Raw genomic sequence first — 107,494 nt, forward strand, 5'->3', positions numbered from 1 at the left:
GAAAGGGCTCAGGGAAAGGCAGGAGGGAACAGACCTTGACTGCTGATTAGAGGGTCCCTGAGCCAGAACCTGGAGTAAAGGGCGGGCCTGGGTTCCCCTGCCAGCCACTGTGGGAGTGGCACCAGGGGGTAGTGAATGGGAAGACTGCCTGAGAATGCTGGTGTGGAGAGAGACGTTGAAAGACTTTGATACCCCGAAAGGGGAAAACATATTTAGTGACCTGGCCAGAGGGCCGAGTCAAGAAGAGGCAGCTCCTGGAGCGAGAGAGAGGTTACGGTCCAAGAGAGAAGGTGGAGAGATGGCATGCAACTGTGGGAAGGGGCATTGACCCGCAAGGCTAATTCCCAGAACGGTCAGGAGGAGGCACCATCCTAGTGGTGAGTAGAGCACCCCATCACAAGGTAGCAAAATGAAAACTAAAGGAAACCAAAAATACAGTAATCACAAATCATTTAATCCACAAATATTATGATAATACATCATATACTTTATGGGTGACTTGAACATTGCCAATATTATTACATACCAAGCCACCAGTATAAAAGTAAACAATGAATATACAGGATATACAAGTATCAGAAATACTTGAAAACATTTTTTCCTCCACCTTAAGGCTACTAAAATTTATAAATAAAATGACAGACATTTGGCTGTTTTCTAAAATACCAGACTCTGAATACTGATATATGCAAGACATAAAAAGAAACCACATACAGAGTATCGTTTTTCTTTCAACTGTCCTCCTTCTTGAATGGCAGCTTTATTCTGGCTTTGTTTTTTTTTTTAAATCTTACATGCACTTAGCTTGCTCCAAAACAAAATAAAAATACCCTCTGAAATCTGATATGCTCTGTGCACTAGGATTTGTGTTGGATGTATTATATACTCTCAAAAAAACCCACCCCCCAGCAGTCTGATAAGTAGTGCTTTGGGGCAGATTTTGGCCAATATTGTATGTAAATGTAGATTATTAAATATGGTTCTGGAGAATGCCTACATTTTTACCACTTAAGGCAAATCTTGCAAGTCCTTCTGCCCAGATTTTATCTCTGTATTATGCCACAGAAGGGCAGTCCACATAAGTTGCTATTGAACAGAAGCTTCATGGATTAAAGGGAAATGGGTGGAAAATCGCTCCAACACAAGCGGCCTACCCATTTTAAATGGCTTTTTTTCCTGTGCATTTGAAATACACTCTTCTAAGATGAGATAAAAGAACACTTCTGATTGTTCATGTGCAACTGTACCCCTTTAGTATCAGAATCAGGTAGCTGGGTATCCAGCTATCTAAGGACAATTGCACTATATAAAGGAAACATGGGATTGTTGTTGCAATGCATATGACATATTTGTTTTGTGGGGGAGAAAAGACAGAAGTATAAGAAAATGTTCTGAAGTCTGTGTTGCTATAGTATTTTGAATAATGTTTACATGTGAAAACAACTCTCTGTAATACTGATGAGATCAGTGATCTGCTCTGTAAGCATTGCTTAGGTAATGAAATAGCTTTCAAATACATAATTTTTCATGAGTTTTAAAAATATGCATCTAATTACTGTAATACACCCTTTGGCACAGTATTTGACAACTGTGTTGTCTTCAACGTTATCTGTCACTCGCATGTCATCTAAAAGGAGGTACTGTCTCAAACCGAAGTATCTTTAGAGCTGTGGGAGTGGATGAACACAATGGTGGGGGGAGAGTTTTAAATGTACTATAAATCTGCTGTGTTTGTAAGCCAAGGGTGTTGCTATAAAATTCACAGAATTTCAAAACAGGGAAAGGTTAGTGCATACAGACACAATAACATTTGATACTGCTGTAGATTTTCTTTTTAGTGGGTTCCCTCCTAAGTACCATGTTTTAAGGGCCAGATCTTGACCTGCAGCATGCACTTGTCCAGGGAAGTATGGTAATATAAGATGCCTCTTACTCTGCACAAATTATTCATATCAAAAGGCCATGGCATGGGACAGAGAGCAGCCTCTATGGCTCTAACCTGACACCAACGTATCTATGCTGCAATCAAGGCAGCACAGATGGGGAAATGAACTCTGCCAGCTTTAGCTGGTGGGACTTGACTCCTCCATGATCTAGCCCTGTGTAACTTAATGGATATTTTGGCTAACTGTACATACCTGCTGTTGGCGGATATATTGTTGCACTTAGTGATAGAGGTCTATGTCCGCTAGTTATAAGGAGCTAAAATGCTTGACCTATAGAAAATGCTGATTTGCCAAACCAAAGTTTTCACAGAACAGGGTCAAGTTCAATGAATTTCCCACCTTGAAAAAATGTTGAGAAAAATATTTGAAGTGAAAAATTCTGATTTAGCTGGCTCAAAACTACTTTTTGTTTTGAAATTTAAGTTAATGAGCCTCAAAAAGGCGCTTATTTAAATTAAAAAAAAAAAAGTCAAAATTACTGAAATGAAACATTTGGATTGACTCAAAACAAAAATCTGCTCTCCCCCTTCCCCCCCGGAATGTTTTTGAAATTTGACTTTTTGCCCTGATTTGAGTTGGGAAAATATCTTGAACTCTCAAATATACGCAGTACAAGAAAACTCTTTCTCAACCACCTATGTTGAGTAGACCAACTTGTTTTCTTAGACTGACCACTTGACATATTTCAGTGAATGTCTTGCTTCTAGGAGGCCTTGAGGTACGAAAATGTCCTATCATAGAGCCTACTCTTTCTGTCGTGCTCTGCTCTATTGCAGATAGTGCCTGTAGATTAATGGGTGCAATGTAAAGGTTGAAATTAATTAATAATTTCACTTTTGGAGATTTTAGCACAACAAAGTTGGCTTTCAGATGAATTGGTAATGCATTTTGCCTCTGCCTCTAAAAGAGAAAAGTTGCCTCAGTTCAATAACGAGCAACATAATTCTCTGCCAACATTTCGTTTGGTACCAGGATTTCCTCAGTCTTAGGGCCTGGCTACACTTGCAGACGTAGGGCGCTGTGAGTTAAACCAGCCCTCGGAGAGCGCAGTAGGGAAAGCGCTGCAGTGTGTCCACACTGTCAGATTCAAGCACACTGGCGTAGCCACAAAGAGAGTGCGTTTTTGGGGGGCTGAGAGCATGTCAGCATGCTGTCTTGTAAGTTCAGACAGCAGGAGACCCCTCTCCCCCTGCCGCCGCCCGCCCCCCCCCCTCCCAGCAAGCAACATTCCACACTAATGGTTGCTTTGTCCCGGAGCAGATAAGCAGCTGGCTATCAGAAACAGGGCTTTGAAAGGGCATATCCGCATTCCTGCAGCTGATTCCAAAACAATGACAAGAGTGGCCACTTGACCTAAGGGGATTATGGGACGTTTCCAGAGGCCGATCAGAGTGCAGTAATGCAACACCTCGTTCACACTGATGCTTGGGCATTTCAGCCGAGGCGCAGCAAGTGTTATGCTTCTCGTGGAGGTGGATTACCAGGAGCGCTCCAGCTGCAGAGTCCAGGTGCCCTAATGCCTTGCCAGTGTGGACGGGTCGTGAGTTAGGGCGCCTGGGGCTGCTTTAATGCGCTCTAACTTGCAAGTGTATCCAAGCCCTTAGTTTCCTAATAGCAATGCTAAACTCTTATATAATGTGGGGTTTTTTATCCAATAATTTCAGAGCAATTTATAAAGGGGAAATTTTACGGGTTGCGACACAGAGAAGCTAAGTGACATGTCTGTAATCTTTGACATCAGTGGCAGAGCTTGAGTTGGTAGTTTTAAGCACTAGACCGTGCTGTTTTCTTTTGTGATGCTCTGGACTAGGGATTATAAAATCTGGATTTTCGCCAGGACAGTTGTGTTGTTGCAACCACTGTAACTTTTCTGCAAGTTCTTTAGTTCATCCTTGTTCTGTAATAGGTGTTGGTGTGTTTGTTCGGGTGGCTTTTTTTAATGTGTATCAGCATAAGATGCAATAAGTCCTTGGTGTTGCTCATAACTTTCCCATGTTAACAAGCCCTAGTTATAGAGCTGTGGATGTTCTAGATGGCACTGTGAAAATACCAGCTTGGGCCCCCCTGTTTGCCACACTTCACTATTTGACTGTAAACACAATTAATTACGATGGACATACACTAAGCCAAGGCTGAAAAGTTGTTCCATACATTGAATATTGTCTTTTGAGAGCTTTTGCTATTTGCAGGTGGAAATGGTGTTTCAGTGAAGAAGGAAGGGACAGATGATGGCTTCATTGATCCAGTAATATCACTATTCCTGTCAGGTGTTCAGCTCTTTATATCATGGTGTTCTTCAGCAGGAAATCTATGCTCTGGAAGTGAAAACAGTAATTGCAGAGGAAGTAGCATGGCCCTCTAATCTAAGCCTATTTGATGTCACGGTGTGGGACCCATGTTATTATTGAAGCCAATGTTGTACTTCATTATTTAGTTTCTTCATTATGTTTGACTTTAGAGTCACTGAGCTATTTTTCAGAATCAAAATAAAAGTTTCTCACTTACAGTCTCAGATGCAAAGCAAAAATCTCCAGTGGGAACATGCTTCTTAAAGAAGCTTCTCTACTCGTCTCACTTCTCCCCCTTTTATAAAGTTCTGCTCTCCAGTATGGTCTTAATCACCTGCAAAATTGGAGGTGTGCTCTCATATCGGTTCCTGACACTACTGAAAGGAGAGAACTTGTGCCCATCAGAACCGCATTTTCCATCTAAGCCTTGGAGATCTTTTTTAGGAATAATAAAAACATATACAAGAACAGTTTGGGGGTCAATTCCATGCAACACCCTTTCTGTCTTTTCCCTTTTATCTTTGACGCTGCCACATGTCTTGAGTTTAGGTTCATTTTCACATAACAAGACCCCAACACAGATACTGAGGTTAGGATGTGCTGTGATCTTGTTCTGAATAATAAGCATCAGCAGCCCCATTGACTCCCCTCCTTTGAAACGGCTGAAATCCCTGTGAACTGCGAATTACAATTTGTAGCTTTCTGGTTTTGTTTTGTTCATAATAAGCCAAGTGAGCACATGCTGGTTTCTGATTAAGTCCGTGTAATAGGAGGATGGTAGGAAGGAAGCTCACAAGCTTTGCCACAACTCACCAAGTATGGCCAGTTTGCTGCAGCTCTAGGAATGAGTTTTTTTGTTTTGTAAAAGGCAAAGTTTCAAAGGACTTTCTCATCAAGTAGTTTGTTGATTCCATCACAGATCTTTTTGAGGTATGGTCGGCAATCCCCATCAAGGCTATACAGGGCAGTGAGGAATTCCACATCTGCAAAGTGATTGAAGACATGGTTGATACGCCCGTGGGACCTTGGTGTCAGATGTCGCTCTACCAGTTCATGCACCAGGTCTTTACATTCATTCAGGAGTTCTGAGAGAACATTTCTATCAAAGGTGTATTCTACCTCGTAAAAACTGACAATTGTCATGGCTGTCTGATTCAGCTTCTTTCTGAATTTGTCTACGATTTCCAGCTCTTCTTGGTTGAATTGATTGTTTCGGTAGAGGATCCCAATTTTTATTGCCACTTTAATCAAGTCCTTCATAATTTTGTGAGCTTCCTTCTTGTTCCTTGTATGTTCTCTAGTGACTTTATATAACTCATCAAATATTTCGCTGCTTGTGTCGTCGATGAGCATGTTAGCCATAGTTTTGGTAGCCATTTTACTCAGGAGCTTTTTCTGTGCTTGCAGCGCAAGGTTCTTTGAACTGAAACAATCGAGACCTATTGCAGAGGAGAAAAAAAAAAAGAAGCAAAAGTTAATTGCACTTTGGAAATACTTTGCATATAGTGGCAAATTAACAGCATGTAATACAGCCTGTTGTTTGTTAGCCACACTTATAAGATGCCTGTGGTTGACACGTTCAGTGAATACTTCAGGGATAGGTGCATTAGAAATGGAAGCATAGGTCATGTCTTCAATATTGTTTTTCCATCAGTCCTCAAAGCCTCAGCAGCTCAAGTGTCAATATCCCAGTTTTTGATTCCTAAAATCGGGGGCAGGGGAGAGAAGGGGGCGGTTGTAGATGGTAGGAATTGAATATTCAAGATATACATTTACTTTATTACTTTGTCCTTTGCAAACACTAAAACTCCATGCATATTCTTGGTTTTAAAATAGACAAAGCTTTAAAATTAAAGCTTCCTCACCTGAAAGCTTTTGTTGAGACAACGTGCACAGAAATGTAAATTACCTGTCAAAGACACTCTAAGGTTAAATGTGGTTGAGAAATACGAGGTCCATGAAGAATTATAAATCTGGTCACTGGGTGTCACTATTGCTCTATGCTTGAAATGATTAGGCAGCATCTTTAGAAGAGCTGACTGCACATATCCATAAACATAAATTTATGTCTTTAATCTATAATAATGGTGCCTTTTTGGCTTTCGTTGCCAATGTGCCTAATTTGAGAAACTGACTTTTACAGAGTAATTTGTATTTGAGCTTTTGTAGGAATTTCTCCTGCAAAACAAAAATATCTGAGCAGTTTTTTACATAACCATCATCATCAAACCTGGGTATCTTGGATTTTACAGTAGCTTGTAGAGGCCTCAAGGAGATTGGGGTCCCATTCTGCTAGGCACTGCGCCAACACATAGAAACTGTCCCCGTCCCCAAGAGTGTAAAATCTAAATGAATAAGATAGACCAAAAGTGAGGGGAGTGAAGCTACAGTGAACTGTTAGCCTGAAGCAGGAATAGGGGAGATAACACAGAAAACTGGACAGCTAATGTTTCTCTCTCTAGCAGCACCCCTGGAGCCCATAGGATTCTGAGACGCCAGTAGAATAGTACCTGTGGAACAGCTCCATGGCCACGGAAGAGGGATTCCTTCCGCACCAGCTGGATCCTCACTTATCTGAATTTTGGATGTCCCCAAGGACAGGATTTGACTCTAAATTAACAGACAAACTTTTCACAAGCGGAGTGCTACTGCCACTGGTGCAAAAACAAAGCTCCAATGTGACTCTCGGTCACTTTGTGGAGTGGAAAGGATAAATTAGCTCCCCCTAGTGACGATGAGATATCAAGCAGAACATGGTAATACGTTTTTTTAAAAGGGAAACAATGGTGAAATGAGGCTTCTTTTTCATCTCTCTCACAAGTCAGTAACTCAGCAGTCTAGGTATTATTGCAACATTCACCATGGTGTGCCGTACATTGGAAAGTGCTGTTTTGAGAGGTTGGGACTAAGTACTATGTTTTTGGTAGCACCTACCATGTGCTAAATACTGAACAAACTCAAAAGAAGGCTTAGTCCTCGCCCTGGAGAATCTACAGAGAAACAACTCTCATTTGCTGAGACTAGTCTTGAATCTATATACATTTGCAGCAATACCTACAAAGTGAATACCCAGACCTCTTCCCCTTCTGCCCCACCTTGGGGTCATTCACTTTCCTGCTCTAGCAAATGTAAGGGCAGATAGTGCCCCATAAACCCCAATGCACAAGCTGTAGTGTTTCCAACATATGGTTGGTAGGGAACTTTATTGGAGCACTATCTGCCTTGAGTCAATAACAGTATCTAGCAGTTGTAACTGGATAGATTCTCAGAGGCTGCTGCCCTTTAGGGAGACTAGGCTGACCTCTGAAGACCTATTCCAGTACTGGAGAAAGGCCCAAAGGAGAGGAATAACCATAGAATTTCTCCAATAATGCGGCTGAGGGCTGCTCTACATTACATTATCTGTCAATGGTTCCCAGGGTAACCCAAGCCATAGAAGCTGGTAAAGGAGCTGCTACAAGTGGTGCCAATAAAGGAGGGCTGGCTGGCGGGGGTTGCACTTGCTCAAAGTCCCATAGTTCTGTGGAGCTGGGGGACTATGGCCTGACCACTTCTGAGCAGTGGCCCCAGACTAAATCAGTGTGATGGCTGCTGCTGGAACGGTCTGGAGCATTGCTCTGGCAGTGTGGTCACATCATCACTGACACGTGACCTGGCCACCCCTCCGTATGGCTGGAAAGACAGCTCAGCCAAATTTCAGTGAGTGGGATTGTGACCTGGTGCACGGCCTTGCAGCGCTGCTCAAATTTCGCCTGGCCACCCACGTGTCCATATAGAAGGTCAGCTGGGTCAAATAGTGTTGTGATCTGGTGCACAGGGAGTGCAGGGGAGTTCTTTCAGAACTCGATTCCTGGCAGCACCCGCTCATGTGCTGTGTGGGTAAGAGAGGGGGGGAGACTCCCTAGCTGAAAGAGACCTGGGGTTCCTGTGGGAGGAGACAAGTGGGAATTGGAGTTTGCTCCTCCCCACCTCTAAGAAATATCTGAATTGGCACAGCTGGCTGCTACATCAGCACTACAATGCTAGAGGATCCCTTTTGCATTGGAATGATCCTCCTGAGACTGGCTATCCCAGTTTTGGGGTGCTCACATGGATTGAGTGATGTAAAGCTGCTGAATGCCGCTGAAGATTGGCACTTTCATGTCTCAGATATTTTGAGTCTTATTATTTTGGATTCTTACTAAAATAGAGTGAGAACATGCTTCTGAAATTACAGTGAATTAGAACAAGTTATTTTCCAGAAGAACTGTTTCACTACCCCATATATCTGATACCAAAACATATGAAATACTTTTCTGACTATTCCGAAACTGGCCGTTCAGTTACTTTTGCTCTTTTTTACTAATTTAAAAAATAGAAGATGTTGAAGCTTTGAATGTTCAAGCATTATATTTCTTTGCTGGTTGCCTACTACAGCTGTGTAATTAACCAGGGCTTGGTGTGTATGTGTGCAGGGTGTGTGTTTCAAAATGCAAATTGAGTGACTAATTTTGAATTAAATGTGACATGAATTAGTGCAAACAGCTCTTAATCTGACTACTGAATTAAGGGTGGTATTTTAAAAAGGATTATTCCACACAGCTATTGCTAAAATTCCTAGTCTTAAACAGCCTCTTTTTATCAATCAGGGAAACATTTTAGAAAGGAATAATAGGAAACAGTGGTTAGCACTGGTAAAACGTACATTTCAGTTATTCAGATTACTTCATCCATGATGAAGTATTCTGATAGCCTTTCTCCTCTGTATCTAAACATACAAGCCCATTATCTTAGATCTGGCCTTCACTGGGACTCGATCCAATTCCTCTTAAAGGTAATGGGAGTTGGACTGGGTGGGCCCTCATTTGCAAAGAATCAGTTTTGCAATGTTGGTGCACCCTGTTTTGTGCACACAAGCCTCTGTGTGTGTGTGTGTGTGTGTGTGTGTGTGTGTAAATTACAGTTTTAGGGAGTCTGCTTCATGATGAGTATATATATACACAAGCTGCACATACCGTCTGTAGCTGCAGTCAGTTGCACACATTAAAACAAGCGTTCAATATTAGAGGCTAGAGGAAGGCTGGCTGAAAAATTAGTTTATGATTTTGCATATTAATGACAAAATGGAAGTAGTAAAATTCAGATTTTTATATTTCAGTGTAAATATTGTATTTTAATCATTTTTCTTTGAAGTCTCTCTCTTATCAGGGCAGTTTTTTTCTTATACTGACTTGATAACTTTGGGAGTTTATAAAATAAGACACAAGCTAGTAGGCTTTAAACATAACATTTTATGTCACCACTATGGCAATTTGATAAGATTTAATCTCGGAGTACAGTATTGGGTCATGAAAGTACAGTACCGGCTTGCAGCAATTCCAGGGAGATTCTGTTTTGTCTGAACAATGTACATTTTATTGAATGTGAGCTCTTTTCACAGGGGGTCACAGTTTCCTCGGAGATGGGCCTCTGCTTTGGTGGGCTACTTTGATCCTTGCTTTTGTCTCCTTTGGGCAAGAGCCAATTGTAACACATTCTGTCTAGGGCCATCCACAGCTATCACAAGGCTGTGACGTTTCCTGCAGGCTTGACAATGCTGGCTAAGAAGGACACAGCACCTGTCTGCTCTGTGAACTCCATTGGCTCTGTGTTTACCTCCCAACAACTTTCAAAGGCCTGCTCCTAGTCTATGAAGCTGTGAACAGAATGTGACTTGGTTACTTCAGAAATGGCCTCGTCCTCCATGACCTTCCAAAGCCATGTGCCTGGATGCTAGAGACATAGTTGCCATATAAAAATTAGGGCTGTCAAGCGATTAAAAAAAGTAATCTCAATTTAAAAAATGAATCCCATTGTTAAACAATAATAGAATACAATTTATTTAAATATTTTTGATGTTTTCTACATTTTCAAATATATTGATTTCAATTACAACACAATAAGTGTACGATGCTCACTTTATACTTTTGATTACAAGAATTTGCACTGTAAAAAACAAAATATCACATTTTTCAATTCACCTAATACAAGTACTGTAGTGCAATCTCTTTATTATGAAAGTTGAACTTACAAATGTAGAATTATGCACAAAAATACTGCATTAAAAATAAATGTAAAATTTTTGAGCCTGGAAGTCCACTCAGTCCTACTTCTTATTCAGCCAATCGCTAAGACAAATGTGTTTGTTTACATTAGCAGGAGATAATGCTGCCCACTTCTTGTTTACAGCGTCAACTGAAAGTGAGAACAGACGTTCGCATTGCACTGTTGTAGCCGGCGTCGCAAGATATTTACGTCCTAGATGCGCTAAAGGTTCATATGTCCCTTCATGCTTCATCCACCATTCCAGAGGACATGAGTCCATGCTGATGATGGATTCTGCTCAATAATAATCCAATGCATGTTCATTGTCATCATTTGAGTCAGATCCCATGTGCAGATGGTTGATTTTCTTTTCTGGTGGTTCGAGTTCTGTAGTTTCTGCGTTGGAGTGTTGCTCTTTTAAGACTTCTGAAAGCGTGTTCCATACCTGGTCCCTCTCAGATTTTGGACGGCAATTCAGATTCTTAAACCTTGGGTTGGTTAGAAACCTCACACTGGTTCCTTCTTTGCGTTTTGTGAAGTCTACAGTGAAAGTGTTCTTAAAATGAACATGTGTTGGGTCATCATCCAACATGAAATATATGGCTGAAGGCAGGTAAAACAGAGCAAGGGACATACAACTCTCCCCCAAGGAGTTCAGTCACAAATTTTAACACATTTTTTTTAACAAGTGTCGTCAGCATGGCAGCATGTCCTCTGGAATGGTGGCCGAAGCATGAAGGAGCATACGAATGTTTATCATATCTGGCACATAAATACCTTGCAATGCCAGCTACAAAAGTGCCATACAAATGCCTGTTCTCACTTTCTTGTGACACTGTAGATAAGAAGAGGGCAGCATTATCTCCTGTAAATGTAAACAAACTTGTTTGTCTTAGCGATTGGCTGAACAAGAAGTAGGACTGAGTGGACTTGTAGGCTCTGAAGTTTTACACTGTTTTGTTTTTGAGTGCAGTTATGTGTTTAAAAAAAACCCCCTACATTTGTAAGTTGCACTTTCACGACAAAGATTCACACAAGTACTGTAGTGCAGGTGAATCGAAAAATACTATTTCTTTTATCATTTTTACAGTGCAAATATTTGTAGTCAAAATAATATACACTTTGATTTCAATTACAACACTGAATACAATGTATATGAAAATGTAGAAAAACATCCAAAATATTAAAATTTTTAATTGGTATTCTACTGTGTAACAGTGCAATTAAAACTGTGATTAATCACGATTAATTTTTTTGAGTTAATCGCATGAGTTAACTGAGATTAATCGACAGCCCTAATTAAAATATAGATAAGGTACACTCCATAGGGCCAGCGCTGCTAGAGCGAACCAGGTTTAGTCTAATTGAGTGCAAGGGCCACAATATTTGCAGTGGTAGGATCCCAGCTGTAGAACTCCTTGTCTGAAGAAATCAAGCCTGAGCCTTTTTGTTCAGATCAGTGTGTAAAGTCTAATGTGGGTTTTTTTAGTCTTTTTAAAATATCAGGAATGATGCTATAAGTAACATAGGCAAGGAGCAAACCCCAGACCACTAGATGTAAAAACCTGAGCTGCTACAGGTAGAGCTAAAGGACCAAGTAGGAGGCAGTAGCAGACTCATAAACCCTGTTGAATAGCCACTATAGGGGGATAAAGAGCTAACTTCAGATTTTTTTTAAATATTTGAACATATAAATATTTGAGAGAGGGCTATTTGTTTTGGGTTCCTGCTTCCAAATATTAATCAGAGCTCAGGTACCAAGCCAATGATTGCCTTTCAAAGATCACACAGACAGCTAGCCACACTGATTAGATTTCAGACGTTAATGAGGTCTGGGGAACAAAGTTTTACTCTAGAAGTCCTATCTTGCTGCCTTAAGCTGTGCTTTCTTCAAAAATATAACTCCTTTGCTTGCCACATAGATTGTTTCTATCTCCTACTCTCCCTTGAGTAACAGAACAGAGTACAAACAATTCTGTAAATGCTGTTAACCTTTTAGGACCCTTAATAACTGAACTTACAGAAAACCGCTTGTAGCTGGGTAATGATTAGATTGCATTAGGAATTTTGACATTTCAGCATCTATTGAAATGAGACTACTTCTGACTTCAGATCTGCACTGCAGATCCCTAAAACTTCAGATGACTTGTATCGGAAATATTTTGTCAACAACCTCCATACTAAGCTGTTGGTCTCTAGTAATCTGCCATCCTCCAGAAAGTGTGGCTTTCCAGATTTGCATTTCTGCAGCTGTGATAAATTAATCAAAAATACAAAGACCTGGTTTAAGCAAAAAGGGCAAAATTTAAGGCAGAACTTGTTTTATACTGATAGCAGAAGCCAGTTTATTAAGTATAAATAACTGACTTTCACTGGAACAGTAAATGTTCTTTGGCATCCTCATATGCACAGCCAGTAGAAAGCTGTCTAGCTTATATTTCTTAGAAATCAGCTATCCAAAGGCAAAATGTCCCCCCTCTGGGACATAGAGTGGAACTGGCCCTGAAAGATTTTTGATCTACCAACCAATTAATAAATTGTATTTACCTATCTGCATTTTTCCATCTGTGACAGATACAGCCAGCTAAATTTTCTGCTGGTGTAAATGGGCAAAACTCAACTGAAGTCAGAGTTGTGTGCATTTACATTAGCAGAGCAGCTTGCCCAGTATATGGGTAACTTCCTTCACTTCTTGTCTCAACACCCATTGAGGAAGGCAAATAATGGCATATGTAAAAATATAACAATGAGACATTCAGTTGTTTGGCTATATGTATTTTGTGATCGTAACAGCTAGGAGAGGATAACTCGTTGCCAATTGCTGGCCATACAGATGTTGGACAAGGCATTTACCAACATCCATTTTGGCCATTTATCATTCTTTGTAGACACAAACGGCACTGTATATCTACAGAAGATATTGACAGGAAGTCTGCTCTGCATTCGTCATCCAGAATGAGGTCCTTGGTAGAATACAGATGATGAGTAAAAAACTAGTCACATTTAGAAGTAGGAAATAGTCTGAAAAGGGAGGAGTGTGGCTACATCACCCAGGAACTGAAGCTGAAGTGGCTTCCTTAAGAGCTGCAACCAAAGTTTAGAGCTGAAAAATCCTCAGGTTAGGGTAGCACCAGTAAAGCTTCCTGCTCTTTCTCGGAGTGAGTGCCCACCTATTGGCACTTGGTGATGAAAAGGGCATGTAAGCGCACGCATATCTACCATGGCGACCCAAATCCAAAAGCACATACTAGAAATGCTGAAAAAGTTTGGTAAATGTAGAGACAAGACTGGGTATAAAGAGTCTTTATATTTGTTTTAAGAGATTTTGAAACTAAAATAAAGACCATCTGTAATATTCTCAAAATATTTTGATTCCAGATGGCTGAATAGAGTACAAAATGTTTAGGACTAAGTGCTCAGCTATATTATTTGCATGTAAATATGCATTTACTCATTATATACACATTGCATGGATTACCAGAAACCATGCACACTCCCAGAAACACAATTCACAAAGCAGATTCTGCATGACTATTAATGGAAACAGACTCAGACCCAGTCCACATGAAATATAAAGCCATGTTACCAGCAATTGTGTTCAAGCGCAGTTTGTTGCTGGTACAACAACTGACAGGTCTGGATGGGTTTTTTTTCTTCCCTGAGAAACTGCTAAAGAATGATAACGAGGGGTAGGGATAAGGCTAATACGATGCACAGACAAAAATCCCTCTCTGTGCTCGACAGGGAATCTGTGCTAGCCGGTCCCCTGTTTACTGTAGCGTGGACCTGGCCAGGAGTCACTCATGTCTGGGTTTGCTATAACTGCGTTGGCATCCTCCTGTTATGTGAGGATGGATAGAAAAGAATTTTCTTGCTTTGCCTTACAATTGATCCAATATGCCTGGTCAGAGCCTTTTTGCATGTCTGACCCTGAGAACTGTGAAATAGGCAATTTAGGTAACTTAATCAAAAATCATAGGGGCCTACACTGCTTTCTTCCCTCCAGCTCCGTGGTTCTCAACCGGGGGCCTGGGGCCACCTGGGGGACCAGAGCAGGTTTCAGGGGGGCTGCCAAGCAGGACCAGTGTCGGACTCACTGGGACCCATGGCGGAAAGCTGAAGCCCTGTGGTGTGGGGCCCCAGGCAGTTGCGCTGCTTGCTACCCCCTTATGCCGGCCCTGGCTTTTATATGCAGGAAAAGAAGTTGAGGTGGAGCTTTTATAGCCTGCTGGGGCAGGGCCTCTGAAAGAAAAAGGTTGAGAGCCCCTGATCTAGCTGATTACAGTGGGAGTTGTGGCTGTTAGCACCCATCTAGGCGGTCAATCTCACCATGTTAGGAGACCCTTTTACAACAAAGATGTCTCCCAGGGTGGACACCACACATTGTGTTTCCAAACAATTCTAGACCTGTAAAAGCCCAAGGCTGAAGCAGGGGTTCCGACCCTGGTTAAAATGTTGTGTGATCTCATGCACACACTGCAAGACCAATCCATGTTTTAAATGTCATGAGACTATCTGGTTGTACCCAGGTCCCCCAACCTGGTGCTAGTTGCAAAGGGGAAGCTTGCACTGCCGTGGTCTATGTTTGTGCCTACAGTGTAATAGGCACCAAACTACCTTTAAAAATCTGTCCTTAGTAATTACCTCTACACTCTCATGTGCCCTTTTTACCTTTAGCTTGAGGTCAACTGAGAGCTGAAGACCTGTGCTTAACTCCCATTGATTTTAATGGGAGTTATTTGCAAATATCCTTGAGGAGCTGGACCATAGTGTCTCATTAAAAACCATTTACTACCTAAATTGTTTGTTTAAAAAGATATTCATGAATATGTAAAGGCTTCAATTTAAAATAAAACATATTTTAATATATAAGGAACAGACTGGAGTTAACAATAGTGCAGCTAGTGAAAAAGTGGGCATTCCATCAAATTTCCAGCAGTAACTTATGCCTGCTAGAAGTGGATTTGATTATAATAAATGTTAGGTACATTTGTTAATTTGAATGTAATGGAAAAGAAATAGGTTACACTTTATATTAAGGGCACATTAAACCTTTAACTAAAATTATCAACATGTCCAAATATACAAAGTAAATATCTTTAAATCAAACTCTAAAGCTCTCAAGCATAATTTTTCTTACGTTGCCTATCTGTAAATGTCTATTATTGGTGGAAATATTTTTATTGGTTTCTGTGTGTATGAAGAACTTGACATTTACTGACATTTACCAATAAAAATCTAATCCTTCCAAGCCTATTTATAACTGTTGCTCATCCCTATCTGTAACATCTATTCATCATGTTTTAACCATTTGTAAACTGTTGTACTAAATGTACTCATATTAAGTGTGAGCAAGAAATTGTACTGAACTGCTCGGTAGAATCATGACTGTACAATAAGAAATAGCTAGCATGGATTTAGAAAGGAGAGGCTGTGTAAATAATTTCCATGGCTTTATTTCTAGGAGTTATAGACAAGGTAGTTAGTGGTAGTACACTGGAGCCTGATAATGGAAATAAATTAATAGTGAAGTTGTGCGTGACCTTTATCTTAGTTAAGATTAAGGTTGTAGAAATGAGCAGTAGGACGCAGGATCTGGTAGAAAAAGGAGCAGTTAAAGTATTCACAATGTGATTGTAGGACAACACTACAACCAGCCTGTTTGCTCTTAGTGTGCATGTTACTGTGGTGTAACTGCAGGATCTGCGCAGCAGAAATATCCCGTGTGTCTGACAACTTCAAACCAACAAATCCTATGGACCAGATGGAATTTATCAGTAATTTTTAAAGAAGGCCAGTTAAACATGTGCAAGTCTATAGGGCCCCATGCTCAAACTTCTAAAGCTTTTAAATGGCTATTATGAATATGTTCCCATGTGTAAAAAGACAGTTTGATTTCATAACAACCTGGGAGAGAAGACTAAAAAAACACAACCATGGTACATAACTAACCAGAGGAGAGCTTAGCAGTGTCCAAATACGGGGACACTAACGCCATTAATCTTATGTACCCACTGATTTGGGCTCTTGGAGAATAGCAGCACTACCATAAGTGGGGAAGTAGCAAAATTAAAAATTGGCTGCTTTCCCTTCAGTCCTTTCTAATACCCACAATCACTATAAAAAAGCACTTCCTGGCCAGTAGTGAATGGGGTTAGCTAGCACAATAGATTAGTGGAATAATTTATGTCTCAAGATAGGAGTTGAAATTCAGACTTGATCTGCAAGTGGAAATGAACTGGGTTGTGTCTTCCTATATTTTGTGTATGTTACAAAACCAGCTCACCATCTGGCATCATCTCTTCAAGAGAGGCCCAGGCATGGACTAACTAAGGGTGCTGGGAGAAGAGGGTCAGGAATGAGGTAGTCTGATAAAGCCATGCAAGAGAATTTGCACAGCATCTTGCTTTAGACAGCTCTTCTCCCTCATGAGCCCATAATCAATACTTGAATAAATACGGGAAACAGAGAGTGGGAGACTAGATCTGTCCATTCTGAGTGTGTATGCGGCATAGCTGTGTTGGTCCGAGGATATTAAATAGACAAGGTTGGGGAGGTAATATCTTTTATGAGTCCAGCTTCTGTTGGTGAGGGAGAAAAATTTTCAGGCTGACAGACCCGAAGAAGAACTCTGTTGCTTGGAAAGCTTGGCTCTTCCACCAACAGAAGTTGGTCCAATAAAAGATGATATCTCACCCCACCTTGTCGTGCGGCGTGTGTACATTTCAGCAGTTAAAATATTCAAGGGATCTAGATGCTATTTCATTTGAATGGGAATTGGATGTCCAAATCCTTTAGATGGCTTTGAAAATATCAGCCCTATAGTTAACTTTAAAATGATTGGTCCAAAATTCATCTCTAATAGAGCTCCCTTGGTGTGAATGGAGTTCTACCAAAGATGAAACTGACCCACAGTTGAGCTTTATAAGAATCTATTTAATTGTATCCACTTAAAAACTGACACAATTTGGCAATTATGTACCACTATTATTTGACATTGCAGGCAAGAGTCTTATGTGCAGGATTTGAACTAGGAAATAACTCTGACAAAGGAAGGTTTAACTGAGAGGTTTGTCATCATACACTATTAGCCCAGCTTCATTGCACCAGAAATGGAAGTATTGAACATCAAATGCTTCATAAGTGATACAGCTGTGGTGTTTTGGACATAACGTAAATGTGGCCCGAGCAAGCAAAAGCAATGAAGTTATTTGTGAAAGTTGCAAAACCTTGTAAGGTAAGAACCTCCACACATTTAAAAACTAAAACCAGTGGTTTTATGGTACACAACTAACCGGAGGAGAGCTTAGCAGCATCCAAATATGGGGACACTAACACCATTAATTGTATGTACTCACTGATTTGGGCATTTGGAAAATAGCAGCACTACCATAACCGGGGAAATAGCAAAATTAAAAATTGGCTGCTTTCCCTTCAATCCTTTCTAATACCAACAATCACTATAAAAAAGCACCATTTAATCACAAAGTAGGAAATAGTCTCTGTGAAACCTGACTTTCAAGTGAACCCTATTTTGACTTTGTACCCTTTTGTGTTATGACATAAGGAAAGGTGTGGTGGTCCCTGTATCAGCCAAAGAAGCAAAACATCTATTGGTTAAAGTTTGGTGGTTGGTAACTAAAAACATGGAAGAGTTTGTTTATACACCAAGATAAACACACACCAAAAACAAGCCATGCTTGTTACCTTAATTGGAAAAGTCCAGTAGCTGTAAGAAGGAGTGGGCATGGCTGGCTAGTGTGGCAATAAATTCCAATCTATTGTTTACTATAAGTTTTTAAAAAAATGCTTCTAGATATACTGAACCCTGCACTTTATAAAAATATTTAAATACTTTCAGTGTTACTGGAAGATTATTTTGATACCAAGTGCAAACAAATGTCAAAAAGAAAAATGCCCCTAATGAGCATTTTAACAGGAGTAAATACACAAAGAACATGAACTCGCACATCAAAGGCAAGAATTAGAACAGGGAGGAGTTTGCAATAAGTCAAGCAGTAATAGACTAAACAACACATGCTTGCCAAAGCCTAGTTTCCCTGAACTCTCCAGCTTAGTTTTCCCCCAATATGCCACAACACCAAGCCAGAAAGGGATCACTTCATGGTATATTGTAGTTATGCTGTAGCCACAAATCAAAACAACAGTCTACCTCCCTGGAGTAGTCAGGACAGATTAGGGTTGCTCCAGTAGAGGTTCATTGCAGGGAGCAGGAGATGTGAAAGGAAGCCATAATTCATGTGCTTTGCATTCTTTAAACAGGGAAGGAAGCCATCAGCATGGCAATGGCCAGGTTTGGCCCCATGTGATGGGGTGTCCACCCCACACAAGACTTGAAGGAGTTAAGATGGTCAGGTGGGCCAGTTAACTCCCCAGGTTGCACCCGAAGAAGGAGCCAGAGAGCAGATATTGATTAAATGGGACGGGACAGGACAGGACAGGAACAGGAGGGGCCTGGATAACACCCGGGAGCTGAGACCAGAAAGGGGCGGCAGGGAAGTAGGCTGCAGTCTCTCACAAGGAGAAGTGAGATGTGTTTAGGGCTAGAGCTAGTTACTCCCTGGGAGGACGGCATTTAGGCTAGCAAACCCAGGGAAGGGAGACAGCTGGAAAGGTAGGAAAGGCTCAAGAGAAAAGCAGTAAGGGATAGAATAGGGCAGACCTCTGCTGCTTATGAGGGCCCTGAGCTGGAATCCAGAGTAGAGGGCAGGCCTGGGTTCCCCCACCAGCCGCTGGGGAAGTGGTGCATACCGTACAGTGGACTGTCTGGGGCAGTTTGCCTCAGAAAAGTTTGATATTCTGGAAGGGGAGGACCACAGTGACCTGGCTGAAGAGCCAACTCACGAAGAGGAAACTGTAGCTCCTGAAGTGAAAGAGGCTGCAGGGCGAGACAGGAGGGATGAAGAAACCATGAGAGGAGGGTACAGCACCTGGAAAGAGCTAACCTCCTGAGGAGGTGCCACTAACACAGTGAGCACCCCATGACATATCCCCTTCCCTTCTGTGCACACGGACAGGGCTGTATACATGCGATTTAGCTCCCCATATTGCACGTATAGCAATACAATGTGCTTCTATCACCCAGATGATCTCTAGGTATTGCTGGTAGAGCAGCTGGAGTGGAAATTACTACACCATGTTGTCTGAGATATGATAGCATTTCTCTGTACTTTGAGATAGGGAATGACTGTGATATCTCAGCAACATGTGGTAAATACTGACTTTTTAGGGTGACCACTGTGGTGAAATGTGTTAACTACTACAGCACCTTGTCTGATGTACGTGTGTGACTCACGGACACCACTGTGTAGAACTTTTAAAGAGATAAGGTGGGTGAAGTGATAAAAGAAAATATCCTGGGACCAATACAGCTACAACACTGCATAGAGCTTTTAAAACCTTAGTAGACACCATGAATCGAGTAGGCCTCTCAATAACTGACAATGATTTTTCAGGCTATCCTCTACTATATTTACCATAGTAAATTCTGGGCGTTAAGCCGTGAATGCTTCAATTGAATTTTTTGAAAATATTTTGTTTTTTGTTTTTTTTTCTCCTCCCATCATGACATTTCTTAGAGACCTGCTTTCTTTCAAGAAATACATTTATCTTGTGATGTAATGTGCACTTAGAAAGAAGTTATTGTGCTGTGTAACAGACACCTAATTATAAGGATAATTATCCTCTTTAAAGAAAAATTATACTTGTTGCTGTAATGTCCTGTTGTGAAAATTATATGACTGGACAATAACAAACTCCTGATAGTCATGACAGAAGTATTTATTCCTCAATAAAGACATGTCCTGAGTTCTGTGGACATCTCAGGGATGTAATGAACACTAGGCCAACTGTCACGATGAAGGAAACCTCTCATGGACCGTTCTAAAAGAAGAGTAGTTAATGATCTCCCCTACCATCTTCCCCCAAAGGTGGTAATTATCAAGAGTAGAAATGATCTTCCTGCCAAAGTGTAATTTGCCACTGAGAATATTAAGCAATGATAAATCCTTTAAAATCTTGTGACTAATACTGCTTTTCAAATAAAACACATTATTCATTGTAGTACCTCTTCTTTCTAAATGATAATTTGCATAAACATTAAATAAGTTACCTTGCTACTTAGTGCTAATCCTAATAGATGTTTACGACCAGACTTTCTGAAGAGCTAGATAGGCTGAGTGCTGAGCTCTCTAGAAAATCTGGCCCTTATAGTTAAGGCAGTGACCACATAGTTAACCTTCCTGGAACCAACAGACTGGAGTAACATGCGTGAAAGCTGCTTTGACCTATGGTACCAAACTTTTTTCTCCTAGCCTCCGTTAATGGATATTGTTGCTCCTTGCTCAAGGAATGTAACAGAAGATGTTTGTCTTTCAACGAATCACATGTTAAAGGCACCCTCCCAAGGTTTATAGGCGTAAAGCCCATCCCCTTGGGATAATATTCTGTACTTCACACTGTACTTTACAATGTCCCATGATGATGGATTTTTAAATTCTCCCAATGTAAGAGTTAAGTGTATGTATCTTTGCTCCTAAAGCCGGCTAAACCCAACGTAGGCATTGTGTGGACATGTGCATGTTGCATTGTCACTCTGCTGCCCTTGCTGGTTTTGTTGTAATGAGCTGACAGGGGACTGAAGTTTGTAAGACTCTCCTGCCCTGAGAGGTTCACAGGGCATGAACTTGTCCCACTCTGTTTTGTTCTATCATAATTGTAGATCTCGCAGAGGACTGGAGACAACAGCAAGACTTTAGGTTATTTTATCTGATGCAAACTGTTGTAATTCACAGTAACAGAATTTCCAGTCCAAGTGTAAACTGAGCAGCATAAAGTGTGTGTGTGGGGAGTCACAGCTCTATGGGCTTAGATAGCAAGGAGTTCACCAAGCACCAGGCCTCATGGAGTATCTAAGGGAGCTCTAAAGCACTGGGAAAGTGAGCAGGAGTTACTGCAGCTAGTGTAGCTTTTCAGGGGATGCCAGCTAGAGGTCTCCCCAAACCACACACCTCTCACCAAATGAGCAGCAGCTCTCCCCAAGCCACAGAGTGTCCCCTGATTCCCTTATGACTGACTGCCGGACAGGAATTATATAATCTTTTGTAATTTTGCCTTAGTTAGCCCAGATTAATTTTCCTGTATGTCCCCATGTAGACAAGCTCTTACGTTCTATAAGAACTGTTTTGTTTCACTTACAACGTATGGTAAATGGATCTAACATGGTTCAGGGATATTGGTCCAGGCTCTAACCTTGGGACTGGACATACATAGTGGTGAGATTTTCATTGTCATTTAAAGCAGACAGTTGTATTTCTCTGGATTCTGATTAGCTGATGTTCCTCTAATTTATAACACAGATTGTAAATCAGATCTGAAGATCTCTGTGTAAGAACCTAGCAGCCTTAAAGATCTCTTCCCTCTTTGATCCAATGAGACTATTGATATCAGCATTGACCATTGCTAGCTTTGTGTGCTAGCACATCACTCGCTTAAATGTAAAAATGTTTTATTCTAACAGAAACTTTGAGATCCCTTTAGATGCTTACTGCAGACAATTTCATCATAGCCTTGTCTAAACACGAGAGTTGTATGGCCTTGACTGTGCTGGTATAGCATGGATGCAGCTATAAATGGGCTTATGCAGTATACGTTATTTCTCTGTGGGAAGGGAAACAAGCTATATCAGCACACTAATACCAGTATAACTGTGTCATTGTTAGGGGGCGTATCGGTTAAAATAAAATCACACTCCTAACTGAAATGGTCATACCAGTACAAAATCTCTGTAGACTACGTCTAAGTGTCTGCATGCCTCTGTTGTGCTCAGCGTGAAATCTAAACTCAATTTGTCAGTGCTGTGTAATGCAGTGGCAATTCAAACTTCAATCAATCCCTTGTTTTCAGACTAGGAGTACTAGAAACAGAAAAGGCAGCAGGCAAGAGTGTGGAAAGAGAAGTAGTAAATACAGGGATATTGCTTTTGGGCCTGCCCACAAGACATTTTGTAAGTATCAGCAAAGGAGCAAAACACTTTACTTTAAAAGGTATTAAAATGGAGTACGTACATCCATCCATCCATACATACTGTTTAGACGGATGCTCTACTGGCTTTCTGAATTTAAAAAAAATAGTCAATTAGAGTGTGCAATTTTACATAAATCTTGTTCTGACAAAGATGAGTTAAAAGGGAGATAGTCAACCCAGTCAATTCCAGTCTCTTATTCCCCAAAATGGGAAAGCTCCCAGTTTGAATAATCATCTCTGATTCTGGATGAAGGCAGCTTGGATTCATCATACTGTCCATACTCAGAACAGTTAGCTCATATGATTGAGGATTCATTAGAAGAAGGAGAACCTTTTTCACCCTAGCAGATTCATGGCATACAATCCCAATTCTTCTCTAAGCCACCATAGTCAATCAGATTTGGAGCCTAGTGACTGCTATAGGAAATCTTAAGGTGTAGTTCTGCCATCCTTGCTTGGACAAAGCTCCCACTGAGTTGGTTGGGAGTTCTACGTTACTGAGGGTGGGAGGATCTTCTTATTCATCATTCTCTCTTCTAACAAGGCACGGGAAAATTGTCAGCTGAGTCCAGCCCTCTGTCTCCCTGTTAGGTTTCCCCTACGGAGGGTGGGTGCCAATGTTAATTCCCAGCTCAGAGATGGGGCTTTAACCATTGCCCTGCTAGATACCTCATGGGAGCTGTGCATCCGTTCACAGATGGTTTTTTGAAAATCAAGGACCAGATCAATCTGCTCTCAATTCTGGCAATCTGTTTGTTTGAGTCTCTCAACTTGCAGCTCCATCCATGTACAATATTTATCAACGGAAATAAAACTATTATCATGATGTGCATTGCGGGCAGTGGAAAGTGGATTGTTGTCTGAAAAGCTGAAACTAAATGTATTTGTGTTATCGTAGCATCTAAGCCCCCATGCAGGGACCAGGACACTACTATGCCAGATGCTGTACAAACACTGAACTAAAAGATGGCCTGGTCTCAAACAGTTTACAATCTAAGTAGATTCTGTTATGGAAAAGGAATTAGTATACCTGTCATGAGTTAATGTTCCTCCACATACCAGAAATAAGCTTGAGTACTTCCTGAGAATTTGCACACAACACTTGGAAAATAATGGCCTAATGTTTAGGCAACAGATATAAAGATCAGTGCATGTGTTTTATTGCTATATAAGGTAGAAACTGTTAGGGTCGTGTTTAAATAAACTCTGCCAGCTAATAAACAAGCGGAATGTTCTTAAACCTCACTAAATGATTTCACGTTTGCTAATGATCATCATTCAGTGAAGGAAACTTCCCGACACTACTTAGGCAATAACAGAAAATCTGCGGTCTGCCTACAGTGACATAGCACAACTTAAAATATTTAACAAAAAAGGTTAATGGACCATATTCATGTCTGGAGAAGGAGGTCTCTGTTTAGCCTTCTTTCTGGTTTTATTTATCACTAATTTGAGTTGCTAATTTTCTGCCATTGAGTCCTACACTGAATTGCATTTGAAGCTTCACTTGATGAAGAACTTAAACCAAGCTGACCTGATCTTAATGGAGTTATACTTGTTGCCAAATTCAAGTGCTGGCCAGCTTTATTTTTCCCCCAAGTCTATTCAGATAGTTTCTTTTGAAGTGATCTGTTTCCCTTCCTCTGGGCTGAACACTGCAGAATGCCGAGGGCCTCCTTGGCGCTGGCTGTTCCAGGCTTTCATTCCTATTGGGGTGAACTCAGGGTTCCTAGAACATCCTCAGCATCTTGCAGCATAGAGTCCTTCGTGGTTGCTTGTCTGTCTCTTTCAAAATTTATTTTAGAAATAACATCTTCCCATCAGCCAGCTGCCTGCCTGTACTCCTTTTGAGCTCAAAGCCTGAAGACAATTTACTATTAACTACTTTTCAGTGGCCTTTCCCCACGCTTTCAATACTATAGTGCTTGCTTGAAAACAAATGTCCGAGCTTTCCAAGCTGCTCGATCCTTTCTAGCATACTTAATAGCTATGATGCTTCCTATGTGAGAGATACGAATGCTAAAGCCATTTCTTACAGCACATGGACTCCCCAGACAAGTCTTAGAGCAGCTTCATACTACACCTAATAAACTGCTGTGGGACTGGGGCAGCTGCGCTGCTGTAGCGCTTTAGTGAGGATGCTGCTTCGCCGATGGGAGAGTGTCTCCAGTCGGAGTAGCTGATTCACCTCCACAAGAGGCAGTAGCTATGGGAGGAGCTCTCCTGTCGGCATAGCACTGTCTGCGCCTGGGGTTAGATCGCTATTGCTGCATCGCTCGGGTGTGGATTTTTCAACTCGGGTACACCGATGTAAGTTTATAGTGTGTAGACCTGGCCGTTGGGCAGCCCACTGAAGCTGGCACAGTATTACCTCCGTTGGCACTTATTTGACTATAATATACAAGCAATAACTTGTGAAGAGGCCTGTGACAGAGTGCTACAGGCTAACAAGTGACCCAGCCCTCTAATTTACGTCGCTCCGAGGTGCGAAAAAGACTTGCCCTGAGTGATGCCAGTAACACCGACCTAAGCGATGTCCTCACTGGTGCTATGCCAATGGAAGGGTGCCCTCTCGACGGCATGGAGCGTCTTCACCAGACACGCTACTGCGGCGCAGCCGCACCCATGTAGCGCTTCTAGTGTAGACCTGCCCTGAGATGCCAATTAGTTCCCCAGAGAAAGCTGATGGAGGTAGATAATCTGGCTGGCTGGGTGGGTGGGATAAAATGTCAACGACCCCAGGTCTGATAGAGAGGCACAGTAAAGAATCGCTGGCGAGAGAGACTGGGAGGGGAACAGGGCTAGCTGAGACGGGTCACACGGAGGCCTCAGAGAAGGGAACCCTCTGTTCCCCTGAGGCCCTGAGGAGTGGGCCAAAAACACTGTAGATAATGTAAATAGATTGTTGCATGGGGATTGTTGTGGTAGTGGTGGAGGAACTTAAAATTAAAGGGTGCTGTGAATGCACAACCAGGGGAGTCTGCACAGTGTCTGTGAAGAAGTCAGGAGTGAAGGGCTGCACCACACAAGGACATGAGATCAGAGAATGGCAAAAACCTCTCTCCCTTTTCTCTGTCAAGAGGATGCCTGGAAATCAGAGCAGCACTTTAGGACTTGTCGTTTTCATTCTAAAAAACTCAGAGCTTAACTAATGGCCACTGAGGTCGAAAGGATAATTAATGAGCTAGCTTTCCCAAGGCTTCATTCCAACATCCATGCCTGGAGCAGATTATGCTAAAGCCACTCTGCTGTGGCTTTCCCGCCACCCCCGCTCCCATCTCAGGGCTCAGTAAATTATACACAGACTCTAAATCAATTTTAAATTAATCTCTCAAGATCATCTGCTAGCTTCTTCTGTAACTGGCAGCATTAATGCTAGAAACACAAAACTGTAAATAGTGATTCAGAGAGCGGAATGCAGGAATTTATACTGGGCAATGCTGAACTTTCCCCCTTTCTTAATCCAGGCAGCTACAATAATTATGAATTTTGTTATACGTTAGTCAAAGATGAACTGAGAAATCTGATTACCTATGTAATGGATTTGGGCTAGGAAATACTGTTGCTCAGTGCTATATTGTGAGGACAGAATAAACCCTGGGAAGACAATATGCTACACTTTACCATTCAATATCTAGTCACCACTTCTATCAAATAAAAAATATATGCCTCTGAATGTGTCCTGGGAAACACTGGATACACTTGTAACTATACTGTCTAATGCGGTTTAATCATGTGTCTATTACTTGTTTTGATTTTACGTATGAATGATCTTATTTGTATTCCTTGCTTTTTTTATCTGTGCAAAAATAAAATAAACAATGAAAATATACATTGAGAGAGAGTTCCCATCTTTGCCCTCTAAACCTCATTGTTCTAAAAAAGTCATTTTACAAGCATTTATAACAAGCTCTTATTGCAATGTCCTGGGCATTTGCTCAGAGAAACTAAAGAATTAAATGATGAAGGAAAAAGGTTTTGTCTCTTATTTTATTTACGAGGTTCATTGTATCTCCAAGCACTAGCCTTTCCTGCCAGAGAAACTGCACCTAAAGTAGTAAAGCAGTTTAATGTTAAGTAGGGTCAAAGGAATTTAGGACATGATCCTACTCCAGTAGAAGGTAATGGGAGCCTTTTTTGACTTCAGTTCTTCACAGAGGGATGAATTTTTCAGTGTTAGTAAAGAAAGCAGAATCTGGCCCTATACAATTGTGATTTTATGCATGACAATAACACATGACAGAATATGCTCCCCTTGCCTCCCACTCCTCCTTTTGGTTTGATCCCAAGAGTTTCTCAAATGAGACTGAATTAACCTCTACCAGATGCTCTTCCATAATTCTTCTAGATGGATTGTTATTTAAAGGGGACTGTAATCTGAGTGTAATCTACTATACATTTTAAGAGATACATGTTACACTGTCATTCTTTTCTCAGACTATATGGTCATTGAGTATGATGTTTGGCATTAATTTTCCAGTTTCTCACAAGCTACTATCCTTAAGCACACACAGTCCAGGGGACACTGACTGAAGTAATGGCTTGAATTCAGGAAGGACGTCTTTGTGGTATTCCGGCTCTAATCTTCAAGGCTAGGGACTGGATCAGCAAGTGCAAAGGGGGAATGATTCTACTAACTGCTCTTTAGATGTGCTTACGTGTTACTATAGTGAATTCTCCAGCAAAGAGATCACTGAAGTCTTATTGTGTCTGCTCTTGCTTCCTCGTTTCCGTCATGAGATGATAATATGACTTGTTTGGAGTAATGGAATGTAAATTACTAATGTCAGAATGTGTGTATTATGACTGACTTCTTAAAGAAAGCAATATCCTTGCTTAGTTTTAAAAGTGAATGGATAGAAGGGCTAGGCCAGCCGAACAGTAAATAGAAGACCAGGTTCAGGAGTAGCACAAGGTGAGGATGGAGAGATTTGGATGTACCCATGCATTAGATGCTAAAGAATCAAATAAACCTGCGATAGCATTAGCTCATTCCACTAAGGTGTGCTGTCATGGTTTATGAAGTCTTCAGAACCCATAGATTCTATGTAGTTGCTTGGCTATCATTCTTTTCAGACAGATCAGCTACTGTATGTTAAGTGCAGTTGGCTCTAGAACTATACACTGTATTTCTCTGCATAGTGCTTCCATAAAACTGCATTTTCCCTATCCAGAAAACTAACACAGGAAACATTTCCTTCTCTGCATGTCTCATTAGAATAGCAGGAACATTTAAACCATTACTCTCTGACGTTCATTAGTTAGCCAATGATGAAATTTGCCTTCATTTATTCTCCTAGGTGATTGCAGTAGTCTGACAAGATAGTCACTCATTATAACTGGAAAACCCTACATCTGAAATAGGGCTGTACTGTATTTCGTTGGGTTGTGGGGTTAGGAAATGATTGCCAGCAGGCAGTGATTGACATGACATCTGTTGACTTGTTCTTCCTTTGCTATTTTATAGGCAGTTGGCATTCCAACAGCAGAGGTATTTCCTCCTTAACTGCTCTGTAAAGGGAATGAACAAATTTAATAAATTTCCCCCTAGCTACAAAGATGCAAGAAAACAAGGCAGAACACTCCCCATATTCCCCCTCCAAAAAATAACCTTTGCAATTCTCTTCATATCTCCCATCACATGGTTATATAAGTACTTCTGCCTTCAATGTTTCAGCAACTGCTGCTTCTCTTTTCCCTGTCAGGGCACTGGTAGCAGTGATGCAATGTTAAAATCTTAGTCCCATTTCTAGTGGACAGTCCACATCTCTACAACTGGAACTCTTCTTGGCACAGGATTGAGTGGGATATTCTCTTACTCCTAGAGACCAAGGACAAGGCCATGGCAAAGTTCGCTCTACCACTGTTCAGACTATCCCTGTTTTGTGGAAAAGCATGGGGCAATACCAAGTTTGTCAATAAAGTACCTTTCATGAGCACTGAGTTCACTGAAAAGAGTAGAAAAGACCTGGTTCCTTCTAATCACCCACCCCTCTGCTCCCTTCAGACAAAACATAGCAATGGCACAAATACAATTTATAGGGTCTCTGGTCCCTTCCTTCACTCTGCTGCCTCAAGAGTTAACCTATTAAAATAAATGGCATATTATGCTAAGTTATCAGTACACAAAGTGTACAGTGGTATATAGCAGATTTATAGATGCAACATACACCCTGGGGATGACAAGGAAGTAAGACAAAAATACAGAACTGTTGTCACTCCCCTTCACAATCACATCTTTCCCATGTGATATACAGGCAATGCTGTGTGGTAACTATCAAGAAAGCTGTTTTGTAATCACAGGCATTCCCCAAAGGATCTATATGCATTAATCACTGTGTTGCAGGGTTGTTGTTTGTTTTTATCCACAGCTTAAGTTGGTCCCTGTTGAATAGTTTCGGCTTAATGTTTAGGTTTGGTCAGGGGAGGGGAAATGCTTAGCAAAACTTTATGGTACTAGAAATGTTTGTGTGGAATCATGAGAACATTCAATGGAAAAAGTTTGGTTTGTTTTAAACATTTCCTTGCAGAATTTGCAACATTGCAGCATTGTGTTAATGCATGAAATCCAGAAAGTGAAGTGAGCTAGTCTGTTGTCTGACAGAGAGATGTGCCAAAAGTGAAATAAGCAGTGTGAGCGGTGAGGAGGATTAAGTATTAATGTCTCTAAAGTGCTAATAAGTGCTAGGAGTTAGTAACACAGACGACAACACCCGCATTTAAAAAAATGTCCCCTTCAACAGCTACCATAAGGGATCTATTCTGCTCCGTCACTCCTGTCCAACCCCACAGAGTTTGAGAGAGAATGAATGAACAGCCATTTTCTTCTCCAGTGCCAGAGAATAGGTCTCAACACAGTGCTTTCAGTTGTACCCTGATTAGAATGGCTGGTGGCTCCAGAGACTCACAGTTGCCAGCTCTGGTATCTGGCTCATTTTCAGCAGTATTTGTTTGTTTCCTGTTTACTTTTAGCTGCCTCTCACTCCTAATCAAAATTCACTTCTTTAATAACTAAGGGCTTCAGAGCCAAATCCTGCTTAGTTTACTCATGTGGATAGCCTTACATGATACTACTGATGTGAGTAAAATGAGCAGGATTTGGCCGGAACATGAACAAAAAGAATTCCAGGCGTTTTTCTTCCCATACGTCTTCCAACGCTTGTCCTAAGTCTTTGTCTGCGTTAAAGCAACTATTATTTCCAGGCAAACCTACTATCAAATATTTATATATCAATAGCAGCTAAAGGCCCAAAACGGGTCAGAGCATCATTATGCTAGGCACTATGCCAGCTTAATGAAAACATAGTCCCTGGCCCAAAAGTTGCAATTTTTCCCATCTTCTTTACCCCACAATTCTAATCCATATTAATAGACTTTAAAAAAATCTTTTGGAAATACGGGGCCAGATCTTCATCTGATGTAAACTGGCATAAAGCTGCACAGATTTACACCAGGTGAGGATCTGTTCCATGCTGGGAACCAATTATAACAATGCAATCTCTTTTTAAATGGACTGAAGGAGAGCAATTGACACTGCAGACATAAAAGAATTGCTTGTACTACTGAGCATATATCGTGGTCATGTTTTCAGATTCTATCTTGGAAGATGTAAATTCATGATTTACGACTTTGTTTTGCCCCCATTTTTATGCAGATCTCCCCACTGATTTCAACCATGAGTTCTGTCTAAAATTAATGGCATGATATGGCCCATGGTGACTGTTGCTTCAGGGCAGTATTAGTCTCCAAGATGTATTTTGTTAATGACTTTAGTGGAATACAAAATATTTGTAAGTCACAAAGGGATATGTTACTGTCATCGTAATATGGGTTAAATCCAGCCTGCTTTGAGGAGGAAATTCTATTTGTCACCAACTCAGCAGGATTATTTTACATGATTGAGAGAAATTTCTGCTTTTGAGAAAAACTATGGATTGAACAAGACTCTTCCTAAATATATAAAGATTTGGGATGACTTCAGCTAATTATTGAAGAAGCTAGCCAAGTGATAATGTTCACTGAGATTACAGGCTGGCATTACCTCTAACTTCTCTGTATGGCTGTGTTCTATATGCCTTTCATACCGTCTCTATGACTGAAGTTGATAGTTTATTAATGTTTTACAACAAAAGCCTAGCACTTTTCTTTTGTATCCTTTCATGTTATTGGAGTTAATAGGAGTCTTCATGTAGCTATTCGCTATGTGAAGTGGTTCCCGCTTTCTTTTTAGTTGTACTGATCTATAAAATTTAGGATTCAAAGTTGCTCACTTACGTTTTTTGTCTGTTTGATGAAAATGTACAAGAAACTTATCTTAAAGGCTACCTCAGTGTTCTTGGTGAAGTCTGGAATGAGACCAGCATTCCACTGGCGGTGGAGCTAAGATGATAGCTTAACCAAAACTCCATACTTTATTGAATACATTGGGTGAAATTCACACCTGTACAGAACCCCAACACAATACCTATGCACACTGCTTGTGTGATACAAAGGCCTGTGCTGGCTCTGTGCGCACAGAGGAATTTCACCCCTTCACCACAGTTATTAGCTCTGTTACCCTAGGTATAACATTAGGGAAATATTGGATCTAGGTTTACAAAGTACCGGCCTTGGAGGATATGGTCACAGCATTGTGGGAATGTGTAATAATGGATCTGTGCACATCTGGAGTAACATCATAGAAGTAAATGGATTTACTTTGGATAGACACTGGCATCACAGAGCAGACTTTTGCCCAGTGTCTGGCTGGCTGTGGGGGAGAAGAGTGAGGTTTAAAAAAAAAAAAAAAAGTGGGAAGAAAGTCGTGAATAACTGACTAGATTGTTGGATGATGAGTTCTGTATCTCTCCAGGTATTGCCCTTCCATCATCTGACACAGTAAATTGCTCAATGTTACTGCAGAGTTCCCTTTGTTCTCTCCTTAAAGGCACATAACATTGTTGTGACAAGGAAAGGCAATTTCCCTTATCCAGTGTACACAAGCTCTCTATGTTGCAGGAGTCAGTCGTTTTAAAGGGATTGCCACAGGACTAACCACTGCTTTCTGGCACTCCAGAGCAGACACTTAATAGGCTCATTTGGGCTTTGTGTAGATTATTTATTGGCTACATTACTGGCGTTCATCTGGTTACTGAGGAACATTTACAAGGCTTAAATAGAGGTTTCTCATGCGTCAAGGCTAGCAAACTGAAATCGGATTGTGTTACTTGGAAAAATGATTTACAAAGATGGAAATTATTCTGGTCCAAGGAGTACAGAAATAGATCAGCACAAGCGCACTCCATAGCTGCCAGCTGAAATAGGAGCCTGTATTGTACTGTGTATGTTGCTGATTCTTTTCTTGGGTTGCTTTCTGTGAGTTCAAAAGAAAAATCTTGTTCAACTAAGTTTTGAGCTGCAGAGTTTCCTTTCATGTTGGAAGGGATACACTTTGGGTGCATAGTCCATGGTGCTGTCCCTCAAGTTCCCTTTGAAAGCTAAAGTACTACAGCACTTAAAAGAGATAAGAGATCCGTAGGGGAATTCCACTGGGACTGAGGGACTGCAATCCTTCTATGCTGTCTAAAGGCCTGGCCCAGCACCTCCACCACTGCTGCCCTGGCCCATATGCTGTAATAGTAGCTGTCACTGCTCTTTCTCCATGTGGGAGTTTTGGTTGGAACTTGTAGGAAGCCTGGTAGTCAAGCACATTAGTCCTGTTTCCCCATCTCCCTGAAACCTCCACTATTTGCCCTTCTCCTCAGTACTCAAAGCATGCAATCCATCCTGCATAGCTTTTTCATTCACTGGCTACTGAGTGGACTTGCATCACTGTGCTGGGTTAGGGCCTTCTCTGCAGAGTATATATTCAGGATTTGGTATTTAGAGATCAAAACACGGTGCTGGTTTTTATGAAGCTTACCTTACATAAGGTTCAGTACTGGAAGCATTCTGGGCATAATACTCCCATAGGAGTCAACAGGCTTGCAGGACCTTATGTGATTACGTAGGAAATACTGGACAGGTGGGTACTGCAGGGACTGGATTAAATTAACAGCTGAGAATGATGGAGATGGTAAGTGCTCAGAGTGGTAGATTACAGAGCACCTCTACAATTCTCCAACACCTTGTATGCATAGATAGAAACTGTGGCTATTCCTAGTGAGTGTGGGGAGTACAGACTACATGTCTGTAGCAGCTGACCCAAGCCATGGTATGGTAAGAGATGTCTTCTAAGAAAGAGGAGAAGGGGTGAGTGTGTCAGTGCTACAGTATAACAATCCTGGCCCTAAATAAGGCTGAGAGTTAATCTAATGAAATACATTGGTGAGCCACAGCATATGGCTTAATTTATGTGGCTCACTACCTCCAACATCAGTCCTTGAAACCACAAACTCAAAATATACTAGAGGGAATTAAATCCTCATGGTGAAATGCTGCACCATCTTTGAAGATTAGCAGCAAGAACCCATGAGCCTCACAGAATGCTACAACGCCTCATTGCACTCCTGTGACAGATCAAAGGGCAACAGCACATTGAAACACACCTTTTTGTATTCATAAAGCATTCGTCATTAAAAAAACCAATTGACTCAGTGCCATGCTTCCTACAGCTCTCTCTTCACTGCAAGGGGCCAGGAAGCCTTCACAGAACTCTCACTACCAACTGAGAACAATGGGGAATAGTCATTTAAAGCCAGAATTTAAGATCTTTATGATTTAGTCAAAACTATTCATTATGAGTGACACTCACTACTGTGAGAAGGAGTCATGCAAATCCCTTCATACTGTTTACGTCCCCCATAAACCCTTACCAGTTAATTGGCGCTTCGGTTGTGCAGCAGACCCTTCCTGATCCCCTTGCTCAGGGATGGTTTTTCACCCCATAATATCTAACGTATTCATATCTTTATTCCCCATGCATGAAATTCATCTAAATGCAGAGAGTCTGAACAAGGCATTATGCATCACTTGAATTCAGTATAAAGCCCCACCAAAGCCCAATGAAGTCAATGGGACCTTTCCATCGGGCTCTTACTGAGAAGAGGATCTTATCCATGCCCCCTGCACTGGTGTGAATTTTACTTTCTTCCTTCAGCAGCATCCAATCTTGTGCTTTAAACTTCTCCAGTCCCTTGACAACCGCTGATTTGTTGGGCTTGTTTCCATAAGGGCACTGATCTGCTCCTAAGCTGCAGTAACATTTCTCTTCTGGGTGGCAGCCAATCTGGTGGCCTATCTCAAATTGTTTATTTACAATACATCTAAAAGCTTTTTGACGTCCCAATCAGTAGTAAAATGATATAATCATTGATTTCCTAGAAGATAAATCAGTCTTTACATCATTATAAAGAGGAAGAAAAGTAGAGAGCTGAGAGATGAGTCGTAACTTTTGAGTATCTTGTATTCTGTCAATGGAAAAAGCTATATATATACATACAGATTTCTAAGGACTGGTAATTCTAAATACTCAGAAAATATTAGCAGACTTTAAAAGCTTTTAGAGTATGTTGTACAGAAAAATACTGAAGTTTTTGACTGTAGAAAATATCCAGTTTGATAAACCATCATCACCCAGAATGATGGCACTGCATAGGTTAATAACCACCGCTAGGGAAATAAGACCTAATAGATGTAACCCAGGCAGAACTGTTTATATTGAGTTGTCAGTCATTTCCTGAACATGACTGTCTCTATGCAGTGCATAACGAAGGTGCTTATTAGATTGGTGATATGAGGGTCATACCTTCTGTGGTGATTCCTTATTTGGAAAATAAAATGGAGCTACAGCAATGATTTCCCCAGCAGATATAAAAAATAATCTTGGACTATTAGAACAAAGTTGGGTTTCAAATAACTCGTACAGGTAGGGTTTCTCGGCTGGCGAAGTACTTAGAAGAAGAACTACTTGTCCTTTTACAGATTTTTTTTTTAAACCATTGGAAATTGATGTCCTAATTAAACCCGTTCCCTTCAAGCAGTATATTTTGTCTTAACGCTCTCAAATCCTACATCTGAGCTAGGTGGAGGCAAGAGTAAGCAAATCAGGGTGGACTGGGAGATGGAAGGGGAACACACACACTTTACCCCCCTCTAGCCACACATAGATGCCCAAGAAAACATGACAGCCTGGGGCTGCATTACCTTTCCTACTGTGCCTTCCCCACCACAGGAGTTCTGGGAGTTGCTGTGGCCAGAGGAGTCCCGGGAGAGTGGGCACCCTTAAAAATATGACACATGTTCATTCACACACTGATTCTTGTGCAACCAGAGCTTAATGTTCTTCCAGTCACAGCCCCTTCATCCCCTGACACAACCCACTCTTCTGATATCTTTTCTGTGAACAGTAGGTGGCGATCATGTTCCTTGTGCATGCTGCAACTCCTACTGTTTGCTTAGGTCCCCCTTGGAATCTGAGTGGTGCTGGCTGGAGCTGAGTACTCATGGTGGAACGTCTGAAGGGGACTCTTGACTTTTCCCAAGATACATCCAAAGCCCTCATTCCAACACCTCCAGCTCTGTCTGATCACCCTTGCTGTCTAAATAGCCCCTTGCTGTGTTCAGAAGTCTTGAACGCAAGCTATACGGAAAGTCCCCAAAACACACTATGAAGGATCATTGTGAGGATGTCTTCAAGATTGTGCAGTTTATCACAGAAAGGGAGACCTAGAAAATGGAATCCAGGACGGAAATGAGGATCTTAGTATGAAAATAAGAGAAGCCAACATCTTTTGGGAAAGGAGGAAATTACAAAGGACCTCGGTGTACTGTGTATGTACAGTTATGAAGCAAAAAACAAAGGATAGGAAGATACAAAGCTCTGCAAGCAAATTTACATAGACTATGGGGACAAGAGCATACCTAAGGAAGTGAAATGTGATTTGTTCATGAGTAAATGTGTGAAATTATGCAAGACAGTAATAAGAGCAAATAATATTGTATGTGTGTATGTATAGATAAAAATACATATACCAGTATTTGGAAGCAAAATAATCTGAAGTGCTGTTCAGCTAGTAACTCTAAAGTAACATGCTGATGTAGGCTTCCTGGTTTATTTCTGTTGTAATTTTTCCCTCTGTTCGCACACTAGTTTGTACTTGCCTTGTTTAGTATGACATATGGAACTCCTTCTACTGTAGCAAGGCTTGCAAATTCATAGCAATGCAAGTGAAAGAGTGCTAACGCTGCTTGCAGATGTGCCAAAACTATGACAAAATGAAGGAGAAACAGAACTTTCAAAGGTATTGATGGTGGCCAAAACCTCATGATGGAACCCATTAACTTTACCATTTATCTTTATGGGAACAGACTCAGTCCCACATCAACTGATGTCTGGCTTAGCAGCAAATTAAACACTTCCAGCTTGTACCTTGCTTAAAAAAGGGGATCTGGATTTAATTCCTGGCTCTGCCATAGTTTTCCTGTGTGATCCTGGATAAATCCCTTAATTTCTCTATGCCTCAACTTGCCATCTGTAAAGTAAGGATAATACTTCCTTTCCTTCATGCTTTGTCTAATTAGCTTTGTAAGCACTTTGAGGCAAGGACTGCCTCGCTGTTTATTTTGTATAATGCCTAGCATAGTGGGGGCCCTGATCTCAGTTGGTGCCCCTAGTTACTACTGTAATATTTCAATGTGAGTTGCACAATGTGAGTTGTATTCCTTACCTCATAGGACCTCACGCATGCACCATAGGAAGTTTCTGAACTTCATAGAATATTATACTGAGAAACAGAATCCAAAGTCTTGTTTACTGAATACCCAAAACGTAACTTGTGTGCACTCTGAGGGTATGTCTACATGGTGTTTTAAAACCACAAGCTTGTCTCTTTCACCAACAGAAGTAGGTCCAATACAAGATATTACCTCATCCACCTTGTCTCTCTCATATGCAGGGACCAACACTGCTACAACACTAGAAAGGCATTGACAGACCTGTTATGAGCTTTATATGGCATCCAGTTGTATTTGGAGCGGACTCAAATTTCTTTCCTAATGTAATATCAGATTGTCATGTGTAATGGAAATAAAATACAAAACTCTTTCCTTTAAGCTGCACTAATTAGAGATCTTCCCAGCAAATAAGGCCAGTGATTATTTCCATAAAAACATAATACTGAACCTTGTGCAGGTAAATAAGGGATGCAGAGAAGGAGGGATAGCAAGTGACTGTTAATATACTAATACGGTAGAACCTCAGTTACAAATACCTCAGGAATGGAGGTTGTTCATAACTCTAAAATGTTTGTCACTCTGAACAAAACCTTATGGTTGTTCTTTCAAAAGTTTACAACTGAACATTGACTTAATACAGCTTTGAAATTGTCCTCTGTAGAAGAAAAATGCTGCTTTTAACCATCTTAATTTAAATGAAACAAGCACAAACCATTTCCTTACCATGTCAAATCTTTTCTAAACTTTCCCTTTATTTTTTTAGTAGTTTACGTTTAACACAGTACTCTACTGTATTTGCTTTTTTGGTCTCTGCTGCTGCCTGATTGTGTACTTCCAGTTCCAAATGAGGTGAGTGGTTGACCGGTCAGTTCATAACTGGGAGGTTCTACTGTATATTTATATACCCAAAGCCTTTTTTATTAACAAATCAGTTTTAGTGGATTCCTTGTTTTGTTTTTCTTTTTGGGGATGATTAACAAAAAGGAGCTGCAGCAGTATCCTTAATGTTTTACCTTCTCTTCTTTCCTTCTGCTCCCTCCAATCTGTAACTCTCTTCCCTACTGTCTTCCCCTCTTCACAGAACTGATCCCTGATTTGTAGTCCGTCCACTCAAAGATAGACCATTCTGTTGCCAGACTGGTAACCCCATGTGCCAAATGAGATCTGAGGAAAGGGAGTCAGAAAGCAGGGCTCTTCCCCCTAAAATAATGCTCATATTTTCTCCTGATCACATTGATTTCTCTCATTGTGGCTGTCAGAATTCAGACTCAAGCTGTGAACTTTCATTAGTGTTTGAAGCAGGATGGGATGTCACAGTTAGGGGCAGAACTACTCATAGAATCATAGAATATCAGGGTTGGAAGGGACCTCAGCAGATCATCTAGTCCAACCCCCTGCCCAAAGCAGGACCAGTCCCCAATTTTTGCCCCAGATCCCTAAATGGCCCCCCTCAGGGATTGAACTCACAACCCTGGGTTTAGCAGGCCAATGCTCAAACCACTGAGCTATCCCTCCCCCCATTCTCTGATTCTCTTGTAGATCCTACCCAAATATTATACAGTACATGCAAACAAAAACAATCCTTTCAGAAAGCTCTCTCGTCACCAGACTGATCTAGCATAAATCCCCCGTTTTGTAAAATGTGCAATACAAGATAGTTAAACGTAAACTTTATTCTGTTGCTTCTCTTTTGAACCAAATTTCACACATGAGCTAATTAACTACATCTCAGAATGGACTGGAAATGATTACTGTACTATAATGCTGTGGTTTCCTAGCAACCATGAGAGGTAAGTTGGAGACTGTGAAAGAGAAATCCGAATAACAGTATTTCCAGACACTGAGCTGAATCTTACTCCTAGGTTTATTTGCTGGCTAGCTAGTTAATTATTTTCAGTTTCTTTCTACTTGCCCACTTCAACGCTACATCTTAAACCTTTAGGTTGTAAGGGAGAGATTTTTCAGAGCCACAAATGGCAGTTAGGCTCTGAATTCCCACAGAATTGATTAGGCACCCAAGTGCCAATTGTGGATTTGAAAATCTCCTTCTAAAATGTTGGAAAAACACAATCCTGCCTCCAGCTCCCAAAACAAGACAGATACATATGGCACCCAATCCCCTGGACCAGGATTTCTGACCATAAAGCTTGCCTGAATAAAGGCTGCAATTGTTTCAGTGTAAAGGTATACTGCTTCAGTATAAAGTATGCAAAGAACTACTGAGAATTCTTTAAATGTTGTTAATAGTAGAAAGTTTAAATGTAATTTTAAAAAATCCTCTGGCTAACTTAGTGGACTATCTTTTCTTTATTGCTCTTTTGAGCTCTTGAAATACTCTGTCATTTGAAGGTGCTTATAGTTAATTACAATATTTTAATACTTTTAGCAGAGGTGACACTATGTCACTGGATTCCAAAAATAGTCAATTTTTCAAGGAAGTTGACAATAACATCCTAACGACCAAAATTTCAACAACCTCCATCAAAGCTCATAAAGTCACTTTACACCTTGCTATGCAATTGCCATTCACATGTGACATCATGTAGCTAGAACTCTGGATTTCATTTTTATCTTAGAGCAGAGAAAGGTCTCTACCACTTTTAAAAAAAACTGTTTTTGTTTAGGGGGAAGCCAAGGATGAGTGCCTTCTTAGCTATGCTGGGAACTTTTGAACCTGAAAAAAACCTCCTAAATATCAAAGTCAAAGGCCCTTGCCTATCTCTTTTCAGTACTGAAAAAATTCCTCAATTCTTTGGCCAAGTCAAAGAATTGCTCAGCTAAGGATCATATTACTCTGTATTGCCCAAACATATCCAAGAGCATTTTATAATACCCAGTGAGACAGGCAAGAGCGTCCTCGTAAATGTATCAGGTATGTAGAAACTGATTAAAAAGTCTGAGTGGAATATTAAATGTGATTAGATTTTTGTTTTGCTCCAGGCTTCCTACAGAGCAGAAACCGTGCTATTATCAAACTGAAATATTCATTTCATTTAAGTCTCACCTTTAATATGGTCAGAAATTCACTAACCGGTTCAGAAAACAAACCTGAATCTACTTAAAACGAAAATAATTTTTACATAGCTATTGCACTTCTGAATCCTGTCAAAGTGGTGCCAAAAAGAGGCAGTGGGGGGTCAGGGGCAGTGAGAGACAGTTCCTCTTCCTGCAGCACATTATGCAATGGCATAGCAGAGGTTAAAAATAAACTGAATTAGTTCAGACAATTAGTTCAGCTCCAGCCTGCTTTTCATTTACAAGGATGGACTGAGAAATCACCAAGCAAAATGTCTGAATTTCTACAAATCTAGCTCTTGTCCCTTGTAACTGAATGCAGGGCTCTGGGAATCTTTGGCTAGAGACTTGGAAACACCTGGACTAATCCTGAGTTTTTTCTGACCACCCAAAACTCCCATTGACCTTAATGCTGAAATCACAGGAGGAACTTTGTTTCTAGCAAGAACACAGTGTAACATGAAAGAAATCAAAAGAGTGGGGCTGACCGGTATAAAAAAACTTACACGACATAGAGAAGTGGAGTTAATTGGAATGAGTCTTCGTTAGTGGTGACGCTTGAATTCTTCTTGGAGATGTACTTTAAATTCATATTGCTTTCTGCTGAGATGTTCAAGGCTTTTTTGTTTCAAGAGGTTTTATGAACACTTTAACCCCTTTAACACCTACAACTGAATTTCAGCCTGGACAGCCCATATCTGGCAATAGGATATGTGAGCATCGGTGCCAGTCATTTTGCGCACCAGGTTTTTTTCATGATACGCGGGTTTAACTCCCATTTTTACCAGTGCTCTTGGTCTAACCTGTGGGCTTGATCCTACTTTCCTTGTGCAGGCTGAACTCCCATTGACCTTAAATTGGATAAAGTTAAGCCCAACTGACTACTATACCACATGCTCACTAACCCTCATAAACCAAACCTTTGTGTCTCGAACTGCTAACCTCACCTGATCTGTGGGTAAATAAAAGCTACATACCCTTTGTTCTAGGCTAATCTTTCCTTAGTGGCAGCCCCCATCCCTGCTGATTGCGCTCACTCGAAGAACTAGAGGTAAATATTGGGTGCTCCCCAACCTGGCCAACCATGTGCATGTTAAATGAACCTGTTCTCCTTTGAACCTACACAAGGCTGCCTGAGAGGTACAGTATCAATCATTCTCTCTCAGTGCCCGTAAATTTTCTATCCTCCTCTACTCCCAATGGTCTCTGAGTACTAAAATCTGACATAAGTAATTGGATCTTTGACCCGCTCAAGCTCCTTGGATGGTCCTTTGGTATGTCTGGTTACAAGCTCAATGTCCCCTTCCCTTAGGTGACTGAAGGGCCATCAAAGCACTTCTCTTACCCTTCCCACAGAAGGAGTCTTCCCTTTCCTATACTCCAAGGAATTTTTCTGCTTAGAAAAATAACCCAGGGGAAAGCCATAATCCTATGAAAGGACAGTAATCTTCCTTGTAGTTTATAGGTTCCCATGTTCCTTTTCATGTTATAAGCCAGTGAGAGCCAGAGAGAGACTGTCTGTTTAGTCTAGTTTGAGTCATGTTAGGAACAGTCCTACTTTTGTAAGATTTTACTTCTGCCATATATGGCATTGTTTTCATTGTTGAGGAAAATCAGTGAAACATATGTTTTAAAGTAGAAAATGGTATTTTCAGGTTTGCCAAATTGTGTATCTATTGCCCATTAAATCTGCATGCTATTCCTTTAATTCCACTTTTTGTTCCCACTAGAAGATGCAAAATACTGTGGAGTCAATCAGAGGTTTATGTTTAGGGGTATATTTTTAAAGGGGCTGAAACCCATCTTCCCTTTTTGCAGATGCAGTTTGCACCCACAGATAAGTACCAGTGCAATAAGAGAACTTGCAGCCACAAGAGCATGTGTTCAAGTTGAAACTGCAGAAGGAACGCTGATCTTATGAAAACTCTCTGCCTATAGATGCAAAAGGTGGTTCTCATGTTTCCATATAAGGTATATTCTCAAAAGACAATAAAGTCTTTGTTAATGACAGACCTCCAAGGCAGCCTTCAGCAGTTATGATTGAAAAGGTGGCCCTCTTCCCTTTGAACATCTGTGACCCAGCCTGGTGTTAGAATCACTGTTTCCTAGAGGTGTTCTATTTCAAAAGGAGGAACTAAACACTCATGGTCATTAAAAGATTCCATGATTTCACCAGATCAGGAAAGTTAATTTAGGGGTGAGGTTCCTATTTAAATGACTAATTCTAACTCCTAAAAATTATCTCTAGTTTCATTAGTGGAGTTCTTAGTCTCCTTTCCTGAAGACTGCTATTTAATGTTCCTGGTGCAGAGTGACTGCCATGTCTTACCCAGAAATGGCTACTGTCCAGTGTCTGGAGTGTGATTCTTATATACAAGAACTGTATGTAATATATGGTAACTTACTTGCTTTACTATGACCTCACCTTCCCTTTCCCACACATCCTCTTGTTGCATCATGTCATAAATTTGATTGAGCTCATTAGGGCAGGGGCTGTGTGGCTGCTTTTTTTTTTTTTTGGTCTGTGTGTCTGTACATTGCTTGGCACCACAATGCTTTGATCCATGATGGTGCCCCTCCTGCAAAGGAGTGTTTAATCGCCAAATAGCCATGTACATTTTTCTGAGTCCACAGGCCTAAAATTGTAAGAAGTAGCAGGAAACAAGTGATAGAATGGACTGAAGTAATAAAAATAATTCTTCCAAGGAAAATGTAGCTGTTCACTAATAACTTAAAAAGGATTTGTGCTCATTTCAAAAAGTTGGTTTCAGAAAATTGGCTTCTTCAGATTCAACAAGATCAAATGTCGCGTTGACAAACTTTATTGAAGTGTTCAGAGTAACAGCCATGTTAGTCTGTATTCGCAAAAAGAAAAGGAGTACTTGTGGCACCTTAGAGACTAACCAATTTATTTGAGCATAAGCTTTCGTGAGCTACAGCTCACTTCATCGGAGCTGTAGCTCACGAAAGCTTATGCTCAAATAAATTGGTTAGTCTCTAAGGGGCCACACGTACTCCTTTTCTTTTTATTGAAGTGGTGAGCAGAACACTGAGTTTGATGTGAGCTTTTTCCGGTTTCATCATCCTTATCGAAATGTAACCCCTGTTCAGCTCCATTCAGGAGCAGTCTGTGTTGGTCTTCAACACCCAAACTATGACAAAGAGCTGTCTGACTCTTCCATGAAAACAGTTCAGGTCTCTACCTGTCTTGTATCTTATCAAGTTCCAACCCTCTTTTTTTATCTTGTAACGGTACCTTGATGTAGCACAAAATGAGCAATTTGAAGAAATGACTGAAGTATTTCCTCCTGGACATACTCCTCACATGTTACTACTATATGCTCCATCGATTAAATTCACCTCTGTCAGAGGGCCAGCAGAAGGACTGTGTACTGCTTAAGCCCCATGTGAAGCCTCTTTGAACTTCACCCCAAGCGAAGAGAAAAACTTAAAGGCAGAACTAAAAGAATTAACACAGTCATTTAACAGAAGATGGCTAGTAACACATGAGGAATGAGCCAATAATAGCTAAATACTTCCATACTGGAGGGGAGTAGGGTTACCAAATTTGGTTGAATGTATTCCTGGACGTTTCATCACAAGACAGTCTTTAATTAAAGATTAATCTCTAAGTCCTGGAGATACCAGGACAATCTTGGAGGACTGGCAACCCTAGTGGGGAGAGAACACATTCCTATTCAATCCTACTGATTCTATGCCGAAAAGAAAACAGGCTATACTTTCTTTGTATTGTGGTACAGTCATAGATCAGAGCTCTCATGTACAAACACAGAACAAAAAGACAATCGCTGCCCCCAAAGAGTTTACCAACATGCTGAAGATTTCATCCAGGAATGTAGAATAAAGTATGACAAGGATGTTTTTGTTTACACAATGAAAATACAATAGAAAAAATAGAGAGCTTTTCTCAGGTGTAATCCTCCCTTCTTATTTCTGATGTATGGATGCTGAGCACCCTACAGTAACTCCTCATTTAAAGTCGTCCCGGTTAACCTTGTTTCGTTGTTATGTTGCTGATCAATTAGGGAACATGCTCGTTTAAAGTTGCGCAATGCTCCCTTAGAACCTTGTTTGGCTGCCGCCTGCTTTGTCCACTGCTTGCAGGAAGAGCAGCCCGCTGGAGCTAGTGGTGCGGGCTTGGAACCAGGATGGACCAACAGCCCCCCTATCAGCTTCCCACCCCCTAAGTTCCCCGTGCAGCAGCTGCCCAGCAGGTTACCAATTGCTGGCAATTCAGCTGTCAGTCCCCCACCCACTGCTGTGTGCTGCTCCTGCCCTCTGCCTTGGAGCTGCTACCTGGAGCCTCCTGCTTGCCATGCAGGAGAGGGGGGAAGAGAGGAACTAATGTCAGGGTGTCCCTCTTCCCCCTACTCCTGCCCCCTGCTTACCCCATCTGTAGAGCAGGGGGAGACACAACAGGGCTCAGGAGGGAGAGAGCTTCCTGGCCACAGCTGCTGTCTCAACTTCCTGATCTAAGTACATTGCCCTTAAAAAGAATGTGGTGTCAGCGTACTTAAAGGGGCAATGCACATCTGTCTTCCCTTCCTCCGTTTGTGCTGCCTTGTAGCGTGTAAAGCTACATTAACAACAACGTGTTAACCCTTGAGGGCTCAGCCGAAGGCTAGTTCATCGTTTAGCAGTAAGGCATCCCCTGGGAAATATCCCACCCTCTGACTCCTCCACCTCAACCAAGCTTCATAATCATCATCACTGTGTGCAGTACTAAATTGTTTGTTTAAACCTTATAGTGTGTGTGTATAAAATATAGTTTTTTGTCTGGTGAAAAAAATTTCCCTGGAACCTAACCCCCCCATTTACATTAATTCTTATGGGGAAATTGGAGTCGCTTAACATCGTTTCGCTTAAAGTTGCATTTTTCAGGAACATAACTACAATGTTAAGCGAGGAGTTACTGTATTTAAACCTTTAGTTATTTGAAAGATGCTACAACATGCTTGACATTGCCATGTTATTCCTTTAAATATTTTGGCAATCAAGATGGAGACACTGGATCATTTCAGACGTGTTATGTAACCCTAATACCGCAATGCTTGCGGGCCTCCAAATACCCTAGTGCCAAGCTGTGCCCTAGAGGCTTGGCAGAATAAGTGAAATGTACCTTTTTAATTAAATTCATGAAAGCTAACGGTATAAAAAACCCCTAAGTCCTCTAAACTGAATCCCCAGGCAGTGTTGCTAACTCATATTTAAAACTCCAGTTCATGGAAACAAGTGATTATGACAGAATCTCACTTTTCATATATTTAAGCCCGCTTGAAAACATGACCCGAGTTCCCTAAAGGCTCAAACCAGAAGGCAAATAGCAAGAGCCCCAGTCTCCTGATTTATTTTTTTTTAATGCTTGGGGTTGGCAATAATTGTAATTGTAGTAGTCTGAGCAGTGGCTCTTCAGAATGAGAGATGTATGACCAGCATATCCACTGAAAGGGCTGTATGGCAGGGACTTCTACTCCTGTGTTGCTGCAGGCCAAACGCTGTTGTTTCAGCTCTGTTAATGAAGGGTTGTGTACACCCCGAGCTCTCTCTCTAATGGGGATGTGGCTCAGATGTGTCTCAGATGTGTCAGATGGCACCTTGTGTCAGGCTCAGCCCAGTTCTCTAGGTGAAAGGGAGTAAATCCTGGGATCAGCTGATGGAGGCTGGGTGACTTAGAACTAGACCTGCCCGGGTATAAAGGGCAGCCTGAGGTTTGGCTTGTGAGCACAATCCTGTAGGACAGGGGTAGGCAACCTATGGCATGCGTGCCAAAGGCAGCATGCAAGCTGATTTTTCAGTGGCACTCACACTGCCCGGATCCTGGCCACCGGTCTGGGGGGCTCTGCATTTTAATTTAATTTTAAATGAAGCTTCTTAAACACTTTAAAAGCCTTATTTACTTTACATACAACAATAGTTTAGTTATATATTATAGACTTATAGAAAGAGACCTTCTAAAAACATTAAAATGTATTACTGGCACGCAAAACCTTAAATTAGAGTGCATAAATGAAGACTCGGCACACCACTTCTGAAAGGTTGCCGACCCCTGCTGTAGGATAAAAATGCAGTTGTTGGAGGAAAACCTAAACAAAAGGAGGCAGAAAGACTCTCCTTAACTCTCAGGCAGAGGGTTTTGAGGAGTGAGACCTGCAAGGAGTAGATACTCTAGCAGAAGACTCCGGGCCAGGGGATGGCACATGGTTCATAGAATTTACATTAAACTGTTTTGTCTATTTGGGAGAACTAAAACTCAAGCCCTGAAGAAACGGGACTGAAATATGCATGCTGTTGGGAGTGGTTTTAGATACGCTGGCTGGTGAGCTGGCCTGTTGGCTTCCAGGCTGTTTAACTCAGCTACGTTAGATTCTTAAAACCTCGAGCTGCAGAGTATACAACAAACCAACAGTAGAGATGGGCCCAAACCAAAACCCTGCATCCAATTCCAGTCGCTGAATTTTGCAGAGTTCAGATCTGGACTTGATCTTTACTGTTGAAGCCCATCCCTAATTTGCAGGGAGTAAACCTGGAAGATCCCTGCTACAGTAGAAAACATGCTAATGGTCATGAACGTGCTAACAGTGGCAAACATTTTCTTCTGGTAACTTATCCTTCAGTGAAAGGGCTTCTCTCTCTAGTTCAGTACAAGAACTGTGTGTTTAAAAAAACCTACAGTTTCAATTTGTGGATTCTATTTTTATTCCAAACATGCTTTCTGCCACATAGCTAGACAATCTGAATCAGAAGCAAATAGAAGGATGGAAATATGTTGCTGATTTCTCTTGAGCTGCTTTTTTAAAAGGGAAAATAGGAATTTCCTATCATTACTTGTAGCATTCCTTTGCTTTGGCATGGCTTGTCAAAGAATTATCTAATCATTTGCTTTAAGATGTCAAGTGTGGTTAAGATTAATTAGTTTCCATACAGCAATCTCCTCTGAGCAATTTATTGCCCTTACTTCCCTTACTCCACCCAGCACAGAAAGCATATATATCCTTGGTATTTAAGAGCAAGTGTCAGATATGAAATTGCTTCTTGGCTTTTGGCTATTGTGAAATTTTCATGACTGATATATTATGGCAACTGTATTAATGAATTTTACAATTACTATCATTCTCCCAGTGCATTGCATTAGTTTTACTTTCTATTTATTTGTATAATAACTGGGATTGGGGCCCCTTGTAGTAGGCACTGTAAAAACACAAAGGGAGGGGCAGTTCCTGCCCCCAAAGAGCTTAAAATCTAAACAGACAAGGCAGACAAAAGGTGGGAGGGGAAACAGAGTTTAAATGAATTGCTCAAGGTTATATAGCAGGTAAGTGGCAGTGGTGGGATTAGAACTCAGCTCTCCTGACTGTCTCATAGACTTTTAAGGTCAGAAGGGACCATCATCAGACACACTCAATTTTGCATCATTAAGCAAACTTTTGCAAGATTTCCCTATCTCCCAGTCCCATACCAACGATTAAGTATTTATATTAACTCTGGGCTTTAAAGAGGATCTGTCTACTTTCCTAATGTACAGTTTTCCAGATGTACAGTTTGGCCAACCTACTGTTCATCCCTTTGACATTGTAACTGAGATCTGTGCACCTCTTTAATCCAATGTCTGCCTCTTGGAATATCAGAAAGTTGCCACTTCACAACGTGGCTACGTCTACATTGCAGCTGGGAGCAAGCCCTCCAGCCCAGGCAGACAGGCTTGTATTAGCTCAACTTGAGCTAGTGTCCTAAAAATAGCAGTGTGGATATTTGTGTATCAGCAGAGGCTTGTACCCACTCTACCCCCTGAGTGGCTAGTCCAAACCTACACTGGTGCCACAACTGCCACACAGCTATTTTTAGCATGGGAATTTGAGCCGAGCTAGTGCAAGCCTGTCTACATGGGCTAGGCGGCTCACTTCTACCTACAGTGTAGCTGTCAACTTTTCCAATGCTACACTGGCAGCAGGAAGGGGTGAGTGGTGTACAATCTGTGGCACTGTAGAGGCAGATCATTATTTCTCTGGGTGGTCCTCCCTGAACCAGTCAGATCAGTTTTGCAGCCAACGTAGCGCATGGTGTCTAACTCCCTTTTGTGCGCTGGAGAATGTTCTCCCATAATGTGATTCCTTTTTATTCTGTACATTATGACATAAGCAGAAGGAGGAAGGGGAAGAAACTTTCAGACTCAGCTCTAGAATTCCTGACTTTCCGGGGGTGTGACTTCTCAGTTTTAACATTGCAAAATCTTGCTTTTTACCTTTTTTGAGATCTGGATTTCAAAGTGAAAGCTGTATTAACACTAGCTTTGGTTTTTTGCATGGAACAGGTGTGTGTGCATGTGTGTGTCTAAGTGAATTTCACATTAACTTATAAATACTGAAAACATGTTCATAAAGCCAGTGGCACCTATTCTGACTCCCACCCCAGTCCATATATGCAGCTTCAAGAGCTGGAAAGGAGCTGCAAAGGGTTAGGGGGAATTCCCCTAGCACAGAAGCAGCATCGGGCTGCTATATGTAACCCATTCTGCCCCTAGGCTGCAGGGTTTCTGGGCTGTGGTGCTGTCCATAGACAGTTGTAGGGAGACAGGCTGGGGGATTGCTCAAATTCTGGGCTGTTCTGGCCCTGACAGCAGCCCAGAATCCAGGTGGCACAAAGTTGACTCGAGGTCTCCTTTCCCTTTGTCCCACAGCTGTGCCTCTCGGGAGATACAGGACAGAATCTGTCCCAGCAATTTTAGTCTTTCAGATTTGTTTGAAATGTGTAAAATGATTTAAAAGATCTGTTCTGTTGGTGTGCATATGTGTTTCCCATTAAAGGTAATGAGAAGCAGCTGTTAATGGAATTATATACAAGCACCAAAAAGCTAATAGCCTGTATTCTGTAAACTGTTGTCTCTTTGTTATGTGAATAGTTACGTGCTCTTATAAAATAAACTTCTTTCCTGGAATGACTATGCTTGTAGACTTTAATACCATTTTTAAAATATTCACTCTGCATTAGACTGGAAGCCTGTAACATTCAACTTCATAATCAAAGCTGCTTGTAAAGATTATAAAAAACACTTGATTAACTGGACAAAATATTGCTACAAAAGCTAGTTTAGTGTCTAAGGGTTTTATTCTCAAGCAACTTTTTAATCTCTTTTTATATAACCATATGGTCAGTACAGCAGAGAATTTGCTTGCATTGTTGCCAGGGATGATCTAAATAAGCATCTAAATTATTTTCACCAGTAAGAAGCATAACCACCTCTTCCCTGTCTTTCTCAGACGTATGAAAAATAAACTATCCCACAATTACCAGTTTATTATAATGGAACATATCTGATATGGATTTCCATCAAATGTGGCTACAGGAAAATGTAACCATATTTATAGAAATGTTGTCTCAGGCCCCAGCGTATGCTGGGGTATAATCGATAAACCTTGTACAGTTGTGGTTGCCTCGTACGGTTATTCTGCAGGTCAGGTGATGCTTCTGTATTTCAGGGTGCAGACGGCAGAGGTATTTTTGTTGTGCCTTTCCACCATCTCACTGCTGATTTATGGTAATCGCAAGAAAATCTAACTCCATTTATTTCTGATAAAATAAGGAAATGGAATGATGGTATTAACAGAAATCCAGCTGCTACAAGTCACTTGTACCCCTCTAGGATTGTGCTAAGGGAATTTGTGCCTAAGTGAGCTGTGCAAAGCAAACAAACTGCATTCCACGTCAGAGCAACAATCATTAACTACTTACAGTATAAAGTGATGTAAATTTACATGGAACTTCAGGGAACATGTATGCTGTGAATCCAAGTTTATCTCATTCAGGCAAGACCAAATCACACAAGACAGCAATGAGGAGGAGGAAGGATTTCCTGAAAAAGTGGGTTTAAGATGGTATCGGAATTGGAGGGGAGTGAGCTCTTGGATGAGGACAGAGCAAAGGTTGCAACTCACTTTTGCTCACACTTCCACCAACTCACGTTCTCCTCCTTTTGGGTCCCTAGGTGTCGTCTCGTAGGTGCGCATGTGCTAGACCTCTGCAAGACACTTCACTGGAAGAGGCTACCCTTGCCCATGCGCTTTGGCCAGAGACCGAGTAAGGACTGGCTCCAGATACCTCTTGCCTTTGCGCCTTCTCCTCAGAGGCTGAAGAACTTTGCTCTTTTGGGGGCCAGTCTGTGTGAAATGCCACACAACAAACTCTTTTTAAAAGATTCTCTAAAAATGGAAAGAGACTGTTACTTAGACTGTCTTCATAATGTAATTCATATGAATACGCTGCCAAAGCCTGGAGAGGCAGGCATCCCTTAGCCTCTCTACTGAGAAAGGAAAATTTACATAGCTGGAAAGCAATTCCCTTCTCTGATCTCCCTTGGTCAGTCTGACAGTCTCATGCTGCTGTGTCCAGAGCCAGATACATGTATCTTCCTCACCTGATCTGCTGCTGAAGTCCAAACGTTTCGTATCCGTTATCATATTAAGGTTAGGTTACGCTCATGTTTCCCCACACGATTGTTTGCTCAGGTGTGCTGTCTGTCTCATTCTCTGGCAGGTTCCTACATGTCTGCCCATTCAGAATTTCAAAATCCCTCTTGATCTCTTTTCTTTAAACAACCTTGCTAACCAAGTCCATTGCCCTTTATTATAGGGGTGAGATAACTGCTGAGAACACCCAATTTCTATCTCTACTGACTACAAAGGGAATATGATTTTTTCCTCTTAACAATTTTCTACTGTCATGACATATAAACTATTGACAGACCCACTCTCTGTCTCAATAGCAGAAGGATGAAGCCAAGAATGGGAGGAGAGAAACAAAGGAGAGAGGAGTGGAAAGAATGCAGGGAGAATTAAGTATGTGTGGAAATGACACAGATGGGAGGGTGGGGGGAAAAGGGGAAATTATGCAGGGCCTGAGAAACAAAGATGAGAGCTTGTCAATGGGGGAATTTGCAGAAGGAAGGGTGTGACAGGGACAGAGCACCAGGAGAAGATAGCTTCAGTAGCAAGATATGAGCCTTGAGTGAGAGGCAGTGAGGCCAGAGAGGGGAAAAGTTAAAATAAGATGAGAGATGATCCTGGTATTAGTAATGGAGAAAGGTGGACTTTGGAGATATGAAAGGTGGAAATACAGCAAAGGAGCTTTCCAGTTGCTCCTACACAGCTGAGTAATGGAGTAAAGTTGCTCCTACACAGCGGAGTAAAGGTGAGAGGTTGTAGCCAAAATTTTGGCTACAACAATCCTGAGATCAAGGTGCAATGGACTCAGCAGCATCAGTGGCCTTAGACACCCAAGAGGAGGGGCAGAGTCATGGCCCTGGTCCTGCACTCCCTTTTGGCATCCTCAAAGGTGGGAGGAGCACATGCTATTCTTTTTTTAATGGGTGTTGACACCCCTCATGTTTCCTTCTTGTAGAATTCTACCTGCCCGTATTCACTGCAGGCAGAATGTCTCCAGATTCTGCCATGCTATGGTGTTATCTGCAGTATCGACCCTAAAATGACACTGGTTCCTAAGGCCATAATCTGGTCTTTTACTTTCTGAGAAGTCACCCTTCTTATAACTGAACTTTAAACCACTTGCACAAACCAAAATCAGTGCAATTTTCTTTTACAGCTTGCTGAAAATAACGATTTTATATAGTTTAAAAAGAAACTTAATCTCTCCCCCAACCTCCTTGGAGAACACCAGAAGGTACACTGGTCTGGAGGATAACTGAATACCAGCAGATCAACAACTGACTGCTGGAGCTGCTCTCAACCTTCAGACACCTCACTTACTCCAAAAATTAATGGCAGAAGCCTGGAATTTTGGTGGGTACCGGTATTCATCTATCTTATGAATCTGTTTTGTTCCTGGCTTTCCATCTACTCAGCGTGATCTCTATAAGATTAGTGCTCTGAGAAGGAACATTAGTGGCAATTGCATTTAGATAAATAGACTGATCTCCTTTTAGTGGTCCAGTAAGAGAAATCTCAGCCATGTCTGTCCTGATAATGCCAAATTCCTTCTTACGAGGATGATACCCGAAATTAAGCTGTAATGACTAATATATCAATATGTTCTTAAAAACAAGTATATGTTAAGGGGAGAAAAGATGGACAAAGTGTATAATCGTATGTAGCTTAGATATACTGGCTCATGAGCACTTTTTGACAGAGATAAGGTCTAGTTATTGGGGGAGGATGGGGTGGAGTCTGAAAAACCTAACCAACTGCAGTTAGTCCAAGAACTAATGGCCATATTTTAAAAGATATTTAGGTGCCTTTAGATGCAGATAGGTGCCTAGTGGGCTTGTCAAGCACTTAACTCCCAAGGGGTTACAAATGTAAATATAAACATTCAGGGTTAAAATGAAAAATGTAACTCTGCATTATTTCCTTTAACCTTAGGCAAATGTCAAGGTTTTCTTGGCCAAATCAAAACAGAGGAAAGATAGCTATCAAATAAATAATAATCTTTCATAGGATTTTATTTGTGTCCTTATTTAGCAGATTATTATGGTATAGAAGTAGAGCTTCTTACTTTAGGTTTAACCTATAAAATACCCCCAATATAAAACAAATTAAATTGGTGTTTATCCAATAAGCACTGGAAACACCAGAAATGGTTACTTGGATCTAGCAGCTTGTCTACACAGAACAGCAATCTGGACAACAGGTATATGACTTCTAAAGCACACTGAAGTGTTGTGTATTAATTGGTCCGTGTAGACCTGTTGGTGTGCATTAAAGGTTGCCTAGTGCATTTTAATGTAGTGCTGTTAGAAACAGCACTACATTAACGCACACTGGGGAACATTAGAAAGAAATTACTCATTACAGTATATACTGCTGAAATGAGGAATGAATATACGTAACAAATAGTATATACAAAGAAAAAGAAAAACCCATAAAACTATGAGTTTTGGGGCATCTACATAAAACTCAAATTGCTAAAACTAAACCATGAAAATGAAATTAATAAACCCTAAAAAACACAAGCCCTATGAATTTCAGTTCTACTGGAACTTCCAACAGAGGAGCTCCGTGTTATACCCGCAAAAACTAAATCTCACACCACCCTGTGTGAAATAAACATTCACCTCTGAAGTGTAACACAATGGTGATTGAACAGCTTTCTGCAATGCAACACATGAAAGAAGTGCAGAAGACTGTGTCCACCTGGAACTGTAGGGCGTTTTGTGTTATTACATGAAACATCATCGAATCTTTAAGTGCAGCCGCAGGAAGGAAATGACAGAAATCAGCTCCCCGAATCTTCTTGATGCAAAGGAAGGAAAAATAGCGCACTGCCTGGGCAGTGAGGAAGGACTTCATTATCAGTTATGAGAGGTAGTATCACTGATAGCACATAATCTGTGTTGCACAGCAACTGTCCATGCACAGCCTTGGGAGACCAAGGCAGAATGAGGCTGAAAAATCAAGATTGTGTGATAAGCCAGTTAGTAGAGCAGTGAGAGAGGTAGAAGTAAGAGAATTCACTTCTGATTTGTCAGCAGCTACAATGAGAAGTGCCCGAGAATAATACATTGCTTTCTATTGAGTGTTCATAAAATTAAGCCTTAAATTCCAAACAGAAGCAAACCATCAGTTTGAGGAACCAACACTACAGCACAGTAACAAACGGTTAAGTGATGCAGCAATTGCTAAGGTAAAGTAACAGCACGTTTGAGGTCTGACTGACTCTTCCATCATGGAAACCAACCAAACTCCATGACTTAAACTTGGAGTTCCCACTGGATAGAGAGTAGTGGCCACTTGGATGGGAGAAAGAGTTGCAGCCTGTAAACACTGTAGATTCCAAGGATCAATGTGGTAAACAGAGCATCATCTTGCAGATTCTAACCCATGTCCAGGAAGGGCCATCCCCATGAAATTCTATGGCTTGTGTTATGCACAAGGATGAACTAGATTATCACCATGGCTTTAAAATCTACAAAGAGTAGGCTCACTGAGTTTGAAGGGATTGCTCACATGCTTAAAATGAAGCCTTTGCCGTTTCCTGGCAGTTTTGTCCCAGGATCCAATAGCTGCATGAGAAACAGCTGCTCCCTGGCCTTCCCCCTGCTTACACCATGTCCTCAACCCTAGGTCACAGAGGGGCTTCTACAGGTTTCCAGGGAAAGGCAGGACTGTGTTGCATCAACTCCACTTTACCCCATACTTCTGTCACTTTTCATCCAGCTTTGCTAACCTCTCTGTGCCTTCCAGCAGAGGGGTGAACAGAACCCTTTGCCATTATCCAAGTAGCTGGGTACACTGTTGGTGAGTGCAGCCCTGAAGCAATGCACAGCGGCTTTTATGCAACATGTCAATTGCTTTTCCCAGTGTTTATGAATACTGCTTATTTGTTGTGTAAATGTCTTACCAGATTCTTCCTGACTAGACCCTATTATGCTTCCCAGTTTGCTGATTCAGACCTTTGTTACAGAAAGGCAAAAAAAACTTGCTAAAATATAAATAAAAAACAAATCCCAGGTTTTCACCCTGATAAAGTACAGCCTTTATGTCCACATAAATTCCACAAATGATCACTGTGCCATTCCAAAAAGTAGCTGCAAACATTGCAGATACAGTTTCAATGCTGCATAACCTCCATAATTCCCGACTCGAAGAACTTTGCCCTAGGATATTTTAACTTTACTATTTATAACACTACTTTTCTGTTTCTAAATAAGTCTGCAAAAAGGAAAGGAGTACTTGTGGCACCTTAGAGACTAACAAATTTATCTGAGCATAAGCTTCCGTGAGCTACAGCTCACTTCATCGGATTCATGCAGTGGAAAATACAGTGGGGAGATTTATATACACAGAGAACGTGAAACAATGGCTGTAACGAGAGTGATCAGGTAAGGTGAGCTATTACCAGCAGGAGAGAAAAAAAACCTTTTGTAGTGATAATCAAGGTGGGCCATTTCCAGCAGTTGACGAGAACGTCTGAGGAACAGTAGGGGCGGGGGGAAGGGAGGGAATAAACAGGGGGAAATAGTTTTACTTTGTGTAATGACACATCCACTCCCAGTCTTTATTCAAGCCCAGTTTGCAAATCTGGGCTTTATTCAAGTCCAGTTTGCAAATTAATTCCAATTCAGCAGTCTCTCGTTGGAGTCTGTTTTTGAAGTTTTTTTGTTGAAGAATTGCCACTTTTAGGTCTGTAATCGAGTGACCAGAGAGATTGAAGTGTTCTCCGACTGGTTTTTGAATGTTATAATTCTTGACGTCTGATTTGTGTCCATTTATTCTTTTATGTAGAGACTGTCCAGTTTGGCCAATGTACATGGCAGAGGGGCATTGCTGGCACATGATGGCATATATCACATTGGTAGATGTGCAGGTGAACGAGCCTCTGATAGTGTGGCTGATGTGATTAGGCCCTATGGTGGTGTCCCCTGAATAGATATGTGGACACAGTTGGCAATGGGCTTTGTTGCAAGGATAGGTTCCTGGGTTAGTGTTTTTGCTGTGTGGTGTGTGGTTGCTGGTGAGTATTTGCTTCAGGTTGGGGGGCTGTCTGTAAGCAAGGACTGGCCTGTCTCCCAAGATCTAAGATCTAAAATAAGTCTGTTTACAAAAGTATCCTGGCTCTGTCTAGAATGGCTTTTGATTGTACTTATCCAGATAAAATACATAACAGACTTGTGCTGCTCACACACAAATGTGTATGCAGATCATATAACATGGTAAATGATTTGCAGACAATGACTTGCTAAGCAGTCCAAATTAAATAACATAACTGGTCAGCTCCAAATAAATAATGACTCTTTTTAGAGCCCTATTTATATTAATGAATCATTTTAAAATCTGATACTGTTTACTAATTGCATATTTATTTCCCATGGTAGAGTTTAGATAATTTATCAATTTTTAATATGCATTAAGCTTTTCGTGCCTGAATTGATAGGGGAAAATCCTAATTCATTGAAGTCAATAGCAGAACTCCCTCTTACTTCAACAGGGCCAGGAATTTTGTCCATAGTGTATACTTGCTTTGGCCACTGGCAGCATACAAAATCCTAAACTGTGAAGTGTTAATATTCTATAAAACCCATTCACCAGTTGAGAACTCTACATGGGGCCCTAGCTGCTGTCGTGCCTGGGCCAAATTCCCATTGATCACTGAGAGAGTTTGGTCTAAAAAGGGCTCCAGAATCAGGCTTGTGATAGAATAAACTTTCATGGGGGAAGAAGGGGCCTTACATTGCCTTATAGGAGAGAGAGCGGTGTAATTTAGCCCTTTGTCCTCATGCGATCAGAATATAAATGCAGTACTTCTCTGTTTAAAAAAAAAAAAAAGCAGCAGTCTGTATTCTGAGCTAGGAGCTTGTAATACGTTTTAAAGCCAATATGATAGAAGACTGGTGTAAATTGAGATAGCTAGCAGATGAGGATCTGCCCTTCTCTCTTTCTGTCACTCACTCCGTGACACCAATGACATACCATGACTACTGCAGGCAACTTGAAATTCTATGGCCTGTTTTCTGCAGAAAAATGGACCAGATTATCACAGGGGCTTAGTCTTCATAGATTTTAAATTAGGCCCACTGACTTCAAGGGGCCTACACACATGCCTAAAACGAAGCCTTTGCAGGATCAGGGCCTTCACTGGTAACTTCTCATTTCTTCAGCATCTTTTCAGTATGAAGTTAAAAAACTTGATTCTGCTTCTGAAAATGACTTTTTATAGAATACTCCCTAGATGTCTGTCACTCTTATTCTGTGGCTATGTTATATCCGAAGTATTACTTGCTCAATTCTGGGGACGGGGAAAGGTTCCATAGGATGATCACATTTTATAGAGTAAGCATGGCTAGTCTATAGTAAAAATCATGAAGCTGGACAGGGTATGTGCTACTGTGAAATTTGGGATGTAGTCAAAATGTGTAACTTTTCCCCCCTTAATAAACTGGGTTATACAATGTGTGTGTTGAAAAGCATGAAGACATGTCTGGTACTTCTAGTGTGGGGACAAGTCTGTCCAGACACTAAAGTCGAATATATTTATCTTAAAATAGTTAGCTTGAGTACAAAGCAGGGATGGATGAGACAGAGGCTGTGATGGACGCCAAGTCTCGGATGGCTGGATATTCTAGTATGGAGATGATGATTTTTCAAGTACAACTAACATTTATCCCACATTATTGCATTCAAGGAGCTTTTTGTGTACAACATCCACGTGAAGTTACCACCGTGATGTTCATAAACATGGAAAAAAGTACTCCTGCTCCTCTTGTAGACTCAGCTGTAATTGGTTACTGAAGGAAACAAGACTTCTGGAATGTAGAGATTAGACTCCAGCTGGACCAGCGAAAGTGCATATTTTCAGTACCTGGGCAGCGGGCTGCTAGAATGCTGGGGTTTGCACTCGCCGAATGCAAGGGGTGGGGGTGGGGGACGAAGACTAGCACTGCTGGAGTATTTCAATCTTTAAAGGGGTGGTGGTGGTTTGTATTTATATTGCAGAAGCACCTAGGAGCTCTAGTAGTAGACCAGGACCCCCCTGTGCTGTACAAACACAGTAAAAAGACAGACTCTGCCCAAAGTGATTACAATCTAAGTGTCCTTGAGTGGCCAGGGCCCTCCTGCCCTATACACCAACTAGGAATGGTGTTGAAAGGAGTGCATGCTAAACATCTAAAAAGTGTATGTGCTGCTTCTGAGAGTGAAATCCTAGTCTCACCGAAGTCAATGGCAAAACTCCCATTGGCTTCAACAGAACCAGGACTTTGCCCTGAATATGCATCTCCTGGCTATCCTGGAGGCATTCTGCCGCTACGCTCTGCACGCAGAATACCTCTGGCCACCCGCCACGGGGTGCTGCAGTGACTAATTCCTCCCCACCCTCCCTTTCCTCTGGTTGTGAAATAAGCGAACCCCTAGATTTCTATGCCTTTGGTAGTGACTGACAGTATGATTATCAAACACCCACATACACACATATACTGCATGTACATATGGAATAGTAGGCGAAAAAGACAAAAAAAAAAAAAAGAATCCAACCACACAGTGCTTTCTCAGAGCATATGTGGATCCAAACAAATAAGGAACAGCTAGTAAAACAAGTCCTTTAGGCAGAGGGTGGGGAGAGCATTATAGTGCTTTTCTTTTGAAGAATTACATACTACCTGTTTAATTCTGCTGCCCTGCATGACTGGGGATACCAGATTTTTTTGATTTTGTACAAGGAGGAAAGACAGCATGGATGAAAGGGAGGTTTAATACATTGCTCAGCATTAACTGCTGGAAATTAGCAGGCTGTGAGAAAAAGTGTTTAGGGCAAATTCTAAACCATTTTAAAAAAAAACAAACTCTTAATCTCCACAAATTGTTGGTAGGAGCTGTCTTAAAGCAGCTTGTCTCTAATACTGACATTCCTTTGTAACTTAAAACAGTGAGTAAGATGTGATCATTGAGAAGAAATTATATATTTTAATGGTATATCAGCCTGAATATAAAACACATGACAGGGCACTCCCTTAATGCAGGAGGCATGGGGAGCTGGACAGCCTGATGTTTGTCTATTACCTTTTACAACTATTAAACAAATGATAAAATATACACCAGGACATCACTTGCAGATCTACCTCATCATAAAACTAGGCTGGCCAAAAGTAAAAAACAATCTATAGAAAACAAGCCTATACTTTTAGGAGACTTCACCAGAGGGGACCTATCTATCCTAGAGTTCTATACTGTCACCCATCGCTGTAAAATCAATAACAAAGTCTCTAATGGACTTTTTGCTTTACAGGGATTGGAACTCTGCTTGGGCTAGGTTATTTTTGGAGGGGAAATGGTGACTGGGAATAAAAAGGGCATTTGGATTGTGAGTGGCACTTTCTGTAGAAAGGCATTCTCAAAGGAGAAGGCTTTGCAATGTTTCTTAATAGATCTTTTCCATCTCTGTCTATTCTAATCACAGAATAAGTCAGACAACAATAAACATGGGTATGATTCTGATCTCGCTTACATATTTTTGCTGGTGTGATTACACTGACTCAAAGGAGCCACTCCTGATTTACACCAATGTAAGTCAGATGAATCAGGCCCTTCCGGGGACTAGATTAAGAAATCATGTATCTGCTGTAAGAAAGTCTTTCATTGTGAGACACTACAGTAGACAGCTTTGTTGATGTCAGGGTTACCAACAAGAAATTGTATGAAGTTAAAACCTGAAGATATGTATGGGGGTGGGGGACCTTTCTATTGTACAACTCTTCCCTTTGGACTGAAATTGGAAAACAATGTATTGGCAGCTAGAATTACTGTAAAGTAATGTAAAATCCAGCATTACAGGGAACTGTCTTTATTCACTTCCTGTGCTGGGCATCCTTCAATTACTGGACAAATCAACGATTACTCATTTATTTTGCTCACTACTTAGGGATGTGGGTCGGTTGGGGATGGCAGAGGAAAGTGTTTTTCCATCAGTGGTTTTCAGTCTTACCTAAAAACTATGCAAGCTCCAGCCACCAGAAAGCAGCTGTTTTATGTTTTTGTGACAGTTACAAGTTAAGACACTCTAAAAATAAAAGCCTTAGGATTTTGCATGTCTGGGCTTGAGGAGGGAAAAGTCTTCCCTTCCAAATATTTGGTGAAATATTTGTAGTTCTGGATAAAAAGGAAAAAAAATGCAGCTCCTGAATATTATATTGGACCAGATAATGAACCAGATCTGTCACCAGACAAGCTCTGTTATGTTCAGTTTGTCACACACACCCTGGTAGAATTTAACCCCCTAAGCCAAATCACACTGTTACACCAGAGGAACCAGTTTGACTTCAACTGAGTGGGTGTAACAGGGAGCAGAATTTGGCTGAATGCCTTGTATTCTAGTGTCTTAGTTCTTCAGACAACAAAAAGGGGAGTTATTGCTTTTTCTGTCCCTGAAGTTGCAGTGGAATGGAAAGGTGCAAGGGGCAGCTACAGTGACTTCTCTGTCTTTGGCAGAGTTCATCACCTGTTGGATCCTGCTAACCCACTGCTGCTGCAGCAGGGGAGGACTTATGGATAAAGACAAGTGCAAAGTATTTCACTTAGAAAGGAAAATCAAATGTGCAACTACAAAATGGAGAATGGCTAGGTATTAATACTGCTGAAAAGGATCTGGGGTGATAGTGAATCACAAATCAAATAGGAGTTGTCCATGTGATGTAGTTGTGAAAAAGGCAAGTATGGGTTGTATTAACAGGAGGATTGTATGTAAGGCATGGGAGGCAATTGTCTGGCTGTAGTCAGTACTCAGGCCTCAGCTGGAGTACTGTGTCCAATTCCAATGAGGCAAGATATGGGCAAATTGGAGGGAGTCCAGAGAGGACAACAACAAAACTGATAGAAGTTCTAGAAAACTATGAGGAAAGGTTAAAAATAATGGGCATGTTTAGTCTGACAAGTCTTCAACCATGTTAAGGGCTGTTATAAAGAGGACAGTGACCAATTGTTCTCCACTGAAAGTAGGAAAAGAAATAATCTGCTTAAGCTGCAGGAAAGGAGATTTAGGTGAGATATGGGGAAAAACTTTCTAACTCTAAGAGTAGTTAAACTCTGGCCTAGGCTTCCCAGGGCAATTGTGGAATCCCCATCCTTGGAGGTTTTTAAGAGCAGGTTGGACAACCACCTGTCAGGGATGATCTAAATTCACTTGATCCTGCCTCCGTGCAGGGGGTTGGACTTGACCTTTGGAGGCTCCTTCCAGCCTGACGTGTCCATAATTCCACCCTCCACCCCGGCTCACATGTGGCGAGCAACTTCTTGCGCTGCATTGGGAATGCCCCCGCCGGCAGCACGGGGCAGGTGCTGGCTTAGTCCCTCAAGGGAGGAGATTGGTTCAGGACCCCTCCAGCTCCCCCGGCACACACAGGGACCTCTAGGGCCCCCGCCTCCCTCTGCAAACGCCATCCCTGCTCCGAGTCCCCCGCAGCTCTGTCCTGCCCTTGAAGTGGCTGTAAAACAACCGTGTAAAGTGACCGAAGCCGTCCCCCCGCCCCTAGCTCGACCCTCCGGGCTGGAGCCGGGTCCAGGCAGCGCAGCGGGTCCCGCCGGCAGCCGCCCTCCCTACCTGCAGGCGCGAGCAGCTCCCCTTCGCTCAGCTCCGCGGAGTCCGAGTCCATGGTGCAGCCGCGCGCCGCAGCAGCTCCGAGGGGCGCCGCGTGCAGCCCTGGGCTCGCCGCCGCCGCCGCCGCGCGGAGAAGTGCAGCCCGGAGCTGGGGAGAGCGGAGTGAGCGAGGGAGCGCGGGCGGCTCCGCTCCTGTCTCCTCCCAGCCCGGGCCCTGGGTCAGCGCCGCCACATGCAGCCGCCTCGCTCCGTGCCATTGGCTGCGAGGCAGGCGGGCCCCTCGGGGGCGCACAGGGGGCGGGAGGAGGCGGCTCAGCGCTCTCCCTAAACTTGTTACATGGGCTGATCTAATCACCGGCTGCGGCTCCGCAGCGTCCCCAGCTTGGCTGGCGCGGCAGGGAGCTTGGGCCCCGGCCCAGCCTCATAACCCAGAGCCCTGGGGCCGTTCGCTTTCGGCTCTGGGGCTTTTGCTGGTTGGCCCGGTGCAGTGCCCGGGGCTCTCCTGCATGGCTCTTCTGGGCTTGGTCCCCGGGCTGCTGGGTATGTCTGGGGCTCCCTCCCTGCTCCCTGCCGCCCACAGCAGAGCTGCGGGCTTTGCACAAAGGGCAAATAGAGCCTCTCTAGTAGCTACCCATTCAGGTATTACTCTTCGCCTGGGGAAACACTGTTGCTGCCCCAAAGAGCTTATCAATGATCATTGTGTATTGTCTGTTCAGGATCTTACTGTCCCATTCAGTGCGGGAAATGTGCTGCTGATTCTCTCCTTTTTTGTTTCTCTCCCGTCCCCAGCATCCTTTCTCCCCTTTTACCTGTATTTGTGTCTCTCTTCTGGATGTCCTACCCTTTGTGAGCTACCAGTTCACAATCTCTACCCATTCTAGCTACTCAAAACTAAGCAATGAAAGAGTTAATGTTGGCATGTGTAAGTACAGTGGCATCATTGGGCATATGAGCTGACATGGGAAAGCGATCAATAAGGGGGCAGAGGCGTTCACCCCCCTCATGCTTTCCTCCATGCTGCTGCAGAGAGTGAAAACCCAGAGCAGTGTTGTGAAGTACACAGAGTGCAAAGGTGCCCAGTGTGGCATGGCCTAACCTGCCCTGTGCCGCAGAACCACAGCAGCAAAAGTGGAGTCTGAATTTGCCCCCCAATTTATAGAAAGTCCCAGTGTTCCCTCTCCCTTCATATCAGGCGTGGCCAAAGTCCTACCTGCAGAGACAACAGATCTCAAGATGTCGCAGCCTGGCCCAAGCAGACGGGAGCCTGGCCTCTGTGCAGGACAAACCTCTGTGTGAAAGATGAGGGTGGCTGCAAGCTGCTCCATTTATATTTTGCATGTCAGGAGCAACTTAATTTGAGAAGTTGCCAGCATCATCCTCAGTGGGTAAAGTTTGGACCTCCAGCTTTACAGTAAGAAGACCTTTGTGAGATATCACAGACAGCCATGTCAATTCAATGACAATGACAACAAAGCCTGCCATTAAGACATATTACACAAAGGAGTAGAGAGAACAGCTGGGGGAGGCACCGCATAAGTGTGTTATGGAGAAAGCCTCATGGCAATAAGAAGTCCCCAGAACAGAATCAGAGAATTGCTGCAGGCGATGATAGACATCACATTCAAAACAAAATCTGAGAGCTCCAAGGTACCAACTCCCCACCTTTTGAACCAGTACAACCCCAAAGAGTATAAAAAGGCTTTCTCCACTAACAGAGCATCTAATTCTGGGGGCTAATGGAGGGAAGTTGCCCATCAGATGTGGATTTGAATTTAATCCATCTTCTCAGTCTTTCCTTCGTTCAGATGTATCGGCTTCTGAAAGCTTTTATCCCTGCTATACAAACGTTATCACACTGTAGGCAAACGTTGACTTTTTAATGGCACTAGGCAGGGCATACCAAAAGCTTAACATTCAGCCCACTGCAACCATATTCCTACCACCAACCATCTTAGGTGCAGCACACTCTTCTTCCAAAATAATAATAATAATAATAATTAATAATGGCCCTACTAAAAGAAATTCTCTAATTTTTTCAGGTTGGATTTTTGGGGCAGGACCTATACTATAATCACATCTGCTTGTGGGAGAGCTTTGGAGATCCACACTTGATGATCACATCGTCCATGTTCAGCTAGTATCCAGTGTTAGATGCTTCAAATTCAGAAGTCTTTGATACTAGATGTTCAGTTGCCACTAGACAACATTATTTTTCATGATCCTTTAAAGAGGAAGAAGCCTTGGCTTGGGATAGTGAAAATGAAAACTGAATCCCACTCCTTTTTCATTGTTGTCAGCCTTTTTCTCCTTGGATAACTAGACCAATAGATAATGCAGTGGAAATGAAATAACTTAATCAATATTCTATTGCGTCAGAGGTGAGAAATATACATTGTGCATTCTCATTGCTGTGCTGTAATTATTTTCTCTTCCACAGTAAATTCTCTTTCAAGGTCATTTTCCTACTTTATTGCTGCGCTGCTAACTGTACAGCAGTCACTAAAGTTTTCAGCTGAAACAGAATGAGCATATTGTTTCATTTCAAAACATATGGTTAGAATTCATTTTTTCCTTTAAATGTTCTTTAGCCAGCAGAGTCCAGCACTTGTCGTAACATGTGACATGGAAAATTCCATGTGCGTAGAGCTCAGAACTTCATAGTTTCCACCCATTACAACAGTGTGCACAAGAAAACCAAAACCAATTAATGACAATATGTGCCATATATATGTAACTTAAGTAATAGTCCACATTCTGAAAACAGCTTCTGTTTGATTTTCTTTTGGTTTATTATAAATTGCTCTCTGTTCAGCTACATAGTTCACTGTTATGAGCTTAGTACCATAACATGTATTTCCTATATTACAAGACATTCATGGTTCTAGGGTAGCTACACCAGATGCTGGCACAATGCTTTTAAAGGCCCAAATCCACAGGTGGATTTCCACACCGTCATGTGAATCTCTCCTGTTCATGTGGCTCTCATTTGGAATCCTTTATTGCCTCTTTATTGTAACTGAGTGGTGGAGATCTGTTTGTGGGAGAGCTCTAGAGATCCACACTTCATTATCACATAATCAATGTTCAGCCACTATCCAGGTTACACTCACGTGTGAGCACACTTGCAGTGCAGCAGTTTCTGTCTTAAGTACTTATTGTATTTGAGTGCCTCACAATCACAGCACCTCTATGAGGAAGGAGGGTACTATTATCCCTATTTTACAGATGGGGACCTGAAATAACTTGCCCAAGGTCAGACAGGAAGTCTGTGGCAGAGCATGCAATTGAACCTGGGTCTTCTGCACCCCAAGCTAACACCCTAACCACTGGGACAGCCTTGCTTTCTGAGTTCAAAAGGGAGTGTGCCAATGGACAGCCAGAGACAGGTGAGATGGAAACTGGAGAAGTGAGAGATCTGTGAGTTGTCAGCAGACAAGTCATAGTTGAAGCTGTTACAGTGTAACTCACTGTTGTCTCCCAGGATGGCCGGAGAAAGAAAACAACACTAATGGAGAGTGGGTGGGGACTCCAGGGAAGGAAAGGGCAGAGAGGTAGGAAGAGAGCCACTGTAGCCCAAAGCTTTTGAAGCCTCGGGAGACGAGTCTTTAGATGACGGAATGACTGATCGTGTCAAAGACATGACAAATGGATCAAGAAGGATATAAATGGGAGAGCATGGGACGTCACTGGGAAGTGGTGATGACTTTGGTTAGGGCACTTTCAATGGTGTGGCTGGAGTAAAAACTAGATGGGAGTGGGGCAAAAGAGAAATTTGGTAGAGAGGCAGTGTGAGTAGATAACCTGTCCACAAAATACGGAGGCAATTAAACCAGTTTCCTCTGCCTCCCTTCTTTATCTCCACTCACAACTCCAGCACCCTTAATCATCTCCCTCCCCCCCTCCCAGGCCCATATATTCTGTGTAACCTGGAACTCTTTCCATCTTGCTCATATCAGGTGTCTTGCTAAGGTATGTCACTACTTCATCTTTCTCCACTGGTATCCTGGCTCTTAATATGTCAGGTTCATGCTCATTGTCCACTTCTCCAAGCCCCTACAAATCTGGCCCTCACCTATATAATTTCTCCTTCTGCGCATTCTCTCTCTTTAGGCTCTTCCCAATCCTCCCACCTGACTCCTCCCTTTTATCCCATTTTCCTACTCTCAGCTTTATACATTCTGTCATGCTGCCCCTATGTCTGCAACAGTCTTCAACTTTCTCTCCCCTTCTTAAAACCCCCCTCTCCAAGCAATCTCTCCTCCCTTTCCTGTAGTGTTGCCCTTGTCTGATTTAGATTGTAAAACCTTTGGGGCAGGAATGCAACTCCCTGTTTATACTGGCTGTGTAAATGTAAGGGCCTATATAAATAATTTGTAATAACAATAATAATAATAATAATAAATGTTATTTAGTTAGTAGTCTCCCCAGAATGTGCTATTTCTAATGCTGTTTATTATTATTTTGTCTCCATTTTGTAAATTTTATCTTGTTACCTCCGAATCCCATCATTACCTGCCACTGAGTGTCATCTAGAAACATATTTCACAAGTATGGTAGCTTCCTTTAACCACTTTTGGATTTTCTTTAATCTCTTTGCCATGATGCCATTGTTCAGTCTATTTTGCATGATAGTGTGGATGGATGTATTTCAGGAAGGATGAGCATTCACACTGGTAGACTGAGTGATTGACATTAAGCTTTAGTCATTATTCTATCAACAGCTTTGCCGTACCATTAATTGTCAAACTACCATCTTCTTACTGATATTCAGATGTTAATCAGCCTTTATAAATTCTTTAGTACATTTTACTTATACTGCTGCACATGTACCTTTTATGGTATAAAAAGAAAGGAGTCTTCTCCTTAATTAGAATTCTGTGCATAGCCACCTGAATTGTTTAAACGCGACTCATATGTCAATATGTCTTCAAAACTCTATACTTCTTTTGCTTCTGATTTAGGCAGATTATGTGTAACAAATGCTGCATATATACATGTGCAGAAGTGTTTCCTGCCTGCATTTACTTAGGTAGCATGAAGCATCCTACAGTATCTGTCCCAAATTCCTAGTATGCCAGCAATGTATTAGTAATCATTAAACTTAAAACTTTATCTTAAAACTTTAAACTTAAAACTAAATCATTAAACTGTGTATCTATGGTATCAGTGTTTACTTAAAGAACTGTGGAGGCAATGGTAGCTTTAGGCTAGAGTCTGTATTAGACCTACACTAGGGTTTGGAGTTTAAGTCTTTAGGGAATCAAGTTTAGGGCTAGGGTTAAAATTTGGCTTTGATGGTGTGACATGGCACAAAATGTGAGATTTCAGCCCCCAAAGGCAAATAATTTGCAGGCTCACCTATCTTGTGAGCTTTTAGTCATCCTGAATTGTATGAATCTCCCAGAAGGTACCTGAGGATAACAATAAACATTGGGTCACTCCATTGATATATTTTTGTCAGATTTTGATAGAGGTTGATGGGGGCGGAGGCGGGGGGGTGTATCAGCATAGCAGAAATGTAATATTAGTAAGAAACTAATCTGAAACAAAGCCTGCCTTGTGCTGCATGATGACAACACTGGCTGAGGAAGAGGGAGCAGTGAGTGTCTTCACTCTCTGTGCCCATGCAGCTGCAGGAAGGAGTGCAATCAAACAAGACACAGCTAGGCTGGCGACCCGGCTATCCAGCAGTCTTGCTCATATATGGAAGTTAACAGCACAGCCTGAGTGGTGACCTTTCTGGCACAGCACTAAGGTATCCTATGTTTCTTTCACCTGTCTTGAACCATCCTGACCTATACAAGTAGGATGCTTTGTGTCCCTACCATGTTGCTTCCATTGCTTCTCTGTCGTTCCCCTGCTACTTACTGTTCACTGTTTGTGAATAGGATTTTACTCATAAGGTAACACTTTCCATTTCGGATAGTAATTCAAATTGCCCCTGCACTTAATAATTTTTGTGCTATTCTAGAAATGTGTGGGGATGGGTTGCTTTTTGGGATTTTTTTGTTTTTTTAAAAGAAACCTAAACTTTTATGTTCCAGTGAGCAAAAGTTATTGATTTGTCTTGTGATTACAAAGAAGTCCATCTTGGAAATGGTATGTGCACTTTGTTGTGCAGAGGCAAAGTCTGACATTCCAAACAACAGTGGAAATGAAATTTATTTAGCAACAAAGATAGTGACTCAAAATAAAAGGCTCACTTTCCAAAACAGGAAACACAGCCCATGCTGTAAATATATCGATATGAGAGACTCAGGGTATGTCTACACTACGAAATTAGGATGAATTTATAGAAGTCGGTTTTGTAGGAAGCGTTTTTATACAGTTGATTGTGTGTGTCCCCACACAAGTGCTCTAAGTGCATGTAGCCGGCGGAGTGTGTCCACAGTACCGAGGCAACCGTCGACTTCCGGAGCGTTGCACTGTGGTAGCTATCCCACGGTTCCCACAGTCTCCACCACGCATTTGAATTCTGGGTAGAAATCCCAGTGCCTGATGGGGCTAAAACATTGTTGTGGGTGGTTCTGGGCACATATCGTCATGCCCCCCCTTCCCTCCCTCCCTCCGTGAAAGCAAGGGCAGACAATCGTTTTGCGCCTTTTTTCATGAGTTACCTGTGCAGATGCCGTACGATGGCAAGCATGGAGCCCGCTCAGCTAACCGTCGCCGTATGTCTCCTGGGTGCTGGCAGACGTGGTACTGCATTGCTACACAGCAGCAGTTTATTGTCTTTTGGCAGCAGACAGTGCAGTATAACTGGTAGCCGTCGTCGACGTAGTCCAGGGTGCTCTTTTAACCGACCTCGATGAGGTCAGGGGCGCCTGGGCAAACATGGGAGTGACTCAGCCAAGTCATTTCCCTTTTAAGTTTCTTTTCACGGCGATTCAGTCCTACCGGCAGTGTGCTGTCTTTTAATCTGCAGCCAGTAGAAGACAATGGCCAGCAGTCATACTGCACCGTCTTCTGCCAAGCACCCAGGAGATGACGATGGCTAGCGGTCGTACTGCACAGTCTGCTGCCAGCAAGATGTATAAAGATAGATGAAGTGGATCAAAACAAGAAACAGACACATTTGTTTTGTATTCATTTTCTCCTCCCTTCCTCTGTGAAATCAACAGCCTGCTAAACCCAGTTTTGAGTTCTATCCTTGAGGTTTTGAGTTCTGTCCTTGAGGGGGCCATTCTCTTTCTCGCAAAGCCACCCCCTTTGTTGATTTTAATTCCCTGTAAGCCAACCCTGTAAGCCATGACGTCAGTCGCCCCTCCTTCCGTCAGAGCAACGGCAGACAATCGTTCCGCACCTTTTTTCTGTGCAGATGCCATATCACAGCAAGCAAGGAGCCTGCTCAGATCACTTTGGCAATTAGGAGCACATTAAACACCACACTCATTATCCAGCAGTATATGCAGCACCAGAACCTGGCAAAGTGAAACCGGGCGAGTAGGCGACGTCAGCGCAGTGACGAGAGTGATGAGGACATGGACACAGAATTCTCTCAAAGCACGGGCCCTGGCAATGTGGGCATCATGGTGCTAATGGGGCAGGTTCATGTGGTGGAACGCCGATTCTGGGCTCGGGAAACAAGCACAGATTGGTGGGACCGCATAGTGTTGCTTGCGTAAGGGCACTTTCATGGAACTTTGTGACTTGCTTTCCCCTGCCCTGAGGCGCAAGAATACCAAGATGAGAGCAGCCCTCACAATTGAGAAGGGAGTGGCAATAGCCCTGTGGAAGCTTGCAATGCCAGACAGCTACCAGTCAGTCGGGAATCAATTTGGAATGGGCAAATCTACTGTGGGGGCTGCTGTGATGCAAGTAGCCAACGCAATCAAAGATCTGCTGATATCAAGGGTACTGACCCTGGGAAATGTGCAGGTCATAGTGGATGGCTTTGCTGCAATGGGATTCCCTAACTGTGGTGGGGCCATAGACAGAACCCATATCCCTATCTTGGCACCGGAGCACCAAGCTGGCTAGTACATAAAGTGCAAGGGGTACTTTTCAATAGTGCTGCAAGCACTGGTGGATCACAAGGGACATTTCACCAACATCAATGTGCGATGGCCAGGAAAGGTACATGATGCTCGCATCTTCAGGAACTCTGGTCTGTTTCAAAAGCTGCAGGAAGGGACTTTATTCTCAGACCAGAAAATAACCATTGGGGATGTTGAAATGCCTATAGTTATCCTTGGGGACGCAGCCTACCCTTTAATGCCATGGCTCATGAAGCCAAACACAGGCAGCCTGGACAGTAGTCAGGGGCTGTTCAACTACAGGCTGAGCAAGTGCAGAATGGTGGTAGAATGTGCATTTGGACATTTAAAAGTGCGCTGGTGCAGTTTACTGACTCGGTTAGACCACAGCGAAACCAATATTCCCACTAAGAAAAGGAGTACTTGTGGCACCTTAGAAACTAACCAATTTATTTGAGCATAAGCTTTCGTGAGCTACAGCTCACTTCATCGGATGCATACTGTGGAAAGTGTAGAAGATCTTTTTATATACACACAAAGCATGAAAAAATACCGCCTCCCACCCCACTCTTCCTGCTGGTAATAGCTTATCTAAAGTGATCACTCTCCTTACAATGTGTATGATAATCAAGTTGGGCCATTTCCAGCACAAATCCAGGTTTTCTCTCCCCCCCCTCACACAAACCCACTCTCCTGCTGGTAATAGCTTATCTAAAGTGACCACTCTCCTTACAATGTGTATGATAATCAAGGTGGGCCATTTCGAGCACAAATCCAGGGTTTAACAGGAACGTCTGAGGAGGGGGGTGGGGGGTAGGAAAAAACAAGGGGAAATAGGTTACCTTGCATAATGACTTAGCCACTCCCAGTCTCTATTCAAGCCTAAGTTAATTGTATCCAATTTGCAAATGAATTCCAATTCAACAGCTTCTCACTGGAGTCTGTATTTGAAGTTTTTTTATTTTAATATTGCGACCTTTAGGTCTGAGATTGAGTGACCAGAGAGACTGAAGTGTTCTCCGACTGGTTTATGAATGTTATAATTCTTGACATCTGATTTGTGTCCATTTATTCTTTTACGTAGAGACTGTCCAGTTTGACCAATGTACATGGCAGAGGGGCATTGCTGGCACATGATGGCATATATCACATTGGTGGATGTGCAGGTGAACGAGCCTCTGATATTGTGGCTGATGTTATTAGGCCCTGTGATGGTGTCCCCTGAATAGATATGCGGGCACAGTTGGCAACGGGCTTTGTTGCAAGGATAGGTTCCTGGGTTAGTGGTTCTGTTGTGTGGTATGTGGTTGCTGGTGAGTATTTGCTTCAGGTTGGGGGGCTGTCTGTAGGCAAGGACTGGCCTGTCTCCCAAGATTTGTGAGAGTGTTGGGTCATCCTTCAGGATAGGTTGTAGATCCCTAATAATGCATTGGAGGGGTTTTAGTTGGGGGCTGAAGGTGACGGCTAGTGGCATTCTGTTATTTTCTTTGTTAGGCCTGTCCTGTAGTAGGTGACTTCTGGGAACTCTTCTGGCTCTATCAATCTGTTTCTTCACTTCCGCAGGTGGGTATTGTAGTTGTAAGAATGCTTGATAGAGATCTTGTAGGTGTTTGTCTCTGTCTGAGGGGTTGGAGCAAATGCGGTTGTATCACAGAGCTTGGCTGTAGACGATGGATCGTGTGGTGTGGTGTGGTCAGGGTGAAAGCTGGAGGCATGTAGGTAGGAATAGCCGTCAGTAGGTTTCCGGTATAGGGTGGTGTTTATGTGACCATTGTTTATTAGCACTGTAGTGTCCAGGAAGTGGATCTCTTGTGTGGACTGGACCAGGCTGAGGTTGATGGTGGGATGGAAATTGTTGAAATCATGGTGGAATTCCTCAAGGGCTTCTTTTCCATGGGTCCAGATGATGAAGATGTCATCAATATAGTGCAAGTAGAGTAGGGGCGTTAGGGAACGAGAGCTGAGGAAGCGTTGTTCTAAGTCAGCCATAAAAATGTTGGCATACTGTGGGGCCATGCGGGTACCCATAGCAGTGCCGCTGATCTGAAGGGATACATTGTCCCTAAATGTAAAATAGTTATGGGTAAGGACAAAGTCACAAAGTTCAGCCACCAGGTTAGCCGTGACATTATCGGGGATAGTGTTCTTGACGGCTTGTAGTCCATCTTTGTGTGGAATTTTGGTGTAGAGGGCTTCTACATCCATAGTGGCCAGGATGGTGTTATCAGGAAGATCACCGATGGATTGTAGTTTCCTCAGGAAGTCAGTGGTGTCTCGAAGGTAGCTGGGAGTGCTGGTAGCGTAGGGCCTGAGGAGGGAGTCTACGTAGCCAGACAATCCTGCTGTCAGGGTGCCAATGCCTGAGATGATGGGGCGTCCAGGATTTCCAGGTTTATGGATCTTGGGTAGTAGACAGAATATCCCAGGTCGGGGTTCCAGGGGTGTGTCTGTGCGGATTTGATCTTGATCACCGCTTGCAGAGGCAATAAAGTAATTGTTGCTTCACATTCATGCATTCTTTATTAATTCATCACACAAATAGGGGGATAACTACCAAGGTAGCCCAGGAGGGGTGGTGGAGGAGAGAAGCACCAGGAGGGGTGGTGGAGGAGGGAAGGACAAGGCCACACAGCACTTTAAAAGTTTAAAACTTATTAAATGCCAGCCTTCCGTTGCTTGGGCACTCCTCTGGGGTGGAGTGACTGGGTGGCCGGAGGTCCCCACACTGCGTTCTTGGGCGTCTGGGTGAGGAGGCTATGGAACTTGGGCAGGAGGGCGGTTGGTTACACAGAGGCTGTAGCGGCAGTCTGTGCTCCAGCTGCCTTTCCTGCAGCTCAACCATATGCTGGAGCATATTAGTTTGATCCTCCAGCAGCCTCAGTATTGAATCCTGCCTCCTTTCATCAAGCTGCCACCACCTTTCAGCTTCAGCCCTCTCTTCAGCCCACCACTTACTCTCTTCAGCCCACTACCTCTCCTCCCGGTCATTTTGTGCTTTCCTGCACTCTGACATTGTCTGCCTCCACACATTCATCTGTGCTCTGTCAGTGTGGGAGGACAGCATGAGCTCAGAGAACATTTCATTGCGAGTGTGTTTTTTTCGCCTTCTAATCTTCGCTAGCCTCTGGAAAGGAGAAGATCCTGTGATCCTTGAAACACATGCAGCTGGTAGAGAAAAAAAAGGGACAGTGGTATTTAAAAAGACACATTTGATAGAACAATGGGTACACTCTTTCACGGTAAACCTTGCTGTTAACATTACATACATAGCACATGTGCTTTCGTTCCAAGGTCGCATTTTGCCTCCCCCCACCACGTGGCTAGCCCCTTATCCCTTCCCCCTCCCCGTGGCTAACAGCGGGGAACATTTCTGTTCAGCTACAGGCAAACAGCCCAGCAGGAACAGGCACCTCTGAATGTCCCCTTAAGAAAAGCACCCTATTTCAACGAGGTGACCATGAATGATATCACTCTCCTGAGGATAACACAGAGAGATAAAGAACGGATGTTGTTTGAACACCAGCAAACATACACTGCAATGCTTTGTTCTACAATGATTGCCGAGTATGTGCTACTGGCCTGGAGTGGTAAAGTGTCCTACCATGGTGGACAGAATAAGGCTGCCCTCCCCAGAAACCTTTTGCAAAGGATTTGGGAGTACATCCAAGGGAGCCGCAAATGCCAGGGCAAATTAATCATTAAACATGCTTGCTTTTAAACCATGTATAGTATTTTAAAAGGTACACTTCCAGAGGTCCCTTCTCCACCTGGTGAGTCCGGGAGGCAGCCTTGGGTGGGTTCGGGGGGTACTGGCTCCAGGTCCAGGGTGAGAAACAGGTCCTGGCTGTTGGGAAAACCGGTTTCTCCGCTTGCTTGCTGTGAGCTACCTACAACCTCATCATCAGCATCTTCCTCGTCCCCAAAAACCTGCTTCCGTGTTGCCTCCATCTCCATTGAAGGAGTCAAACAACATGGCTGGGGTAGTGGTGGCTGAACCCCCTAAAATGGCATGCAGCTCATCATAGAAGCGGCATATTTTGGGTTCTGACCCGGAGCGGCCGTTTGCCTCTCTGGTTTTCTGGTACGCTTGCCTCAGCGCCTTAAGTTTCACGTGGCACTGCTTCGGGTCCCTGTTATGGCCTCTGTCCTTCATGCCCTGGGAGATTTTGACAAATGTTTTGGCATTTTGAAAACTGGAACGTAGTTCTGATAGCACGGATTCCTCTCCCAATATAGCGATCAGATCCCATACCTCCCGTTCGGTCCATGCTGGAGCTCTTTTGCAATTCTGGGACTCCATCATGGTCACCTCTGCTGATGAGCTCTGCATGGTCACCTCTGCTGATGAACTCTGCACTCACCTGCAGCTTGCCACGCTGGCCAAACAGGAAATTGAAATTCAAAAGTTCGCGGGCCTTTTCCTGTCTACCTGGCTAGTGCATCTGAGTTGAGAGTGCTGTCCAGAGCGGTCACAATGGAGCATTCTGGGATAGTTCCCGGAGGCCAATACCATCTAATTGTGTCCACAGTACCCCAAATTCGACCTAGCAAGGCCGATTTCAGCGCTAATCCCCTTGTCGGGGGTGGAGTAAGGAAATTGATTTTAAGAGCCCTTTAAGTCGAAAAAAAGGGCTTCGTCGTGTGGACGGGTGCAGGGTTAAATTGATTTAATGCTGCTAAATTCGACCTCAACTTCTAGTGTAGACCAAGGCTTAGGAAGAGATCCAACCTCTTAAAAACCTCAGTGTGTAACAGAAAATCCGTCAGTCACTGAACTACTCAGCATGCTGTGGTGCAACAGAGGTGGAGGCTGATAAATGCAAATGTAGCCTCAATATATGACAATATGGCTGGCTTCAGACTTTGCACCATTAAATAGGTTGTATTGGGGTCTGAATACACTAGGGTATAATTACATAGTTGTATATCTAGATACAGGGGCCCGCATCCTGAAATATGCTGAGCACCTGCAGCTTATCCGGAAATCAGTGTTAGTTGTAGATTACTCTGTGCTTGTTAGGATTTGGCTTGTTACCCAGGAGGGATCCTGCAGATGCTTATTCAGGGGAGCAGTAATGGTTCATGCAGATAGTCTGATTGGCCAGATCCTGAGGTATTTGGTTAATCAACGCTGTCTCCAGCCAACTCTCACTGAAGTTTTTTGGGAATTTTTTAAAGTAACAACTGAGGAAAAACTCAAGGTCTGATCCTGCTACCACTGAAGGCAATGGGAGCTGAGGTGCCCAGCACCTTCCAGAAGATGCAGTACATAACAGGATCAGGCCTTGAGCAAGGAGTTCAGGTTGGCCCATCAGCCTCACTGGGGATGCTCATTTTTCTGGAAATGTTACTCCAGTGCCACTGTCTCCACCCAAATAGGCTCTTCTATCAAGCTTCTTTCTTTCTTTCTTTCTTTCTTTCTGTCTTTCTTTCTTTCTGTCTTTCTTTCTTCATTGTTTCAAAGAGTTTAAGACCAGAAGGGACCATTAGTTCATCCAGTCTGACCTCCTGTATATCACAGGCCATGAAATTTCACCCAGTTTCCCCTGCATTGAGCCTAATAACTTGGCTTAAGTGAAAAGAACCATGTTTTGGAATAAAAATGTTCAATTTATTTGTATGCTACGAGAGAGGTATATTTTGAATTTCTGCTTATTTTCGTTTTGAATCCAGTTAGTTCTCCCAGGCTCACCTTTCACATGACCACAGCTCTTGTACCTTCCAAGCTATTATACCTTCCTTTCTTCTCATTAGTGTCATGGATAAACCACTTGATACCAGTGTCGCTTTATAGATTACCAAAATGCAGAGATCACTGCGAGAGTCACAGTCAGTGCCTCTCTAGAGAAATACGCTTTTATTAACTTGGTTTACTTAGGCCACATACCCTGCATGGAGCAAAGAACACGGCCCATCATCTTACTTCATCTCTTTCTAGTACAGAGGCGTATTCCACTGTAGGAAGCTGATGGGAATGCCATTGTTAGGTGGTTAACAAAGCTACTGAACACTCTGAACAGGGCCTTGGTTCTTCATGCTGCTTCACAGGACTGGACACACTGAGAAGCTTGCAGGATGGAGGTTTAGGCCAATTCCCCGTCTAATTTCATTCACTTGTGTGAATGGGAGTTTTCCTTGAGTAAAGACTGAGTTGTGTGTTCTGTTCCAGCCACAGGGCATTGGAATCTGGTTTTGAAGCAGCATTTTCACCTCAGAACACTGGGGAAATAATTGATTGGTTTTTTATCAGCTACCGATTACTACTACTTCTTTACCTTACTTTTAAAATTTATTTGGTCGTATCCATTTCTTTTTACTCTATGGATTTGACATATTTGGTTTGTGTTGAACAAATTGAAACTTGCCTTAGGAAATGTATGTGCTGGCTCGCAGTCAAATTCTACTTACCTTGCCGTGATTAACAACCAGGTTTTTTAGTATTATTATTTATTATTTTAAGCCCACTAATACTCTAGAAATTTGTGGAATCATTTGCAACTTGCCATTTCAATGCAGGTAGTTGATAACAGTACAAAAGGTATGAGAGTTATTAGCAGAAAGCTGATTTTCCTTACCAATTTCTCCTTCCCACAGTCAGAAAAATAACAGAAAATAGTCAGCAAAACTTCCTTATAGAAAATTTAGTTGTCTAAGGTGGGGAGCACTGGAAGACACAGGGAACAACAACAGAAATTCCTTGATTGTCTCAATCTGTTCTTCGGTTGGGTGCCAGACGTAGAATGTTAACAGAGTGCTGTCATGGAAGGTGCCAGTTAAAAGGAATTTCCTAGGAGCAGTAATTGGGGAGACATGATTTTAATTTTAATGGCTGTCATTTAAAATTACACTGAAACTACACATTCCTTTTCTCCCAGTACTTTTGCTAAGTCTTGTCACTCCATTATCAGGGTTGGTATTACCTCTCCAGTGGTTACACTTTAGAGACATTCCAGAGGTTAACGATGGCTAAGACATAAGTAAAATACAGTTGAACCAACAACAGATGCTGCTTGTCACTGAGCTGTATTTCATTGTGCTTTGAAACAGTTTTGCTGCACATAGTCTGATTATGGGTCATCCTTGTTTTCATCCTTGATTTCAGATTGCCTGTAGGAGGAGGATTCCACAACCTTGTTATCCTCAGAAAGCAGAGGAAATTTGGTTGCTAAGAAACTGTAGCAGTGTTGTACCTTACTTTCTTTCCAGAATAGTTTGTTAGCTGCCACCAGTGATTCCACCAAACTGTCTCAGGCTGTTTTCCATGCAAAACATGCATATATCCTCCCATTGCCACAAACTTGTCAGAAGTTCAGACATACTGCAGAGTACAAATTAACTATTGACCTCATGCTGTTTTTTCTATAAGTCAGCAACAGCTCAGTTTCGATTACATTGTATTTATGATTGCTAACTTTATTTATATTACAATAACGCTTAGAAGTCCCAAATGAGTTCAAGGTCTCACCATGGTAGGTATATGAGTATAGTAAGAGACAAGACAAAGGGCCCAAGAAAGGAGGTAGTATTATCCCCATTTTATAGATAAGAACTGAAGCAGAGAGAGATTAAGTGACTTGCTCAAGGTCACATAAGAAGTCGGTGGAATAGCCAGAATATGAACCCAGATCTCCTGAGTCCTACTCTAGTCACTTAATCACATTGTTATCCTTCCAAATGTTTCACTGTATGTGCTTAACAAGGATTCTCTGGGCTAGATCCTTGGTCCTACTCTGGCTGCTTTGTTCCTCTCTGGCAGCACAAAGAAGCCCTAAAGCTGCTTTAAATTGTCCCTTGAGTTTTCTCCTCAAACTGGGGAATGCTCAGGTTGTGTAAAGCCACCTCACTTTCAGCACCTAATGGGAGCAAGGACAGATGGTATTGCTGGGGTGTCCTTATGCCTTGGCCAGAACAATCTCTTGGGGGTCATGAATTCCAGGCATAAATTAGAGCATCTCTTAGGTTGCTGTAATTTGTGCCAACAAGGACCTGGGCTTGTGCAGATACGCTACCTTTGATCCTGTCTCCACATATCTTCTGCTGAACCCTTGGTCAAACCAATGGATCTGGCCCTTGTTGTTCCCGCTACTAACCTCTCTCAAAATTCTAAAAAGCACCTCTCTTCAACAAGGTAATCAAAACAAAAAAATGAGGCATAAGTAGGAAACATGATGAACAACACTCGGGCTATGAGATTTTTGGGAGAGTGAATAGGAAATCTTGGAAGCACTGTAATATCAAAACTCCTTTTCTGAATTTTGCCAAACCCTGATCTCTGCCTGGGGCATGTAAAATTTCAAAGGCTCCATTTCTTTTTGGGGAAGCTTTGTGTGTGTGTGTGTGTTTGGTTTTTAATGATGCCAACCTTAGCAATGGAGCTTTTAGTAAACTTAGCATCAGAAATTATTCAAACAGCTCAGCATGGATGGCTATTTCTGCTTAAAACAAGCCAAGGGCTGGAGTAGGAGGGTGGTCACTTATTTGTGTTCATTGGCAAAATTGTGTAGGGAAGCATTTATAGCACTTATCTGTACTATATCTAGCTCTAGTTGGCACTACTGTGCCATCACCCCCCTCCCTCATCTGGCAGAGCCCTAGATATTGGCTAATAGCAGGTACAGTGCCAGCCTAACAGCAAAGTTTAGGTACTGAGACCCCTCAATGCACAGGGGAGCTGAGGCGCCCGGGATTTCTCAGGGAGTGGGCTAAATTGGGAGGGGAGACACCCTAGAACGGAATGGATAAAATCTATTGACTGAATATATTTGCAAATAGAGAATAATATTGTTTGCTGCTGTTGAACTATAACTCTATGACAAATATTCTCAAATGCACTCTGCGAGCCTCCCTTCTATTAATAACAAAATGCCATCATCCCAGACAGAAAATTCTGTTTTACGTGTAGTCTTCGGAACATGCAACATAGACAATTAGATTACATGTAGTCCCACAACCTTCCCAGTACAGAGAATGAAATTACATTGAAACTTGCTGTCCAGACAATTGTCAGGTGAATTATTTCTATTGTACACACATCGGGGGCCCTAGTCTGCCTTCAGACACATGGATATGAATGTCCTGACTTCAGTGGGAGCTGCTCCCATGTATCTAAGGGCAGAGCTGGGTTCTATACATTTACGTTCACTTTGCTTTTGTATGGCAACTTTGAGGGCACAGTTGCCAAACCTGCTGAGAACCAGAGGTCTACTGCTGACGAATGGGCAGGGCCAGGTCAGGTATATGTATCTCTTGTGAACCTGATAGAACATTAAATATAAAAAGCAAATTTAGCTGGAGAGCTGGGTTAACTTTTCCACAGGCCCCACACTGTGCTGTGCCACCTTCAGGTTTCAGACACTAGCTGAGGAAACCCGGTCTGGGTATTGCCTGGGAGCCAGCAGAGATCAGGGGAGCCAAGAGTTAGGGCATAGAGGGGTCTCACAGCCTACAGGTCTTCTGTGATCTTTATGAATCTCTAAGAGAACCTTTTGTTCATTTTGTTAAGTGGAAATTTCCCCTTCCCCCTGACAGAATAATGTGTGGGAAAACTGTGTGAGGAGAATCTCAGCAGTCTTTCTTCACTGCAGGGCAGCCTCCTGCAGGTAAATGATCACAGTGCTGATCATTAGAACTGGTCAAACAATTAGCTTTCCAATGAGGAAATGCCATTTTGTCCAGAAGATTTCTCAGCTTCAGGAAAGAATAGTGAGAGACCCACCCTAGGGGTGAGGGTACTTGCCTGGGATGTGAAACTCAGGTTAAAGTCCCTGCTCTGCCTGATTCCTGCATCCCAGATGAGTGCCTTAACCACTTGTGTATGGAGTCAGTCTCTCCTGTTAGAGTAGCCCCATTTTGTATGAATAATTAAATATTCATGGAGTCAGAAAGAGAGAGAGAGAAACACTGACTCTATAGCCCAGTGGTTCCCAGTGGATGTGGGAAACCCAGGTTCAAGTGGGGTTATTCGTTCTTCTGCAGTAGGTTGGTCTTGTATTTATTCAGAAACCTTTTGAAAGGTCTCATTTTCATTCTATATCAGACAGAAAACTGCTTTCAAAATCTCAATTTTTTTTGAACTGGAATTTTGTTTTCTGGCCAGCCCAACTGACCATAATACTGGGGCCCAGTTCTGCAAACCCTTCTTTGGGTGTCCTTCCTCATGCAAGTACTGCAGTACCTTTGAGCATCTGTACAGAAGGGGTTGCAGAATTGGGCCTGGGGCATATGGTAAATGACTGCTTTAGATCCAAATGAAATCAGCTATTAACTTGATAACGAGTACTGAGTCTATTCCACTCTGAATTTCTGAGGCTGGCATTGTGGAATACCAGCTGACCACACAGCCCCAAGCTCAGACTAATTGGTTTTTTTATGTGTACAGTACCTGTTCTTATCGGCATGTAGTGGAAGAGAAATATTGAGACGGTACAGAAATGCTGCAGTTAGTTGAACTGATGCCTGGGGTCTTTTTCTTGTTACTCACCACAGCTGGTATTGTCTTCTCAAAAAAGAGCTTGAATGCAGAGCTTTTAGTCGAAAGCATAGAGGAGATCTACAAACTGGTAAAGCACCTTGTTGCTGCTGCTCTGTGACAGAGTTGCCTGTATTTGGGTAGAGAAGGGAGAGATCTGTGTGTTTTTCCATTGCAGAAAATACAGATATCTCAGGATTGTCAAAGAAAATTAACGGGAGCATTCCATAGCGTCCCTTTCCCTGTGGTAATGAAATGATTGTTCTACCAGCACACGACATTATTTTTATGGCTCAGTGAGATCCATTTCCACCCTCACCCATCCTGACTATGGAGCAATTAGTTTTTAAAAACTTATCAAAAGAGATCAGAATTTATAAGAAGTTTAATGAGAAGAAATTGAAATATACTTTGATGGTGAGACAGAGGTAAAATGAAATGGCAGGTATATACTGGGTGTGGGTATGGGAGAGAGAGAGCGGGAGGCTGGGGCTGGCCAGAAAGGGAGAGGCTCAAATGCACTGATTCAGTTGTCTCTGTATCTCTTTTTTGTGTACCATAGAAAATAAGAGAATTGTCATTGGAGAAGGCATGACTCATAACAGGTAGCGCCTTAGTAAATAATGGAACTAGTTCCTAGTTTAGCCACACAAGATTTTTTTAAAACTTGCTGGTTTTATTGTTTTTTTTTTATTTTTTGGACTCTGAATAAATATTATATAGCTTGACTAAAGAGTGTTTATACTATTGGGAAAATTCACAATTGGTCTGTGCCTCCCAGATAAATGAATTCTGAAAGTGTAGAAAGTACTGTGTAAATGACAGATTTCAAGTCTGTGTCATAACGTGGATTGAGTAAGAAAAAATAGTTTTTCTTGACTTACAGGGCCGGATCCTTGGTCCCTCTTCAGTCCACTTTGTATTATTCCATGAATGAAGTCCTGGCTCCATTGATGTCAATAAAGGTATGTCTACACTGCAATTAAACACCCTTGGCTGGCCCATGTCAGCTGACTCTGGCTAGCGGGGCTTGGGCTAAGGGGCTGTTTAATTGCAGTGTAGAGATCATTCATGCTTGCACTGGGGCCAGAGCTCTGAGATCCTCCCCCTGCAGTGGGGGCGGCCTGACCACAGCACAAGGTTGGAGTTGCAGGGATGAATCCATGAAGGACCCAATGTTATGGTGTTCCTAAGGCCACTGATTACCTTAATTCCATCTTGGGCTTCTACTATACATTTTACTACTTAAACTATGAATGATCTGCAGGGAGAGAGGAGTGGAAAGGACTATACAACACATCCTCCAAAAGGCCAGTGTAAAATTATATTTGGATGGGTGTATGCCTCGTAAACAGTCTGAACCGGCTGTGATATGTATGGTACTGTACTAAAGATAGAAGTTACAAAACTTTTCCTGACACTGGGCTATTTCTCCCCTGCCTTCCTAGCTGTGCAAAGAGAGTATAAGATAGTACCTTTAAGTGTTAGGCAGGGGAGAACCAGACCCACTGTCTGCAAGGCATTATTTGAGTAAAAGAACAGCAACAAAGCACCAACCAAAAGATCACAAACTAGCCATTACTATAACAACCATTTCTATCAGGCATCCTGTCAGATTACAATTACAGTCTATGGGGAATCTGAGGTGCCTGCCAAGTAAATTCCCAATCCCTGGAGGTGATGAGCGCCTTCAGTGAGAGCCAGAGATACTCACCACCTCACAAAAGCCAACAAAAGTTGAGGCAGCTCAGCATCTTGCAGGAAGCACTTAGCACCCCACAGGGGCTAGACCCTAGAAGGGGAGGCAGACTGCTGACATGATGGATGCTAGTGTGGAATGTATTGATAGGTAACCCGTGGACCACAATCTGAAGACATGCCAGGGCAGAGCACTCTCTGTTTCAGCATGTGATAGGAACCAAGCCCCTTTTATCTTCCTAAAACTATGAAGCATAATAGCTTATTATCAAGAACCGAGCAGCAGACTGCAGGCAGTATCTACCTGCTAGTTATGTAACATTTTATGAGCTTTATATTGACAGCCACAATGAATAATGAGCTTAGTCACTGCAGAGATTCATTTTAGATGTCACTAGCCTAACGGATGAGGTGACCGGGCTCCAGAAGGTGTTACATAAAAATGTGAAGGATGATGAGCAGACATCCCACAGTACATGTACTGTGATCCTGCAGATGGGCTCTGTGGGTCCCAAGTAAGCTTTCTAGCTAATGAGCTGCAACAAAAGAGGTATGGTTGCTGCCATTTTAAGAGGCAATGAGCTGTAGCTTTGCCCCAAAACTAACAAGAAGCCACATAACACAGTGACTTGTGATAGACAAAGGCCTCAATCCTACAACTGAAAGTATGTGGGCAGACTGCTGAGCTTGTGCAAAGTCCCACTGACTTCAGTGGAGCTCCATGCAGCCACAGCAGATTAATAGTTTGCTGTTGGTTACAGAATACCAGTAAACTAGTCCATAGATTGTCATCTTGGAGATATGCATGTTACATCTGGGGTATATCATACTTGCTCACCACTGGGCGTGGTTCAGGATCTAAAAAGCTGGATATATGCTTGAATGTTGTATATCTAGAGTGATATACTCAAATTAATAAGGAGGGGATTTAAAATCAGAGGGCACGGATCACATGTGTTTTGGCTTTAATTTTACATCAGCTGTAAAAAAAAATTCTATGAAACCCCAAATATCAATTATTACATTTAATCAGTCAGCACAGTCTCCCAGATTGAGTTGAGCTTCCATTTTTATAACTATTAGGATCTTTTTTTTTTAAATAAATCTGTGTGAGCAGTGTTTGACACTATAAAGGAAGCATTTCCTTTGTGGCATAGCTGTCATCTTATCATAACATCCCATTATAGGAATAGAAACTACTGAAGTGTTCACAATACGCACAGCATTACAATAAAATAAATGCTTCCATTTTAATGTGAACCACTGGACCCACTAAGAATGGCAAGCCTAAAATAATTGATTATATAACTTTTATTAAATGTTCAAGGGTAGGGATGGATGTGGTGTGGGAGGTGGAAATGAAAAGGAATTTACAAAACAGAAGCATGCATAAAAGTCCTAGCTGTTGAGGGCATAATATTTGTGCCAAAAACTGTCAAAAGTAATATTGGCATATGATGCTCAGTTTCACAAGCAATCTTCTGACTAATCATAAAAGTTGGCTGGTGCGAGAATCTCTTGACTTCAAAAGTAGCTAATGTCTGGAAAAGTAACCCAGCAAAGCACTGGACAAAATATATGTGCGTTGGTTTACTGAATCTAAATGTAATAGAATGAAACTGTCCTTTAACTACATCCCTCCTCATGTGTTATGATAAAGAGAATCTTGAAAAACCTTACACAATGACTCATCTGATATTATGATGTGCCAGTGTTCATGAACAATTCTGTTCATTTTGTGTGTGTATATACACGTGTCAGAGGTGTAGGTGGCAACTACAGTTTTAGATTGTGATGAATCAGCCTTTATTCAATGGGCTCTTATTTTTGATTTATGAGGAAATGCTTTCCTTTCCTGTACTCTCAGATTGGTGTAATTCCACTTCTTTAGTGAAAAATGTAATATGTCTGTTTTTCCTTTGCTCCTGATATTTTATATGTCTCAAATGTGTGGTGGAAATAACCTCCTTTCACAGATGATTAGAGACGTTTTTGTTCTATTTCCCCAATACCTTGTTGACAATACTCTTAAATCAACACTAGTGGCTTTTCAGAGGAGGCATTGCCTACTCTGTTTTCGGTAATTTTACCTGTTGCTGTAAACTGCCTGTGCAGATACAGTACCTCTCACTAGTCAGTTCTACCTCTAGTTCCCATTTTCTGAGGTAACCAGCCTACACAATAAACAAAGACCCCTTAAAGTATAAACCACTCAGTTTCCATTTGTAAAATATTGAGAGAAGGCACAAGGCCTTCAAACAATGTCTTAGGCCCCGATTTCTAACATTAGTGTGATTATCCATCCATTTGTCTGTCGATCTATTTTAGATTTTTCCATTCTGGTAACTGTATCACTGTGGTTTTTTTAAATATTGTAATTTTGCTTATCTGTTGAATTAAGAAGGCTCCAACAGTAGGTTGTGCAATGTGTGATTCATCTTGTAATGGGGAAGTGTTTGGAATATGAGAGTTCCCACTTAAATCTTGGATTTAGTAACACACAGGCTGCAAACACTGAGTCTAGCCACCAGATGGTGAACTATATTAGTTGCTTAAGTTCATGCTTGTCATTGGCCACTCTAAGGCAGACACAATACCTACCATCTGAAAGCTTTTATAGTTGTGTTAGACAGGGTGAAAGTAAGTTAAAGGACTTACCGGTAAATCGGAGTCCTGAGAGGGGGTGTGGCCTCAACCGGAAGAGGCAGAGCCTTTAAATCAAGATTTAAAGGCCCCGGGGCTCCTGCTGTGGCTGGGAGCCCCGGTCCCTTAAATCACTGCCAGGGAAGCCAGTCTGGTCACCACATACCGGCTCTGGTGTTAGATCACATCAACTCAGAGTAAGAACCTACATATTTACTGCCCCGCCTTGGGTTCATCATTCTTACATGAATGGTCTGTATCTGTATATGTGCAAATAGTTAATAGATAAGGTCCAGTAAACATTGTTCAGGACTATGTAGCATAGTTCATGTTTTTTTGTGGGACCAATTAATTGGAAGAATATGTAGTAGTGTAGTGCCAAAGAATGTACTGTTCTTCCATACTGATGGGTAAACCTTATAGCAGTTGACTGCAGGTATGATTCTACAGAATCATAGAAATGTAGGGCTGGACAGGACCTCAAGAAGGTCAAGATAGGACCAAGTAAACCTAGACTATCCCTGACAGGTGTTTGTCCAACCTGTTCTTAAAAACCTCCAATGATGGGGACTCTACAACTTCCTTTGGAAGCCTATTCCAGAACTTAACTACTCTTCTAGTTACATCTAATACTTACATCTTCCTTGTTCAGATTAAGCCCATTACTTCTTGTTCTACCTTCAGTGAACATGGAGAACAACTGATCACAGTTCTCTTTAAAATAATAGCCTTTAACATATTAGAAGACTGTGTCTTCTTTTCTCAAGACTAAACATACCCAGTTCTTTTTAACCTTTCCTCATAGGTCAGGTTTTCTAAAGCTTTTATCACTTTTGTTGGTCTCCTCTGGATGCTCTCTAATTTGTCCACATCTTTCCTAAAGTGCAGTACCCAGAATAGGACACACTACTCCAGCTGAGGTAACTGGTGCCAAGTGGAGAGAGACAATACATACACCATTCCTGTTAATACACCTCAAAATGATATTAGCCTTTTTCACGACGGCATCAGATTGTTGACTCATATTCAATTTGTGACCCACTATCCCCCCCAGATCCTTTTCAGTGATGCTACCACCTAGCCAGTTATTACCCATTTTGTAGTTGTGCATTTGATTTTTCCTTCCTAAGTCAGGTACTTTGTACTTTTCTTTCTTGAATTTCAAGATGAAATTCAATATAACTGAATAGAAAGAATCTCACTGAGTAGAAGGAATTTCTCATTAATGTATTCTGCTAGTGTTCAAATTGGGGAGAATATTTACTGATGTAGCACACCTCCCTGTAGGTCCTGATCAGTCTGGAACCCCCATCTACAACTAGTGTAGAGATTCAGGGATCTCACCTCATTTTAGCTCCTCCCTTTGTTATTCATTCTCTCCCTGAACAGCTAAAGCCACCAAAGCTTTATCTGAAGGTTGTATCTGAAGAAGTGGGTTTTTTACCCATGAAAGCTTATGCCCAAATAAATCTGTTAGTCTTTAAGGTGCCACCGGACTCCTTGTTGTTTTCAAAGCCATATAGAATCTTGAAGTTTGTAGAAACTGATTACCTGGAGCACTGACAGCAGCAGAAAGGAGAGGGCCAAATGCTGCCTTCCTCTCAAGTGATCAGAACTGCCAACTCTCCCGCCTCTACCGCACTGGCAGCAGCATCAGAAACAAGGTGTACCCTGACTCCCCCAAAACTTCCCTTTCTCTTCCCCACTTTCCTGGCGGTTCCAGATCCCATGACCTCTTCTCTTTTCAGCCAGCCACCCACTATGGCTTCTTCCTGGTAACCAGCTGCCTCCAGGCCCCTCTCTCCACATGTGCCTCTCTTTAAGAGCCCAATCCTATGAGGAGCTGAGCATCTCCTGATAGGTGCTGAGCATCTACAGTTTCTACTAACATTAATGGAATAAGAGAGGACTCAACATCTGATGGTAGGCCCTAGAAAGAAGCCATCACAGCCTGAAATAAAGCCATGCCTGCAATACTATCTCAACTTGAGTCCTGTTTTTCATAGCTTTATAACTAAGACCCAATGAATATTTATCATTATTTGTGGGACCCTATTTTCAGCAGCTGTGTATTATATTAGCATCTGACAAAGTGTTCATTTTGGTTTACAATGAATTGTCTCTATTTTAGCTGTTTATTGTGATGGAGATGTCACTCCTGGTCCATTGTGTCTGTGGTGGTAACACAGCTGGATTGCTAGCAGGCCGGCAAGATTAAAGGCATGGCTGATTGGTTTGTTTCTAGTCGAGATGTAGACGTTGTGGAGGAAATGTTAACCCTTTGTACTGTGCCTTTGTCCTGTAAGGGAGATGGATCTGAGCACAAAGTAGTCAGGTTTGGTCAGTTTTTGGTGTGCAAGAGGCTCTGTTGAATTTTTTTTTTCCTAAAACCTTGCAAAGTTTTATAATTACTGTCACAAATGGGCTCCATGATCTAGTTGGCCTTTTAAATCTTTATTCTAGGACAGAGGTTCTCAAACTGTGGTCCGCAGACCACCAGTGGTCCGCGAGCTCCATTCAGCTGGTCCACGGATAGTTCCCTCTAAGGTGTGAGCCTGGGTGGCCACATACGAGAGAATGAAGGCCACCCACCTAATTAGTGGAGCCGCGCAGGCATGGCTCCACTAATTAGGTGCCTGTGCCCTGGAGAAGATCACATGTGTAAGGTGAGCTGGTGGCCTTAGGGCGAATAGAGGGAAGGTGGGAGGGGGCAGTGGGGTGAGAAGAGGGTTTGGGGGGAATTTGGGACATGCAGGGCTGCGGCGGTCAGAGAAAGAGGTGACTTTCCCCAGCTCCAGAGCTGCGGCTGCCAGGGAGAGACCCCCCGTCCTTCCCAGACCCAGCTCTGTGGCTTCTGTGGTGGGGGAGAGAGGGAGAGATCCTCCTCCTTGCCTGCCCCAGCGGGGGAGAGAGGGCACATCCATCACATTAGAAAGATCAATACTATTGATATTAAAATATGAGTTGTGTGCTTTTATTTGTAGAACTAAAAAGTTTATTATTATTAAGATTTTTTTATATAGCGCTTTCATCCAAAGCGCGTTACAATAGTTAGCTAATGGTGCAAACAACATTTGAAAAGATCATTAAGTGGTCTGCCGAGACCCTCAGCAATTTTCAAGTGGTTTGTGGAAAAAAAAGTTTGAGAACCACTGTTCTAGGAGCCCATAGAGAGGAGCAGCCATTAAGAAAATCAAGGTCCATCTCCTAACTCCTGGGGGCCTTCACTATTAACAAAGCAGTCCCTGAAAATCTAAACTGAGTTTAAATAGTGGTAAGGCAGCCATTAAATCAGACTAAATGGACTAATATCTAAAAAACACAGTGAAGGGTATTTATGTCAACTAAGCATTACTACTAAAATATGTAGGATGTTCTGCAAGTCATAGCCAAATAGCCCCTTCTGTGGGAATATGGACCAAATCTTGGGTTCAGGTTACAGACCTGAGATAGTTCCTTACCTTGCCTATGTCCTCGCCGTACTGGATTGACCAGCCCAGAGAATGGTAAGGATGGGTGCATAAGAGGGGATCTGCACCCATTCAGTGCATACAAGGCCCAGAGTAGCTCAGGGGTATGGGAGAGTGAGACGCTCATGCATATGTATTGAGCAGTTCTCCACAGAGCTTCTTCTTTCTCCCAGTGTGTGGGCTTCAAGTTATTTTAGTCCTGGATAATAGAAGGAGAACCAGACTCTCCTTCCACAAAGTGCAACACACATACACACTTACATCTGGGTAGATTAGCTGTGTCCTCACCCACTCATTCAATTGCCATGGGTTGAGATGGGATTCTTCATTCTGACCCTGGATCCCCCTCCTGACCAATGTACTTGTACATTATACACACATAAGATCCAGAATAGTCTAGCAAAGCACTTTTGTCTTTTTTTTTTTTGATCTAGCCGAATCCCACCAGAAAATCTAGTCTCTGGAATATCCTTCTGCTCTTTGCTTCAGTTACATCAAATGCTTTCCCTCTTAACTTAGTCCGTTCACTATTCCATCAATAGTTTTTTCTGGCTTCCCTATTTACTCCGTTTCCTTATTTTTAGTGTATATGCCTTCTTTTGAGTCTTTCGTCAGTGTGTGGATAGTTTATTTCTACAAATTTTACCATTCTCTTTCATAATATTACAAAGTACGCTTAAAGGAGCTCAGAATTTCTTTTAATTCAACAAGAACAATGCCAACTTTCTGTAACTTTCTTGATGACTCAGGTTCTTCAGACTTGCTATCTTCTTTGTTGCCACATTTTTATCATAGGCAAGGCAATAATCTTCTTTTACTATTTTTTGTGGAGCATTGACAGCATGGTTGGTGCTATGCAAAACACAGAATAAGATCTAATCCTGTGGAATGATGGCCAGTTAGGCACTTGGTTTACAGAAAGATTTTAATAAGTTGTTTTTTAATCTAATGGTACTGTCTTCATTTTGTATTTTCTCCAACAGTTGATATAATCTTGGGCCTTGTTTTCATAAATGTGAAGTGCCAGGTCCATGCATATCTTTGCACACACATTTTTTCAGGCCTACTTTTCATGAGTAATTTCCATGTGCAAATCAATACTGTAGATATGGAAATATGGCATCTGAGCAAAAATAGATCTAGGGCCTTTTTTTCTGCTGCTGTGCACTGACTTTATGGCTTCAATGATGTTTCTACAATAAATTCCATATATTTTTCCTGATCAGTGTTTTGGATGTCTGTTTCATTTAGCACAAATCTTGGTTCCTGGCTCCTAGTCAAATTGTTTTACATTTGTCTTCAACAAATTGCATTTGCAATCTCATGGCCCAATCATCTAAATAATCCAAGTCTTTTGGAATCTGGTTGTATTATTCCTAATTATTTGCTCTGCCTTTAGTTTTCGTATAATCTGCAAACAGAGAGATCTTGTTTTCAGTACATTCGTTCAAATTATGAAACAAAACATATATCAGGGCTAATATTCAAAATATGCTTTACAATTCTGGACAAATAGACTTTACCTATGGAAAAACAATCTTCTGTATGCATAAATGATACTGCAAATTTACATGCACAAAGATGGAGTATGGGGATCAGGCTCTTTTGAAAATGTGGCTCGGTATGAATAATATAGGATTTATATCTGATGCTTTATCGGCTCACAATCCCTTTAAATAGAAAAAAGAGGAATCTACCATATATGAAATATAACAGACCAATAAAATTAATCGTTAGTATAACTCCATTGACATCAGTGGAGTTACATCACTGATGAAGTGAGTCCACTGTATTGACAGAAAAATGGGTTTAAATATTTTGAAAAAACTAGAAAAGTGTATAAAGTGGAAAATATGTAAAGTATGACTACAGTAGAAAAGAGCACATTGTAAATCGCATAATATAGTCAATATATAGGATAACATAGACTTAATGGTGTGTGACAGAATGTGGTGACAGATACAATGGATGGATGAAACGAGAAGGTATTTTTGGTTCTGCTTAACCATGTCAGATAGCTTGTGGTTTTGCAAACTACAAACCAAAGCTGATTTCGATCTTGGTTATATAAACTCACCAACATTTGAGTGGAAAAAGGAGTCTGGATAAGAGGTTCCAGTTTTGGCCAATCTCTATTTCATAAAAAGATGGGCAACATATAGGGCTGATTTGGATGTAGTAAAACCTCTGTAGTCAGGTTTTAGTTTTACAAACTAAACCCAGGAATACATTGAATCCAGGTCCTGTTTATCCTCCAAATTTGGGGGGCAGGTGACTGCAGAAACAAACAACTCCAGTTTTGTCCCATCTCTGACACAAACCATACAGTACCTAGTTTGTCACTGTAATCCATATTGTACTAAAACTGATTTCTTCTCACTGTACTCATTTTAGATATAGCAATTCAGCTGTCACCATAATGAAAGGTATTTTAAATTTTAAAAAGCATAAAACAGCATTTTAATTAGATTGGGAATATTCTCTCAAAATAATTGTCTATGTTCCTGTAGCAACTGCATACAAAGTGTTAATAATATAACATAGCTTCATGCACACAAGAACAGATGTCCTTTGGCAAAGTTTAAATAAGATTGGAAGAAATTAACAGTCATCCTGTTTTTTAATGCACAGCAAAGGAAACACTGAGCTGAAAATGGGGGCGCCTGCTTGGATGCTTATTCCTCCTCCCCCTTATTATTAAACAAAGAGAAATATCAGAACACAATAAAAATAGAAACTGATGTGACTCCATTTGTTCATTTTTATCCTGGAGTGGAGCCTCATTTGCTGATCCATGTTCTTCACATAATTGCCAACGAACTGAGCTCACCTTTCATCTCTGAAGCACAACTGTTAAGTGCATAAATACAATGCATAAAAGCATGCAACATGACCCCAGTGCCAATTCCAGAAAATTGTAACTGTGACCTGTCACTGAGCCATTATCTCACTCATTAAACCATTATATGTCCATGAAATTATATGAACACACCACAATTTGGATGGATAAAGGGTCTGGATAAATGATTCCAGGTTTGGCCAGTCTGTTTCAAATAGAGATGGGAGAAAATCATGGTTGACTTGGATTCAAGTTCCACTTATTCAACCCACAAAAATCTGGGAACATATGTTACATCTAGTAGCTCCATAAGTTTATGGTACATTTCCATCCTGTCAATACTCAAAGATAAGAACATATCCAGGGCCTGACTCTCCTTCCATTTACACAAGTACAATTCAGGAATAACTCAGCTTAAGTAATTGGAATAACAGCAGTGTTATAAGAGGAGAATCAGGTTTATGAACATTTAAAAAACCACAAGATGTCACACCCAGGCATCTCTCCTTGTAGGGTAAGATTTTTTACAATTGTCATAACTTTTTTTTTTTTTAAACCTTATTTGTGTTATGCAACAGGGACACTCAGCTAGATGGCCTCTCAGAGGTAAGGATGCCTTTTAGATGTAGGAAATCTGCCTTCTACTTACCCATTTGTATTTAGACTAGCACCTTAACATATCCGCCACTTATTGGCTAATGACCTTATCTTGAAAAATGGCTACTATTTTTGCAGGCACAGTTTTGCATCCACAGTTAATTTTGGGTCCAAATACTAACAATTAGTTACCTAACTGCAAAGCTGGAGGCCTGATTGAAGGACTTTTCAGAATCAGGCTGTAATTCTATATTGATTTTCAGTGGCTGAATTCAGTGTCTGTCAAGATCAATGGGAGTTTTGCTATATACTGTGTAATTGAAATGAGGCTCTAGGCCAAGATCTATCCATGGATATTGAGACCTATATTTTCAGAAGTGACTTGTTATTTTTGTTGCCCAGCTGGAGATAATTTTAAAGGGGATGATTTTAGAGGGTGAGTGCTGAGCACTTTCTATCAGGCCCCTTTGAGGTATCTGAAGTTGAGCGCCCACAAATTGAGGCATCTAAAATCACTGGTCTCTTTTGAAACTTTTGGTCCTAGTTTCTTGGGATGCCTTTGTGTAGGTGGTCCTTACCTCTTATAGTTAATGTGATGATGGGTTTCAAAGAGCAAATAAATAATGTGATAAATCAGTTGCCCAAAATGTTAGATTGTTTGGAAATACAGTAATGGGGTGGAGAGTGAGAAATCCTGTTACGAGTCGTAGAAGAATAGAATTTCTGCATTGCCAGTTTTCTACAGACTGAGTAGCTGTTCCGCTGTCCAGAGAAGAGAGCCGGAAGGGTCGTGCTGCTGGGCAGGACTGATGAGGATGTATCTGAGTCCCAGGATTATTTTCTTCAGGTCTAGCAGGAGCGGGAAAGGGTGATATATTGCAAAAGACAGACTGGAACAAGCATTATTAACCAGCATAATTCTAATAACTTAACAACAAAACATAATTATAATAATAACTTAATCTATACGTAATGGATTATCCAATGATATACCATACTAAGAAGAAAGACCAGCATTTCTTTTTAGCAGTATGCAGGAAAACTCCCCAGGCAGGTGTTCCGTCCTGTTCAGTCAGTTAAGAAATACCTTTAAGCAGGTTTTTCAGGAACACAATTTAAAGCTCCATTTCAAAGCATGGGAAGATGACACCACCTGTTCCTGCAGAAAAATTTATAGGAACTATGTGTCTCAGACTCAAAAAAAAAATATATATATATATACGGCTTCCATTTGTGAATGTTAAACATTAATTATTGATTTTTTTCACAAAGCAGTTAAGGGATGGAAGAGCTTTCTCTTCAATTAAGTCCTATGCATCAGCTCCCCCATTTTTCATAAAATTAAATTACCAAATGAACACAACACTCTTTTAAAGCTGCTGCATTAATTACACTACCTTCTCCAAGCTATAATCATTCTGGGTACTTCAATGTTCTCTGGTCTACTCACTCTCAGTGTGATAATTCCTTATATACAGTCAGAGATACTACAGTTAAATTAACATATTTATAAGTGTTGTAGTGGTCGCTGCAAGTTTCCAGGTTATAAAAGTTGTACATCTCTGAACTTTAGCCTCAAAAAGCATAATGGTTAGGAAGTTTTATTTGCTGGGCATTAACTCTTGGATTATCTAGTTTTCATTTGTCCAGCAAAAGATGAGTTGGAAACATCTATTTGAGTGCCTTTATCTTTGGAAATGTGCAAGAAAAAGATAGGTCTAAAGAATACCTGAATGGTCCCATTCTAAGGTCATTGCATTGAGATTAAACTTAGTTAGGTCTTAGATAAAGGTAGACATGAGGATCCAGACATATTTCAAGCACATCTAGTCAGTTGGGGCAGTGGTGAGGGTGGAATTCCTTATGGTTAGCCAAGATGTATACCACTTATTGGAACAGACAACATTGGTTAAACACAACTGTATGTCAGGGGAGAGGCATATATAAGGTTCGCAAAAAGAAAAGGAGTACTAGTGGCACCTTAGAGACGAACCAATTTATTTGAGCATAAGCTTTAAGCTTATGCTCAAATAAATTGGTTCGTCTCTAAGGTGCCACTAGTACTCCTTTTCTTTTTGTGAATACAGACTAACACGGCTGCTACTCTGAAATATATAGGGTTATTATTTTTATGTAGATATTCCCTAATTATGTGAACTTCACTAGGCCAAATCTTGCAATCCCTAGTTAGAATTTCAGTATGAATTTTGTCTCAATCAGTAAGTAAGTACTTTGGAACTGAGCCATCTACCTCTCTAGCTCTCTATAGATATATATATAGTTAGTTGGTTTCTTAAGAAAAAAATGAAACAGCACTTTTGGCCATCACTGAACTATGCCTCTGATATCTGTTTTCACTAGCAGTTAGCTGTCTGCCGAACTTGCTGTATGATGATTTAACTGTCCCAAAGCTGAATATATGCACTGTTTTAGGGGATAGTTTCCATTTTGGAGAGTCTTCAGGCCAGATCCTCAGCAGCGATAAATTGTTTGCTGATCTGTACCAGTTGACAATCTGTCCCACAATCTGAAGCCTCAAGAAAATAGAAGTTTTATTTCTCAAAAACTTTGTGAGTCACAGCAGTTTATTTCCAGAGAGAGAGACATTTCTAGATGTCAGTCTGTTTTTATATAATCTTTGGTTTGATCTTTGTAAAGAATTACAACACAGGATGATTGTGTCACCATAGCAGTGCACAAGAAGGAGAAATACATGACAGAGAACACAGAAATAGATACAAAAACAATAAATTATATCACTTGAAATCTCCATGAAGCTATGAAATTTTAACTTGTCAGCTTGTTCTTATAGACTAGAGGCAGGGAGAGTGAGGCAAACCCGGCTTTTATTTACATTAGTGGCATCGCACTGACTTCAGTGGAGTGGCACCAATGTAAATGAGAGCAGAATTTGGCCAAATAGCGAGATGAGACTGATTTGAGGAACAAATCTTTCAAGACTGGAATGCATGCTTCCATCCAGTTAGACAGGAAATAAGATAGATTTCAATATATTTGTCCCACTTATCTTGTAAGCAGTAGGTTTTAATAAGAAATCTGGTAAGTGGTAAGCAGTTAAGAAAGTGGGTTGGAGTATGCTTAATGAGTCCCTGATTGCAATTAGCAGCTCTTGGGTGCTTAAAAGACATAAATTTAAGGAACCTGAATTTTGAAAAGATTTACTATGGGCTTGATCCTGTGCTCATTGAAGTCCGTGCCAAAGCTCCCATTTACTTTAACGGTGCAGATACAGGTTTCAAGAAATAGACTGAGGGCAGAGCTGATTTGTTTTCTCCACATACACATTGAGCCAAGTGCAGCAGCCCTTACTTGCCCATGTGGTCTCATTATAGTCAAGGACTAAAGTGTTTGATTCCGCATGGTGGTGAGCACTCTGGCCCCAGTCCTGCAAAGTACATGTTTAAATATGTGGCTAGTCCCAGTGAAATCATTAGTACTGAACTTTAAGCTTATGAGTAAGTATGTGCTTAAATGTTTTGCTTGATCTCTCCAGAGCATGGCGTTGAACCCTAATCCCTTAAGTAATGGATGATTTCAGGATCAGGCCTCTTAAGCACGATCGCTGATGCTTTGGCACTAAATAAAAAGACCTGTCTTTAACATGTATGGAGTGTTGTAGCCATGTCAGTCCCAGGATATTAGAGAGACAAGATGGGTGACCTGAAGAAGAGCTCCATAGCTCCAAAGCTTGTGTCTCTCACCAACAGAAGTTGGTTCAATAAAACATGTTTTCTCACCCACCTTGTCTATCTTCAATAGTTTTTTTTTAATATATTCTCAAATCTCAACCTTCTGCCCCTACACCTGGTAAAATACATAAATAAAATTACACAAAGTGAACTAACACATAAATTCTTAAGATGTATAGTCTTCTGTCACATATATTCTTGTTTAATGCATTAAGAAGATACCTTCATTTGATGATACTTTCCCCTCAGAAATAAATTTCCTTTTCACTTCTCATTTTGTCTCCCCGTTGTATGCCTTGTCTATCTCAAAATTGGGAGTGACAATTGCCTACAGCGCTTTCACATCTCTTTGAACTATGCGTGAGAGAGCATGTTCCATTTTAGAAGATTTTTTGGAATAGTTTTCTTACCTGACGTCTTACAAGCGTAGGATGAAAGTCCATACTTTGGAAAATGGTCACTATTTACTACTCAGAAAGAGCAGCATTGCTTATGTCTTCAGATCAAGGTGATCCAGGCTTCTCTCACCAGCTAGTGTTTGAGGTTCAACAATAGCAGTTAAGTAAAATCACAACTCATGAATGTCAGTCTAACCCAATTAATTTGAAACAGTTGGGAATTTGGGGGGTTTCCTTTATATTTTATCATTGTACCAGTATACTGGATTTAGCTGAGACACAATCGTTGTGAAAAATCACTTCAAACTATATGATCAGAATTATGATACTTAATCCTACCATGGGTGTAGGGGACTGGACTAGATGACCTCTCGAGGTTCCTTCCAGTCCTATGATTCTATGGTCCACAGCAACAACTTTGACAATAATGTATTATTTTCACAGTTGCTGCTTTATCGCCATCTTATTGCCACAGTTGATTCATGGTCTCACCTACACTGATCTTTAGAAGTGTGTCACAACCTGTTCTACTTTACAGTGTAACGAGCACTTAAAAGATTCTGTCCCCTCAGTGAATTAAAAATAATGTGAATAAATGTTAGTGGTCTATGAGGGGATTGCTGGTGAAATTTAGGCTCATGCCCAAGGCCTACGACAAGGTTTAAATGGTGCATAGGACATTGCGCAAGCCCTGTGGACTGGAGTGAATTTCCCTCAGAGTCAGATCCTAATATGGTGCATTCATGCCATGTCTGTTCATTATGAGTATGATTCTGTGTCAGGGATTAGATCTGAAACTAGGCCATCTAGGATTACTATCACTGACACAGAAAAATTCATCATCATCATCGGGATGCCTGTAAGTTTGAATAAAAATAAAGAGAGAGATGGGTTACAGTTAAGAATGAAAGAGATGTGTGTTAAGAAGTCCAGTTATTATCTTGCTTCCTAAAACAACCCTGATCACTTCTGTTACCATCATTTATCCTTGTCCTTTTCTCTTCACAGCCTTATTTTTCCCTCAGTTATCAACAGTGTCTTACATTTCCCCTTCTAATCAGATAGTCTGACTTGTCCCCTTTCTCTTTCCTTGATTCAGAACTTCCTTCTCTTTCCAATAGAATTCAGCAAACATCTCTGAAAATATCATTAACATATGGCAAAGTCTGTATGTATATTGTAATGATCAGTGCAAATAGCACCTCCACCAATAGATGGTGCTGTATCTTTATCTTAGCTTTTAAGTTGTTGTCTTCTATGTTATTATATTGTTGTATCTGATCAGGGAAGGGGGTTTAATAGGAAATCAGTTCCTGTCTGTGTGTGCTGGAGGTGTTACTTGCTATGTTCCAATAAATCCTGTGATTCTATTAGCTAGTATTACAACAGAGGATATTTAAAATGCTAAAACCGTATAGATTGGGTTCTCTTTCCTAGAACACTTAGCATCAAGTTCTGCAGAATTATTAATTAATATTATGTCTTTATAATAGTGCTTAGAGTTCCCAGCTGAGATTGGGGCCCCATTGTAATAGGCTCTGTAGGGACTCAGTGGGAGACAGTCCCTACTCTGGAGTGTTTACAATCTAAATAGAGAAAGAGCAGAGGGGAAATTGAGGCATATAAGGAAAAGTGTCCAAAGTCATCCTGCATATCAGTGGCAGACCTGGCAGTACAGTCCAGGGATGAAATCCTGCCCCCACCAAAGTCAATGGCAAAACTTGCACTGGGACTGAACTTCTAGTGGGATCAGGATGTCATCCCAGGATTTCTGGCTTCTTGTCCAATGGCCTATCCACTGGATCATGCTATATTGCTTACAAAAGCAGATTCTTACACAGTATTTACTTTATATAAATTATTAATCTTTCTAATTACTTCTCAAGGGTTAAAAAAATTACATCATTGTAACTACAGTGGCATCAATAGGTGGGGAAAATTTTTTCCAGAGATGTCAAGCCTGGAAAACTAACACATCCAGAAATGAACAAAGGTTACGGTCTGGGATTTTTGAATGACTAACTCCCTAAGACACCTTTGAAACTGCCAGCCATTATGATTATTTACTAAGTGTTTATGGTGTGCTCAACACAGAACAAACATATTCCTGACCCAAAGAGCTAACCTTCCTTCATTCTGGCTTTGACAAGCTATATTTTTGTATGCTTAAACGTTTAATCAACACTACCCTTTATTCTATGAAAGACACAAAAGTTAAAATACATACACACTCTATTTAAACCCATTTACTGGTGATGCATGGTAGTACCTATATGACAGCACATTTTTGATTAATGCCAGTTTAATGGAAATCTCCTTGCATACAGTATAATTTTTTCTCTGATGTAATATTTCTAAAGGAAATCCATTTACATTTTACACTGGCAAAAGGAAATTGTGTTCAGTTCCAGTCATTTTCAAGCATGTGTATCCATACATAATTGATCTGCTCCCTTCTCAAAAGATAAATGCTATTTGATTATGAAATATGTAATGATTCAATATGTAAATGTTGTAAATTCAGTACATTGGATTTAAGGAATAGAGATTTTGGTGACATTTAAACTACTTCATAATTTATACCTGTTGATAACGTCAATTGGAAGCCAAAGCAAAAGCTTAATCTTTCTTTGAAATGGTAACTTTGGTGTTATCCTGTTAGTTTCAGACTCTGTATGACCTACAATTATTTATGCATCAGTTAGAGTGTGAGCTGCAGTGATTTATTAAAACAACCTTTGTTGATGATAAAGACCAGTCAAAGAGTGATTAATCATTTGGTTCAGTCTGTCACAAATGTAATGTTCAAACTTTTTGTAATCTGCTTTGATGGTCGGTGACTGACACAGAGTAAAGTGAGGAAACAAAAGGACAAAAATAGCCATCTATTGCACTTTGGAAAGGTGCTCAGATATTACAGTGATGAAGAAGCAGTATCGAAACCTATATAGAAGAGAGCAGTCTAGTAAAAAGCACTTTCAAATTCAACATGCATTTAAAATACTTCTTCATCAGGGCCAGCGCTAGCTTACATGCAGGACTAGACTTAGAAGTTCTGTTACCCTGAGAAGCATGTGTCTGGGGCCTTTATTCTCAATTCTTAAAAGACAAAGAAGAAAAAAAACTCAACAGTCAACGAATTGTATCCTTGAGAGCTGCTGTAAAACAGATTAGAATGTCAAACATAAACAAATGAAAATAAGGAAACGTCTTCACCAGGAAATTGTCTCCCCCCAGTTCTTTCCCTATTTTACCTTATTTTTAAAAAAGTTCCTTCTGTCATCTCTCACTATCATCATTGTATTCAGAAACCAAGGCGATGAGCATGGCCTAAAAATGTAGGGCCACGTGCGCTTGAAGGCCTAACATTGACTAGGCTGCTGTAAAGTTATTCGCTTTGGCCCCAATCCTGATCCTGAGACGAAAGCCTGGCTAAAAAGGATTTGCTCATGGAAACTACAATGGCAGTAAGAGACGATGGAATTCTCAGCTGCTTTTGTAACAGCCTCTGGGTAGCTGTAGTGGGCAAGGTTCTCTGCACAGTCCCTAGGAAAATTAGTGTCCCAGTAAATCTGCTCCACTCAGCCTACTGGTCTACCAGCATTTCACCTCTCCCAGGGTGAGCAGTGGAAACCTACCAGTATGACTCTCTGTGGCCTGGAGCAGGGTGCAGAGCCCACCTCCAGAGAGCGAGTTGGAAAATGGTAAGTATTTCACACACAAACTCAAAAGAAACCCACACCATTTTTTTTTGAAAACTGCAAAAGTTTTCATTAAACTGGATAATGTAGAAATAAATAAAAAATGCATGAAAATTATTCATTTCCAAATACACATTTGTAAAAATGTGTCCAAAAATGTTGCCCAGCTCTACCTCTAAGGCATCCTTACTGCTTTGCTTTATCACATTCAGCAGACCCACAGCTCTTCACCTACACTTGACTCGAATGTGCCCCCTTGAAGTAGTACAGGATTTGGCCATATCTTATTTAATTATGAAAAAGAATGGCCCCCTACACTGTATGATTGCATTAGTCACATAGAGCATGTCAAAAGAAGTTGACATAAGCCTAGGTAATTTTGCAGTGGTCTGTTCGGGAACTAAGCAAAACTAATTTGTGGCTTGTTCATTACTTTTGTACAATTAGATTATTTGAGTATGATGCCATTGGGCAAAAAAAGAAAAAAAATCTCTTTTTCTGAAAGAGAAAACCCCTCTCCTTCTCATTCTCAAAAGGGTTTATCTTACCTCACCAGTATAGTCACTTCAGTGTATTACGTCTACATACTTAAACCCCTTGGATATGGGTGCAATATTCTGTGATTTATTTATTCAGCGTAAAGAGTTTTCAGTTCTAATACAACTGTGTCAACCCATTTCTCCTCCAAAAAACACACAAACAAAAAACAAAAAACCTCACCCAAGAATATATTAACATCTATATTATCAAAATCACAGAGAGTTTGATATAGCGAAGGGGAGGGAAAACATACTCTTTAAACTGTGATAATATGCACAGTTGATAATGATTTTTCCATTATAATTTTAAAAATACAGTATAGGAAAAGGACGCCACAAAAAACTAATAGGAAATGCTGCATGCAGACCTCAGCCACAGATGAGCATTGCCAGGTGCTAGGACCACAAGCTGCTCAGATGACTAGGACCCATTAGGAAAGGAAAAAATGCTGTCCATATTTTGCTGAACATAAGCTGGGAAGTTTTTACAGAATTAGGCACCCAATTCTGATTTAAATTCAATGAGTTTGGCACTTAACTCCTTTAGGCTCTTTTGAAAATCCTAGACATAATTAATAACATCTTTGATTGTGGTGGAACCAGTTTTGAGCCTGTGTTCTGACTGCTGGCGGTGCTGATAGTTGAATGAAGTTGTAAAATGTGCTGTATGTGGATTATTTAAGAAAGAAATTCAGGTCAGTGACTGAGACTCTTAAGCAACCATGCAAAAGGGTAGTTGACAATGGGAAGAGATGCATCTTCCCTTACTGTGGAATATAAGTAGCTTCTATTGACTTCAGTGGGAGATAGTTGTATGCATGGCAGGGAAGCAGGACCCCCAGAAGTAGTACGTGTCAACAGCCATGTTTCCTTCCAGCTTGCTTGACTTCGCTTAGATTTTTTTCAAATGATTTTGCATGCTGGGGCTGAGTGAGCCCCAATTTTGTGAACTGTGTGAAATAAACAGTATTAAAATACAACTAGTGTGAGATTTTACATGAATCAAAAACAGGGATGGGTGGAGGGGAGATGGACAGCAGGCCAAGTGAGAAGCAGGCAGAGGAGTTCAGACTGCAAAACTTCTGATCAGGAGACATACACTGCACCTATTCTGCTTGACTCTAACTAGTCAGTAGAGAAGGTGGTAAAGTCAGCTCAGACACATTGTTCCAGTAACACAATATGTAAAGGAGGACTTTAATAATTTTGATCAAAGAACCTTTCACAACTTGCAAGTGGATGATAGAGTAGCATTGAGTGCAACCTAATTTTTTTTTTGAGGATTGTAAAATGCCCTGTATAATAAATACTTACAAACAAACAAACTAAATCACCTACACTCAGGATGCAGTGTTCTGAGATCTCGAGGTGGGAAAAAAGAGGAGTCAGCTGTGAGAGGAAAAGAGGGCCATCTGCAAGATTCCCTGGTGGTAGCTAATGCTAGCCATTGTCTCCAGATTGTTAGGCTAACTTTAACTAGGCAAAATATTCTATTCCTGGGGGAATGCTGCACCAAAAAAATTAAAATTATGTGCACAATATTTTAAAATTCTGCATATTTTATTTGTCAAAATAACACAATATTATCATGCCAATAATATATCATTATTAAGGTGATTTATTTCAAAATACCTGCCAGCAAATATGTCTAACAATACAGACAACAAAAAAGATTCAGGAAATGTTCATTTTGATAAGTAGGTTCCTTACTAGGCATATTAATAAGAACATTGAGTAATTCATTTAAACTACAATACAGAAACATATTTCCTGCACCCTTTAGAAGAAGTTCAAAGGCTTGGGGGAGTCAGGGGTAACAGAGGGACTCAGGGAGAGGGAAGTAATTGATGGGAGGAGCCTGGGATTGAATTTGGAGGGTTGTTGGGTGTAGGTGGGAGAAGTAAGGAACAGGATTTTTTTTGGGCAGGGGGGATTATTAGGGAATTAGAGAGTCTACCCCATGCAGACCCTGGCTGACCCCTAGCCTTTCCCATTCAGTCAGGTACATCTGCCCCTGTGTGTCCCTAGACCCCCACTCCCCATTCAACCAGGCACATCTGCCCTGACCCCATGTGTCCCTGCACGCCCACTCCTATTCAGCCACTGCCTCAATGTTGTCACCCCACTAGTTCCTGTTCCCCCACCCCAGTCTGTCCTTCCACTAGTCCTTTTGAACCCTACTCCGTGGACCCCCCAGCAGCTCCATGTGCCCTGCTCTATCCGTCCCCCATACCTCCTCACCTGGCCCTCTCTTCCCCTGGCTGCTCTGGCCTATGAGCCAGCTGCCATCTCTTCTGGCACCACATCAGCCCCTGGATGGTGAAAGTTGTAGTTGAGCATGACCCCTCTCGTGGCTTCCCTTCACCTCCCCATCAGAATAAATTATTTGCAAGGGGGGGGGGAATTTGTGGGGACATTAATTCTGCGCTTGTGCAGTGGCATGGAATTCCCCCAGGAGTAAATAATATACCATGATGTCCCAGTTATCAAAACCTCCCTTTCCAGTCTAACAGTAATTTGTGTTAATAAGGAACAGATCCTGGGCAGAGTTCTGGAACTGTAAGTTGGAGAGAGGGGTGGGCACAAGCTTGTAAAAGGAAAGAAAGGAACATATCCTTGCAAGGCTGCTGGGGAGTCAAAAATGAAAGCTACTGAATCTTACCGGCTGGCCACAGTGATCAGAGCATTTTCTGATTCTGTTCTATTTTCTACAAGTGATAACAAAAGTAAAACAAGGCTCTAGATATCTGGATTAAAATTAGATTATTCCCAAATGCCTAATGAGTGTTAGGGTATTATCATCTATCCTCTCATTTACCAAGCATCAGCTCTGTTTCGTATACTTTTAAAGCACTTAGAGTCTGATTCAAAACCCATTGAAGCTGATAAAAAAAACTTCCTATAACTTCAATCAAGCCTATAGCCTGCACTAAATTTGGCTTTTATCATTGGATCATTGCAATTAGACCCTTATTAGCTCTGATCTCTGGCCACTCTTGTAAAGGTATTTTCTAAAAAGTGTTTTGCATTCATTCAGCAGACATTTTTCAAATAGCCATTTTTTTGTTATCAGCAACAATGGAGAATTGGTGCTCCTGTCACTTTGCTGGGAACATGTTGTGCTCACGTGGGTGTGGAGATGAAGCATTTGTTGCCAGACAAATTATATGAAAGTGGTGAAAAACATTTCTTAAAAGTGTTAACTATTTTTCTTTTTGTAAAATTCATGAAGAAAAGATTTTTCCTACTGGCAAACATTCCAAAAAGCACAGACACCACAATCTGCAAAACAGCCTCCAGTTGCCATCTTAGTAATGACAGGTTTCAGAGTAGCAGCCGTACTCTGAACAGTACAGTAGTTAGTCTGTATTCGCAAAAAGAAAAGGAGGACTTGTGGCACCTTAGAGACTAACAAATTTCTTTGAGCATAAGCTTTCGTGAGCTACAGCTCACTTCATCAGATGCATTCATCTTAGTAATGTGTCTTTTGTGCATCAAAGGTGAAGAACTAGAAAATATTGCCTGCCGCTAATACTACTACTGCCCTCCTCTCAGGGTCTGGAAAGTGTCTCTCAAACTCTAGTGGCTTTTGAACCTTTTGTGATGTGGAGGCTCAGCATAAGGAGCAGCTAACAGGGGAGTTTTGCGAGAGAGTTCAGAGGGGGAATTTGAGAGGGTGCTAGATACATTTTAAACTTCTTTAAACTTAAGCCCCAAAACACCCTCTGATAAACTCAAAATATCAACAAAGGAATGAGCTGTAGGAGTAAAAAGAGAATGCAGGCAGAAGTCCAGCAACAGAGTGGGGGCTATCCTGTTTATTGCACTCAATGCAGCATGTATGATTACCTGCCCTATGGGCAGGCTGCATATGTTTGCGTTCGGTGCAAGGAGCTCCTGGCCCTCAGAGACCATATACAAGCTTTGGAGGCCAGAGAGGCTGAACTGGAGGAGCTAAGGAAGACAGAGAGATACATAGATGAGACTTTCCAGGACACAGTAGAATGATCCCACCTCTGGTCTGACAGCCTCTGTGCTGTTGAGGAGGATGAAAGTCTAACGAAAGGAGAACATCCAACTGGAGCTGAGGGAAATGATCCCATAATTGGGACCCTCCTTCCAGATGATGTTGTGGTATCCTCTCACACTGAGGATACCTCTCCGGAGGAGGGACTCCAGTTATTAGGGAGAGATAGATAATAGTTATGGGAGTTCCAATCATTAGAAACATAGATAGCTGGGTTTGGGATGACTGGGAGAACCACATGGTGACTTGCCTGCCTGATGCAAAGGTTGCAGATCTCTCGAGACATCTAGATAGACATGTGTAGTTCTGGGGAGGAGCCAGTGGTCATGGTACATATAGGTATCAACAATATAGGGAAGGATAGGACAAAGGTCCTGCAGGCCAGATTTAGGCTGCTAGGTAAGAGATTGAAGTCCAGGACCTTTATGGGAGCATTCTCTGAAATGCTTCCAGTTCCATGCGCAGGGCCAGTTAGACTGGCAGAACTGCTGGGTCTCAATGTGTGGATGAGATGATGGTGTAGGGAGGAGGGGTTTAGATTTATAGGAACTGGGGAAACTTTTGGGAAAGGGGGAGCCTATACAGGAAGGATGGGCTCCACCTACACCAAAATGGAACCAGATTGCTGGCACTTAAAATTAAAAAGGTCATAGAATTTTTTTCAACTAAGGGCTGGGGGAAAGCCAACAGGTGCAGAGGAACATGTGGTTCCGACAGAGACATCCCTGAGGGGAGGTTCTATTAATGGAGATTCTCTATGTCCTAGTAAGGAAGAGAGGATGGAAGATGATAAAATATGGGTAGGATCTGATGAGAAACAGTCAAATGAAAAAGTGTCCCATTCAATTACATCATGTAATTAGGGGTATGGAATAGCTTCCATATGGGGAAAAATTAATAAAATTGAGACTTTTCAACTTGGAAAAGAGATCACTAAGGGGGGGGGGGATGATATAGATGTCTATAAAATCATGAAATGTGTGGAGAAAGTATATAAGGAAGTGTTATTACTCCTTCTCGTAACACAAGAACTAGGGGTCACCAAATGAAATTAATAGGCAGCAGGTTTAAAACAAACAAAAGGAAGTATTTCTTCACACAATGCACAGTCAACCTGTGGAACTCTTTGCCAGAAGATGTTGTGAAGGCCAAGACTATAACTTGGTTCAAAAAAGAACTAGATAAATTCATGGAAGATAGGTCCATCAATGGCCATTAGCTAGGATGGGCAGCGTTGGTGTCCCTAGCCTGTTTGCCAGAAGCTGGGAATGGGCAACAGGGGATGGATCATCATATGATTACCTGCTCTGTTCATTCTCTCTGAAGCACCTGGCAATGGCCACTGTCAGAAGACAGGATACTGGGCTAGATGGACCTTTGATCTGACCAGTATGGCTGTTCTTATGTTCACTTTGGAATGGATACTTACGTGAATCTCTTTTGCTACGGAAATTAGACTAGACAAATAAAGAGAGCAGGCTTATTTATAAGATTCATGGTATTCCTGGGTAAGGAGTGATAACAGCCAATTTCTTGAAGCTTTTCAGAATATCTTCTTCCACGTGGTCTGAAACCAGGAAGCAGAGAGGCTAAAATAAAATAATTTTTTAAAAATAAGTTAAACATGAACTTTAAAAAATTGGGTCAAGTTTTCAGCACAGGTCCAGAGTGGGCCTTACATTCCATTAATTTAATCAATCCCTGGGCAGAACGTGAACAGCAATTAGCATCATTATATGCCACATATTTGCAGTGTCACTACGTATTACTTCTATCACCTTATGAACCAGGTGTTAAAAAGAAAACAGGGCTGACCTAGTGGCCTGAAGTAGTGCTCTGCAGAGCTGCTCAGGTGACCCATATTTAATTACCAGGTCTCCTTCCTGAAGGCAGCTGTGCCTGGGAGCCTTGAAGAAGTGCTTTTGTCTTTACCATGCAAGCCATGCCAGCATAAATTATAGTTATGACAATAGCCTATTTATCCTATTGTGACATGACCAGATAAAGTGAAGTAAACAAAGTAGGTCATGTACTTCACAGCACAACACAATATGCTAAGGAGAAATGAGCTTTGATGCAGAAAATCTTGTCGTGGTGTTTTGTCACTTTTCCTGTTTTGCAAAAGGAGAGAAGAATTAAGGAGCATATGGGAATTTGCTGCAGCTGAGTGGCAAGAATTCTCTCACATCCCTTCCAGATGGCTTAGACTTTCCTTGGAACTGAATGCCACATGTAAAATTAGCTCCCTGTTTATTCTCATTTAATAACAGTTGCAAAGGTGAAAAAGAGATTAATCTGTCAGAAAAACCATGAGAGCACTGAGATGTCTTTCTTGCAAAATAGTTAATACTAAGTGATACAGTTCTTTAGCTTGAGCAGAAGGAGATGACTGCAAATAAGTAGTTTGATTTACTGTGTGTATTCAAACAAGATGGCACAAAGAGAAAAGGGAAGTCTTTCCTAGCTAGGCAAGGCTTTATTTCCTTTTTAAAAAACATATTCCTGGTTATTATAATAAAGAATAAATACTGACTGGATTCAGGCACGTTGCTCAAGCAAGTTCTAAGATTGAAAGAACAAAGAGTATGAGATATCAAGATTGATATAGCTGTGGAGGGAACTAGCAAAGGCTATAAATTGGGTGGTTGTTTTGTGATAACTAATAGTAACTAAGATATAAGATGAAATCATTAAAGTCACTGTAGCCTACAATTCTACACATTACAGAATATTAAAGAAATGCGCAGATCCATCCAACTGTTCATGCGTAAGGGCTATAGAAGGATCCTGCATATCTCTTTCTGTGTTCTGTGACTGAGGCAAGTAGGCTAGCTAAAGAAGGCAGACTTAACTTTTTCTCTCTTCTCTAAAGAGGTAATTTCCCCTCAACCCTAGAGGCAAAACCTGCTTTATACATGGGTGAGCTGTGTGAATTCTGACTCGTATAAACAGTTTTAAAAGCATGTGTTTTGCGTATGTCAGTGATGGGTTTTATTGCACGGAATAGAACAGAAAACAATTCCTAACTTCATGCTGTCATTTTCTTTAGCCAGTGCTAAATTGGAGATTTATCAGTAACTTGAGCTGAATTAAGTATGTATGCAGTATTGCCAAACCCAAGCTGTCAAAAATCAGACTCCCTGCCCCTGTCCCCCCCCCAAAAATCATGAGTTTGGCTTAAAAATCATGAGATTTAAAAAAGAAAACAAACCATACATTTTGGGTTGTTTTTATTCATTGGTTTCTATGCTGTTAGGTCACATTTTCAAGTTTTTTTTCTGAAATCAGGAAGGCGAGAAACTTGCTTTGTGAGAGTCGCATGTAATCACATGACTCCAGGAATTGAAGCCTCAACCCGCCCCCCCCCCCCCCAAATATTGCAAGATTCATAATAAAACTGCAAGATGTGGCAATACTGGGTTGGGGGAGAGCTCGGCGGAGAACAATAGTACCATTTCATGTAGGATTTTAAGATTTTAAAGTCTGGCTTTATTCCAATTCAAAAAGAAAACCACAAATTTCTAAATTCTCTGTGAAACTGAATTACCATTCTCTTCCCCAGCTCTATTGGGAGCCCCACCTTCAGGGCAGTCTGCATGATGAACTTCCCCAGAGCCAGGGACCAGTGCTGCAAGCCCTGGAACTCCCAGGCCTTCCGGGCTCACCATCCACCCAACAGACACGCTGTTCAGTCTGTATAAATCTGGGCTCCTGGGGCTCCCAGGCTCTCAGCTCCCAATCAGCCCACCAGGTGGGTGAGCTGGCAGGAAACCAGGCAGGTTTCCAACAAAAACCTGCCTGCCTGGCAGGGTTCCATCAAAAACCTGTCTGGTTCCTGGTGGAATTTTGCTGAAATTGACACGGTCTTGTGAAACATTTTGCTTTTGATAAACCAGCAAATTCCAACAAAAGCGTTTTGTTGAAATTTTTCCAGTCAGGTCTAGTTGTAGGTATTTTCTCATATTCATTAGTACTGTAGTAGCTTGCCTTACTGGAAGAATACAACTAGTGCATTATTTTTGGAACTCAAGCTCTGTCACATCTGATCTCTCTAGATAGCTGAAAATCAAATTTCCACATCTGGCCAACTCCAATTCATTTGGCAATCAAGCATCTAATTTTCTTTTCCACTAGGATAATGTCTTTTAATTAAACTAATGCACAAGCGTCCCACACAACACATCCTGGTCCTCTTTAGGAACTGAAGGACCAAGAGCTCTATGGCTATAACTTAACTCCACAATGTCTAAAGAAAATATTGCCATTTATAAATAGTGTGATCACTGCCAAATCATGCTGATAAAAGTACTTTAAGTTACATCACACCATCATGGGCTCTCACTCTATTTGTCAACAACAGTACAAATGAGTGATGAAATAGTTCAGTTATAGGTTTGGTCAATACAGCTTGCAGCTAGCCTCATCTTACACAAGAAGGAAGCAGCTGTTTTTCTTTCAGTACACAATAAATCATGTTTATGTCAATGACTTTAGCGATGAACTTGTACAGGCATTGTCTTTTATATGATTTCATACATTCTGTTGGATTCAAAATACTTTGAAATGTCTGTGCTACTTAAATTTTTAAATTTTTCACTTTTTACCTACTATGCAAAATGTCTTTATGCCTAATATAAAATGTTAAATAACTTAATGCACATTCATTAATCCTGAATATTTTGCCTGGTTCCTCAGAAGCATCAATCTTTTAATTCCAGAATGACAAAAAACATAAGGTCCAAACTGCAAATGCTGCTGGTGGACATTAATCTGAGCAGTTTTGTTACTTTCAAAAGGGGACTATTCACATAAGCAAGGAATTCTCTCAGCAATCAAGATTTGATGGATCAGGCTTGTTTCTATTTTCTATGCAATTCTTTTCTATTAAGTAACAGTGGTTTACTTTTATTATATTTTTAAAATTTTTTTGCAGACATCTAGTTCTTATTTTTGGTGTTTTTAAAAAGTTTTGATATGGGAAGCTAGAATGTACTTGGTCCTTGCATAGGTAAGCAACAGCCCTCTATTGAATCTCCCTGCAGAAGGGCCAGGCGCAATTGCTGGTACTCCAAGGAGGGTGCACACAGGACAGAGAGGGCCGAAGAGAAGATGGGACAATGCAGTAGCCTCAAATCTGATCATAAGCACTTTGAAGAGGCACCATGCCAATCTAAAGGGTGGTTCAGTAGGTAGGTGTACTTCCCCCATGGGAGCATAGAATTATAGAAGATTAGGGTTGGAAGATACCTCAGGAGGTCATCTAGTCTAATGCCCTGCTCAAAGCAGGACCAACACCAACTAAATCATTTAAGGCAGGCGTTAAAAACCTATAAGGATGGAGATTCCACCACTTCCCTAGGTAACCCA

The 107,494-nt window shown here is 41.6% G+C and overlaps 1 protein-coding gene across 2 annotated transcripts; it reads right to left on the minus strand.

Moving 5' to 3' along the window:
• Positions 1-433: 433 nt before the first annotated feature.
• Positions 434-60,364, minus strand: TNFAIP8L3 (TNF alpha induced protein 8 like 3). 2 transcript variants are annotated; one of them, XM_027829137.3, is made up of 2 exons: positions 60,065-60,364; positions 434-5,673 (listed from the first exon to the last, which is right to left on the minus strand). In XM_027829137.3, exons 1-2 carry the CDS (start codon positions 60,114-60,116, stop codon positions 5,111-5,113), a joined length of 615 nt encoding a protein of 204 aa, XP_027684938.1. In that variant the 5' UTR covers positions 60,117-60,364; the 3' UTR covers positions 434-5,110. The 2 variants fall into 2 exon arrangements, with proteins under 2 accessions (XP_027684938.1, XP_043379957.1); XM_043524022.1 differs by lacking the exon at positions 60,065-60,364 and adding an exon at positions 22,380-22,415 and having other exon boundaries at positions 3,247-5,673.
• Between the last annotated feature and the right edge of the window lie 47,130 nt (positions 60,365-107,494).

The sequence above is a fragment of the Chelonia mydas genome, chromosome 10, assembly GCF_015237465.2.
Source record: "Chelonia mydas isolate rCheMyd1 chromosome 10, rCheMyd1.pri.v2, whole genome shotgun sequence".
In the NCBI taxonomy this organism is placed as follows: Eukaryota; Metazoa; Chordata; order Testudines; family Cheloniidae; genus Chelonia; species Chelonia mydas.

Bases quoted from the DNA above. Each gene is read 5' to 3' on its own strand.
- TNFAIP8L3 (XM_027829137.3), bottom strand. From the start codon at position 60,116: ATGGACTCGGACTCCGCGGAGCTGAGCGAAGGGGAGCTGCTCGCGCCT. The intron at 5,674-60,064 runs GTAGGGAGGGCG...CCTCTGCAATAG, and splicing joins GGAGCTGCTCGCGCCTGCAG to GTCTCGATTGTTTCAGTTCA.